Source organism: Thunnus thynnus, chromosome 21 (assembly GCF_963924715.1).
Source record: "Thunnus thynnus chromosome 21, fThuThy2.1, whole genome shotgun sequence".
NCBI classification, from domain to species: Eukaryota; Metazoa; Chordata; class Actinopteri; order Scombriformes; family Scombridae; genus Thunnus; species Thunnus thynnus.
Genome location: NC_089537.1, coordinates 18,640,796 through 18,784,974, shown reverse-complemented (window position 1 = coordinate 18,784,974; position 144,179 = coordinate 18,640,796). Strand labels below are relative to the sequence as shown.

General features: G+C 40.0%; 1 protein-coding gene across 2 annotated transcripts; it reads right to left on the bottom strand.

The window, feature by feature from the left end:
- Positions 1-42,550: 42,550 nt before the first annotated feature.
- Positions 42,551-131,482, bottom strand: LOC137172906 (matrix metalloproteinase-16-like). Of its 2 annotated transcripts, XM_067577500.1 has the most exons (11): positions 130,949-131,482; positions 107,814-107,962; positions 106,673-106,687; positions 106,178-106,300; positions 98,297-98,601; positions 75,754-75,915; positions 70,574-70,791; positions 59,850-59,988; positions 55,385-55,535; positions 54,226-54,341; positions 42,551-49,329 (listed from the first exon to the last, which is right to left on the bottom strand). In XM_067577500.1, exons 1-11 carry the CDS (start codon positions 131,072-131,074, stop codon positions 48,995-48,997), a joined length of 1,839 nt encoding a protein of 612 aa, XP_067433601.1. In that variant the 5' UTR covers positions 131,075-131,482; the 3' UTR covers positions 42,551-48,994. The 2 variants fall into 2 exon arrangements, with proteins under 2 accessions (XP_067433601.1, XP_067433602.1); XM_067577501.1 differs by lacking the exon at positions 106,673-106,687 and having other exon boundaries at positions 130,949-131,479.
- Between the last annotated feature and the right edge of the window lie 12,697 nt (positions 131,483-144,179).

Below are 144,179 nucleotides of genomic sequence, written 5' to 3'. Positions count from 1 at the left end.
TGGGCTTTATTCATTAAATTGAAACTGAAATTTGGCAGAAACAGAGCAGAGGAATGTGAAATTATAAGGAGGATAATGCAATCACACGTGGTCTATTAAAAACATTAAAAGGGATGTATCATGCATATTTCCAGGTCTATATTTATATTCTGGGGCTCTACAAGTATATATTTGCATGATTTACAGTTCAGAAGAAATCTCTTTATTTATCTTATACTGACCCGTTTTGCAGCCCCTCGGTTCAGTTTTTGTCTGAAATAGGCTGTTTTAGCTCCTGTCTCTTCACAGCCCCCCTCCCAATGAGGCTAATATGTTCTGATTGGTTAGCTCCTGGGAGTTGCCCCTTGGCAGACATCTGTCAGTTCTGGTGGCTACGTAAAAAAAAAATAGTAGTAGGATTTCACCTCTTTTTCTCATTCTTTACTCAAAATGTCAACTTCCCAAATACTACCGTACATGTTCAAGTCAAAATCCATTCTGAAATATGAGAGTGGACAACATGAACAGCCCATGGAACAACCTTAGCAACAACCTTAGCAAGCAAGGCTACAGAGCAGATGGCTATTTGTGGGTATGTGTGAACAATCTGACATCAGATCGATGGGGAAGTAGAGGTTAACAGTGCAAACGGAGCATTCAGAGCAGGCTCTTGACTTGCATCGAGCATTTTCACATACGGTCACCTCACGTTTTGGAACTTGGACCATGTTTAAAAAAGACATTCAACATCATAACAGTATATAAATCATCATGAATGAAAATCACAAAAAGCATGATATGTCCCTTTTAACAATGATTATGGCAACAGTGACATTTTTTATGAGAGAGTTTGGCTTTGTATGCTTACGAATCAAAGTTGTTGCTATAAATATCCTCCACAGACAAGGTATCCTGTGTTATCCAGGCTGTCCCCATTCATCATATCATAACAGAAGAGTCAGTATTGCTGGTCAGGGAAGGCAGGACGATGCTGGTACTGTGTTGCTGAAACCAACTCAGACAGCAGCAGCAATCGAAAACTGAATTATATAACTATATAGAATTCTATAACAAACACAGTAGGGACACAAAGAAGAAAGTTTCAAGTTGCTTTACGTGAGATTTTTAACTGCAAATATACTTGTTTTATCAGCCTAAGTCACAGACCCCAGTGTTACTTGTCAATTTCTTATTTCAGACACAATGAGGCATCATACAGCAGACACAGTGGCGCACAGCTGATAACTGGTAGTGAAAGTACAAATAGAAAACCACAGTTTTATTCTGTCTTTGAACCAGACAGCCATGTAATGCCACCGCACTGCAACAGTTTTTACAGTTTACTGCAACAGTTTGGTTTTTTTTAGGACACTTCCCATTAATCTTCACCATATGCCGCACAACTGTCATAGACAAAAAACCACCTCGCAAACCAATTACATGTTGGCGCGGGGAAGAAAACACAGGGACGCAGCAACTCGATTAGATGGATGACAAAATGAAACAACAGAGAGGAAACAAATTACACCGTGTCAGCGACGACGTCAAAAACACCCAAAGGGACGACGCCTCACACGACTCAGCTCGCCTCCCAAGCCGGGCTCCTCCCCGAACTTCTCACAGCTGCCTCTCTCAGACTGATGAATCAAGTGAATCATTCATTGGCAAAAACAAGCAAACACATTTGTTGTGGAGCTGCAGCATTATCATCTAGTCATATTTGTAACAGTTCCAGTATTCTTTTGTGAGAACAGTTGGCTGCTCAGGTTCAGCTTCCCATAGGTGACCAGCGTAGTATTGATCAGTTCTACAATTAATGTATAGTCAAAAAACAAAGTCTATGATGTGTTTAACATTGCAGTAACCTGTATCTAAGTGCAAACGTAGAAAGTACATAAAAATATCAACTTTAAACACTAAAATCTGCATATTAAGTGGATCTGGGACACAGCTCAGCTACAGACAATTTGCATTTTAGTGCCAGACTGAATGATCTGCACGCCAAGAGCTCCAGCATAGATTCACTCTCATAAAGGTTTTATTAGAAAGCTATGCATTATCTTGTCTTATTATCGTCTGCAGTCTAGTGAATGGCCCATTTTTATGGCCCCTTTTAGCCTGCTGCTCTGACATTACATCAGTTACCTTGTCATCTCCGTGCACTCCTCTGTCGCCGAGACTGATCTTTTTCTCTCTTTCTGTTTAATTCTTTATTCCTCCCTCTCTTATGTTTTACCCTAAACACACACACACACATAGACACACACTATCTCTCTCTATCAATTTCTGCTCCAGATGTGATAGCTAGAGTGGTGGACTGGCTACAAATTATTCATGATGTAATTAGCCTGTGGGGAAATCATATTAGAGAATCTTAACTTAGACCTCAGGGAAACTTTAAGCACTTCATCAAATAATGGGCCAGGCATCCAAATAATATCCCTGACCCATTTCTGCTCTCCCATGGGCAAGACGGCCTTAACGAAACGAGAAACGAGAAAAAAAAAAATCATGTTTGATCCTCAAACCAGCCAGGTTCAGTTAAACGAACATGCAAATATGGCATAATGGGAGCTGTTAAAGTAGCTGACTGTAATTGGAGATGACAAAGTGGATAATACATTCACTACCTTACAGTACCTTCATCTTACTTTCTTTTGATTGTGTGCATGTACTTACATGTAACACATGTTTGTTTTGTTTTTACTTGAGAGACCTTAACAACTACCTTCTTTCTTCTACCACTCAGGAACAGACTGCTGTTAGACTATATTGTATTACAGGCCTCAGGGCAGTAATGCTGGTCAGTCAATCTGTCTGTTGAACTCTTTGGTCCAACACGTACTGATAGGAACTTTAAGTGGCATTTAGAAACAAAGTAAAAAATATTGACTTGTCAACTATATCATATCTGGCATCAAACTCCATTTGCATAATGATATTGTAATATTTTATTCCAGTTGACTGAACAAATCTTCATCCTATGATGGGGTTACTCTACATTCAGCGCCATTCTTACAGGCTAATCCAGCGACAGTCTTGATATCAGTTTTATTCATGTATTTATTGAAGTTTTAGATTTAATTAACCTTCAAACAATTTGGGGTGTGAAGAGTGCATTTTGGGTTTGATGAAAATTCTGACAGATGGATTGAATTCTAAGTTCATCAAAGCTTTTTCCATTGCCCAAGTTGTGCAGATTTCTGAAAACCATCATCTCCAGTTATAGGTTTGTTTCAATTTACTGGTAAGCCAATTAAATCTTTATCAACTCCCCTGAACTCAAAATGTGCTTTAAAAGTTCAATATTGTTGTATTTTTCCAAAATCCTGACACACTGAGGCTCATTAACCACAACATCTGACTAACTGTGAGCAGGTCATCCTGATTTAGGAGTCCCCAAGGTTATCTTTAACTTTTCTCTTCCTCAAGAGCTGGTTTTAGTCCTAAAAAGCTTTGTGAATTATTGTGGGAAGTTAAACCAAAAAGAAGTCTGAGGAGTCTTAAAGTTAGGGCTGAGTGTCTCTTATTTTTAGGAGCTACTTTTAGCCTGTTTTGCAAATACAGCCCCAGGTAATCTAATACACAGATTGCAGTGAAATCCAATGAGTACATTCATGTTCCCAACTAGACCTTTTTGATATAAATGACCCTGAGGCTTTCCCTTTATAGTCTATCCCATAAGACAAACTCAGACTACTGGTAAATCTGTAAAAATAGCAAAACTGTCAGTATGTTGTTGGTTTATCATCCAGTGCTTTCTTTTTTGGAGTATAATGAACATTTCAGCCTCTAGGAGCCATTACAAGGTTTGCAGACTTTCAATCTTGTTTTTGATACCAGGTGGCAATGAGGAATCTGAAAGTTTAAGTGCATGTTGCGTCCGGATCTCTAGCTTTGTAGCATTTCAAAACTCTCCAGGGGTGGCTTTCTGACAACCAGTCATTGTGTGTCAAGATTTGCACGTTCCACCCCTCACTGCTTCTCTTACCAGTGTATTTAGACTACACCCAATTTAAGTTGATCCTGTAATCCACATTGATACCCTACACCAGCACTGCTCTGAGTAATTTCCCAGGCAGCTGACCGATGATACAAAAATATATGGTTCATGGAAATGTAAATTCAGCAAACATTTCGGCTCAATCATTAAATTTTAACTGCCTATATAATTCAGGTATTCAAGCATTTCCCTCGATCTTGGCTGAGCTGTCAATGAAGACCAACATTGTACAGTGGTGTGATGCTTAGTTACATGCTAGGAAGAGCACAGGAACTGGTGAGGTGGATGACGGTAATTAGGTGAATAATGACTGGAGGGGATAGGGGAATTGAAACAGGATACAGCTCACTGTTTTAGTTTATTACAAAGTAAAGAAAATCCCAGCGTTGGTCAGGGTGGTGCTGTGGGGGAAGGAGGAAGAAGGGGTGTTGTTGAAGGAGGTTTAGTGTAAAAACATGAGCCACCTGCTCCAGATCTACCATGAGGGTTTCAGAGGCCTACCCCTCCCTCCTCTTCCTCCTCCCTTCCTTTTTGCCTGAGATCATCTTTGGCCTCCATGAAGGCCTACTGTGTTGAGTTTGAGTGTGTGTATATATATGCATCCTAACTAGGTGCCTGCTACTTTGTAGCAGACCAACTTTTCACATCTGGTGAGGAATACAATTCCCCTGGATGGCTCCTGGCGGGGAAATGAATGTTCCTTTTTATACGCTGTCCTATAAGTCCGAATGGCATGCTATTAAAAAGTCCTCTCTCACTCCATATTTTACTGCCAACTGTTCTTTCCTGCCTTTTGCTGCATCACTCAACAGCTCTTCAAAGGCAGCTCTGATACTTTGGGAGGCCTTTGGATGCATCAATGGGGAAACATTTTCAATTCTCGTCACTTTCTTTTGTACTTTGTGTTTTGTACCTTTACCTAAAAATAATGAAATAAAAAGGTACATTCCTCTTCCTTTGACTTCCATTGTTTACCCGGAGCCGATGGCTGCCTTTATTTCACTCATAAATCTCGTTGTCAGCCTTTGACTGGTAGATTGAGCAGACAAAATGGGATGCTACTCTGAGCCTAGAAGGAGTTTGTTCCACGACATTACACCGCTGTTTGCAGGATGCCTCCATCCTGAGAGAAGTGGTCCTGTTTCAGCAGGGAGACAGGAGGGAGGAAATATATCCAAGTATGCAAGGCCTTGCTCTGCACGGTTGTAGCACATCAGTCGTCATTTTTACGACGTAACTAAGGTCAGTCGTTAGCTCCTTTGTGGTGTGACTTTGTCTTCATGCATGTCTTTCCATGCTTAAGCTATAACGTTGGGGTCTGCATTATAAAAAATGTTTATTTGTTGAGAATTCTATCGTTTTCCAAAGCACTCGTGTGGAAATACTGGCACAACATTGTTGACACAACTCCATTCCAAGACAGAGCAAACAGACTTTCATCTATGTCTGCCAAGTTTTTGAGATTATTTAACCTCCTGTTACTATAATATGGTCAGTGCTTATGGTGTCTGTGTATGTGCTGATTTATTCAGAAGCATGCTCTATGGGATCCCTCCAGGCTTTTGTCTTTGCTACCCACCTTTCCATCATGTCAAAAGTCCTGACAGCATTGGGGATTGAGGTGCACCTCGAGACCAAATGGGCTATTAAATGCTCACCAGCTGGTGTTCTGGTGGCGATGTAACAAAGCGTTTGACTCAGCCCCGTCTTGCATGGTCGCCTTGAAAGCCAATTCTTCTGAAATTCATTTTTGTAATGGAATGCATCTGGATGTATGAGCATCTTCTGATGACCCTCCTGTGATGATCTCAGACAGATGGAGCAGCAGAGAGAAGGAAGGATGGAAAGGGATGAAAAGAGCCAGAGAGAAAAACCTGATGGAGACTAAATCAGAGAAAATGAGAAAGAGCATGTGGATGAGAAAAGCAATGTAGGAGATATGAGCGATAGAGGCGAAGCAAAATGAGGAACGGGGAAACGTGTTTTGCTTTCACACTAAGTGATCCATCTGCTGAGGTGTGTTGTGGCTGAAGGGAAGGAGTTTGTTTTGCCCTTGGGATGTCTTCATCTTCAAAGTATAAGCTCACAGTTGGCTCCACATTCAGCTGGTGGTAGACTCAATTTTAGGGAGATGGACCTGCAACTGAAAAGCTGCGTTTTTAAATCCCTGAAACGTTTAAGATTATGCTTGTGAAGACATTAATGATACTTTCCCTCCATGAACAACATCTGACAAAATGCTCTTGAGCAATTCAAGCTCCTACAGAAAAAGTGGATGAAAGAAAACAAAGGGGTTTATGTGTCTTTGAAGGGCTCTAATGTGTGCAATTCTGCCAACTAATACATTACAAGACTAAAAGTCTACAACCACGCTAGCTGTTCTGTGAGGCTGTAATTTGGTATAGTGGTGCTTTGAACTAAATGCTAATGTCAGCACATTAACATGCTCACAATGACCATGCTAATATGCTGATGTTAAGCATGTGTAATGTTTATCTTGTTAACCATTTTAGTTTAATGGAAAACGTGCTAACTTTTGATAATCAGCACTAAACATAAACTAAAGCTGAGGCTTAGGCTGAGGCTGATTTCACTCAAAACCACAAATATGAACCTCATGGTGGCCACAGAAAAAGTCAGGGGATCAACAAGTCATTAGGATACACTGTATGGTTACCATGAATGTCTGTACAAAACATGTGCCAATCTATCCAATAGATTCTCAAATATTTAACTAATCTAAACTTATAGTGCTAACTAATGAAAATGTAGGGGATCAACAAAGTCAAACATGGATATCAAATTTCACAGCATTCCATCCAGTAATTATTATTATTATTATTATTATTATTATTATTATTATTATTATTATTATTATTATTATTATTATTATTATTGATGATGATGATGATCATGATAATAATAATAATCATAATAATAATAAACTTTATTTATATAGCACTTTTCTTAACAATATTACAAAGTGCTTTACAAAAAGAAAAGTTTTAAGAATAGATTTAAAAGAAACTAGCAAATTAGTGTGTCTGAGTTCAGCGGGCAGAGAGTTCTGTCGTGGGGAAGCTCTAATAGCAAATGCCTTATTACCCTTAGTCACCTACTGTGACCTGGAAGTAACCAGCATGGCTCCATCTGTGGATCTTAATGGCCGAGAGGGCATATACCAGGTCAATAAGTCAGAGATGTATTTAGGTGCAAGGCCATTTAAGGTTTTAAAAGTGAGCAATAAGATTTTAAAATCAATGCAAAATTTAACAGGAAGCCAATGTAGGGAGGCAAGCATGGGGGTAATATAAGCATGCGTCTTTGTTCCAATAATAAGTCGAGCAGCAGCATTTTGTACCAATTGGAGACGGTGGAGGGAGCCCTGTCTGATACCCGAGTAAAGGGCATTACAATAATCAAGCTGAGAATAGATAAAAGCATGTACAAATGACCTAATTTTAGAGAGCATCTTGAGCTGGAAGAAACATGATTTGACAACATTTTTGACCTGATCGTCAAAAGAGAGGTTAGCATCAAATATTACCCCTAGATTCCTAGAAGCCTCCGTAAAATGATTTGACAGATCACCCAAATTAGCAGCAAAAGGGCTGATGAAAGTTGAGGGACCAAATAGAATAACCTCAGACTTATCATTAAATTTAAATTTGGTAAAATGATAAAGCACATCATGCTTCTGAATAACATGGCCAAGAGAAAGCATGTATATAGAGAACAGATGGACGCCAAGAACGGAACCCTGAGGGACACCACGACTCAACTGAGCCAACAAGGAAGTAGAGTTACCCAGAGCAACGGCAAGAGTTCTGTTCGAGAGGTATGAATGTAATAAGCTGAGAACCATGCCCTTGAAGCCTACCCAAGTTTCTAAGCTATGTAAGAGGATAGTACAGAGGATTGACTGTATCAAATGCAGCACTTAAATCTTAAATAACTAAAATCAAGCAGTCATCTTTGTCAGCAGTTAGCAGTAGGTCATTTGTAACTTTAACAAGCTGTCTCTGTACTATGAAGTGCTCTAAAACGAGATTGGAAACTAGTAAAAACACTATTATTGTTCATAAAAGATATTAGTTGGGATGAAATTACTTTCTCCAGAACCTTAGATAAAAGAGACAATGTGGAGATTGGTCTGTAGTTACTTAAGGAAAGGGGGTCCAAATTAGGTTTCTTTAGCAGTGGGTGAATAATAGCATGCTTAAAACTGTTAAAAAAAATTGCAAAATAACACGGCCAATAGTGGAAAATACCTCCATGAGCAGTTTAGTGGGGAGATGCAGGAGGAGTTCATACCGGTTGACTGTAACCTCTAACATTGAGATTGTGATGGGTTGAAACTGGAACAAAGAGGCAGAACTAATATGGGAACTAGAAATAATGCAAGCGTCAGGCGGGATTTGGGACCTGATACTCTCAACCTTATCAACAAAATGAGCAAGAAATTTTTTCAGACAGCTCAGAGTCAGGTACAGAAGGAGAAGTGGAGGGACCATTAATAACTGAATCAATTACACAATTGATTACCCAATTGAGAACTGAATCAATTGAGAGGGAATATTGTGAATAAAGGAAGATGGATTAAAAGCATTACAGAATTTAGCTGCAGAACCAGAGTTGTGAATGCAAGAATGTATTGTAAGGTGGAGACTGAGAATAGCAAGCTGTAGTGGTACTTAAAAAACTTTATGGTCAGTTACCAGCATATCCTCCAAATTAAGACACTCAAAAGAGAGACCAGAGGAGAGAACCAAATCAAACTGTGACCTTTAGAACATGTTTTAACAGATGGAATGAGGTCAAAAGAGTCTATAAGATCTAAAAAATGAGAGGTGAAGGAATGGGTAGGACAACATACATGAATATTAAAATCACCAAGAATAAGCACCCTGTCACATTTAGGCATAACAATATATAAAAACTATAAATAAACAGATTCAGGAGGCCTATAAATTAAGATGTCAAATAATGCCAACCTCATGGTGATGCTATATGAAAATTCAGAGGAAGTCAGTAGGATTCATCCTCTGTGGATCATGATCGTCTGTACAAAATGTCATTGCAATGCAAATGTCAAATAGTTGTTGAGATATTTTGGTCTGGACCACAGTAGTGGACCAACCCACTGACATTTCCATCCCTATGATACAATAATACAACTTCACCTGCCTGTGAAATGTAACTCCACTTACTCTATATTTTTGCACACCAAAGGTGTACTGTAATTAACATTACACTGCAAGCAATGTCATGACGAGCCATGAAATTACCAAATGAGTGCAGGCAAAGAAAGAATCCATTTGCACCTGACAAAATTACCATTGTGCTCCTCTAAGAAAATGAAAATAAGTCCCATAAGCCAAGTTCACCCCACATCGGCCTCTTGTTTCATGCTCTTTCACTTCCTCTGTCTCCTTTTAATTTGTCCCCATGTCACCTCATCATTGCTCATTAATGACAGCGGACTGTCAACACCTGGTCATTTCAAGTCATTATACTCTTGATGAGGGTCTAAGTCATCTTAGTCTGCCGGCCGCAGCTCAGCGGCGTAAGGTCGCCCCTACTCACTTTCTTTTTCTCTTTGTTACATCTTTTATGAGTGACTAAAGCTGAAGAAATGGATTCATGGAAAGAGCACTTCCTCTAACTGAGATGTATCCAAAGTAAAGAGAGTGGCAAAACAGTCTCTCACCAGTTCCCCTCTCTCTCCATGGACGTCTGAAATGTGGCCTCTTTCCCTGCTTTGATATGGGCTCAGAGTACAGGGGAGGCCCCTCAGGTAACCAGAGCTGGCTCTTTGGACTGCAGGGCCAGGCTTTCAGATAGAGACAGATGTGTCATTGAAGACAGCCAACCATGACCTACAGGCAGGCCAGACAGCCTAGGAGGGTCTGACAAACAACTACCAGATCTCTGCATGAGAACACACACAGTCACCTGTTTTTATGCTCTTATAATAATCCTGTTGAGAGAAGTTTCATTTTCAGTCTGGGAACTTTGAGCGGGAATTTCTTTTTGCTTTTCAATCCTCAACCCTCTTGATGAATTCTGTTTGATTTTGAAATGAAGCATGAAATGTTTCCATCTGAACAAATGAGTCAGACGTAGTAAAGATGGGGTTTGACATGAACACAAAAATTTCTGCCAAAGTTATAACAGTTTCAGTAATTTCACATGAGAGATCTCTGTTTTTGTTTTTGTCTGTGTTCACTGGGTTGAAGTGGATGGGACTCAGTAGGCAAAAGGTGACATTATGTACTTCTGTATATCAATCAGCCCATGATCAATCAAATCTGATCAAACCGCACACACACAGTCCTGATGAAGAAGATGAGGTTTTGACTGCTAAACATTTTCAGATGTTTTGTTTTCAAAATGTTATAGGGCCCTATGATTTATGTGTAGTGGAAAATATGGATGAAATTGCAGAATTTGACGATAAAAATGGAATCAACTGTAAAACGTGGAATTTCATGGAATTTGCCAAAAAGTGGATGCAATTTATAAAAATCTGAGTTTTCCCTACCATTATAAGATAGCGCAGCACTTATGCTTTTTTTTCACAGCACCTAGCTGAATAAACAGAAAAAATTATGCTAAGCGTCTCTGCCATGTTTTGGTGTCATTTACGGGCGAACTGCTTCTCTGTCCTCTGCTGTTTGTGTTGGAGTTTCATGAAGGGCGGAGATCAGCTCCTCCACACACACACACACACACACACACACACACACACACACACACACACACACACACACACTCGGAGCAGCCAATCAGAGAGGCCATGGTGGAGACAGTGAACCAGGTGAAGTGAAAGATAAAGTTTTATTCGAGTTGACAACAGCTACGCTAGTTACTGAAAGTGCAATAAAAGCTTCACGAGTAAAAGGCTAATAAGAGTAATTTATAAAAACACCTGTTCAACAAGCATAAATATGTAGAAAAGCAATATTTTCATCTGCTTTGTCCATAGCAAATTGTTATAAACAAGTTAAGCGAAAGCTGTTTTTATGTAGCCTAACAGTTTACCTTAGTTTGCCACGAATCTTAAAATGTGTCAAATTCTTGCAATCTTAGTTGCTGGCTGAGATGGCGGCCCCCCCTCCCTCTACCAGCAGCAGAGGGAGGACAACAGAGGACAGGAGGAATGACTAATACTCGCTGATGTCTGTGTTCTTCATTCTTTCTAAACTTCACTCAGTATTTTCATGTCAGGAATTTTATTTATGTTATTGACATTTTTATTATCGAGTTTATATAGTGACTGTTCAAATCCCCTCATTATAAGCTTCATTTTACCAATGTTATTTTGTGATTGTTATTTTTTATGGTGCGATCACTCACAAAAATGTGAGGGAATACCTCAGGCCATATCTGTCTCACTTCTTCATGCTAATGTCTGAGTGTACTGTTTATTGAAGCATTTTCTTTGAGCAATGTGCAATGTTGTGTTGCGTCATTACAAATTCACTGATATACATATATATATATATATATATATATATATATATTCATTTCATTCAATGTATGATTACATTTTGAATACTTTCTTACTGAAGTGTTGAAATTGGCCCTAATGTTATAACGTATAGCACCAGATGTAATCCATTTATTCACTTTCTTGCCGAGAGTCAAATGAAAAGATTGTTACTACACTCATGTCTGCACTGAAATATGAAGCTACAGCCATTGACTGTATATAAATATGGACATCATGTCAGCTCCCCTATACCTATACAGTATATGCAGTATATGTTATAAGTCCCCTCCATGTTAGTGGATGGGACATGAGCCAAACTAAAAACTCAAAGCACACATAAAATACATTTTTCCCAAAGATGGTTTCTGTCATTTTTAAGTAGTTCTCATCATGCTGACATTTGCAAATGCTCATTTTTCCAACAAACCTGTAATGAATTAGTTATTTGATGATATGTAAAGGGGATGTGACGTCATGATTGACACTTGTGACAGCCACTCTCAAACCTCCGTCAGGCAGAGGGACAGCTGAGGGGGTGCTGACTCTATTGCGCAGAATCTGGCTCTAAATGGCATCACACAACCTAGACAGCAGCTCTCGGAAACAAGATATTTTGGCTTTACTTTTGCATAGCGGAAGGAAGTGGAGACAGTCGTCAATATTTATATACAGTCGATGGCTACAGCCAGCAAATAGTTAGTTTAGCTTAGCACAAAGACTGGAAACGGGGAAACAGCTAGCTTGGCTTTGTCCACAGGTAGCAAAACTAATCTACCAGTGTCCCTACAGCCCACTAATTAACATGTTACAATTACTCCTTTGTTTAATCTTAACATAAAAATCTGAAAGATCCACACAGGCAGCACTGTTGTTCTGTTAAATAAAACATGAAGCTTAACTTTACTTTCAGACAAACTAATGTGGCAGTAACAAATATTATATTATCTTATCTGTGAGACCAATATTTATTTTCCAAAAGGAATTATATCAAATATTAAACCTCTACAGAAACATTAGAGCCAGCGGAAAATTACCAAAGGGATTGCTGAGATAAGATTGTTTGTCATGGAATCTGTTTCTGGACTTTTTGTGTTTTGGGATTTTTTGGTGTTGCTCTGGGTTACAAATTGTCTGTGATAACTGCATTTGCCATTTGTGTTTCTTTGTGTAGTGCCTGAGCTTGGCAGTGTTTTTCCTTTGAGTCCAGGGCTCTTGTTTTCTTTAGTTTTATCTGTGCCTTACTTTGGTTTTATTCCTGACAGTTTGTAACCTTGTGTTTCTTATGTGTTGCTGTAGTCCTACTCAGGCTGTTTTCTCCTGCACACCTGTTCAATGTTTGTTGCCTGCCACACCCATGTTGTCTCCTTGTCTTTCCCTCCTTTTCCAGTGCCTGCCCCACTCAGCTGTGACTTGTTCTGTGATTAGTTCCTTGTGTATTTATACCTGACTGTTCTTTGAGTTCTATGTCAATTTGTATTCAATGTATCCAGGGGTTTGCAGTTGTTATTTTTTGCTCCTCGTGTTTCAAGTCAGCCAGTTCTGTTTTTGTCTTCAACTGCCAGTAACCAGAGTCTGGTAAATAAATAATCATTTTCTCCAGTTTCTGTTGCCTGCTTGTTGTTTCTGCATTTGGATCCACTTGCTCCTCTACCTGTGATACTGTTCTCCCTGAGATGACGACAGACGTTGACCTGCCAGTAGATCCTCACATCTCCAAAAATGTCATCGCAAATTTCCACACTGGAAATTTAAATAGTTACTTTCTTGCCTGGAAAAAATATCAAAGCTTAATAAAGTGACATACTAGCAGTACTAGGACGAAAATTCTAATAGCTTTTAGCCTGACTCAGTATCTCCACTATTGCTGCCGATTGGTGCGAAATGCATTCTGGGATACTTGGCTATCCCAAGTCCACACAGTCAGCTCCCAATGTATCCTTGATAAAACGGGCGGCGCAAGAACACTTCCAGTCATTTGGACTGTAATTGTGTGCTAGATGTGGACTTTGCATTAGAACAGTACTTGGCCTGTGACTGACGTTTCACAAGTTCACAAGAACACAGACAAGAACGCACACTGAGAAAGGGCTTATTTCCATGCTCTTAGAACAGAGCCGGACTGTGAAGCCAATTTGACATGGTGGCCAAAACCGTATAATTACAACTTCCGTCATCCGTCAAAAGCATTGTCCCCATACGCAATCATTGGAAAAGGTGCGGCCATAAAACGGTGAATACATTTTGGAAACACGGCAGTCTTTTTTGGCTTCATGCGCCACTGAGCAACTTTAATAGGAATGAATACTGCATCTTTGAATGCGGTATCCAGTTCTCCTTAATACGTCCCTGCTTATTACTTGGCCAGTAACAGTCACTTCCTGAAGTCTCCTCTGGTTCCTGGAAACCTTGCGGTGATGACTAGACTTCAAGAAGTGACTTCACCCAGGAGATAAGTCCCGTAAAACAGTGTGACATTTTTACACTGCGGTTGTTATAGCGATTAAACAGCTGCTGGCGGTAGCTTCATATTCACCAATCAATCTTATCTAACACTCATCTTAAAAAACTAATTAGCATATTTCCCAAAATATGAATCTCATGATCTAAGATTTTGTGGGCTTTAACTACCCTGTGTTGCTAATTGATAACAAAATAGTGATTCAATTTATAGCAACTTCGCAAAAGCTTTTATATTTGGTGTTTCAAGCAGGTAGGTCTGGTAGGTCCCTTCTGGGGATAATAATGAGATTTACATTTCCAGCAGCAGCTACAGTGGTGTGTCAAATGTAGAACACGGAACACAGAAAATAAGGCCAAGTGCTGACAGACCAATTTGTTTGAGAGAAAACACTACACACTACACATTTTCAAAGACATGTGATGTCTACTTTAGCATCACATGTGGAATGATAGAAAGTCACAAACAATAATGTTACTCTCATTATTCCTTTACTAGTACACCCTAAAAAATACTACTTGCAGATCTCTTCTGTATTTTCCGTATGAATGATCAGCGAAGCCAGATAGCTTTTTCCTTTCCTTTCTTGCTTTGGTGCTATAAAAATCAATGCCACTTCATCATCTCAGCTCTAGCTTAAGCTGAGAGCATGCCTGAGTAAACCAAAAGTGGAGACTACTGAACCTGATAATAACAAATGGGGATGAAGAAAATTATAGTTTCTGAGTAAACTTAACTTCATTTCACTATTTAGAGAGGTGGTCATTGCAGCAACAAACTGTTTAAATTAAATCACTGAAACTACTGAACCCCAACAAAAATCAATACAGTGATTTGTTATCATGGGAAATGTAACAATAATAATGTTACCATATTTTTTATTTTACATTTTAGCCTCCTTTAGTTCAGGTACTACTTTTTCAAACAGCTTCCACTATCTTTACACTCAAAGGCATGAGTTATTTGATTTGCAGGACAGTTTGGCATACTGACTTGTGTGTGGAAGGGTGATTCAATAACTGGGACTTTACACATTATAGTTAAATGGGGTCAGTTTGGCAGCCTGTGTCTGCTCTCTCACTGTGTATCTCTGACAGAGATCAATAGGACTCATTCTATTCCATTGACTTTCAATCATGTTTCTCTGAATTCCCCTGTTCCCCCACCAGCCGGCAACCAGTGACTCATTGTGAGGTTGGGTAAAGGTAACCAGGCCTCTGCAACCGATGCATTATGGGCCAAACGCCCATGGGCACAATGATCTAGTCCTGCTTGTGGTGCTATAATGACAGGGCTCTGGTGTTTATACAGTAAACTTTCCTGCCTCGTTCTCAGCCGTAACTTTTCTTTTCAGACAATATTGACTCACTGAAATCATGTGGAGCTGAGTCTGAATCTTTAGTGAGGTTGTACTCTGCATCATCTGATGACATTAAAGAAAAAAATTATGTACTTGTAATTATAGTAATTGGTCACAATCCAATAAGCTGGCTCCCTTAAGAGGTTGAAATTCTATCTATGTAGTGTAAGTGCCAACTGATCTAATTGCAGACATGATATTGATGTGATTGAGATCAATTTCAAGACACATTTTAAAAGTTACACCTCCTACACAGTGATAATTATGTATAGCATTATCAGGGAGATGTATAACATTAACACTCTCTACATTAAAGCAGCAGAAGACAAAATGTATATGTATGCATCCAGTTGGTTTATCAGACTAAATCACAGGTTTGGGCTGCAATAAAACAGCTTTTCCCCCATAGTATGTGCCCTAAATACATTCTGATGTCTGTTTCTGTCATTAATAGCTAATCCTTTAGAGCACAGTTAGTGACAAATCGAAACTTAAAATCAAATCTCTGTCAAAAGTTTCTTTTAAGCAGCAGTGAGAAAGTGCTGCATCCCAACAATGGCTGAAGACTGTTTTTTTTTCATGTTCTCTGAACAAAATGAAGGCATTTGAGTTCGGTGTTAAGCTGCCAGTGCACCTATCCCTCTGTCAGTCCCGTGAAGCCAACTAATACCACTTTCCTGAAAGTAGGGCTAGGAACACTATGCAAACCTGCTGTTGGGAGCCAGCCTTAACAACACACATCCCATCTGTTCCATGAGTTCAGCAAAAAAAAGTTTTGAGGTCCATCTGAGCAACCACAAAAAGGAAAACAGATTCATCTCCTTTGGAAAATATTATTAGGCCTCCGTGGCTGTGTGTACACAAGGTCTGCCTGCTGCCAAGCACACAAACACAGATGAGTTTTTACTGTCTCGTTGGCTTCGAGTGAGAGGTCAGCTGGGACTATTTCCTCCTCCTCCTCACTCTTGTTCTCACTATGTCTCTTGCACTGCAAAAAATATCCACCACTCTAATGTACTATAACTTACTGTGTAGGGCTTTAACTTGAACCAACATGTATTTTGCATTTAAAGGCAACCCATGTAGCCTAATCCTAAACTACAACGTAGAACGGACGTTGTTCTGTTAATCTAAATCTGCTGCTTCACTCAAATGACAAGCTAACATAAGTATGTGGCAGTTGCATTTTAAAAAGTCAGCAAATAGCCTTATCTTTACCAAATGATTTGGTGAGATAATTATCCATTCAACACGCCTTGCAAGTTTTCTCCATTTTGCTTTAGCAAAGAGAATAACAATAGCATAGTTACCATGTCTCCTAGAAATTATGTTCCTATACAAACTAAATTGCAACAGCAAATACGTTTTTCTAGAAACGTAACGCTGGCTGAATTGTAATTGTCTGTTTCTCGTTCCCGGTGATTTATAATTTTTTCCCTTATATTGTTTTGCAGTAAATGAGAACTGTGGTGTGGCCAAATGCATCTCCAAGTCTTGTTATTTTTACCAAACCCTGTAAAGGGATGCAAAATATAAAACATGCCAAACTCCTTTAAAATGAATAAGAAACTAAATCCTACTGACATTTTTTGCAGTGCTCTCTCCCTCAACCTGCTGTCTCAACATTTGTTGATCTATGACATCTTTCCTTCCACGTTGCTCTTGGAAAGTAGGATGTATGAGGGGAGAGACATTCATTAAGGTGGCCTTGACATCAAAAGACAATGTGGAACAAAAACTTGACGAGAAGAGACAGAGAGGAGGAAGGAGGAGGGGACGTGGGAATCGTGGCATATGGACGCGATAGTAATTGTGTGTGTGTGTGCATCTCGGCACACATGCCTGTGCATGTTTTGCTCATGAAGTTGATGGAGATTGAGCCATTAAAGGCATTATCACCGTTCTGCTCAGGGGGACAATTGATGCCGATGCAGACAAAGACAAAACCATCTCAACCTGTCTCTTTCCTATTTATCATTGTTAGGACGACAGCTGCAGCACTCCCAGTATGCCCACAAAATCCCTAAAGTGTGTGTGTGTGTGTGTTTGTGTGTGTTTGAAAGAATCCCTCCATCTCACACTGTATATTTCACAAAGGGGGCAATTTACGATGATGTGAGGGAGATAAAGCTCAGGGAAAGAGAGGCAAACAGACGACACTGTTGGAAGGAAGAAAATTTTTATCTTGGCAGAGAACGGGTGGCCAGAGGGTCGATGGTGTTTTTGTATTCCAGATGCTTGCTGGAAAATAGGCTGTCGTCTGGATTTTGATGTGAACATAAGAGGAGACAGTGGAGGGACCACGGGTGTCCCAATGCATGCCTGATTCTCTGTATATATTTGTGTGCATGTGTATATTCTTCAACATTTAGGAATCTCCGGACACATATCCAAACAAACTTTCATTGTGTGTTTGTTTATGCATATACACGCTCATCTGTCTGCAGACTTGATTTCCTGTGCATGTGTGTGTGTGTATGTTAGTATGTGTGTCCAGACCTCTCAGGGGACTGTTCAGGCCACAGTGTTGAGCTCTGAGCGCTGAGTCAGTGCATTAGTGTCATGGCAGATGTATCCTCCGGCCTGTCCCCTGGCTCTCACTGCTTTCCCATAGAGATGCATTCAGCTGCAGCCAGTGGCACTATGCGTGATGAACCTGGGCAATGGCCTCAATAAGGACTGATGACACCATTTGGAGAAAAAGAGGAAAGGAGGTAGGGGAAGGGAAAGAGGGAGGGAGGGAGAGGGAAGGATTACTGAATGGAGAAGGTATAGATGTAAGGACGGAGTGATGTTGAGGAGAGTAATGGTGGGCAGCGATTGGGGGTAATATTGATGTATGCTGAGCAGTGTGTGCTCTCATATGGGCAAACTGCTGGTCATTGCTGATAAACAGTCATGTTCTCAGACTACAGCCAGCTCAAACACCTATTATTACCCCGGCGGATTTAATATGAGACACTGAAAAAAAAATGAGTCCATTTCACAGCCACATTGAATCAATGACTGGAGCCTCATTGGCAGCTGAGTCTGTGGCACGTGTCAACCGATGGCATGCTTTTAAAACCTTCACTAAAGCCTGGCGCTGCTGCTGACGGGAGGGGGGCCAAAGCAGGGGGTGCCATCTCATTAGCACTTCAATCCATATTGCTAGGACTTATAAATAATTAGTAGAAAGGCACTATAGGGAGCCAGGCATGCTGCGATCTCAAAAGTTAATCAACGAAACGGTGATTCATTTATACGGAGCTCACTGAGGTGTCACGTGGTTCAGTCAACACGTTGGTTAGCCAGAGAAGGTTTTACTTTACAGCTGATCGGATGTTGACTCCAGGTGAGTAACAAGAGCATCAGTCAACAATCAGCCAAGACATTTCTGTCTTTCATGAAAAGTTGGAAACTGCAAATGACAGAGATTGTTGTAGGTAATGTCATTAATGAGCCATGCCATAATTCCATATCTGGTGTGCAGCACTGACTGGTAAAAAGCCAACTGAGTATTGGTGTACCCCAATCAAAAGCCTCTTGCTTGATCCCTGACCAGGCCACAATGAGTGAACAGAAATTTGTGGGCCAGATTTATAACACTCTGATGACCAGTTACTGCCACAGAAAACTGGAAGATGACTTTAACCTTAAATTGTTTTACCAAAGCAGAGAAGTTGAAAACTGTTTCAAAACCTGGATTCATTTGAATTTTTCAAACAAATCATAGAGTGATTTGGACCAATTTTCAGCTGAATTTGCATCCATCTGCATTTTGCCATCCCTCTGAAACTTCTGCTGCCTATTATACACATAAAGCACTGGAATTGCTTTGGTGAGCAAAGAAACATTTAATTACTAGAAACATTTACTTATTAGAAATATGTCATCAACTCTTTTTCCCCAGCTAATCAATCATGAAGAGGAGACTAGGTAGAGAAACTTGAAATTCATGAAAATTGTTATGCTATAAAATCAAGTATCCTACCTGTCCATACCAAGCTGAGCAGTGGGATCAGATCTGTTGTGGAAACAAGGTGCATTTCTTCTTGTCTCACAAAGGGAACCGAGTAATAATGTTTTTGCTCTATGCCCTCACACTACTTTACTATACAGACAAGTTGAACTCTAATCCACTCACTGCTATCTGACATGCATCTATCATGTCCTATAGCACTGACAAATCAAAATGTTAGTGCTGACATTTAGCTGATCCAGATGACAGATGACTCAGTGATACATGTGACAGATGGCATTACCAGCTTTCTGTAGCCTATAATGACCAATTATGACCTATTAACCACTGTTAAAGATCAGTTAAACTGAAACAATCTAGTCACATCTTGATTTTGTTTGAATATGAGTGTGTTACCCCATGCACACATGTGACAAGAGGTGATTTCAGATTGATGATTTCCGGTGTTGCAATTCGTTCTGCTATTCAAAAAATGGACAACTCATTTCTGCATATTACTAAAGTCTGATAATGAGTTCTTCCGCTGCAGGTCAACTTAGTCAGGACACATACTAATCAGGAGTTGATTGAAAGTCGACCTGCTACATCCACTTCCATCGAGCTTGATTATCTCAGCAACATTGCATGGCTTCCATATAACGTGAGATCATTGGTGACAACTTTGACCAGTAATTAACATGCAAAGAAAGAAAAGAAGTTGGGAGAAAGAACGACAGGAGAACAGTGACAGAAGTTATGGATTAAAAGCAAATGACCTTTTATCAAAAAAAAAACAAAAAAAAAACACTGAATATCTTTCACCTTCCAACAGGGAAGACCAATATTTGCTTTGGTAGAAAAGTGTATTTTGTTCATCTCTGATGTGCTGGAGTTTCGTCCCTGACCACGCAATATCCTTTCCCATGCTTTACTATTCTTTTGTTTTTATTGAGAAAATTATTTGAAGTCCCACCAGGATTGTATGTTTTATGCTGTCATAATTATGAGCCAAAAACTTTTCTAATAAAATGTAGACGCAATATGCAAGCATCTTTGTTATTTTGCAATCAACTGCAGTTTAAAGAATAATATGAAGGTTTGAAGAAGTCACTTGGTCTGTAAATATGAGCAGTTGGTGAGCATTCCTGTAGTAGTGAGTAGCTGGCAAATACATAGTAAAACCTGTATCTGTTGAGGATAACTTTGATATTTATTGATTTGTGCTCCTTATAAGTGTTCTGAATTTGATGGTTTTATGGGAATAAGGTGATGAGTTTGCAGTAATTCTCCTGATGAACAACTTTTGGAGAGAATACTGAGATGGATGAATAGTTAGCTCTCACAAATAATGTGGCAATTAGTGGGACAGATAGGCAAACAAATTGTGCATTTTATGACTAAAGCACGAAAGTTTTAGCATATAATCTACATACCTCAAGGTTTTATTTCAGACATGGAGGCAATTTATATCTGACCTCTGGTGACCCTGAGAGTTCATTGACCTCAGCCTTGCATTTTTCCAGTTTTTGCCCCATCACTCTGGATTATAATCACGTATATCTTTAGCAAAATTGCATTTTTGTTCTAATAAAGATGCTTATTTGCTGCCAGCTGCCTCAGCCATGGCTCCATAACAAAATTCTGCTTAGACTCTAGAGTACCAATTTGGCCAGAGGGGCTCCTGACCCTACCAAGTGTATGTGTTTATTTCCAGGTGTACTTTCTGCTGTATGTTATATGGAATTACATGACTGTCATTCGTTGGACCTAATTTGAGAAAGTAATTGCTTCTATTCTGACTGACAGCTACATTAGCAAGAATGTAGAAGACAGAATTACAGTAATTATGTGGCAAGTTAGCACATTAGCAAACATGCTAATCAGAAGCTAGCATGCTAGTTTGTTTTGGGCAGATGTGACTTGGCAGAAAACCAGACCTCTTGCACTGCATAAAGACTAATGACACTGACTCACAGATTGCTACTGTAGTTGATGCTGTGTTCCTTGATGGTGCAGCTGTGGTCCAGATGCTGAATCCTGGTACAGCAAAGACCTTCCAGGACTATGCAGACAGTGTCTTTGAGCCATATGCAAAATTCCAGCTTGAGAAAACGAGCCGTCTTGATATTATCTGAGATGTCCACATCCCAGACAGTCTGAAAGGCACCACCCAACAGAGGAGAGGGAAGGGAATCAAGAGACGGATGATTCCAATCATTGCACTGCCAAAGCACTGGAAAGACTTCCTGTGTGTTGATGGGAACGAAACAGAATTGTTTGGATTCCTCTCCCAGCAAGTCGCTTGTGTCCCGGTAGATGATGGAAAAGAAATCTATGCAACTCACAGGAAGATGCTGCTCTGCACTCCTGCCCTTTCTGACTGGACGAACCTCACTCCATGTTCTCTCATGGAAGCAGACACACACTTGCTTCTGCATGTGTCAGATGCTGTTCAGAAGGGTTGCAAGAAGGTGACTATTAGTACTGTAGATACTGGCATTGTTGTCTTGGCCGTGGCCATGTTTAGGAAATGTGGATTGCTCTTTGTACAGGCACCAGTTTCAGATACATTGGGGTTCATGAAGTGGCCAACAAGCTGGATCCAAATATCCGTCCCACTCTTCCATTGTTCCACACACTTACGGGATATGACACAGTGTCAGTATTTGCTGGAAGAGGAAAGAAAACTGCATGGGAGATTTAGAAGTTTTTCTCTGAAATGACCGAGGCCATCACTGAGCTCATGCAGATGCCAAGTGATGTGAGTGAGCTGTTTAAGTCACTGTTGGAGTGCTTTGCGGTGCTGATGTACGACAGGACGAGTGACACCATGGTGGTGAATGAAACAAGAAAACTGTTCCTCACTCAGAAATCCAGAGCACTGGAGAACATCCCATCCACGAAGGCCGTGGCCATACTTAGCCAGCCTTGCCAGCTTTATGCTAAGCTAAGCTCTTCTATGTCAATATAAAGTTTTGAAGAGTGAAATCTTGCTTGTGGTGTGTTCTCTGCACTTGGTGTCTGTTCAACAACATTACACAGATGAGATATTACAACATCATGTATCATTATTGCTGATCTACAGTGAAAAACATTGATTGCATTAGATCTCACAGATGTATAAGCATGCGTGAGCTAAACTCAGCATTGGTTTGCTGTTAATATTATAACATCTAATGAACTTCATCTCAATAAAGTTAAGCCTCCGGGACAAAACTGTGCCTGCTAATTGAAGAATGATGAATGAATGAGGTTTACACAGCAGCCCAGCATCAGAGTTTCCTTGTATGACACAGAGTGGTGTCTCTGTTCTGCATTCAGTTCGCTCTTCCTTTGTCAAAGCATTCTCCAGCACACCAAACCAATCCCACCTCCCAGCAAACAGACCCGCAGTCATTATGTTCCCATTAGCTCTTGCTTACGCCGCTGCTCCAAACATTATCACGCCTAGACGCTAATGTTATGACTATGATTATCATTATGTGTTCCTAGTGCTGGAAGCACACACACACACCGGCGCTGGAGACCTCATTTCATTTCCTTCCCTGCCGTGAAACAAATCAAAAACTAGTTACGCCGCTATCACTAAATGGCATCTCTGCAACCTCATCGTAACCTTAATATCAACTATCAATAGGAGCCAGCTGGGAATCTGTCAACTGGGAGCCACTTCTAAGCTGGAGTCAATTAGTGGGGAGGACGACCTCTTCAGATCTCCAATTATTATCCCCTCACGAAAAACCCTCTGGTTGATGCTAGTCTGCCCTAATAGCATCTTAGCTGTGCTGCTAAGTAGAACTAATTCACATTTATGAAACTGTGAATGTGTGTGCATGTGCCCATGTAAAGCCCTTCAGTTGCTTGGTGGGGATTTACATCACAGTATACACACTACGATAAACCAGTTTGCCATCATACATTGTTTTTCACCTGTTGAAATATTTTCTTGTAAACCAAAGACGATGTAATTGCAATGCAATCTGCTCCTGCTGTTGCAGCCTGGATAATAGCAAGAACAAACAGATGTTAGTGATTGATCATTTGCCAAACACAATTTTCTTACTTTTTTTCTTATAAAGACCAGCAGAAAAAGATTGAGACCAGAATATCAATAAATTTCCTTCTCTCTGTCCATTAGAGCTGCTGCTGCTCTAATGGACAGGTTTGTTTTATTATCATGGACCTACAGCAGCACTGTGTTAATTAATGTTAATTACTAATTATATCCTTTGTTACAATAACTCAAAAAAGTTTACATTTTGTGTCATATTCCTGCACAAAGTTTACAGTTTTGCTAATTTTTCCACAACCAAAAAAACAAGAACAAAAGTGTAAGGAATGGATCAATCAAAGTGTGCTTATCTTCGCTAAGCTACAAACCTAGCATGCCCAGCATACTAGCTTACTACCAACAGTACTAATCAATGGTTACTTCCAAAGCCATCATTAACCAACTGTTATGTAAAGTGACGTTATGGTCACATAAAAAAAACCTGTTCACGACCATACATCCACTGTGTAGTACATCTCCATTGTGTGGAAGTGAAGAGTTATCGACTCTGCCCTGGTTTTATTGGATTTGGGGAGGTTTACATTCCAGCAACCCCAGACAAAATTTACTCCAGATAATTACATTTGTCAAATACAAATAATGAAAATATGAACATATAGCTAAGCCATGCAGCCAAACAGTGTTATGTTAGATGGATTTTTTTGCCTGGGACAGTTTTAGCATCAGTCTTTTAGCACAATAGTCTTTTCTTCTTTCAGTACAAAACCCCCTTTTACAAGTTAGAAAAATTAAAGTCAGCCAGAGACAAGTTTCAACCAATTTGTGTAGCTAACCTTAATTAGCTAACTAGCTATAGCTGATAAAATCGGCCTAGGACAGTTGTTATTTCAAGAGGCAATATCATCAGTTTGGTTGGTCATTTAGCTGGCAGCCTGTGCTTGTGCACACTGACAAAAACCTTGGTGGATTTTGGGAGACAAAACATAATTTTTTGTCTGCTGAGAGGCGCTCCATTGTGTTGAAAGTTGCACTCAGGAGGTGTGCTAAGCTCTGAAATAATTGTCCCCATCCTGATGAAAATACACAAGGTGCATGCATTACTGCATACATGTGCTAACCATGCATGAACATGCGGTACACGTAAGGGTCCCTGTTTGCAGGTTTGAAAATATGGTCACCCTAAACTTGACAGATGTAGCAACAGTAACAAAACAGTGCAGGGCTTTGTAAACATCAATGGGAAACATCTAGAGAAATTTTACACCATAACCACAACCAGTCATTGTTAATCCATGACATTAATTGCTATTATCTCTCCTGCATCACCACCAAGACAGTTAAACAGCCACATACTGTATGCCTGGAAATTCCCCTCTTAGTATCTCCTCTCACCTCCTCTACCCCTCTATCCTTTCACGCCATGTTCTTTCTCCTCTTTGATCTCACACTGACTGATCTGCACTGCTTATTTTGTTAACAGTAATTGGAGAGGCATGATGTAGTAGATATGAAGTAAAATGCAGCTGGACTTCATTTGTAATACAAATGTAAATTTGATTTACTTCTTAGGTACAGGGTGCACCTCTTGCTCTTGGCATCAAAGCTGTCTCTTCTCATTCTTCTCCAAAGAGCCAATGAATACAAGCTTGAGAGCATGATTCTTTTTTAGAAAACCAAAGCTAGTTCAGCTGGCCAAAGTTCACCAGTTCAACCCAATAAACCTTCACAGGTTAACATAAACTGAGTTAATGTTTCATACCTTCTGTTCTCAGTTAATCTGTGCTCAGATCAATCCTCCATGAATTACCACAGCTCAGTTTGTGTGCAGTTTAACTACACTAATGTAGTTTTTGTTTAGCAATTGTAGGGAAATGCTTCACTTTTCCCTCATTTTTTTCCTCTACTCATTAAATCCTCCCTCAGACTTCAGGCTTTGCAATGAAGCATACATTGCATGCTGTAGCCTGTGAACAACATGGAAAACAGACAATTAAAAAAAACATCTCCTAAACCTGCCCCGTCCCTCTCCGCTGTCTCAATCTTCTCTTCACCTTCAGCTTTCTAATAACAGTCTTACATTGACATTCAGTTTTTCCCAGGGCCAAACACTTCTGCTGGTGCTGTCTGGTTTCTAATTGTAATAATAATTGTGGTTCCGGCTAATCTCGGCCAGGGCTGCGACCCTGGCCCGCTGTGAGCGGATTTGAGATAATGAAATAATTGCCCCAAATGCTTTTTTCCCAAGCAGTCGCTGAAACCTGAACCCTCAGACGAAGAGGCATCAACATTCATTCGGTCTCTATCAGCGGCATTTTCCACTTTAATTGAAATTTAGATTGTTGTTGACCCCCTGGGTGAGGTTTGGTGGACCGAGGAGAGGGAGGATAGCATGCAACTCTAATGGGGTGGGTTGTACAGAGAATGCCATCTATCTATCATTGTATGTGTGCATGCGCGTGTTTGTGTGTGTTCATGTTTTCATAAAAGGAGGAAGTGCGCATCATCTGTTTTCCCCAGCTCTGCAGCCTTTTCTGCATGTGTTTTTGTTTGTGATGATTAGAGATGAACACACAAACACACACGCACACACACACACACACACACACACACACACATACACACATAAAGGACATGTATTTCATTTGTCTCAGTAGCCGGCTGTATATTACCATGCATCATTTATCATGGAGGAGGCAGGTCCAGGCTCTGATGCGAGTAAATAAGATCATTTCTGATTCATTTGTCAGTGTGAATGTGCCACATGACAGTGCAGCATGGTCTGTCTAGGACAGTGTGTGTTTATATGTGCTTTTTCACTCGTTCTGAACAGGACCTGAGGGACATCAGTGAAGCTGTATGAATGAGCACCAGCAGCTATCCTGCTATTAAACGATTACTCCATCTGCCTCCATTTCATTTCAGCCTCTCTGTCTCTGTTCTGTATATCTGCCTCACTAAATAATGAGAGTGGAAAAATGCCTGCCGCTATGTATGTATATTACAACTTACAACTCACCATATGTCTCTTTAAGCAGTCAGTTTTAACAGCTTAAGGACTTCAAGTCAGTTATCACCGCAGAAATGTGTTCTAAAGCTTTCATTGTTGGAGCACGCTGCATCATTTAACAGGAGTGCTTTAAGGACATTTGCAGTGGGACTGAAAAAGGTGTTACTGGCTATCTTATATATCAGCTGTTGGGCACTCAGAAGCACAGGCTGGTAATTTAAACTGTAGAAAGTGAGTCCGGGTAATGGCTGATGCCCTGCAATAAACAGTTACATTGCAATTTCATATGCAGTGCTGTTTTCAGGCATTGAAGACTTTAGTTTAATTGTTCTGTAGTAAATCATGCGTAAGGATCCAACTAAATCTGATTAAATCATCTGCACTACCATGGTTACATGTCTTTCTATCATGTATTGAGATAATAGACTGTATCTCCATCGAAGCACATGATGGCAGATTGCAAAGTGCCATTTTCAACATGAACTTGTCAATACAGATACATTTGTAAATATATGATATGCTCAGATTTTTTTGACTTTGACGATAAAAGTGTGACTAAAATAAATGAATCAGTGCACCACTTTGGAAAAAACAGAATAAGAAGTTATACCACCTGGTGTATCTGCATCATCATTGGCTGCAAATTGCCGCAAACACCACATGAGACACAATGTGCTTCTGCTTTGTCCTGTAAATAGCTTTTTGTTTTTATCCTGAGAACAGCGAAAATGAAGAAAAAATATGAAATGCACAAATAAACGCTAACCTGGTATAATGAAATAAAGCTGTAATTGGGAAGAAAATTGAGCGAACAACTACAGTTTTGATACCCAGCCAGCCGAAACCATACCGTGCATTTTCCATGCACGCTTGATGAAAACCATGACACCTTAAATATGAAGTCATGAAACAATTTGGATATCTTCCACAGTTTTTACTTAGGTTACTGACAGTGATGCCCTGATCCATGAAACCTGGTGTTGCTGTGGCCATAAAAACTGAGTTGAAGAAACTGATTTTTGCAATGACAATGATAAAGAAATAGAATTGAATATGGTTTGATCACGTCATAGCCAGTACCTGATCTGCTTAATAAAGTCAGTATCAGCACCAATATCAAACTGGTGTGTCAGATCAGTGTATCTCTGGTTACAGACATCAAACGGTGGGTGATATCTTCAGATAACATCATTACTTTGTGATTTGAGACAACAGGTTTCAAACATAAGAGCATCCATGGCTACTTTTGGCTTCCATATAAAATATCCAAAACACCTCTGGTAGTTTTCAACAAACAAATGAAAGAACAATATGTTTTATTGCCATTTTTCATATTTTTGCTGATTCACCAGAGAGAAGCTGGATAATGTTTACTGTAAAATTCTGGCACCATCTTTCTCTTGAGTCAAACAAGAAGGACTAAATGTCCAACATGCTGCCTCATTATAATGCTGCAACATTACAGTTGGTATCAGTGTAGTTACATTGCACACAAGTACAAATATCACTGAGGGGAATCACTGACACATGATGCCATGAATCCGGGGTGAGGATTCCTCAGAACCGAGCCCATTACAGAACGACTTACATAATACGGAAACCACTCAAATGTTCAGGGGTGGATCAATATTTCTGGAGAAATGGGTAAATGAGATATCTTCCTCTTTCGCTCACTGAAACACACACAAACACACACACACAAACACAGATGCATTCAGCACTTATGCCCATTGTACCAGAATTGTAGTTATAAAAGCCATGATACAACAGCATGAATAATAGTTGTTATGAACCACTTCAGGGCCATAGTGACCACAACAATGGGAATCAGTGAGTCTGAATTATTCAGGGATTGGAGAGACGGGATCCTGGGGGTGAACATGCTGTTCAAGGGTATGGGTTACAGATTAGGTATGTGTACCTGTACATACTATAGAAATTATGTTTCAAAGGATGCTATATAATTAAAGGAGCATTTCTTTTTAATACCAGTGGAGATTTTAAAGGCTGGAGGGCATTTATAGTTGTAGTATCAGAATCAGAGGGAAGTAATACAGTTTATATTATATATTTATTTAAGAAAGCCTTTCTTCAATCATTGCCTTTACAGTAAGGCTTCGACCACAGCGCCTTAGCAAAGTATTACCAAAGAGCCGTTTGCAGTGTTTGATATAAAAGACAAAGACAAAGCATTTTTCTCAGACTCCACAAAACAGCCTTCGTCCTATGAGTTCTGTGCTGAATGGCATTTAGATCCTTCTTCTTACACTATTCATCACACTAATTAAACTGACTGGGGAACAAAAGCCAACTTAGCCCATCCAGTTTCCTTAATTGCTTTTGACGCAATGCACAGATCGTCAAAGATAAGATCCGTACCCAGTGTTAGAATTAGTGCAATTTTTAATTAGCCTCTTTTATAGAAGCAATTTTCATGACGGCAATAAGAGAGCGACGGAGACTTTTTGTGACCACTGAGAGCGCATAGCTTAAGGGAGCACTCAAGTGAAGGAATGACCTGATTCAGATAAAGGCAATTTCTTTGTTATAATGCTGGACAATATTGCAATGGTATAACATGAAGAAGTGAGGATAAAGCAAATATAGATGATTCATTATTACAGTTATCAATGATGCCCATTATGCAGACTAAATGACCCTGCAATAACCTGTCAAAGGACTTTTTCTAAAGCCTCTGGCTACATGGTCAAGCTCTACAAAGTCCGTCACCTCCAAGAGGAATAGAAAAACTTGAAAATGAGTTCAGCTGCAGTCATATACGTGGTAGCTGTTGATGTCTTGGCCAGTGATAAAAACTTTTTTATGATGATGTTCACCAATATGGATTTCACCTTGCTTTCACTCTTTTTTCTCCTTACAAAATAAAAAGCGAATGTTAAATGTTGCTAATCTAACATTTAACATTTAACTCCTTTGAAATGTTTTTTTACTCCAGTTGCCAAAAGTTTATTATTCATGCAACTTAATTTCCTCTTTTTCTGAGCTGCTCTCCCCTATCAGCCTTTGTTAAACATGTAATTAAGTTTAACAATCAAAAGTCAGAAAATGTACTTTCTAAAAGCTAAAACATTTGCAATTTGCAGCTTCTCAAATGTTAGGATTTGGAGCTTTTGGGTATCACACATGATAATAAACTGATTATCTTTGGATTTTGGACTTTTTTATTGGACAAAACAAGACATTTGAAGATGTCACCTTGGGCTTCAAGTACTTAGTTGCAGCCCTCATAGTCATATTGATACAGTTTCATAAAATTCTGTTGTGCAAAGTAATGATTCCAAGCGAATTTAAACTGTAATGATATTTGCCATATAGTGTAATAAATACAGTGATATTGATTCACTGATTTTGTTCAGCTGGTCTCAGCTTCAACTTCTGTAAATATGGAAACTTAGTATAACTTTATCACTGTATCGCTGTCAATTGAGAAAGACGAGGATAAAATGGCGTGGTCACAGTTATGTTTTGGTTTTGGCAGTCACAATTGATGATGTCACAATTCTGGAGATGAGGAAAAATGTACTATTTCTCCTAATATTTTTCTTACTGTCACCTACAAGCTGTGATAAGACACATTTGTGAAGAGACATCTGCAGCATCTGGTGAAACCAGGCAGTCATATATACTCCTCACGGCAGGGGGACTGTTAAGGTGAAAGAAGATCATTCAACTTCCCTCTCATGTTGACACTGTTTCCTGTAAAATCCTTTCATTCATCTACTCAACAGTGTGGTCAAGCTAAAGACATCTGATTTGGTCATAAAGTTTTTCATGAGTGATTAGTGTATATATGGCAACCCTTACTTAACCTGCTGATATCTGATTAAATATAACAAGCCTGATACTGTGACAATCAAATATCTTTAACACTTACTTACATGAATATCATCTGAACACATTTATCATTGTGTTTGAAAACACTATGTAATCCACTTTCTTGACATCACTGAAGCCTTAATTCCCAAACACACAAGAAATGGGTAAATCAGACGGATGGATGATCATCTCATCAATTAGGAAGGTCAAATTGTCTGTGTGCTGTGGGATTAGAGGAAAGATTAAATCAGATCAGAATCGGAGATGCTTTCAGTTGTTGAATCAAACAAGTAGTAAGGTCCAGTCCAGGGAGAATTCATATAGTTGAGTGTGTCCACTGAGAAATACATCTAATTTATTGATAAATACAAGTTTCTGTGTTGAAAAATTAAACTGTACAGAGCATTTTAGATTGAGTGCAAATTTATGTTTCATATTTGGAATGAGCTTTCCCGAGTATTTTAATCCAAACGTTTCAGCCTGCGTTCCTGAGAGGTTTGGAAATGAGATTCTGCTGTCGTGTATAATCCACTTCTATAATGACTTCCCTGCAAAAGGGATAGATAGTCTGAGCCCACAGGGGTTTGCTAAGTAACTCACTGTCAGAGAGCCATGGCTACTCACCACTAACACAGCCGCTGCCTATAAATACACACTGTCTGCAGAGCAGCACACTTACACATCTCTGGTCTTTATTGTAACTAGATGTTTTTTATGTGTCCTCACCATACAGGTGACAAAAGTTGCAGCCATGTTACAGTGGAGGCTCAATGAATGACTGTTTTATGATACTTTAATGTTTCCCCTACAAAGGGCCATCTGTGGCGCGCTGCCACAGTTTTATCATGACTGCCACTGTGTCATAAATAATGAAAATTCCATTATGAAGTCTTAAATTGATTCACAAAGTTGGGCCAAGTGGTGCACAAGTTGAAAATTTGATAAAGCAGGAAGGTAATTTTAATAAATTTTACTTTTTTAATTTTTAAAATCATATGATGCCATCGATAGTGTTGAGTCCATTCTGACAGGAGTCATTAACGAGCTTTAACGAACATAATTAAGAGCCACCAGAGCCATGCTCCTCGTTAACTACCCTCATGGTCTGAATGGTATTGTATCCGAAACAAAATGACAGCTTGTGGTTCGTTCTAAACAGTGCATTCTCCAGCCTACACATCCTGCAAATCAGGTGTACAAAGCAAAAGACGTGACAATAAAACCAGGTTCTGTCTATACCTCAAAAACTACATCAGAATCCACATCTGAAGTGATCTGTCCCAGTATCACCACAGTTTATACTCAAAAAAACAAGCTGGTTGTTTTCTGACAAAATGTTTAACAGGTTTGCAGGATGAAGAGAAACATAATAACTCATTTACATATATTAGAATCACAAATTCTCAACATGCACAGAAAATCTCTCCTTATCAAATGTTATGTGGCATAATGTGCAGATAAAGCACAAAAAACTGGCAATTAATGTAGCACCAGCATAAACCAAAGAACAGGAGCTGATTAGATTCATTAATATGAATATGAATATGTAAAACAAGCTGACATATACATACACAGCTCTGAATTAGAATATTTTCTAATGTTTAGCTGAATATACAAAATGTGGTTGTGATTATCTATCCTGTGTGTGACAACAGTCATTTTGTCTTCCCTAATAAAGCCCACAGGGAAAAAATTATGCTGTACAAATGGCCTGTGTGTGCAATATACATGTTTACATTCCTATACAAGTAAATACATACTGTGTATCATATACAATAATAAACTTATTATCTTTGGATTTTGGACTTTTTGATTTGACAAAACAAGACATTTGAAGATGTCTCCTTGGGCTCTAAGAAATTATAATGTGCATTGTTCACTATTTTCTGACATTTTATAGACAAAACAATTTAAAAAATAATCGCCAGTTGCAGCCCCAATGGTCATATAATTGTTGCAGTTTAATAAAATTCTGTGGTGCAAAGTAATGACTCCAAGCAATTGGAACAACCAAAACACCAACTAAAGGAAATATATTGTATGTAGCAAAACAAATTTAGCCCATTACGATGATAATTCTCAAACATGATCATTCATATTTCACTACTAAATCATCATAAAAGCATCAAATAAACAAGTCAAACAACAACCAAAAGAACATGAGTTAAGCCCCTGCAGCAAGTTTTTACAATTCATACTAATGCAAATATTACACACATACAGTAGCTACAGTGAAGCTAGCACAGCCTCATACTCTATAGCCTCTGAGCAAACACAACCAAACAACAACTGACACGTATGTTAGCAGAAATAGAAAATACTTAAAGGGAAATTTCGCCACGTTTTCATCCATAACATCCTCTGCGTTCATATTTTGGGATGCCATTTTCACTGTTGGAAACGTAGCTAGTTTGCAATACAAGTTTTGTTTTTGCGCAGCATCTAGAGCACACCACCTGCCCTGGCTAAATCAAAGCTGAAATAGCCTCTTCTTTGCCCCCATCTACATCACTGTCCACGTCAAATGACAGCACTGGTGCTGGAAGAATGACAGATTTTGCAGCTGCACCCCAGAGACAACTGCAGGCAATTTTCACACTATATCCCTGATTCAGATAGCTAGAGATAAGGTTGAAAATCTTGTTGAAGAGAAGGAGTGTTCCCTGGTGTCCCAGCTCAGATTTATTCCTTTCAGGGTCGTCCAGCCATCTCAGCACAGCCAAGCAAACTCCTTTGTCCACCTTGAAGTCCGTGTTTGTGGCTTGTAGCATTTATGAATAATAAACAGAACATCAGCAGAAGCAAGACGAGTAAAGAAACATGTATGTCCTTCACAAAATTTCCGGAACCGACATTATCGGACTGCTAGCTAGCTATTTTTTTATTAAATGCGTTATGACAATGGTGGCAGCAGTGACTAACTAACTGCAGCTTTCAGGAAAGAGTGCAACAGTGTTTAAAGACTGTTTAAATACAGCACCCCATGTCAAAGGGGACGTTAGATATAACTGTCAGCATGTAGAGTATGTCATGTGTTACAACAGCTTTGCCTGAACTAGTTGCAGGCTTTGCTGAATTTATTTAACTTTAAAAAATGTTCTAAGTTTTTCTATCTCCTTTAAACTCTGTTTCTGCGTCTGTTCATTTTAATATGCCTTTTTATGTTTTTAAAATGTATTCAATAGTTATAAATAATTAAAACAATCCAAGAAAGAATAAAAAAACAAAAATACTTGCTTACATGCTGTATTTTCTATTTAATTTATTAGTTCAGTTGAGACAAAATTACTGTTTAACTAAAGGTACTGATATATCCAGGGTGTCAGTGAACATGTATTGTGCAGCCTGTCATCCCAGCTACCTATGACAGTGATTTGTGTGACACAAAGAACATGTGATTGGCTGAGAGTTATACAGAATGTGGTTGCTCTTCCTGCTAGTTTGGGGAGGGGAGCTGACGGCACAGGTTTTGATTGTTTTGGCTACAGCCACCAGTAGCCTGTGTACTGTTCACTAATAAAACTAAGTCAAATTAACTAAAACAACTAAACAAAGCCAGGTAATGTCTCATTGTATTCTTTCTGAGGGATACCACAGTATTTTATTATCATGAAACACACTTTGAATTGCTGTTGTGTATAAAATGTGGTGGATCTCACACACATATATACAGTACCAGTCAAAAGTTTGGACTCACCTTCCCAGAATGAGAAAGTGTTTCCAAACTTTTAACTGATATTGTAAGTATTGCATGGATTGGATATTGCACCTGTCTGCTCTAAATACTGGAAAATAATATCTTAAGGGTCCAATCCTGCACTGTATTTTTCTCAGTGTTGCTGCCTACACCATGCAACCTTCAAAGCATGTGTTCATATTACTGTTGATAATACTGATGTTTGCCTGATTTAGACCATATACAGCACCATGCATACATACAGCCTAAAAGCCGTGAATAAGTTGTGTGGCCCAGCGAGTGAAAGCTGTGGTTTGTGAGGCAGAACCCAAGTACACAAGGAAGCTCACAAACACATAAGGACACCCATGAGTCATAGTGAAAGCACATACATGCACAGATATACTTAGACACACACACACGCCATCACCACACAGAGACATATTGCAGTCTATTCAGGCCACTGACCATACATCATGTAAGTAGAACAACATGCGGCTATACCCTTCATTGCCCTTAGTCAGTTCCTTTGTGATCATACAGTACAGCATACATAACATGCACTTTGCTTTACGAGGCCACAGCCCACATTTCCTCTGTAAAAAGCCATTTACATCAGGTTGACTGCTTCATGGAGCTCCCTGTTGTTCCCACAGTCATTTGTCTCAAACAGCCTGCTGTCATCTTATTTTAACCCCACTTCCTTTCCTCCCCATATTCCTGAGAGACTTAATAAAGTCTACTTAAGTGAGTAACATGTTTATGTTTGATATTATAGATGTAGATGTGTTTGACTGATGCTAATAGAGTTCCATACTGTAGATCTTATCCTAATTGCTTGAGATTTGAGTCAAAATCTGCTGAGCACAGGGAAAAAAAATTGTCTCTGGAAACAAACAGGGGTCCATCATGGCTGTAGCACCAAAATAAAGTCCAGGCAGGCCTCTCATATTATATTCACATCGAGGCTTGAGACAAAGCAAGGGAAAGCAAATAAGCCGGGCCGCCAGTGGGTAGCCATTCAGACAGCCTCTCTGGACTGTTTGAAATGCGCAACACTTCCTGAGCCTGGGTTTCCACTCACTGAAAATAATCACCAAAGAGAAAAAGAAGGGAGAATGTCTGGGGTGTGTTGATTTAGCAGATTTGTTGCTGAGGTCCTCAAAAATGGTATAGTGTTGAACATGAAGAGATTGTATCCTATGTCCCCTGCTGACAAAACTCTATCACTGTCACAGGAAGCTGTGATATCGGTTCAGGAAAAAACAAACAGATATTTTTGCTCTTCTGATGTTCTCACACTCACCTCTGCAAAGGTCAAAATGCAGAATATCAGCCATAGCCACTGTGCTATTAGTTCATATAATCTAGAAACAACAGCTAGAAGCTACACTGTAATGAATCGCATGAACATAAACCAAAAACAAACGCAACAGCACTCATATTTTCATGACTATTTCACCATATCAGAGGCGTGTAATGGGACATTTAATAACTGCGACCTCATACAATCTTTGAACAGAGAACTCTTTAAAATAGGCCTCCAGGCAGTGGTGTAAAGTAAGTACATTTACTCAAGTACTGTTCTTCAGTGCAACTTTGCTTACTTACTTAAGTATTTCCATTTTTGCTCCTTTATACTTTTACACTACATTTCTGAGGGAAATGTACTTTTTAGACCACTATAGTTTTATCTGAAACCTGTTTGGCTCATGGCCCCTCAACAAAAGCAGTTTCCATTTGGGGCCCCATGTCACATTTCACATGTCTATGAGTTGTTAGTAGTTTCACCAAAGACAGATTTCCTTGTAAACATGTCAGAGGGGTTTTATTTAAATAATTGTTTGAGGCCCAAAGAGATTAAACTATCCAATATTTCACTTTAGAGAGAAGTTTTTAAAAAATTGTGTTGAAGTTTTTTGTTTTCTTTACTATCGCAATAATCATCTCATGACCCCCGAGATTTATCTTGAGACACTTTGGAGGGGGCCTGACCCCTAGGTTGGGAACCACTAGACTAAACCTAATTGTGTCTGAAGCAGATAAACTAGACCCAACTTCACCAGCTACAACTGGAAAATGCTACTCACACATTGTAGCATCAGTATTAACAATCCATAGCTTTTCTCAGGTAAAAGATCCGAGTTCTTCTACCATTGCCTCCAGGTGCTGGACTGTCTGTTGTGAATCAGCAATGAAAACTGGCAAAAAACCCCAAACAGAAACTTCACAGTGTGAAAGTAAAATGTGTATCTTAAGAGGAATTTAAAGTCTAAGTGTACTTCCCAAACACCTGAATAAAGGTATTCTTATTCAGAACAAGTGATTCCTCGCTGACAGTATTTTGTTCCAGCTTGTTTTACAACCAGGGTGTTGGAACAAACAGGTTTTGGACTAACACAAATCTTTTTTTATAAGCTGTTGGAAGAAAAACATCAGAGTGACTGAAGGAAAGCGTTCCAGGTTTCTACGTGAAAATAACACAAAGCAGATTTATTTAAATCTCCAGTGTAACATGAGAGAGAAAAAGTTACATGCAAGCAAATGAATTAAATAAATTCCTGCCATTGTATTTGTGAAGTAAAAAGCTGCAACCTTTCATAGGTTTAGAACACAGCAGCAGTATTTCTCCTACGTTTGCAGGTATTTGGCTCTAATGGTTGATGCATAGTAATGAACTTTCTAGCCTCTCCATTTTGAAATCTCATACATCTTCTGAAAGGTGGATATCAATCAAAGAGAAAGCTCTCTCACTCCCCCTCTGGAATCTGTCTGCTAAAAAATTGTCATGAGCCACCTTTGTCACGAGACAAAGGTGGTGATGCAGAGAGTGAGATTTGAAAGTCTTCACGCAAATTGCTATTGAGCCTTACTTCTTTGAATGAGCACGAGATGGAGGAAGTTTTCAAGCCCAATTCTTCTTAATTTACAAGGAGACAGGTATCGACTTTTCCACCGAAAACTGAAAAACACAAACAGCGCGAGAAAAGAGCCTCCATATAAACAAAGACGCCTCAACAAAGGCTATTCCTCCACAATCAAAACATATAATTTATGGTTAACCATATCTGCGCCAGTCGCCAGGAGTTCATAAGTGCTTCTTGTGAGAGAGACGGGGAAGGGGTATTGCATTCTGCAGCTCACCAATCAATGGTGTGATTAATGGAGCTAATTTTGCCTGGACACTGCGGATCATTACTTCCTGCTCTCCATCTCCTCCTTCCCTCTGTCTATATGGAAGTCGGCGTGGGTAATGTGTTTGCTTCACTAATGAGAGTCCCACAGAGAGACAGAGGACAGTGGAGGGTAAAGCCACGGACGACAAGTCATCTGGGACTGCAGTCTGGCGAGCAGAGATGCTATCTGTAGCAGCCGCTGAAAGCACCGCCACAGCTTACACAGTCCTGACCTTCTCTACAGCGTCCACCACTGACAATGTGTTGACTTGAAATGTTATCCCACATACCTGTCTCATAACAATATTTCATTAGACAGGCTTTCTAGGGGGAGTTTTTGCCTCTGCCAACTTTGTTTCCCAGACTTTTCCCACCATGATGAGAATAAAACTGTGGGAGAAACACTAAATCAAATGTAAGTAATTAACAGATTTAGTCCAAACTAATTCGTATTGACCTAAATAATGTGGAGGTGGTTGTCTGCAACTTTTGTTTTTGTTTCTTTTTGAACTCCAGACTTATTTCAGTACAGGAATTTACCCTGCCCCCCTTAGTTGATGCACTTGGAAAGTTTAAAAATCCCCTTCACACATGTATTAAGACATACAAAAATTTTACTGTCATTATCCTCTTTCACCATCTGCAACTCCTTACAACCAAGCAGCACATCTTCTTCTCTGCTTCAGTTGTAAAAACAAGAATATAAACGATCAATATTTCCTGAATGAGAGTTCAAACCAACCCAGCTCAATTCGTGGTTGGAAGGAGAATGTTTCTCGTCCTGTTCCACATAGAAATGAATGGGAAGTGAGTTTTGGTCTGACTGCTCAATAAAGGAGTACAGAAGCAAAATAACTACGATGTTGAGAAAACTGAAAAGTCAATAAATCAATTCACTTTTAAATTTTGTGTCAGCTGTGGTTGAATTCAGCAACTATGGCGCTGTTTTTTGTTGCTCAACAGGAATGACAAAGCATTTTGGATTTGCTACCGCTCTGATTCACGCCTCTAATGGGCCTCTTCTCCATAGCAACGGTGGCTGAGGCCCATGGGTATTGTTGTATTTTGAGCTGTCCATCATGTCAAAATGACAGACAAAATGTGAATTTTCAGAGACAAAGTGGAAATAATTTACTTTTCTTTTTGATAAAGCTTATAGTTAGGGCGGGCCCAGGCTTGTGTTGGACCATCCCTTAGTTATTCTGCTATAGGCCTAGACTGCTGGAGGACTTCCCATGATGCACCAAGCTCCTCTCTCCTTCTCCTCCTCTCCATCTCTTTGCACTCATGTACCATTAATGCACGTTACTAACTTGGAATCTCACCCTGTGCTTTCTCGTCTCACAGGAGACTTTCAGTTGTGGATCACCTGCTGTCCCCTTGGTCCAACTTGACGCCCACTGCTAACAATATATTGTTAGTCATATTTCTGTTATTATCATTGTTGTTGTTGTTGTTGTTGCTATGTCTCTCTTTCTCTCTCAACCCAACCGGTCAAGGCAGATGGCCGCCCACCTAGAGCCTGGTTCTGCTCAAGGTTTTTCCCATTAAAAGGGGGTTTTTACTTGCTGCTGTTGCCAAGTGCTTGCTCATGGGAGAATGTTGGGTGTCTGTAAATTAAAGAGTACGGTCTAGACCTGGTCTATGTGAAAAGTGAGATAACTTCTGTTGTAACTATATAAATAAAATTGACTTGACCTGGCTGTTCAGGCAAGAAGTTTAGCTGATGGTCAACTAGAGTGTTACATATCTGAGTCTGCAACACTTTTACAGCAGAAATGTTGTGATAAAACCTCAGTTTTATGTGAAAAAAACCCCCCAAAAACCCCCAAAACTTTACCCTGCTTGAATTATTACATGTTTCCCTGGGGGTAAGGGAAAATTTTCAGACCTTTGGGTTTGTGAAGCCCTTTCAAAACGCAAGATGCATTGTGGTTAAGATAAGGTCAACATAAGGTCAAGGCTGTTTTTCTGAGCCCTGGCAAAATTGCCATTTTGTAGATTTTCAAACAACAGCAATACTAAGTAAACCATCTTTTGTTGACTTTAACCTTGAGCTCAGTTTCAGAGTGAGACATGGTCATATGTGTGATGCCCTTCTCTGTGAATTTAGGTTGCATGGCTGCAGAGGCCACCTGAGACTGCAGTTTGAAATACAGCTGAAAACAAGGAACCTCCTGAGGGTGGTTTTCTCAGGACGACCCCTACAAAATATGAACTTGTGACCCATGCAGGAGAAGAGAAAAAAATAAGCCCACAGGGGCTCGTACAATAAATGTGCGAGGGTGACAACATGAGTCAGCCAAGCTCTATTCTCACCATTTAAAGGGTCTGTTCACAAAAAACAGTGAGATTTAAGTCACCACACCAATACAATAGATGTGAAAGGAATTTTGTTTGAAGTACTCACAGTATTAAAAAAATAGATTTTTAAATTTAACAGCAGTGTGTGTTTCTTAAAAATATCGGCCCTCATGAAAAATAGCTCATATAGATGGATTTTTTTTGGCCCATATAAGTGAAAAACCTTTGTTTGGCTTAAAAATTACCAAAATACATTACAAAAATAAATTCCAATAAAAATAAATTACTAAAATAAACTGTAAAATTGATATTCTTTTCACAATATTATTATCATCATCATCATGGGAATTGACTTAGACATTTCTTCTCTTTTAATTTTATGATTTTATTGGCATAGTTTGGCATGGATTCTTTTACACTTGAGGAGGTAAATTTAGTCCAAGCTAAAGCACTTTGACAGCTGCTTTGATGGCACATTGTTGGCAGCTGTACCATTAATACTCTCTGATTGTTCCAGTTCTCCTAATATGACTACTGACATTGCTAAATTTGTTCTGTTTTTGTCTGCTGATTTATGACAGCTGGACCGCCCTGGGAAGTTTTTCTTTTTACTCTTGGGTAACATTTTTGTGAATGAAACTTGCGGAAGCGGACCAGGAGGCCTTATATAGCAATTTGATTATGCAAGTGATCACCCCTCACAAATGCGCACCTACTCATGAAAAGGTGGCATTTATCAAGTTGAAAACACGCAATGTTGTAGTTACAAGTTAAGAGAGTTCATTGAATCTGACCTGGAACTTTCATTCAAGCAAAGTTCATAGAAAACTTTGCTTGAATTCACATTCATCTGCTGAAAGGAAACTTTCTCTGTGCTCACTGTAAAGCAAAGTTCATAGAAAAGTTGGTAGAAAAGTTTGGGATAGAGGTTTAGGATAAAAATACAAAATTGTTCTTGCATGAGTCCCAATGTCCTGGTTACTCGCTACAAACAGCTTTTATTGGAAAGTCTGTCATTTTCAGTGAGGAAATAGTCCCAATGAAAACTGGTAACAGTGTGTGGTGTTGATTATCCAGTGTGACAGGGGGAAAAGAGATGTACATTTTTTAAAATGTCATTTTTCAAAGATATCTCAGAACCTGGACAAAATAAACCAAAACTGTCTGCATGGCAAGATACCATTAGATGAGAAAATATGTCCTTTTGTAATTTGGATGATTAAAGTCTCTAACAAAGTAGATTTAGAGCTGAAGAATTACACGACTTTTATACACAAAACACTTGCCAAACACACTCGTCTGGGATCAAGAGGAGTGTGTATCGACTGGAAAAGTCTGAGAGCATCTGGAGTATCAGGTTGTGAATGCCAGATCTGGAAATGCAGAAGTAAGAAGAGGCTTAAAGTCCCAGTTTCACTCAAAAAAATGCTTTGCTTAAAGATCACTGTGATGTTTGAGCTTCACTGTACAGAATGATATATGTGCAGAGTTTGACACTCCAAAGCTTTTTTCACATTCATCTGCTGAAAGGAAACTTTCTCTGTGCTCACTGTAAATCTAAGTTAAAGGTGTGTACCAATGAGCATGATTTGTGCATCACAACTAGTTTGGAGCCAACCGTGGTCCAGTATGCAACTTACACAAATGTGATGTGGAAACTTGAAGCCTCCAGACATAATTTTAAGAGACATAATTTTGAAGTAAAAAATATTTGAATATTCACAGATTCTGGATTTTTAATGAAGGAGAAGGAGTAGATGTCATTTTAAGAATTTCTAACAAGGTAATTGAATTTTTTTGTGGAAAAACCATATCAAAGTACAGTAGTTTTATATGTCTGGAAACATGTCTAGAGGGGATCATTAAGTATGGAACAGAGACACAAAATGTGTCTTCATGACACATATTTTGTGGTGTTTGTAGTAGGCATAAGCTTGAAAATGTTTGGGGTAATTGTCCTCAAACTAGTGGAGATTTATAGGTGAAATCAGAGTCAGTATTTAATGGGTGAGCAGATGGCCTTAATGTTTCTAACCCAAAGTCTATATAACCTAAATCTACATAGTAGGATAATGCCTGCAGCTCTACTCTCACCAGCCTGATTGTTGCTTGTACCATCTTATGTTCCCCATACCATCAATCCTAGGAGGGATATCACATGGATACCACTATATTCTTTAATTCATTTAGGTCTGTTCTGTATTAAACCTCTGGGCCTTCTTGTCTCATTTCATCAGCCCCACACCACTGAAGCTAATGATGTGAACACAGCACACATAACAGCACTGTCGGAGACAGCTGGGGAATCAGAAACTAGAAAGCTTTCAGTCAAAACATGGTGGGAAGGCTAAACAAAATGTCAGCAATTAGAAAAAAATCTAATACTGTTACAACAGTGCAGAAATACTTTCAACAAAAGCATTATGTGTCTCATTTGAGTGTCTGGAATGTACAATGTGCCCTGGGTATGTTTTCATATGCATGTAGGTGTTATTCTAAGCAGATTTCAGCGAGAAGGTGCACCGCTGCTGAAAAACCATTTGGAACCAGCGATGGAAAAGATAGAAATTGGAAACAGATTATGAGCAAGTCTGGTCCGAGCAGCTCGTTCAAAGCCAGCAGACACAGAAATGGGTATTTCTTTGTAGATGTAGCGTCTGGTGTATTGCAGCAGAGAGGCGTCATTGATTTGTTCATTCACTATCATTCTACATGGTGCCATGTTCGAAACTTTAGTGTTTCATCCTCCTTCTGAATTCTCCTGTCCTTACAGAGGTGGTTTATGACTGAAGAAATATGAAGATGGTCTATTCTATGGTATGAGGAGAAAGGCTCTCTGCCTCTGAATGGACCCGAGGGAGATTGGAAGATGGCTTTCATCTGTCACACTCCAAATAGTGACAGTAACTATTCTATTCTCAGCAGAAAAAAGAAAGAATCATGGCACTGCCCTGTTCATCTCTTTGAAGGTGTGATAGAGGATCTCTGAATGGGCGTGGGAGTAATGACATGAAACTTAAGGATGATCAAACTGTGAATATAAAATACTGGGGAGAAAAGTTAACAAAAATAACATTTTAGATCCCAGGTATGGCTGTTTCATATTCAAATACCTGTAGAGATAAGTTTTAAAAAAGTATACCAAAAATCCCCAGCCCTCCTTGATCATCTGTATCTTTTTCCCTTTCAGCCTGTCATGTCACAAGCGTCTGAGCTTGGCTGTATTTCTGCAGGAAGTGGCAGTGGGTCAAGACTGTGTATGCATGAACATGGGCATGAACAAGACAAGGACGCATGGGAACATCTTTTTAAATGTATTTATTGATCGACAGAACAGATCCAACGACAGACTACAACAGAAGAACGATGCTGAGAGACATTCAGTGGAAAAATGGTAAAAAAAAAAAAAAAAAAAAGGAGAATAGACATTTTTTTTTTTAAATGGGTCTTATCAAAGTGGCTCCCCAAACATAATGACATGGTGAGACAGGTCAATTGACAGTTTGCTAAGCCCTGCCCTCCTTGGTTACTGTCAAGCTTTCTGTTCTTGCACAGCATATATGCAGTTTATAATGATAACTGGCAGATTTACTGTTTAAAATTTATATTTATTTTGGAAACAATGATTTCAGACAGAAGTAGACACAATCAGGCTCTTTATAGCGTTAGCTTCATGAGCTGGTTGGAAAAGTTGTCTCCGCCTGACTTTTAATGTTTCCAGCTGACTTTTTTTAAGACAAGAATCCTGTGAAAAGGGTCTTAAATATGCATAAATATGTCCTAGACAAAAAGTCAGCTTCCTCACCAGTTGACGTGTGACAAGGAAAAATGTAAAATCAGACTCATTTCATTCTAACACAAACTTGTCTGGCTGCTTAGCTTATAGACAGTCGGGAAAGACAATACTTCCCTCTGTTCAAACAATATGTTTCACTTTTAACGTTACAGGAGGTTTTTAGGTTGAGAACTAGCTATTGTGTTTGGCAAACACTACCTCAGACAATAAGTTTGGTTGGGGTTTCTAGACTGTAAATTTCCCCAAATCCAAGAAAGAACCAGACAGAGCTGCTAACGTTAGCTTAAATTCTGATAGCGTAAAGGATTGGCTGCCACACAGTAGGGATACACTACACAGTGGAACTACTAGTCACACATGGGTCTTTTAAAAAAATGTATCCTGTAACCACAAAAACTAACGTAACCTAGTTAATGATATGCTGCTTGGCCTTTGAAGTAAAGCTCATTTACTAATGTAGGTAGTAAGCTAGTTAGCCGGACATGCTAATAATTGCGGCTCACATGAGAACACACTTTAATTCATTCCTTACACTTTTGTTCTTGTGGTTTGGAAAGGCCAAAATAAAAGAAACCACCCTTCATACCGCCTGAAACTTGACAGCTAGTTATGGTTGCTAAGCTATGATTGGACAATTGCAGATCGGGGTGCAGGTTTTAGCAGACAGTCAATTTTGACAATGAGTGAGCTGAAAAGGGGGTGCTGAGATGTCACACACATACAGTACACACATTAAATGTCATCACACCTACATATAAATGATCCAACAAATACAAAATGGCAAATAAAAGTGGCAAGAAAAGATGTTCGCAAGCGATGTTACAATGTTATCTCTGAATATGGATGATCCACTGGCCTCCCAGCTGCAAGAGACAGTGCAAGTAAACACCCATTAATCTTCCTGTGTGTCTCAGCTATATGTTTTCACCTTTTTCATCTGGGCCAAGGCGACAGCTTGACCCCCGCTGACCTTCAACAAGCCCTTCTCAGCTGCATCACTGTGCTGCGCTAATAACCATCACCAGGATAAATGGTCCGTAACCTAAGAGGGGCCATTATAAGCAGTGCACCGTAAGGACTCGGGTTAAATGAAAATGTATTACATCGGCTCCCATTGTAATCACTCAAGTTTTGAGCCAATGACAGCAGGAGGTGGAGGAGGAGGGCTGGCAAAAATAGCACCGTAGAATAACAGCCCTGGTCAGAGTAGGTCAGTTTAGCACCAAATGTTTTAGCATGGCAGTCTCTGAGGCTGCTGGGCCTACAGGGTTAGTCCAGGCTCCAGTTGTGAGGTTGACATGCTCACACACACACATTCTACCAAGCATGCACATGATCAAGATGCAGAAAGAGATTCACTTATTATAAGCCAGACAGAGACTGAGACACACACACACACACCCGGCAGGCAAAGCAACATGGGGTTTGTGGACTGACTTATAACTTCTTTAACACCCACACTGCACTCTACTCAGTGCACTGCTTGTGTCACTGCTAGAGGACTGGTACATACAGTACATCTGTAGGAAACATAAGGGAGAACACAAATAGGCACTCAAAGTCTGTACTTACAGGGATGGAGAGAGAACAGACAATGAGTAAGAACCTCAAGAAAAAGCACCAATCTAAACACAGCTGAGCATATAATGCCTTTGTCTAAAAGCAGAGAGGCAATTTCACCATTGAACAGTCCTGTGATGAGAACCAATGAAGTGTTATCCCTAAGAGTGTAATTTCATCACACACACAAACACACACACACACACAATGACCACAGTCAGTAAACTGGCACACCCTCACCCTCTTTGTTGTCAGTAACTGTATGTCGAATGTGTCCCAGCAAAGCCAGAATAAACACCAGTTTCTCATTCAATCTGCAATAAATACCAGCGCTGCACCACAGGGATCGTACATCTGAAGCCCTGATTTTTGTATTGTGCCACCCAAAAATATGGCAGCACACAATAACAGTGGACTGCAGGGCTCTTGGTCCCAGATCAACACATGTACAGTTTTCTCTGCATCAAAAGCAACTTTTTTAAATTTTCCTTTACTGCTGCAGGCTGAGTTACAGAGTTCACTGCTGTTTGAGCCAATATCTTCATTTATGTCAGCCCTCTGTCTGCACAGTTCTTTTCTACTGTAGGTGGAAGGACACACTGGTTCCAGCCATGTTTTAAGTTTCTAAATACAAATCTAACCTTTAATTAAAGCTGCACAAGGTAAGATATATTTTTTAGCCATGCTAGCATCCTGTCAGTTTCCCTCAGAATGATTTGTAATAATTTTGGTGATCATTTAACTTTAAATGTAGTGCCATCTTCAGGCCAAAATCTTAATTTGTCCAATACTTTAGTTTATACTCTAACACCTGCAAAACTGATGTCAATCCCATCAGCCTCAGCTGTACTTAGTGTTTAGCGATAAATAGTAAATGTTAGTGAGTGATGTGCACGATTTCAAAGTGCAGCTTCATCTTCATGAATGTGTTCAAACAAAAGTGAGTATCACACTGCTGCAGGGTGCACATCATCTAAAAGTTAGAGACAACAAACAACCTCGCAATCAAACACTCCGCAAAATCAGAGACGGGGAACACATAACGCGTACACAAAAAGCGTGGATCTGTGTTGCACATACACACTTAACATACAGTACAAAAGATGAGCAGAGAGTTAGAAGGCAGCTCTTAATCATATATTGATCAATTTATTCATTCGGTCAGGACACGTTCCTCTGTTGTCCCAAAGTCTTACACAAAGAAGTCATTGTGAGATGTCCAATTTGTTTTGACCAGAAAACAGGAAAGAAAGAAAAACAAAAAAAAACAGTATGTGATCATGAAAACAGACACACATTCGAAGACTGCTCGCCACAACAGCGAGGACACTAAATGTTCGCTAACGGTTGGTTTGTTGGTGCATTTGAGGCCAATTGGAATCGCAAATCACCCATAAGATTCCCCACTAATTTCCCAAATGTACCATTTAAATCTTTTTAAGGTATTTCTCTTTTAGATTTAATTGTACCTGGAGGTAGGGGGGAGGAGGGGGCTTGGGGTACACTGAAAATGTACAAAAATAAATGCAAACAGTATTTTCAAGAGAAAACTTCCTCCTCAGCTGTTGAGGGGTCCAAAGCCACGTTGAGCAGAACCAGTTGGGTGTACAGTAAATGCTTGCATGCATGTTGACACAGGCACTGATCTTGACTTGGTGTCTCACTTTGTGGGTCCTCAGTCAGGAGACAAGAGCATTCTGGGAACTGTGAGCTCTCTCAAACAAGGCAGTCAACAGGATTTTTTTTTTTTTTTTTTTTTTAAATGGTCTGTCCATTCACAAATACCATACAGTGACCATTTCAGATGCACACTTTAACTCTTCTTCAATTTAAAGGTCACATATTATGCTAAATGCACTTTTTCACGTCTTTTCAACATAAATATGTGTCCCTGGTGTGTCTACAGACCCCCAAACTATGAAGGGAAAGACTATGAGAAAAGACCATCCTCTCTCTTTTTCTCCTGCTCCATCTTTCAGTAAATGTGTGTGCAAACACACCGTTAAGATTTGGCTCCCTTTATGACGTCATAAAGGGATCTGTTGAACATTGACCTCCCCCCAGCAGACTGACAGTCGGTTGGCTGTAGGGACCAACACAACAGACTGGAAAACTGTTGTATGTGTTTGCAATGGATTGATACTGTCTGTTTGCGACCTGACCTCAAACTTGGAAGCTGTAAGTTTTGCCATGTTTTATATTGTTTTACTGTTTATTTAACAGGTTAGTCTGTTGAACTTGGTGTTATCATGTTGCGCAGCTAATATGGTTAGCGATGTTGGACTAATGTTGTGATACTGAGGGACGGTTAAGAAAAACTGTGAACATTAATCCTCATTTGAAGCCAACTAAATGACAACAGTAGTAGGTTGGATGGTGTTAACTATCTTTTCATGTTGCTTTTTGTGGAACTTGCAATGCTAGCTCAGCTAGCTTTGTTGTTAAATGTTAGCCCCTTCTGCACCGTGATCCTCGCTGGTTTGTGTGTGTTGCTGCTGTAGTTTAATGTAAATGTACATGATAGACGTGCCATGAAGACAACAATACACGTGTGAAAAAGAAATCGTCAAACTGCATGAATTCCTTTGCTCAGCAATGTTGTGTAACCTTTATTAGCACCTAGCAGCTAACTTGCTCAGACCATGAAGCTGTAGTGGCCCACTCGGCAGTGTGTGTAAAGTCAAACTGAGTCTAAAACGACCATTCTGGTCCACGGATACACTTAGCGTTACTGTAATACTAGTATTAGTGGCGCTACTGCACCTCCGTTGCAGTTCCAGTATGTATATGAATACTGTTAACAGTCCCCGGTCTCTCCAGTTGCGGTCATATAATCTTGCATTGTGTCACAGCTGGAAAGTCACAGCCAGTTCCGGAGTTGGGCGTGGGGAGCAGCAGCTCATTTGCATTTAAAGCTACAGACACAGAAACAGCCCATGGAGAACAGGACTGAAACAGAGGGGTATAGAGGGATGCTAGAATGCGTAATCTCAGTGGTATTTTCAGCACAAAAGCCATGTTTTGGGGACGTCAGAGACCTATGTGAACTTGTTGAAAAGAAGTATAATATGTGACCTTTAAGGGGAATATGGGCCAAAAAAATTACAATCCAATAATAAGACTCTCAAGCTCTTAATTAGCCTGATTTCTGTCGTAGGGAAATGATAAAAGTAAGTTAGACAGTAACAAATATCTTAACACAAAAATAGTGGCTTTACTCCATAACCTTCCAACGTACAATACATTACTCTCAATACAGGCTGACCCTACTGTTTATTCTGTCCAAGAATAGCTCAGCAAGCCAGTGCTGAGAATTCTGGGTAATGTAATAAAATCCAGAAATACCAATCACAATAAGCTTTCAATGAGCATCTTTTACAAACAAACAAAAGCGGTATACAAATAATATTAAAAAAAAACAACACCAAGTACAGCAAAACCAAGCACAAGTAGTATGATCTATAATTAAGGCGAGTTAAAATATTGCAGAATAATTTGGCCCCTGTGTCTCAAACAGACTGCCACAACAGTCAGAGCTCCCCGACTCTTAATCGCTGCAAGGATCCAGAGAAGGGAAGAAAAGATGAACTGAAGACAAAATGAGAAAATAAAAGCTACAAGAAAAGGAAAAAAAAAAGCGATCCTCTTTGGAGAGAAATTGATTTTATTTGGTTTAGTTTGGTCTCTTCCTCAGGAGCGTGTTAAAGGGAACTGTGAGGACCTTAAATTAAAAAATGAAAGAAAAAGAAAAAAAAAGAACACAGAAAAGGGAGAGAAGATTGTTAATGTGATTAACTTGTGTTTATCTGAGACGGTTTTTCTTTTGAGCGCAATGTGAAGCGAGAGGGGGGGTGGGGGCACCGAGATCAGAAAATATAAAATTGTTGTTGTATCAACACCTGATATGACAGATGACAATGCAGTGCCCTGTGTGAAGAGTGCGTGTCCCCCTGAAAGTGAGTCCTCCCCCTGATTAAGAGCAGTCGGGCAAAGACAGACAGAGGAAGAGGAGAGGAAGTAAAGTTTCTGAGATACAAAGAGATGCCGACCCTCCTGATTTTTTTTTTGACTGGGACTGAAGGTCATTTTAGGCAAAGATCCCCCCACAAACTGTCCCTCTGCTCCCCCCTGTTAGTGAAAAAGGCTGGGAGTTAGCAGAGTCAACTTGAAGTCCCAGAGTCGTGCCTTGTGTATGAGGGTCTGCCGACGGACTGTCTGGCTGTTTCTGCGGGTCTGAACGAACATCAGACTGCCCAAAAGGAGGAGGCGTGGCTGTGTGTTTTTACTAAAGATGTCCACTGCATCACTCTCTCCTCCCTGAAAGTGGGGGCTGTCATCCTGTTTTCACCAGTCTCTTCTCCCACCCATCGCCACACCCTCTCTCCCATGTTTCAGACCCATTCCTGCATGGAGCGTTTGCAGTACAGTATGTGGCGCGGCGTACCCTTCCTCTTGAACTGCACCACGGTGTAGACCAGCACCAGCAGGCACAGCGCGAGCACACAGGGGATGACAATGGCGATGGCCTTCACCGTGTTTGCCTCGTTGTCCAGCTCGATCACCACGTCCGTGTTGCCGTCGTCGGTTGGCGGGCGGGCAGGGTCCATGGGCTTCAGGTCGCAGCCCATGAAGTCCTTGAGGATGGACCGCGGGTAGCCCGGCTCCACGCGGAGGAACTGGTTGTTGAACTTCCAGTACTCCTTCCCCTTGTAGAAGTAGGTGAAACCTGAGGTAGGGAAACAAACCTGTGAGTGCATTGTGATCTGTAGTTTTTTTAAAGAGTAACTGAACAACAGCCCTGTCCTGCTCTATTGCCCCTGTAACCACACTCAGCAGTGATGTCACAGTGTACTGACCACACCCTGGAGTACACTTGCACATCACTGGGTGAGAATTTAAATCATGGGAATTCAGCAGAAAAAAGATTTTCACAGGGTGTTAGTTAACCTTAAAATGAAAAGAAAAAGTAGTAAATATAATCAGTTCAAAGAAAGCTGTCACTTTCTCTAAAATCCCTCTCTTTAACATAAACTGAAGAAAATGATGACACTTTACTTCAAGTGATGTAAAGGTCACAAGTTCACCAAGTGTCTGATGGGCTAAATATATAAATATCTTAGCACTAGATCCATTTTCAGCTAATTTGCTCCTTTTTATGCAGGTTTCTTTTTCATGCATGGTGTGTCCAAACTGTCCAAAATACAATCCAATAGTATCTGATGAACACCTCAAAACACCAAAAATCACTTGATTGACTTTATTTGGCAAGCAGCGTGTCTGTGTTTGAGGTTGTTAACATGTCTGCCAAGCAGGGCTGAGTTCAGCTCACTTTCAATTCAGGCAGAGTATTTTCTGTCTAATTAAAATACTGAACAAACTTTGCCTTGAGACAGCTGCCTCGCCTATCATGAGGAAAAATAATACCGATTGAACTGAAATCAACCTGCCAGTATGGTAAAACAAGTGCGCCTCAAATAGTTCAAATATTGAAACAATTTCAGAAATAGTCTCTGGGGCTCTGCCATTGTTTCAGTTACAGCTCTATTGTTCAGCTGAGATGTCTCTGACTGTCCCTGAAGACTAATTATATCTGGTCATAAAAGACACAACACACCCAACCAGGAGCCAAACCCCACAGCTAATATCACACAACAGCACAACAAATATAATCGAGAAACAAGCCGCTGTGGTGCTTTTCAAATCACAAGTGTGTCAGTTTTTTTTACGAGAACATGTGGGCAACGGTCCTGGTGTCACACAAATTAATTCGTCTACTTACACAGTGAGTCAGTGTTCATTTTTGATTCCCTCCCCAAGAGGAAAGTGAGGTATATTTCACATGGGGACATTTGTCCTTCTGTGTTTGATTGTGAAGAGAGCAATGAAAACGGTGCGAGAAGCAAAGACACAAAGTAAATGTTTCTTTTCTCTCTGTTTATCAATTCAGCACATACACACCCATTTCAGCAAACATTTCAGCAAACATTTGGAAGACGAACAATTGTTGAAAAGTTTGAAAAATGGCGTAAAAAGTGCTGAGATGACCACTGTTCCACTATATCTGGTTGTGAAACTGTTGTGTATATTTGGAGTGAAACTAAACTTTGCTGCCTCCTGCAAGTTACTGTCCCTGAAATGTTTTCTGGAAAAATATATGCCATGTAAACATGATCCTGGTTGATGTCTCAGGCTCTCCTCTTCCTCACTGGCCCAATTTACAGAGATTAATTGAGTGTTCATAAGAAGTAACTCTAATTAACTTCAAATTCAATCTGTAATTTATATCCAATATACTGTAGGTTTTCCATGTCTGTAAAAAACTACAGCAAGTGCTTTGTGTTTAGCAAACTCAGAGGTCATCTGATAGAAGCAAACCCCATTAAAATTTCTATCTGTGTAATAATTTGTTATTTTCTGTGTTTATGATGAGGTTTTTGGGCTGTGTGTCTGTACAACCAACATCATGACAACTAATTTAGTGGAGCAGTAGAAAAATCAGAGAAATCCTTTAAGAAGTAGTTCGACATTTTGGGAATTACACTTATTGGCCGTCTCGCTGAGAGTTACATGAGAAGATCGATACCAATCTCATTTCTGTAAGACACAAAGGGTGATTAGCGTAGCCAAATAATTACCTTGGCATCCAAATAGGAGGAAGGGGGAAACAGCTAGCATGACACATTGTATCTCTGATGTTTTATCGTTTGGAAGGAAGTCATATGTTGTAACTATTTTTTGGTAAACAAGACCAGTGACCTCCCAGTCTTGTCATCATAACAGTATGTAACTCTCTCTAAAACCACAAAATGTTGTTTTTACATTTCTATTTTTTGTACAGATTAAATAAATGTGACAAAACATGTTTATTTGCAAGTTAGAGGTGAGTCAGGCTAGTTGTTTCTCCCTGCTTCCAGTCTTTATGATAAGCTAAGCTAACTGCCTCTTGGCTCTAGCTCCATATTTAACACAGACATGAGAGTGGTATTGATGTCTAGAGTGAATAAGTGTATTTCTCAAAATGTTTAACTACTCCTTTAACCTTGAGTTATTTGGAGAAACAAATAAAAATGACTAATTAAGTATGAATAAAGCTTATGAGACACAAACTGTAAACAGAGTTAAACAAGTTCTTTGCTCCATGAGGAGGCGCAGCGTTGGTCCTCACAACCTGACCAGTCCGAGCAGCAAGTTACTGTTTAGGCAACCAAGCTACTCTTATTTTGAGCTCAGCTGAGTATTGTGATTAGCTGAAGAAATATAACCACTCTTTGGACTTTTTTCTTTCCAACCTGGCAGCAGCTTCTGCCGCAATTTTCTCCTACATTTAAAACAAATGATGTGAAAAACAGAAAGATCCAGATGAAGCAACAGATAGAACACAAACATTGAGCACTGTGACAAATGTGAATATTAATATGGAGGGAGAAAGGGGAGATGGGGGGGATGAGAGGTGAGACAGGCTGAACTGTTGTGGGTTAGAGCCAGGTCTACATCGTTATGGGCGCCAGGTTATGCTTTAAAATGGGGGAGCAAACTTGGAAAGATACATAATTGGTGGGGGGGGGGGGTCTGGTGGTCATAATTTAAAACAAATTTCCTGTATTTCTATATCACCTAATCTCTTGGATTAAGTCAAGAACAGCCACCTGCACTAGTCTAGATTAGTTAAATTGAGGGTGCTATGAAAACCAAGAATGCATTAAGAACAAACAGGGCTTTCCCTGCATTTCTTTGAGACAAAGGTGGCAAAGGCTGGAGAACGTGCGTGGTGCGGCGTACACAGTTTATGCGTGCACCAGAGTGTTGTGTGCTTAAGTGAAAAAAATCATGACTTAACAGACAAAAGTGTCCATAGGGATTTAAATTTTATACCGAGATGGAACAAAAAGATGAAAAATAAAGGTTGTGACAGATGACAGTGTTTATTTTGTAGGCCTGGGACAATATGCTTATCTCCCAATTTGATACTATCACAATACTTGGGTGCTGATTCAACTCAGAATTGATTCTCAATTCAAATCCGATTCTCAATTGAGTGAACTGAAAAGGAGGCACTATTTTCAGTCTCTTGCTCCAGTAAGGGAGAATGGTGCATACTAGCCTGAAAACTTATTATTGGGAATTGCAAGAAAGTGTCAGGGCAAAATAAACTGCAAGCAAGCTAACGTTAGGTGGGTGGAATGTTAAAGTTAGGCAATGTTTACTCACAAATCGATTCAGCATTTTGGAGACAGTACAATCCCAATTTCCCCCTAATTTAAAGTTTATCTGGAGTCAGTGGGCCGAGCAGGTTCATTCAACATGCGCTAGCGTATCTTTTCCTATGTTCTATTTTATATCAATGATTGCAGTTAAGCTAAGTGGCAGGTTTCTCACCGTTGTAAACAGTCAGAGTTCTGTGTGGATTGACAGACTGTGATTGACAGCCAAAGCATGCTGTGGCAAACAATCAGTGAGGGGTTTGACTGAACTGACTCAAAGGGTGGTCTGAAACTGTGTGATTTTTTTATTACTTGTTTTTGTCAGTTGCTGAAAATAGTAAAATAATCATAGATATAGGCTGCTTAAATGTAATCGCCTGATTGTGGGGACTGTATGATGATAAGATTATTTTTAAAAAGACAAAAAGTGGGGTAGCAAAGCCATAACTTTGCTCCCCCTAAATGAATAATAGGATGCATTTGCTCCACTTGCTCCATTGTTCAGGGCCTATAGACATCACCCTGGGGCCCCTACTCTGAAACGTGCTGCTTCACACACACTATCGACAGCAGCAGCAAACTCAATTACGCCTGGTTATCTGGGTCAATGTTATGAGCGTGCCACTTGACACACTGTCTCTGCAAACAGCAAGCCCACCAAATAAATGCAGACTGACACACAAAGTAGCGGAAATACATGTGATGCATATGAGCACCCATCATCCCTTGGATATCAATCCACCCTTCATGGTCCGATTGATGCCCGCTCCACCTGGCCTCACCGGCAAAAACGCCCGGCTACGGATCTGGCAGCCGATCCTCAGCACAGATGGCCTGAGCGTTCAACACCACCTGGCCTGCTTTTTCCAACTTGGGTGCTGCCAAGCCCACCTGGCATCATACATCCAATTGGGAAAGGTTTTCTCCTCTTCACGCTATCTGACAGGCCAATGGCTGAGCTCTTTGAACGAGATAAATCCCGCCTCCCCACCCTTGGCGAAGGCCGACTGGCTTAAACCGGAATGAGCACCCAGCGGTGGTCTTGTCCTTTCTGCTTTCCACAATCCTGCTCCAACTGGGTCTTATGGCACACTGAGCTTGATGGACTGATTATGGAACACTGGGCTTGTGAAACATTTCAAAAACCAAAAACAAAGGCATTTCTGGGCAAGTTGACCTCTTTTCATATTTCATTTGCAATATACAAATACTTTCTATCAGTCTATTTCCCCTGATACTGCATGTATGGAAGTGTGCCACCCGCTAAGACACAGTATAATAACTGGGGCAAATTTCAATCAATGCTAGCCTGGTTTACCTCGTGCACAATGTGTGCCAGTGACCAGCTGAAATCAATGCTGCCTGGCACATCAACCATGCTGTTATTGCCAAATCAGAGTATTGGGCAGGACAAATCGTACCATTGGCTTTGTCGACGAAGGCTCCCTGTGGCGAGTCAGGCACACCTCTCCACACTGTGATGGGCTTGGGATAGCCAGGGTCCATAGTTCTCATTTCCTCATTGTAGCGCCAGTACCTAAACAGGAACAAATGATGAACCACAGGAAGACAAAGCAGGAACCACATGTCTATGAATGCAGGAGTAAATTGGGTAAAATTGACAGCACATGGTATTTTATGCTCATATCTAGTATCTTAACACCACGTCAGATTGAGGGTTTCCAGTACATGAGTGAACTCGAATGTAACTGAATACATGTGTTTTAACAGGAATTGAAAACCTATAGGAGGACAATATCATACCTATATTAAAAAACTATAACTTTGTCAAACATTTACCCTGAAACCCCTTCCACACTGGTGACTTGAGATATATAGAAATAAGAAATTTAAAGGGTCAACCCACTGATTTTACACATAAGGGCATTTAATAAGGAAGGTCTAATGAAAATTACATTATGGGAATTGTGGGATCTAGCGTTTTTGAAGCTTGATCCCATAATAGGTACTAAAAGTACCTCTTCTATCTTTAATCTGTCTCTTGCGAGTTCCCCAACTTTATGAAAGTGCAATACTAAATTGTGAATCATATGCTTTGGCCGTCGCAGTCACAGTGTCTGCGAGACAGTGCTTTCCACATCCTTAATTAAATGAGTTTGTAGAGTTCTCCCAGTAATGTTCAAAAGACTAGAATCTATGTCAATGAGCACTGAAGCTGTTCTGGAGGCTGACACACCATCTTACTGAGTCTTTCACAGTCTTTTTTCCTTTAATTTGTCACACATTTTTATACTGGTGTTGACCCTGCACAACATCCATCATCGAAGTCATGGTTGACAACAGAGTTCTGCTCAGCCTGCAGTCAAAGCTTACAGTTTAACTTGTACCACAGCAAAAGCTTGTCACTTTTGGGACAGAAATGAGATGTTAATGGTGAACTACAGCAACACTTTAATATGTTTGTGAGAACTGAGCTGTCCACCATTTTTTAAGATTGATTAGGCTACAGAAAATCAACTTTTTAGGTTTTTGGAATAATGTCATCCACTACAGGTTAACTGTTTAAAAAAGGTTCCTTATCATTTGTGGAAATAGTGTTCCTCCTCCACCCAGACATACCTGTCGCCTTTAAAGAAGTAGGTCTTGGCCACATCCTCCCACCACACAGCGGTCTCAATGCTCTGGGCTGGCATGCCGTGACCAAACTGGGTGATGTCCTTGGGGTATCCTGACTGCAACACGGTGTCCTTAAACACCCAGAACTGCTTCCCTGCATACCAAGAAAGAGGGGAAGACGACGTTAAAGAAGGGAAGACAAGTAACAGCAGGGATGACCCTCCAGGAGCAACACATGAGAAGGCCAGATTTACATGGACAGATTCAAGTAACTAAGTAAGTCAATTTTATTTATAAAGCGACTTTCGAAACAAGAGTTAAGGTACTGTATAATAAAAACATTAGAGAAAATAAAAATATATAGAAAGTTAGATTCAGTAAAAAACAGAAAATACCAAGAAAAAGACATTAAAACTGCACAGAAGGCAAAGACACATTACAGAACAAAGTGCTTACGAAACAAGCCTTGCAACAAACATCAGGCAATAACCTTTTGCCTTGTATTACTGTTTTTGATGTTGATTTTTCTCTAATTTAAAACAGGACATGGTGAGAAGTTCTCCTTGCCCTTGCTTTGAGGTACTGTGGGAACTTTCAGTGCTAGAAGACTGAACCAATACAAGCATTACAACCTTTTCAACTAAGTTTAAAAGCACAATCCTGGACACTAGAGAGTTAGGGAGGGAATATTTATGACACTGTTGTTGAAAACGATGTAATATGTTCTTTTTTTTCTTTTTAAATCATATAGATTTTGTAACTTTTCTCTGCCTGTTCCTCTTGACCTTTCTTTCACCAGTCAAACCACCTTCCTGTGGAGTAATTAGGTTAAACAGCACGATTTTGACACAATGTGACCCCAGGAAGTGCTTTTCTTCGTCACTAGTGGAGGTGTAGGGTGGACCAGGAGGAAGTGTGGGTGGGAGTGGAGTGTTGCAAGAGAGAGAGAGAAAAAGAGGAAAGAGGTAGAATGACGAAGGTAGAGAAGGAAATAACGCAAGATATCGAATAGTTTGTCCTATCTATGCTGACTCATACAGTGACACTTTTTTTTTTTTTAAATTCCATCATCCCTTTTCACACTATTTCATTTGACTGATCATTGTAATGGGGGTAAGAATTTGTGAGTTTTTACAGATTAAGGTAACTAGCAGAACAGAAATTTTCAAGTACAAGAAAATTGATATATGTGACAAGTTCACATAAGTATTAACACTACACTGCTGTGGTGGAGGGATGGAGATTTATAGATGGAAAGGAGGAAGGAACAGTAGGACATGGTGTTGGCTGAATGCAGCTCTGAAGGAGAGACCTGTAGTGACCTCTTTTTGGAAAGGAAACTCCTTTTATTTCACCTCTTTCTCTTACAGCGCTCAGCTCATTCTGGGTCACACTTCCTCTTGCCTAGACACACAGAACACACCACACCCTGAGATTAATAAGGTCACACATACCCAAAAACAATTAGTCCAACTCCATTACAAATTCAAAAAAGCGTCCTCAAAGTATTACTCTTTCTCTCTCCGTCTTACAAAAAAAAAAAAAAAAGGATTCTCCTTTCTTTTTTTCCTTCTTTTTATTTATTTTTTAAAATCGGAGTCGTCTTGCATAGCCCTCCACATGAAAGTCTGGCTTCATCTTCAGAGCTGTGAGGGCTGCTTTGATGTAGTGGCGTCTTCAGCATCTGCTGCAGTGTAACGACTAATCCCCTGCGTGCCCTCAGCAGTGTATGAGGAGTGTTGTATAGGATGAAGATTTGTTCCAAATAGAGACTCCTCCTCCTTACACGGGCCACACACAAACACATATAGTGCCAAATGAAAGACACATGTGCATGTACGCAATGAAATGATTATGAACACGTGTCATACGCACACAAACCAGAGTTCCTGAGGTAAAAATCACTTGACTATTGCATGGTTTTGATTCTGTGACCTAAAATGTTTTGTTAAAAACCCCCTCCAAGTAAAATCAAGTTTTTAATCTTGTCAACATGGCCATGTGGTGTTTTTCATATGCTACAAGACAAATCAGGAGTGAAATAAGCAGTCTAGGGAGGATGCAGTGAATCGAGGACAGTCTCAAACACTGTCAGGCAGGATTTCCTACGTCACAAATATAGGGAACCGATCATTTATAATTAAAGATAATTATATGCAGAATCTACCTCCTCCGGTTTTTTCACCGACAGCTGATTCGGATCTGCACGGAAGAGTAGAAACTCGGTGAGTTGAAAAGCCGAATACGACATATTGCTGTTTAGCCAAGTTTCCGTCAGGAGAAAAGCACAACAGTTCCTCATCTCCTGATGAACGCTCAGTGTCTCAGATCAGATCCATTTTATTATCCAGCGAGTGAACGTTGACCAGAAAGAGCGATGGAATGGCTAGCCTGGTCGCGTTAGCTTTTAGCTTGGCTAACAGACCAGCTTGAGGGGTTTAGCGAATGGTGATTTGCGAATAAAATATGAGCGGGGCATGTAACAGTTGAAAAATACACTTTGTCAAATGTCAGTGTTCTCTGGAGGATAACTTATGTAATGATGACACTTAATCTAAATGACCAAACATAATTTGGGAATTTTTGTACATAAATTTCTTATTTAATCACCCAGTGAACACACCAATATTGATATATCTGTAACATGCCAATACTGGTTGGCCCAGCTGATGTATCAGGCTAGCTCTAATCTAAAATAACACATTCTCAGACAGGCCTGCATGAGGTAAATGAAGCAAGTAGCTCTGTCTGTCCCCTGACACAAAAAGCACCAATCAGCTCTGATTGGATCCTGCCTCCCAGGAGGAAAATGCATATTGACGTATAGACCCTGCTGCATGTGTTAGGTGTCTGTGTGTATCTTTGTTACTGCCAACATTTAATTTGATTAATTTGATTTGAATTCATGCAACTTCTAACCTCACACTGTGATTTTGGCTAATCAAGTAGTTATACTTTCATATTCACATCTTGCCAAGTGCAGCCTTAAACAATGAAATTCAAACACCTGCCTGCGTGCTCTGAATGGTGTTTCTGTGAAGACATTTAGTCTGATTAGAAAAGCTGACAAAAGGCTTGATTCTACTTTTGCATATAATTTTCAAATGATGAGCTGACTGCACATTCTTGACTTACACATCCAATATCTCAGAAGAATGGAAACCGGGAAACACTGACTAAATATTGGCAGAAGGCTGCGCTGTAGGAATCAACAACACATGCTGAATTTACTTCTAATGTATACCAGTGGTGTCTGCTTACTGACCTGCTCTGTGACGCCTTAGCAGCACTATGCTAATCAGTGTCTCATCCATGACTTCAGTGCAAACTAGATACTAAATGCTCCATCTGTGTATTTATTTAAGGAGAAATCATCACACAATGAGCTGTTAGAGGATATCTAAAACGGCTGGTGAGACAATGACCTGGAGTGCTGCATTTTGTTTTCTGACCGACTTTCTTCCTACGTTTTTATTCCAAATGGGGACGGACAGAGTGAGGACTTCTGGGAAATCAGCTGTGCGTATTCAAATGAGAAACAGCATTCTCTTAGTAAAATTTTTCTAAATCTGTGTGCAATCCTGCTGCCTGCGAAGACAGCAGAACTTTGAGAGCTTGTGGCGCACACGGGACCTGTAGTCTGCATTTCCAGGAACTGTTTGTTGCTGAAAATAGAAATGGGTTTGAGTGAAGATTTGTAGTTTTTATCCCAGCAGACTTTCATGGCTTACCTACATTTCCTTTCATCCCCCCCCCCTCACACTTTCTCTGGAGTGCATGCAAATATGAGTTTACAGCTCTGCTATGTTTATTTTCTGTTTCTTTTAAGACAAGGCTTCAGACATAATTAGCTTTAAATCTTTGTGTTTTGGGGCAGACTTAATCTAGATTTAAACATGTAGATAAATCTCTTCAGAAAGGTAGAAAAATCAAAATAAGGGCTCATCAAACAGTTGCTCCACCGACAAGTTGAAGAACTAAAAAATATTACCATCAGCACCACTAAACTTAACACCAGCATTATTAAAAGTCAAAGCTGGTGGATTATGGTGGATTTTCCAACCAAGTGAGCAAAACATTGCTTTAATCTTCCACAGATTTACATTGAACTCACACACACAGATAAGATCAAGGGAGTTGTTTGACTGAGCATGATAACATGTGGCAATGAGTAAAGATAAAAACCCTGTGTTTGTTTCTGAGTGCATATAGAAAACGCATGCAGAATACTAAAAAGGCATGTGCATACAGTTTATAGAAAAAGACAACATGACAGCTGTTTAAACAGAACATACCTAAAGTAAGAATTCCTTTGGTTGAATAATACATGGAGGTAGATCACATGAGAAGGTAATGTAAACCAGGATGGTACAGACACAATATTTAGATTGGAGGAGGATGAATCAAACAGCTTTACGCAGCAGAGTGATGATGACAGTGAAGATGGCAGTGAAGCATGTGACCTTACCTTTGAAGAAGACAAACTTGCCCTCACTGTTCTCGTACACTGCATCTATCTTGGGTGGCAGACCCCTCCAGAAAACACTGATGAGCATGGGGTACCCCGGCATTACAGAGTTATCTCTCACTCGCCAAAACCAGTGGTCCTGTAAAACAGCGAAAACACAGTAAAGGTCAAACATTTCTTCAGCTTACAAACTGGTAGGTTTCATATACATTAAGTGTGGGAGACAGACAGATGTTTTCCATTGAAAAGATGCTGTGCGCTGCTCTTTATTGGAGGGCTCTCCACCGATTTTACACATGAAGTTCAGTTTATTCATCACAAGGAGTACCAGCCAGCCTCTGAAAAGAGTCGTATAACATCTTCTGCGGCTCTGGAGGGAGCTTTTCAAAGTTAGAAAAAACAACCTCAATAATTTCATCAGGTTCTTTAATTTGTAACATTAAGTTTATATCACAAATTGGAGATGTAGAGTTTGAAAGACATGGGCATCTTGGAGGCAGGGGTGTGGATCTAATAAAAGATGCTATTGAGTTCCACTGGGAAATGTACCATAGTGTTTTTGAAATTTGACCCAGACCAGGGACTAAAAGTTAGGATACCTCGGCCTCCGCTAATTCGACTTTTTAAATCTGTCACTTATGAGTCCCCCCTACTTCATGAACGTGCAGTACTAAATCACTGGAGAAGCCTTTTAACCAGACGTACATTTGCTGAACCAACTAGTTAGTGCTCATCTTTGAGGCATTCTCTCATGTAAAACATAAAAAAACTTCTCATAATGCTTACATGTCACCTTTGTGGTGCTTTTACAAAAAAGTGAGTTTCAGTCTCAACTTGTTGCGCAAAGGTAGTTTGTTTTCAAGTGCGGAACGGTCTCATTGCTGCCCCTTGTGGCAGATGGGGAGAAAAACGCAAACTATGACTGTGTTTCTTATCAACTGTAGTTGCAGTGGGTGACCTCAGGGGCAGTAATGTGCCCATTACGGCTTGGGGCAACAGGTGGGGGTGAAGAATATGCAGCACAAAAAAAAAACCAACCAAAACTTAATGAAGCAAAATTACTTCAAGTATGAAAACTAGCCGGTTAGTTTGGCAAATGCACATTTGGTTAACTTACTCACCTCCAATAAAGTTAAATAAAGTTCCCTTAGCTCTTTTTGGGAGCCATCCAAAACTGTCCCAAACATGACTAATGTATGATGTGTGTGTGTTTCTACATGTACAGTCTGTGTATTGCATCTCTATGTGTGAATGACAACGCAGTAAACAGACTTTTATTTGCAGTCAATATTTCTCATGCAAAATAAATTTGAGTTAGTTAAAAGTTTGTTGACACCAACATACTGTCCTGAACCAAGAACATAATGAATTTGGCATTCTGTAACATAGTTGGCAGTAAATGATAATATCTGATATCGGTGAATTCAGGCCAACTTCTTGCTTTGCTGCTCTTACAGAAAGCGATGATCAACTCCGGCTGCTGCTTTGACAACCATGATGCTTTAAAAGATCCACATATACTTTCTCAGGTTGCCTGGAAAGCTGGTGCGACCGTCGCTACGCACGCAGAACTTCAAGAACATACTGGGAAAACCATCAAGTAACGGGGGCAAAGTGATAGCCTGGAGCTTTATGAGAAGCCAAGAGTCTCTGATTTCCTTTGAGTGGGGGGGGGGAATGGGGAAACGTGAGCGCGGCCAAGTGGAAGGTGTGTCTTTTTGATGTTGGATGAAACTTGATGACAGAGGGAGCTGGGGGGAGACCCAGCTGTGAAAGCCATTAGGACCCAGCGAGATGTCCCACCCTTTGGCAATGAACGGACAATTGCGCCTCCTGAACGCACTGAGCGTCCAGGCCAAAAAAGACCTGATCTTGAGTAGCGAGGGACGCAGAGACAGAGAGAGAGAGGAGACAACACATCATCACACCCTGCTTCATTCACAGTGAAAGCTAAATAAACAGCCCATTTATCAAACACTCTCTCCGCTGCTCTCTTTCTCTCTCTCTGTCTAATCCAATTGTTTCTCTGAGACTCTCCACTCTCCCTGGACTCTTGCTCCTCTTTCTTTTCATTTCCCCTGGCCTCTCATTCCAATTCCTCCTCTCTTCCTCTGCCTCTCTCTCTTGCTCTACACCTACCGCCTCCATAGATTTCAATTGTTCAGCATTTTCTTCTGTACACGGCCCGGCCCAGTAATTGAAAACAGATCAAACTGTGAAATCTGACCCATTTAAATCCTTTTGACTTCATAAAAGAGAAAATGTTCTGTCTCCCACCCTACCGTCCTACTCCCACTCTGAAAATAAAGCTCCAACAAGCAGACTTCACTTGTAGAAATTTTCAGCCGGCACTTTGCAATTACAGGAACGTCGAGAATTATTACAAGTTTAAGTCCTGGCAGAAGTTAGAAATATTATACCCCAAATTGTTCATGTTTTCTGCTTTGAGAGAAAGGGCAGTGGAGGGTTTGTCACGCATACTGTCTCATGGCACATAATGCATTCAGAGCAGCGAGGCTAAATTACCATACGCTCTCTATAGGAATATCAATTCTACGGCATTAACAAACTGTCCCTACCGATGTGCTTTTGTCAGCGTTGAGGGAAGTTTGTGAAGCGCAACGCAAACTGCAGAAATTGTCCTGCTAACAAATGTGTTGAGAGTTCTGTAAGTTAACACTGTGCAAGACATCACTGCACTGAAAAAGGTTTGTGGTCTGCTGAGCTGACAAAATAACTTTCAGTTTCAGAACAGATAAATAATAGTACCTGCTTTGCATGTCATTAGTAGCTAAATTGACATGTATTGTATATATAGAAGTGAAGAGAAGAAGAGAATTAGCTGATTGGTGCAAAAACCATGATGCAAATATATAGGCTAACATTTTAGTGATAAAAACTTGAGTTTGTATCAATCAAGATGAACTGTAGTTTCCTGGAAATCTGATCATCGTTAACTGAATTCAGATGAGCTATAACATTAATCAATCACACACAGATTTCTGTTATATGTTCTCTATCATAGATCTCCACCTTCACATACTGAACTAAGGATGGATGATTTTGGTGTCTTCTCAACACTTTTGATTGAAGATGACCAACAAGGGAATCTCACAAAACATGGACCAGTATTTATCAAGTTCTAAGAATAACACTCAGTAACGCCCTAAACAGCAGACTGAGGAGTAAAAAAAAGAATAAGACTCACTCCTACTTACAAAAAAAGTTTGTCTTATTTATGTGAAATCTTTCTCCAGTAACACTTAAACACTTACTTAATAAACAACGACAAACAAAAATCTATATATTTATGATATTTAAATATGTAAAAATGGGTGAAATTATAGGAAAGTGAGTAAAATTGAAAAAAAAACAACAAAAACAAACCAGAGCAGAAGGAAAATGGTAGATGAGGTACATCATAGGAAGTATTTGAAGAAAGAAAGAAAGAAAGAAAGAAAGAAAGAAAGAAAGAAAGAAAGAAAGAAAGAAAGAAAGAAAGAAAGAAAACATGCAGTATTAAATGTGCGTTTGGAGATAAAAACTGATAAAAGCAGCTTGAAGAGTGGGTATTAATCATGTCTGATGTCATACTAAATAGTTGTTATACTTAATTCTGTGAGTAGGAGTAAAAGTGAAGGGCTTTCACCTTCATTTTTCGCTTAAGTCCATAATTTAACTTTTAGCAGTTTGATAAATACGGGTGTATTTTGTTTATTGGACACAGGCCCAACTGTAACACTGAGGTGAAATCAAAGCCTCGTCATCACTGAAATCCAGGTCAAACGTGGGTGAGCATCTGCTGCTGCCATGTGTGTGTTTGTGTGCGAGTGAAGAGGTGAGAATATGACAGACAGTGGTGTTAGGATGACAGCGCTGCTGACCTCTCACTCTGTTAATGTGACGCATTGGCTTGCTTGGCTTGACTTAGAGCAGAATGCAGGTGTGAATAATTCAGAGGGATGAGGATACGGCTTGAAGTCTGAGATCTCAGTTTTTACCAGGATTTTGTTGCCAGAATCTGATCCTTTTCACTGGGAGAAATTCCACATGCTGAAATCTACCACATATACTAATACAAAGCTGCTTTCTCCAAATCACATTAACCCGACTGCAACTGTTGTAAATACTGAAGTATGACCTTGAAACACAGTTAGTACGGTAATAAACAGTGGTTCAATTTTTCAACATGCAGCTGTTTCTTTCAGTTGCTGTTCATTCTGCTAACAGTTCATCCATGTGACAAAAAGTAAATACGTACATAAATGTCAAAATGAAGCAGAGTAAAAGCTGGATGGCTCGCTCTCCAAAATCAGAGTGCAGAGGGCCGTTTATAGCAATTTCCTATGTTTAAAGGACTAACTCAGCATTTGGGGAAATATTCTTGCCTGGTTTCTTGCTGAGAGTTAGATAAGAAGATTCCTACCACTCATGTCTGCACAATATATGAAGCTAGAGCCAGTTGGCAACTAGCTTAGCTTAGCATAAAGACTGGAAGCGAGGGAAAAGAGCTAGCCAGTGTAAAAATTAAACAAATGAGATATAATGTGCTAGTTCGTGAAATTTAGAAGACCTAGTAAGCAGATTTTTTAAACTATGGACAAAGCCAAGCAACAATGCTAAGCTAAGCTAACGTCTCCTGACTCTAGCTTCAGATTTAGAGTACAGATGTGAGTGAGTGGTGTCGATCTTCTCGTCTGACTCTCGGCAAGAACATATTTGAACATTCATCCCCTCTTTCTCTTTCCATCTCTGTGTCATGTATTCATGAATCTTGTAACACCTTTAAAACCTGAATATCTGAATGAATGAACGTGATACAGTAATGTATACAGTAATACAGTAAAACCTTTGCTCAATATATATTTTTGTTAGCTATATTTGACTTTTTTAAAGTCTTAAACTGGCCATGACAACAATTCCAGGTGCCATCAAAAACTTCTTTTTTCCACAATTGTCCACTCAGATACCCTGTTGTTGCCTGACTCTCCATCTCTTTCCTGTCAGTAATGGAAAGAGGAAAGATACTGAGTTGAAAGGACAGCTTTACTGCCCACTTGGCCACTGTGTTCTCATTAATGGATGTCAGAATCAAAGCATGTCTCAAACCTCAGCAGCCAAGTGGCCGATCCTGAACAGCAAGGGACCCTCCGGCGTCCCAGAATCCCCTGCTCTAAATGTGTCCACATCAAGGAAGGAAGTGTCTCTCAGTGACTGGCAAGACCCTTGTGAGTGAAAGGAGGGCTGGTGGACAGGAGGAGGAAGGAGGAGGGACACAAGAGGGTGGCAGTTTCCTTTATTATAGACTGTCTCAGGATGAGAGTTGGGCAAAGGACTGAAGAGGAAGGTCTGACTTGAAGAGAGCAGACAAGCAGTTTCCTTTTACATGGAAAGAGTGCGGAGAGGAAAGCTCTACGCACATATATGTGTAACAACAACTGTGAGCAGAGCAAGAGGCTCTGATTGCATCTATGCAAAGGTCTGCAACTACAAATATTTGAACATGCAGACCATGCATCATAATTAGGCACTATTAAATTAAAATTAAAGTTATCTCAATATAATTACCTTCACGCTTTTACTCACTGATCCTAAAACCCATTCCTAAATCACTGCTTTCCAAAAACTTCACATGAAAGTGAACAGTGGTTCTGATCTGGTTTTAAATTGCTTTAATCTATGTGGGAGTCAATAGGAAAAAAGAATAAAAAAAACAGTCTCGGTCTCAGTAGCTAATTTCCCCTCTTGTAATCTGTGTAAGCTGGTTTTGAGGATATAAACACTTCAAGAGAAGTATGTTTTAGGTCATGTTTGGTGTAAATCCCAAAAGCCCTGTTTGGACTCTGGTTCAATGAAAGGACAAGATGGCGGCCAACCATAAACCTAAATCCAGATTTCAAAACATACCTTTACAACATACCGTACCTTTTCATACTTTCTACACTTTTAGCTCCAGATAAGTCTGATGGGAAATGAATGGACTTTTGGTAACCTGCAGTCTGGTCATTGTCAGACATTATTACTACTGAGGTTACAGTCCACTATGATGTAGAGAAATATACCTGGCTGCATTAATTCCCCAGAATGCCACCATTGATTTTTTCTGGTGTGTGCTTGTGTAATTCCACTGCATGTATCCAAAGGGATACCATATGGTGTGCGAGTTCAAATAAAGTTGAACCTGAAGTGACGGCAATCATAAAAGTGGTAGCTTTGTAATTTTAGTGGTGTGTTTATCGGTGACACTGGATCCACATGGCTGTACACAGTCATTTGTGAACCTTAAACGACCCTCTGTAACCCCACTGGAGGGAAAAATGATCGACCGTAAAACAGCCACCTTAACAAGCATGACTCCTAACCTGCCTTTGTAGATTAACGTGCCTTGTATAAAGCAGGCCATTCTCAGCATTGTTATTCTTACAATATGTTTTCTGCAACTGGCTGATGTTATTACTCCACTTGTTACTCTGTGGAGCGTGGTGTATGTAATCAAAGTAGTTTGCTTTATGACAGGATAACAGCTAATTATGAGGAAAGTTAATAGAATAATAGGGGGTTGATGTTTTAAGATAATTAATAATCTGAAATTTGGAAGGAGTAAAAACAAAAATGTTGATGTTTTACTTCTTTCTTTGGAAACTGTGACATAATAAATGAAGATAAAGCAGTAATTTGTTGCAGGTCTTATTGCTGTATCACCTGACACAGATCACAACAAACTTTGAAGTCCTGCTTCAATATGAAATAAGGGGCCACTTTCTCTGCACTTGTTTGATAAGATGCAATAATATGTGATCTCAAACATGGAACATTTAGATGTTTTGAAAACAACAACCTCTGTCTCTGCGGGACAAAGTGGAAGACCAAGTTTCACTTTTTTTTTGTTGTCAAAAACTGTGAAGAATGTTGCAAATACTAAAGTAGACTGAGAGGAAATGTTCTATTTCCATGTAAATGGTTGTGAAGCGAACAACAAACCTGTAGACTCTTTCAAAGACAAAACAGGAAAGCGGAAACAATCACATGCAAAGTTTTGAAAAAAAGTCATTTTTTCGTAGAGATGAATGAGTGATGCTTTTCTGTTGGCTCTTCTTAACTGTAACTGACCATAAAACTTTGCCTTTATTTTTAATTTTGGAGCCACTTGGTTCCATTCACGTGAAAGCTCGAGCTCTGTTAGGCTGACAACATTTGTGGACAAACATTTTTGGGCCTTGCATCATACCTCTTGTCAATTAACTGAACAAGCTTCGGAGAGTTCATACTGCATGAGGCATCATCAACAAAAGTACAAAATGAATCAATTTTAGTCAAATTACGATATGTACCAACAGTGTAGATGCAGCTTTTTCTTCCAGTGTATTTCACCAAATAAACTCACATAAACTCTGCTCTCTAAAGCTCCCTACTTTACATGGCTGGACCACCTGTGGACCTCGGGGGCCGAGAGACTGCTGAGATCTCTGCTATAATGACTTGGCATCGATTGGACTCAGCTCTTCCAAAACAATCAAGTTGGGACGGTGAGTATAGCCAGGCCAAATGGACCTACAGCACGAAGTAACCAAGCGAACAATCAATCGAACCATCAAGCAGAGAAAAAAAATCTGCCTCATAAACGATAGAAACAAGAGAACAAAATTTTAAATAAAACCAAAATGAGAAGTAAGCACACGCTATAAATCATTCCTATTCTGTCAGCTATCATTTGAACCAATCTGTAGTCTCCTTGGCACGCTCCAAAGGGAATGTATCAGTCTGCGGAGGAATATAAACATTACTAATTATGATTCCAGATCAACTGTTGGACATGTTCATCTACCAGGAGTAATGATGAAGAAAAGAAAGCGTGAACATGATACCACAGTCTTCTTGGAGAACTCCTCGACAGCAGCAGAAATTGGCACAAGTCGCACTGAGAATCAAGAAATATTAGGACCACCTGCTCCTCCTATGCAGCGCGCTGAGTGAATCCAAGGCAAACCTGTGATCCCTTATTGATTTCACTTTACTGGGCACATTTGATTCACCGACTGAGATGTGGATTATGCTACAGGGTGAGCAAATTCATCATGAGTCCTAATATTACTGGTGGTCCTAATGATCCGAGCACTGTGGATTTACAACTGTACTTTCATGTGTTCTGCAACAAATCATCTCACTTTCCTCCATCCCTCTATACATTTGGAAAAATGAGATCTGGTGCTTCTTATTTAAAGGTCAAAAGAGAAAAACATTCAGTGAATCGTCACTACACCTAAGCCGTCAGAAAAGTGTTTGATTTTATTTAAATTTCGTGTTTTCATACAATGCAGAACTCTGAAAGTAGAGGTATAAGTGAGTGGTTGTATTTAGCGAGAATACAGGCTGGTTTACAGACCTGTTTAGCTACATCTTGTGCATGTTGGTTGTTTATTTGCATTGTTTTTTTAATGCAACACACATCCATACAGTACAGTATAATGCACTACTGAGTATACAGACGCCTGTAGTCCATTACCCTTTTGCTTAGGGGTTAATTACGAACATTTCCTTTAATTGGAAAGCTGGGTCTCTGTGTGAGTTTAGACAAAGAAGGGGAGCCATACAGTTTATGCTGAACAGCATTTTACATGGGTGGCCCCTGTGGATCAGCCTCCAGAGTGTGCTTGGAGACTCATTTGGCATACAAGAATAAGGACTACGGAGGTTTTACTAAAAACTAAGCTAAAGTTATGTGATAATTCATCAGTAAGGTTTCTAAAACTTTTACTTTCTTTTCTTTAGTTGCACGAGTGCAATATGAAAGAAACAATAGCAACTATATAGATAAAATTCAATACACTAACAACAACTGTCAAGGCAAATCAGACTGTCAAGTGGGACATAGTGATCGAGGAACGCTAAAGAACCCACATTGGGACTCAGTCTCCTCCGCTGTCAGATTAGATAAGGTACAAAGGGAGAAAAGTTCATTTTTTCTGCACTGGCACAGAACCACAACTAAGAGAAATCTTATCTGTTGCACATTTCCAATGATCCATACATCAGTGATGAAATCAAATTTGGGGGAATTGCCTCCATTACAAACAAGACATTTCTTTATAAATAAACAGGCAGTTATAAGTTAGATGGTTAGCTTGTGGTTGTTGAGTGTGCTGCTCTTTGTAACAGGAGCTCTTGGTGAAATTAATAGATTCTAATTAATGAAAAACAGGTTACAGGTCATGTTTGATTAGTTATGACAAATAAAAGTATGAGGACTGACATGCTGACACTAGAAAAATAAATGAAAACGTTTAACACATCTAAATTTAATTTCAGAGCCAGCAGTTACAATGGATGCCTTTCAGAGCCCAACTTGTCTACATCACTCCCAAACCTCATAAAAAGGCTGATTGCTGAACGTCCTTTTTGTCTCAGCGGTACCTCTGAGCTCTGCAGAAATCTCATGATCCTCATCACTCCATCAGACCAGGCTGCTGCCCTGGGAGTAATGAAGGGTGACAGGAGCTACTGCAGAAACCATGTGAAAGAGACAGGAGCTGTATTTAGGCTATTGTAACAAGTGGATACTATCTCCACCACAAAAATAGACACAGTGTGGGCTTTGAGTCCAATTGTGGTTGAATACCTCCACAGGTAGCAGCATTGGTCTACAGCCAGGTTTATTTTCTCAGATTAAAGAACACACTCGGAGAGGGGGGGGGGCAGTGGACAGAGAGGACAGAAAGGGTTTTTCCCCTGGCTCCACAAGCCTCTTATTTAACCAATGAATACTATCTATTTATATCCCCAGAAAAATACAGTCACACTCACATAAAGCATCAGAGGCGCTCTTTCTCCTTTCTGTGGAGAACACAGGACAGCTTTGTGTTGCCCCAAGGTTTTTCTCTGTTCCTTACTGCGTGTTGCCAAGGTCTTGTGCTCACAAGCTTAGACCGAGGATAAAGATGCATTAACGGACATGTGTGTTTTTTTTTCTCTTGTACTGGAATAAAAACCAGGCTGAGTTTGTTGGGAGAAGTAGAAACTGTAGTGCACTGAGCATAGTGTTCCCTCTTAGTGAAACATCCATTTTGTCTAAATTCTTGCTCAATTGGCCCAAAGTAACCTGGAAAGAGCTCCTTTTAGAATGAATGGCTTCTTAAATTATGCAATAAAATACGCAGGCACTAGTTTTCAGATAAAATAACTGAGTCCACTATATTTATACAAGATATAAACTATAATATTGCTTACTCCATACAACTTTTCTACTCACTGGTAAAAAAAAAAAAAAAAAAGTGACCAAATAATTTATATTTCATCCAAGTGAGCCATTTGCACAATATGTACACACTAAACATGGAGTAGATTAGCAGGAAAGCTCCCACCCTCTGTATATCTAGGTAATCCTTGAAGCTCTCAAGCAATCCATACCCCATTCAATACTGTCAGTAGCAGCTCTCTCTCCATTAGGTGTTTTCAAACATACAGACAAGCTGCAGTGGTGTGAATTCAGGGATGAGTTGTTATTTTGTTACATCTATCAGCCGATTAGGTTGTATGTTCTAACCAGAAGTGTCATGCATTAACGGAATATGTAACATCCTTAACTCAGGATTCACATACTGTAAAGCAGAATTCAAACCTGTAATCCACAGCTGAGTGGATCATTCCAAGGTATTGGTTTGGGAATACATCACAACCAGCCTTCCCAACAAGTTTTCACAAGTTGTTTTCCCAGAATCTCTGCTTACCTTAAAGACAAACATCTCTCTCCTTAGTATGGCCAGCGTGTTGAAGCCTCCATCGCAGATGTTGGGTTTAGAGTTGGGATGGGATGGTCTGTCCCCCGGGGGAAGCCTCGGAGGTCGCGTCTGCCTGTCTGGCTTGCGGGGATCTGAAGGAGGATGGGAGCGGGGAGGGGGCGCCGTCGGCAAAGGCTTGGTGGGTTGGGGAATCTTATCAGGAGGCCCTGGAGAAAGTCAGAGAAAAATATATCTTTCTGTTGCTGTCATACATAGTATATATCTGCAACACATTTTCTATCATGATTTCAGAAATAACTTTTTTGGGCAAAGTTTATGGGGGAAGTTGGTTCAATTTGGACCATTGCATATAATGTACATAGTCTGGGAACCATGAAATTCTGTACCAAATTTGTACCAATCCATCTGGTAGACGTTGAGATATTTCACTGAATAAGTGAAGACTGGTGGCACAAAATGAAAAGTCAGTGGATCATCAGAGTCATTAGAATTCATTCTCTGGATCATGAATGTCTGTACCAAATTTTATGGTGATCTATTGCTGAGATATTTCAGTCTGGACCAAAGTAGTGAACAAAACAAGTGACTGAGGATGACATTGGCATCCCTAAAAATGATGCATCTGAAGAATCCTCCTGCTACAAATCTTTTACATGAGGAAAAAGTATAGCAGATAATGAAATGTATGACAGTAAAGAATGTGAAAATGATTACAAAATCTAAATTTAATGCTTTCCTAAATGCATTAGCCATGAACACGGTGGAATGTAGCGTGAGAGCGAGGTAGTTTGTGAATGTGTAAGCACACTGTGAGGCTTCAGATAATCCAGGACGTAAAAATGCATGCAGATTTAGTGTGAAACACTCTCATTATTACTGTGCCAACTCAAGCCAACCAGCCACCTGAGCTTGCAAAAGAGCCAAATGTTCAAGCCAAGTCTAACTTTTTAACCTGGAACTGGAACCAATATGGCAAAGGAAGAGGTGGGAAGGGAGGAAGAAATTTTGCAACAAGGTGTTGAAGAAAAAGATGAGGCTAAAGAGAAAGAATACATGAGAGACAAAGGCGGAGATAGAAAAACAAGTTGAGGTCATGCAAAAATGAGAGGGTAAAGTTTGAAAACACAATGTGATATGTTAAGATGGAAAAAAACAGAAAGTGAAATACAAAGGAATAAAAACAGGTTAGTTGAATGAAGCTTACAAATGTATATACAGACAAAAATAAAATTTGAGACACGGTGTCATTTAAAATTCATGAATTACATGAGAGAAAGAGAACAAAAGACATGCAGTGGACAAACAACGATAGAGAGCTAGAGGGAGGGCAAGCCAATGGGCTGTGTGTATGAATAATTGAGCACATGACGGCGCACGGATAACACACTGTGTAACTGTGAAAACGAGGATATGAGTTGCCCGCCATGTGTTGACTGGGGCCAACAGATGCAGGAATAGATGACTGCAATATGAAAGATGCAAATGTGACAAGTAACCCCTCCCCTCCCCCCATCACCTCACCCCTAGTCATGAAAAGCATCAATGAGTAATGGTGGCATATATAAATAATGACCTTGAAAGCTACTGTAAACATTCAGGAAGAATGCATGAATGATTAAACGACTCGACAAATGATTTAAAAGTCAGCGAATGAAAAGAGGATTAAAGAACTGTATGAGCAATCGATCTTTTCACTGAGGGAGTTGATCTATAGTGAGCAATCAAACAAAGACATGAAGAAAGATAAACCATCAAACTAGTTGACCAGCCTGCCAGGATTAAGAGGGCCAGAGCACCACTCAGCTAGACATCTCCCAGTCCACAAAACTGATCAGCCGGTCTACACGACAGAGATTCCATTCACTGACTGAATTAAATCCCCTGAAATACATCCCAGATTAGCGGAGCCAAAGCACTCTGCAGTTATGTAAGCGTGGACATGTAGACAAACATGCAAATGCGTGCACAAACAACAACATTATGGTGAACCCATGACAAGAAAAGCTGAACATGTACAAATGCAAAACAAGCTTGCTGTACAGTATGTTTGGCATCCGGCTAAGAACAGACGTGTCTGAGAGGCCTTTCTAGACCCGCTAACCATGTCTCCTGGAAATTATATTTACATACAACTTGTTTGTTTTGCAAATTAAGTTGAGCAGGAAAAGTAATTGCTGCCTGGGTTATGTTCTGTAGCCATATTTTTTCAACAGAAGAAAGTTCTTCTACCACACAAGATCTGTAGGGAAGAGGTTGAAGTGGATGGTGGACCAGAGATTTTGCATCCAGAATCCCACCTGGTTAGATTTTGGGCGTTTTTCAGACCTGTATTTTTTAGTCCTGTTCAATCGGACTCTGGTTCGTTTTCCCCGCTTGGTGCAATTTGTTGGGGCAGGTCTGAATACAGCAGTCGCACTCAGGTGTGGATCAAAACAACTGTCTTGAGACCCTTTGAGGAAGCGGTCTCAGTCCAGTCCCAAACGAACTTCGGAGTGGTTCTTTTGCGATGATCCAACCTCAATCCGACCCAACTGCGAGCCGTTCTCTGCTAAATTTGAGCTAAACGGCTCCTGCAGCCGGGGGTGCTTTGCATGCTGGGATGCAGTTGAGCTAAATCAACAGTTGCTAACAGCTAGCCGGACAATGAATCAATGGTTGCTTGGATTTCTCTCTTTGTGAAAAGAAACTGATGTGAGAGGGAACACGAACCAAGATTTCAACAACATGTTATGTCTCGTTGCTTAAAGTTAATGTTAACTTTTTCAATTTTAAACCAAGGCCACAGTGTTTCTCTGTCCTTACAAGTGGATATTGAACTGCAGGCGCAGATACTGTAGGGAAACCAAATGAAACAGATTGTAAATGAACATTTTACAGATACATTCTGTAGGAATATTTTTCGGCTTGGCAGATACTTGTATTAAAAACCTTTTCTCATTATGTTGGTGGGAAAAAAAACAACTTAATTTAGGGGTCATTATGTTTCCCTCAAATCATTTCTGGGAGACAAGGTTGACTAGACTCAACACTTATGATGTCACCACCCTCAAAACCCACTTGTTTTGTGTGCCATTAGATTTATTAATTTCCTTTGCTACAAGGCATTATATAAACTAAACTGTGTAAGCACTACATAATTATTTTTTTTAATAACACCACCCTTAATGGACTCGAGATGAACTTCAGTGCAAATATGACAAATGCACTATGTGAATAACTTCATGTTGATTTTCCTCTTTAGTTGGCAATATTATCATGTGCAGTAATGTGACTGTTAACAGGAAGTAGGCTCTTATCTTTAAAAGGGTAGGAAGTCATTATGTTCAAAGCTTGTTGAGAAAAAAGTAATTTATCCAAGAGGAATAAAACAAAATGACTACATGACATTAATTCCACTTTTATATGTTTGGATATGGTCTGTCTTTATTATTTATAATAACTCACAGGCTGCTAAAAGTTTGCATTTGTTTTTAAGGCAATAAATATCCGTTGAATTTAAAGCTGTTAATTATTCATGAGAAATTATTATGTGTTTGTGAAAGAGATAATAAATTCTCTGAACCAGCAGTCACTTCTTCCCTGCTATAACAAATTATGACCTTAGCATTAAAACAGGAACAGTACAGACAGATGTCCAAAACTAAAACAGAAAATTAAATCTCATCTTCAACATCAGGCTCATCTTACCTCTGTCAGACCTTTTCCTCCCACAATTCACTGTGTGATCACGCCTGACTGCGAATCATCTCCTTCCCATTTACACCCCTTCTCCGCCTGTCCATGTAAATCTCTAAATTACTCTTCATCTTAGCCGTCTTTTACGCCTCACCCATTATTCTCTTCACATCTCACGACTATACTACACCTCTACCTTTGCAAACTCATTCACACCTTCTCCTATTCAACCATAACTCCGCCGCCTTCTAATTGGTCGAAACTGCGCGGCTCCCGCTGTTGTCCTTATTTAGCTTCCACATCTAGCGTCACTGTTGCCACAAGGAAAAGAAAATGAGGCCAATTCCTGGGAGGAAAAAAAAAAAAGAAGAGGCTGGGAGAGAAGCTGCCATCACTTGTCGTGCCCTTCAACTCTTAGTACAACAGAGAGGAGGAGGGAGCGGCAGCAGAGAGGAGTAAAACACGAGAGGGATAAGGTGAGATTTGATCGCTTGCCCAGGTCTGTCACTCCCAAAGGGACGTGCCCTGACCATGTAAGCAGATGGCAGGTTCTGTGTGTGTGTGTGTACGTGTGAGTGTGAGTGTGCGTGTGTGTGTGTGCAGCCAGTCATGTGACAGAGCGGAGTCATCTCAGTGGAGTGTGACTGGTTTACAGCATCAACAGCTGTGAGGGACAATTCTGTCACTTCCCACCAAGTTGTTTCTTAACTTAAGATGTCAAACTGAGGCTTTTACTTCTCTACACTTATCTTACCACCATGGAACAATACATAAAAAAAACATATATGTAGATTAAGAACCACCCTGATCTATTCATAAAAGGTGTTCCAAGGGGTACACCACATCATCATTATTATTATTATTATTATTGAGAGTGTAAAAATGAATACTACACTAGTCTTTATATAAAGCAGTTCCCATCAAATAAAATTTCACACTTCTGACACACTTGTCCCACAGCTATATCAGCTTTAGGAGTAGACAAAGCATTGCATTCAGCATCTGTCAACTCACAAATATTTGTCAGTGAGAATAAACGGATGTGTAGGTGCTCTGATGACGATGCTCTCACCTCTTGTGATCTCAAATCAATAAGTCTAAACCTTAGATCTTGTTTTACCTGGTTTTCTAAGTGATCTTGTGTTATAACAACAACACAAAATATACTATTCCAAGTATAAGAAAGCCAGTTATGATACCTGACTTAAGGCCCAGTCACATCATTTAAAACAGCAAAATGTTGTAGAAACATCCATAAATTTAAGTAGGAGGGGAGTCAAAACCACATATTTCACAAATTTCACTGTAAGTCACTTTCTGGTGTGACTGGACAAGTACTGCAGCAAGTTACTAAGGCATTTTAATATCTTATTCTTGTTATTTCCAACAGCAACAGCAGCTTGACATTAACAAATGGATTAACATGAAGAAAATGTTTACTAGATTTATAATTATGCTCCTCTGTAGATTTAAATGAAGCCAGGAGGCCTCACCGTAAATCTTCTGGATGCCCAGCAGGTCGTCCATTGGCAGTTTAAAGTTGTCAGTGTCCATGTACTGGTAGAAAGGAGCCATGATGGCCGTGGGGTCGTTGGAGTGTTCGAGTCCAAGCGCATGGCCAAGCTCGTGGACTGCCACCAGGAACAAATCATTACCTAGAGACAGAAAGAGACAGGAGGGACAGAGGAAAAGAGAGAGCAGCTCTGTCAGTGTTGTGCAGTAAATTTGTTTGTAGCGTTTTATGTTCATGTCCTCGGTCAGCCTCTGGTTATCTTTTTTGTCACCTCACAGCTTGTCAGGTTGCACCTGTTCTAGTTGGCAATGAGTTCATTTAAAATAAAGCCAAGTTCTGGGAGTTGTGTAATGGCTGATTTGAATAAATAACAAGCTTTAACCCAAACTTTCACTATGGCTCCATCATCTTTGCTCAGAGAAGACAATAATGTGCTTAAAATGATAGATTTGAATCAAAGATTTAAATAAGGATTAAGTTAGGGTTGGTTAATGGTTGAACAATATAATAGTCCATGCACGGTCCTCACAAGAATATGCATCCAAACATATGTGAATGTGGGTGTATGAGCATGGATAATCCACCATTTATGCACCTAATGAGTGGATTATGTAGCAAGCCACAGCCACTGATGATACATATTACACTGAAATACATGCACACACACACACACATACATATATATACACACACACACACATTCCCCCTTGCAGAGCACGGAAAAGCCTGCGCTCTGTAATTAGTCTCGAGCCGTGGTAAGCCGATGACTACACTGGGTTGACCTTTTGACTCAGAAACCCTCTGTGGCTGACAGCCAAGCCCCAGCCCAATCCCAACTGTATTAGGTTTAGATATTTGGGATTTAAAGCCACCCCTCCCAACCATGTCCCATTCAAGTCCCTCGCGGCTTACGTCACTCGGAGCCAAAACAACAACAACAAAAAAAGAGAAAACAACTCGTCGCCTTCTCTGATGTTTTGCCAACATGTCGAATCGGACCCATGAAGAAACTCACCATCATTGTCACTAGGCATATAATCAGGGTTAGACTGTTATGTCTTGTGTTATTTATAATAGTACACTGGCTGGTTTGTGGGAAACTATTAATATTATTCCAATGAGAAATCTTAAGCTTCAATATGTTGTTAATCTACTTCAAAGAAGAGCATTTTCCAGCCAGTGATGGCTCTGTTTTAGCATCAAAAATCAGCCGACTTAAAGACAATAAACACTGGCAAAGTCAGTTTTTCTTAATTGGAATTTGGACTTCAGGATCTAAATTTTGTAGTTTCAAGGTTGTTCCTCCAGTACTCTCCCCAATGCCATCTCTTCAGTTTACTATTCTCTTTCTTTCTTATCACACTGAGAGACTCGACAGGAATGAAAAAGAGCATCACTTATTCATTGCGATTCCTACTAAAGTGAGGCACTTATCTACTGCAAATCTGTCACATGAATAACACATCAGCAGATAGAGACGGTGATTCCGATCACTTCTTAGCAGGTATAGTACAATGCTCAAGAATGTACAGACTAGACTACCACAGAGAAATGGCTTAATTGGAGCCTCGTGAAGGATATTTGACTGTATAAATGTCAGTGACTCTTTATAGGGTGGATGTTAAGTCCTCCAATCCACGGGCGTAAAAAGACAGACAGACTGCATTAATATCCATGGGTTCGCTGAAAAAGCTTGACGTTTCAGCCAAATTCTTCCAATGAAAATAGACAGCTTGTAAAAGTTGGGAGAGGTACAGAAATTGAGGCAAAATTTATGCAAGCTGAACAAGTGTCTGGAGATAGAGTTTATAGCAAATAAAAAGAGACAGAAGAGAGAAAGGAGATAAAGAGAAGAAAGAAACGGCTCAGTGACTTAAAAAATCACTTGTGGAGGAAACGGGGTCACACTGCTCTGCAGCTGAAGACCCTTCTTCAGGCCATTTCACACGATGGCATAATGTGCTCAATGGAGCCGTTTTTAACATCAAAATATCACTGTCAAATTCATTGTGACACAGTAGCTAGTGCAATTATTGTAAACAAGCAACCAGAGCTGTGACAACTGATAGCTTCTTATGGGAGATATATTGCTGGTGCAGAGGATTGTGAACAAATTCATTTAAAGGAATCGTTTGACATTTTGGGAAATATGCTTATTTGCTTTCTTGCCAAGAGTTGGAGACAACATTGATACTGCTCTCCTGTCTGTATAGTAAATATGAAACTTGTGATGCAGTTAGCCTAGCTCAGCACAAATACTTGAAACAGGGAGAAACAACCTGTGCAAAGTCAATCTGTAGATTAATTCTCCATTAATCGATTAGTTTGGTTTATAAAATGTCAGAAAATGGTAATAAATTTTGATAACTGTTTGCCACAGCCCAAAGAGATGTCCTATAATGTCTTGTTTTGTCCAATCAACAGTCCACAACCTAAAGATATTTAGTTTATTATCATAGAGGACTAAATTTGGAAATTTTCTTCTTAAGAAACAACTAACAATTAGTTGCAATCGTTGCAGCTCTGGTCCAAAGGTAACAAAATTCTTCAGCAGCACCTCTCAAGCTCACTAATAAATTATATCTTGCTTGTTTAATCTGTACAAAAAGAGTTTACAGGGAGTTACGTACAAGACTACAAGAAGAAGCTCAGCCAAGAAACCGTTTCCAGCTCGTAATGCCAACTTGTTCTTTTCACATTTTAGTGTTTGTTTGGATCAAACAAACCAAATATAACATGTTCATCTGTGAGATTTTTTGCCTGCTAGCTATTTCCCCGTTTCTAGTCGTTATGCTAACATAAACTAATGGGCGGTTCCCTATAGCTCTTTATTTAATGCACAGATGTGAGAGTGGTATTCAGTTTTTCCTCTAACTCTTGAAAAGAAAATAAATAAGTGCAATTCCCCAAAAACATCAAAGTATTCCTTTAACATGTTTGCTAATGTTTAAAACCCTGATGTGGTTGATGTTTCCACACAGCTATAAGGCCTGTAGGAGAGTGACAGTGGGAGAAAGATACCATCCTTTTATTTCCTGCTTTCTCTGCCCTTACAGATATGAAGATATCCTGTACGCTCAGGCTGCCGCCACCATCCTTAAACCTCTGGACACTATCTACCACAGTCCACATTCGATTCATTACAGCAGACAGCGATCACACTCACCACCAGTTATATGAAAAGGTTGGACGGTCGTCACTGACATCAGAAGGCACCAGCATACCTGTGTCTTCACTAATAAGGCCTTGCTATGTAAGTTGCCGAGTTATTTAACATCTTTAGTTGAGCTCAGAGTTAATAACCATGACCACATCACAGATCACAGAGCAGGTTGGCTTTAAAAGTTCCTCATACAGACTCTGAACTGGGGAAAACTGGTTTCAGGTAATACCTCATTACTGGAATGAACTGCAACACAGCTTAAAGTTAGAGACACTTGTTCCTCTGAGGAGCTTGAAAGTTTTAACAGCTGATACTCTTCATAATGTTTGTGATGAGAATGAAAAGTCTTATTGTGATCCTGTGTACATATAACCTGTTCTCAGGTCTCTCTTGCAAAAGAGATCTTGATCTCAATGAGATTTCCTGTATAAATAAAGCTTATAATAATAGATACTAGTTCTTAGAGCCAATAAAACCTTCAATTACTTTATTGTGTACACTGTCTCATTCACGTATTGAATACCACCTACCACTTCTCTACAGAAACAAGCATATTTACTGCATTTATTTGTTAAATTGATCTAATTATGCTATGAAAATGTAATGCCCAACATGATTTAAGTAGTAATTTACAGACAAGTGGAGTATAAGTACACCTGAGCGGAACTAGTACAAGTCCTGATACTGCAGAAGCTCTGGTCACATCAGCTGCATGAGTTAAGGGAAGGACTGTCTGTCTTTTTCAATCTCCATCTTGTTCCATCCCTCAATCTTGAGTCAGCCTTTCTGCCTCCTGGGGCCATTTGAGGTCAGTGTTGTCACTTTCTTTCAGTTGCTTATGTAAGACACGCTATGGAAGTCAGGGACGTCCTGTTGAACCTGGGGCCAACAAACAAAACCAAGGCAGTTTGCACTGCCTGGCTAATTATCAGCTGAAAAGTATACATAGACTACACAGGAGATGGTGGAGTGTGGAAAAGAGACGGGGAGGGTTTAAGGCAGACAGCGAAAGATGAAAGAGACGAAAGAGGTAAATGTGAGGGGATAGTGTACAAGAGGAGAAAAGAAGCGAGATGAAGGCGAGAGAAAAAGTTATGGGAGGAAGGGAAAGATGTGTGGGAGACAAGGGTTCGAAAGAGTAGATAAATAGAAATATAAAAAAGATGAGGTAAACCGAGGAGAGAGGGCATCTGGAGTGATGGCTACATGAGGAAAAGTAGAGAAAAAACTGGATGATAAAGAGAAGGGGAAAAACTGAGGCGAGGAAAATGATAAGGTTCTGTACTATTTGTTATCTTGTGTTCCAATGTTTCCGCAATCACAAAAGATGGATATGATGAATTATACAAGTCTAACCTTTGACCTTGGCATTTATATCATCACTCTCCTTGTCAGTGGCCATATCTCAGTCCAAAACACAAAAAAATAAAGCTGAAAATAGAGCGAGGGGGCTTCAGCTGCAAGATGCAGTTGAAGAAAACAATGTCAAAACATTCAGGAGATGAAATTTATTACAAAGCTCCGTGGGGGCATGTGTGGTAACCCGCTGAGGGCAACAGTTTTTTACTTGTGGGGGAAAAACAAAAGAAAGTGAGTCCTATATTATCATCTGTGCCATCCACTGGTTTGGGCAAGAATTTAGCATAAAAGTAACTCATCTGAAGCAACTATTTAAGGCACAAAAGCTAGATTTAAAGTAGCAAAGCACAAAATTCCAATTGTGATAAATAATTTAAACATTTTTTCTATGTTAAGTGAGCAACGATCACACTGGCAGCCCGCGGTGGCAGCAGAGTGCCAGCAAGACAGCACTCTCTTCAGGATAGGTCAAGGTTGCAGCTGATGAGATAGTATAGCCGAGAAGGAAAGGGGGGGAAAAAAAAACAGAAATAAAGAAAGGAAGATCGAGTGGAAAAGGTGGAGGAGGAGAGTCACTGGAGATTTATGATCAGACGTAGCTCTCTCTGTCTTCCCCCACAGGGGTTGCAGTAAAGTAAACAGGGGTTGTGATTAGAAACCAGAAAACTCTACCTGCTCTTTCTCCATAATTTACCGGCTCCCTGCACATGCCACTGCTGCTACAGCCTGTCTGATGGTTGGGGGCACACGTGACGTGGGAATACAGGTTTCAGACATAAAAACACACACAGATAAACACACACTGGCCCACAAATCAGGCATGGGGCCCTGGACACTGCTGTTCAATTGCAGTAATAGCTCAGGTTGTCAGCGCAGGCCTCCAGGGGGCTGTAACCCTCTCTGCTTCCTTACTGTTTAACTAAGCGCCTGTGGTTCACTCGATTCATGACATTTGACATGAGCTACCAGCAAGGGCCACCAGCACTTGTTGACTTCACTGTTCCTCAAACCCTACAGCAAGTTTTCTTCAGCTTTCGGATTACACACTCTTGACTATTTTTGTCCAGTATAGACAAATTACCAGCGCTATCAAGGGACCAATTTTTCTCTCTGCAGTCAGGAAGTCTTTCGAAAATACAACATCCTCTGCGACTTCAGCACCACATCAACATCTAGAACTAACGAAACCCCACAGAGAAAACGATTAAAAACCCTCACTCCTCTTCTTGTCACCCAGCAGACATGAACAATTTCTAACTCCCCCACGCTATAACTCGGAAGAAACCTCCAGAAAACACAGCTGCAACTGTTACTCCTGTTATCACGTTGCGGTTGTTTTGCCGTCCGAGTCAAAGCAAGCATAAGCACTCTCTTTGTCCCAGAGGAACTCAAATGTTTCCCATTGTTCAGCTCCCACAACTTCCTGAGTGGCTGACACCGCATTTTCAGCATTTGTCTTGGAAAATCTTGTGCTGCATGGTAACGTAAATGCAAAAAGGTGTCAACTGCAATTGCAGGGATGTTTTTGGTGGCTCAGTGCACTGGGAACATGTAGGGCAATGGTTCCCAACCTTCTGTCTGACGTACTGCCACAGCCCTGTGAGATAAACTCAAGTACCCTGTCTTCTTTCAAATGTGTTCATTTGGATTGATTTTAAACTGGATGTTATTTAACACTATTAATTATATAAAAGTAGATAATGGTATAAGAGTTTTTTTCATACAATTGAATTGTCAGTGTTCAGGTCAGTTTGGATAAGTTTACCCTTACTACTACTACTACCACTACTAACACCTGAAATGGCAGAGTCTGGAGGTTTCAACCATTTCTCTATTACTTTAAGTTATTCAACTATTTACCCAACACTTTTTGCTTTTTTAAAAAAGTCCAGTGTCTAGAATTTAGTGGCATCTAGTGGAATGTAATTTTCATAAGTATGTTTAATTAGTGTATAATCACCTGAAAATAAGAATCACTGTGTTTTCGTAACCTTAGAATGAGCCCTTTATATTTACAGAGGGATCGGGTCCTCTTCCACGGACTCCGCCATGTTGAACTGCCATGTTTCTACAGTAGACCAGAAAAGACAAACCAAACACTGCCTCTAAAGAGTGCCTTCATGTTTTTTGTGGCCACCATAGGTTCCCCTACACACTTGGAAACGGAGGGTGAGGGGAGGGCTATTCACTTGGTTGCAATCTGCAACCTCACCACTAGATGCCACTAAATCCTACACACTGGTCCTTTAAATGTTTATCCAATACTTTTAGCTATTTCAACCACTTTCCCTATATTTTAGCTCACTATTTCAACCAAACTACTACTGTATATACACAACTTAATTTTTTCTACTGTTTAACCACTACTTTTAGCAGGCAATTTTAACCATTTATCGAAAACTGTTTAGACTTACCTGTTCGCTTCCTAACTAGTTTTCATGCATTCATAATCACAACATGTAGGTGTTTACAGCTAACTCAATATTGGATGCATTTCTTTTAAAATCCTTATTTCTATTTTTTCAAATTAGCTGAGGTACTCCAAAATCTTTCCACGTACTCCTTTGCAACTGCAGGAATACCCTGTGGGGTGCAGGTACCCCTCGTTGGGAATCACTGATTGTCTGTTGGGTGTTCTGTCTCACTAGTTCATTAATCTGTGTGATCAAGAGAGAAAATGAAAAAGAAAAATTAAGCTGGTGACACTGCTGTAAGGTATTTTTCTGTCCCTGACACTGGCTGAAATCTCAACCCGTGGAGAGCAGGAAGAGGAAAGGGAAGGAAATCAGCTGTTATCCACTTGCCCCAGTGAAGTTCACAATCCTGACACTGGATGTTGTTTCTCTGAGCCAGTATGTCATCAGAAATCAGTACAACCTTGACCCTGATGGAAGCTGGAGATATATGAAGTGAGAAAGAAAAGCAGATAGTCCAGTGAGGGAGCAGAGACAGTGAAACAGAGTGTGAGTCAATGAGAGCACTGGTCGTTCAGGAGTGCTGTGCTGTACACTGACAAGCTGCCAGAGGATCTCAGCCCAGTGGTTCAGTGCCTGGCTCAGAGGGCCCCCGGGCAGATGGAGCTCTGCTGGCTGTCAAACCAGAGCTGTGTGCCTAACCTGACAGAGTGACCATTGTGAAGAAAGCAGCCAAACTACAATGGCTGCATTCTGCTTGCTTTGCTTTCACACCCTCTCTGCTTCCAACATACCCTCACAGGACAAGACAGAAACACACACTGTGCGCCATTGGGTACATTTTACCAAACTACCTTACAGTAACACAAGTATAAATAAAAAGATTTTCAGAGGTAAAACTCCAAGTCTTTCCATAACCAAGTTGGAGGGAAATGTTACTCCCAACCACCAATATCCAATAAGGAAGCATATCAGACAGACTACCTCTACAGAACAAAGCAATAGTGTAAATTTTGCTGAATTGCGGCCCATGTGGCCCAAATGATAGTGTAAAAACACAAGTCAGTAATGTCAGTTAAACAGCAGTCTATTTACTGGTCATACCAGACCAAGTAAGACTGTAGCTTCAAACCACCCGTATCAAACTGAGCAATCATCTGTCTTATTGATAAACATTTAACTTTAATAATAATGGGATCACAGGTCCCATCTAGCAGCATCTATATCTATAATGTTTCATTATGATCAGTCAAGAAACATACAATTTAAGTGAGTATGAGTATATTCTCGGGTCGGGCTGGTTTCCATTGTTTTCCATGATATTAGGATTGAAAGTATCATTTCATGTGATAAAAGTGTCATTCATTCATAAAGTTACTGAACAGCAAACTCATCACATTCTTTGACCTTTTCTGACTTTGTAATAATGCCTGTTATTCTAAGAATACCATGATGAGCAGTAATGGAGATGCAATGAACCCATTGTTAGTGTAGTTACCCCCGGAGTTAATCAAAGCCCTCACCCTCCAACCCTCAGCACCATCCAACATCCATTGAGTTATACTATCTTATAGACAAACACTCTATTGTTCCACTTGCTCTCCTCCCTCCCCTCTTCCTCTATCCCTTTCCTCTTTGTCTCTCTCTCTATCTCTGAGCGCCCCTCGCTCCAGGCTGTTGACATTGGTTGAGCAACATTTGTGCTGTTGAATCCATTACACTTAATTCTCGCAAGCTTGTCAGAGAACAAAACCCCAGCTGATGGGAGCAACATATGTACACTGGAGTAATTATTTATTTACAGAAACTGCTACAGACTGAAATTCTTTGTGTGGAAAGGTGCCAGGGATCCAAATATTGGCCGTTCCTGTGGACTTGAGGTAAATAAACCAGCAGAAAGGAGAGAGAAAATGCTGCCAAGGAAAGGACATCCTTTATTCTTGTCATGTTTATCTCTGTGCAGCACCTGTGAGTGAGACGGGGATCTGTGTACATTTTCATTGTGATCATTAATCATTAATAATGCATTTGCAAGCAGCAGTGTGTGCACGTGTGCATTCACAATTGCGCACACACACTTCTGCAGCTGTGTCTATGAACAGCACAAACAACAAACAGTTGTGTTTCTTAACCACAGAAATGCCAGAGAAAACTTCAAAAGTCCAAACTCAGCTTGTACCAGTAGACTAGACAGCAAGATAATGATAACAGAATTTTCAGTGAAGCTACACAACCCAAAAGATTAGAAAAATATACTGCAGCGTGTGGGGCATCACTTTGGACTTTTCTTTGGTCATTAAGATTCTCTGGTACGTTCAGCATAGTGATGACCTACCAACCAACTTTTATTTCAATAAATCCTCAACTCAGCTTGTTAGTCTTCAGTCATTTTTTTTTATCTCTTCTTGTGGAGTAAAAGAAAATGTTCACTGCTTTTCCACAGTTTCCAACTAGCATTTCTCCATCAATGCTTACTATAGAGTAGAAGTGGAAGTGGCAGTCGAAATACAACAACTGAGAGAAGTTGCCGAAAGAAGGTGAAGTTTCCGTCTCTTTTAAGTGTTTTCAGCGCTTCCACTTCAACTGAAATATCAACTATTTTAACCACTTACAAGTCACGATTCAGCTGCTTTCCCCATTTACTCTTTAACTGCTTTCATCTTTTTTTAAGTTGACAAATCAGCTGCTTTCACTGGTTCCACCCAAACTAACATTTTGACTTAATTAATCTCTCTTCACTTGCCATTTCTCCTTTCAGTGTTCACACTTTGACTAACACCTCAAACCCTTTCAGGCCTCAGGTCTTCTCCTTTGAACAACAACAAAAAACTCCCCATAACTTCCACTGTTCATACTTGATTTATTCCAACTGCTTTCAGGATTTCCACTTCAACTGACACGTCCACTTTCAACTTCTCGTCTACTTTCAGTACCTTCAAGTGATACTTCAATTTGACTCGGTGCTTACACTTAAAATTGACACTTCAACTTCTTTCAGCACTTCCATTTTAACTGCCAATTTAACTTTCAGTATTTGTATTTCAACTGTTACAACTTCAAATATTTCAGTACTACAGCAGCAAGCATGTGCATTTTCTTCATAAATTCGGCATTTCTATCGTCTTGTCTTCTTGTGTAGTAATAGAATATGTTCACTGTTTTTCCACAGTTGCCAAAAACCTTCTCATCACAAACTGGATAAACAGGTGCAATATCAGGATCAAGATTTTCTTCCAGGATGCAGAACTACAAATCAGATAGTGAGATGACTAATGCTGCCTTTGTGCATGTGCTTCAGAGTTTCTAGCCTGAGGTCTTAATGTAAGTAGGTTATGAGTGGCTGTCTGGGTTGCAGCAAACACATTTTCCTTTAATGATCCAAATAGTAGCAAAAGCTTTCATTAAAATATGAGCTGCTTAGTGTGCCAAAGCATCCTTTAAGATTAAAAAAAATGTTCTCTTAGCCATATTGTCATCAACATTTAACATTTCTATCTATCTTCTATCTACCAGTTTTGAATACAAAAATGGGCATATGTAAAACATCACAAGAGACACAAGTGATATTCCTTGAAGAGTGTTAAAATATGTGTGTTCTCAGAAGGAGATGTACCCTAGGCAGTGTTGTTTACACTTTTTGTTTGCTACGGATTATGGGTACGAGGTTATGAGAGCATCTGACTGACTAGTGGGAGGGCAAGCCTCCCCAGGTGCGCGATTTGTGTGTGTGTGTATGTGCTCCTGAGTGTGTAAGTGTGTGCGTGTGTGTGTACTCATATGTGGGGGCGGAAGAGAGTACTGCCGCCCACGTGGAAGTTAATGCTGCTGTCAGTAGGCGGCCGTCTATTTCTAGTGGCGGCCTGGTGGGCAGGAACGCATGGTGATGTCTCTGCTTTCTTACTCTTCGCTTGATTTTCTTTGTGAAAGTGTGAAAGCAACACTAAACTGCAAATCCCTTATGCTTCTTGAAAGTGATATTCATAATTGGAAAATTTAACTAATATGGTTACATAACCACCAGAGACTTTTTCTCACTAAGTAAACAATGTATTAAAGGTGCCTATCTACTGTGGCACATTCAAAAGCTAGTATCACTACATTTATTGTGATGTAAAAGAACAACGCATGATTGAGACACTTATCTCACACCTGTGTTATTGTAACAGCTAATATTACCCAAAAATTAAGACCACATTTCCTATAAACTCTGTGACTTCTTGCCATAAAAAGCATTGCTTCCTGCACCTCACCCCTTCCTGATGCTACTTTTTTGGCTTTAGTTAAGAGCTTACACACTAGATTTTTTTATTCTTCCATGAGTCTTTAACTCCTGTCATCCAATGCTGCCAAGTCCTGAAAACAGCTCCCAGTTTGTCCCATGAAGCAGTTTTTACTTCTTTATTTATTTGCTGTAAAGTAACCCATCAGAATTTCCAACACAGATAGAGGGTGCTAGTCCTTTCAGTACTGGTCACTATAAATACTGATTTCTTCAAAGAGGTAGGTTATGGCTTCAGATTGATGAAGGGACACAATGAACCAAATAAATCTTTAACCAAAGATAAATAAATAAAAAACCTGAAAGTATATGAATGCTATTTCCTGCATATACTTACCTTTGTATAAATCTAGTACTTCTAACACCTAGAATTACAGCACTATACCTACTTGAACATTTTGTTGTTCTGTCAGGCCATGTGCAGCCCCAACAACCTCCACCAATCACAGCATATGATAGCCTTTATGTAACCTGAGAGGCAAAGCTCAGGGCAAAAAACATACTGAACTGTATGTAGTACAGTGGATCACATATCACACATATGCATTGTACTGTATAACACATATATAGGTATTGTGTTTTATAGAACTGCATCAAGTATATTCATCATGTTGAACTGAATGATGGACTGTGATTTATTATATTCCACTGTATCATATCATAGTGTTACATCATGTAATGTCAACTGTCATACTGCATCCTTGAAATAAATTGCCAACAAGCTAGGGAGTTCTTCCAACACCCTTGAAGTGTTTGTGTATGTGTGTAGCCTTCTGTGCTGTTTTACCGCCTGTGTCCTCCTACAAAGTCCTCTACTTACAGTAACCCAACCATCAATACTGGTCCTACTGCCTGCCCAAATGTAGCCATGCTGGACGTCCTCAGGACTCACACATACACATTCTTCCAGTAAAAGATAAAGATCTGTTCCTGTGGAAAGAAAAAGCATCAGAATCTCCCCATTTATTTTCTCTGGGAGATAGAGAGAGGCAGTGGCGCGGTAGGGGAGATAGAGGGACAAAGAAAGAGACAGAAGGACAAAGATAAGATTGAAGATCTTTGAAGAACCTGCAGAATGATGAAAGAAGGTTTTCTGAAAAGCTGAACAACCTTGAAACAATTAAGTGTGATTTCACTTTTCTGGATTACCCTTTAACTGAGCAACAGTATGGAGACAAAAACCCAAGATGAGATATATGTTTGAATCTTTCCAGTCTAATTTATGACACATAAAGCAAATGTCTCTACTATGCAGACGACGTGCTTCTTTATCACTAAAGAAGGGCTTCAATGGGGCCTGGACCTTCTCGGTTATTACTGTAAGATTTGCACCTTGACACAGAGTCCTGCACAGGTCTAGTTTTGCAAACCTGCACTGGCAAAGCTCAGTACTGAAACTGATCCGTGACCAGCAATTATCTCCATGTCAAACCCAGACCTGCCAGGACCCATAAATATAAGAAAGACGATCCAACCTATGTTTAAACACATAGGCTACACAGTCACTTACTGTGCTTTATTTTTACTTTTTGCACAATCATTATCTGTGTTTCTGCAAGAGAGGCAGTACTGCACATTCACTGACATTCACACATGCTTAGACTGCTCCCTTGTATGCCTTATAACAGTGTGCAATATACTCTGAAGTTTCATAGTAATCTACTGACAGGCTCCACTTCACTTCAAAATAAAAAAAACCCGGCGGCTGATTAGATTTGATAATATAAGCTGATTTAGATATTAAAAATAATGCAAATAATTTCTTTGTTGTCACCTGCTACCCACCCGCATTTAGTTCATTTTTAACCATTGCCCATGAATTTACATTATATTTTTTACCTGTTACTCAACTTTTTTGCAGGTTACCCACGACTCCGTGGCTCTGACTTGATTGTCAATGTTAAGACAAAAAACTCAAACATCAAGGTTAAAGGGAAATTCCGTAAAATTTCATATAGCTGGGAATCAAACAGAGAAGTAGTTTTACAGAGGATTTTATGCAATATTTCTGAGGAAACTCAAACAGAAGACAAACCATCATTTCATACCATTAATCATTCAATTCAAATCCGAATTCCACTTAGAACAATTAATGGACTTCACATTAACACCATTTATGTGGAAACAAAGACTGTTTTCCTCAGAATTTCACAGTCTTCTCTGATACCAGGACAGAGGGAGAGTTACAAAATAATGAACTTAACAATGCACTGGAGAGCAGAGCAGACTATGTTGAGACAAAATGCACTAATGCTCATGCTGCAACGCCGTCTGGTCCAGTCCAGAGTGAGATATAGGGATTTCTCTGCAAAAGTATACTTAAAGGTCCAAAGAAAAGCTCCATATCCTTTAGTCCCCAACACTCAAAAAGGTGTGTAGCCAAATCAAAAATAGTGGCATTACCTCTGAAGACTATCAAGGCCTTTCCTGCTAAGAAGTGGACACAGGAGTTCCCGCTGACATCACAAACCTGAGCCAGCCACAGGACACGAACAGTGACAGTGACAGTCACTTAGAAACGCAGACCAAATTATTACTAAGGAAAACAAAAATACATCACTCTCTGAAATGGAATGACATATCCAAACACAAACTGTAATAAAACATAGCTGCAGACTAACTGACCAAAGTACCTGATAAGAAATCTAAAAAAAGACCATGACAATGCACAGACTTTAGTGCGACCATACTCTGAAAGCAGACAAACAAAACATGCTCTCCAGACAAACTCAACTTCCTAAAACTTTGTCCAAACAACTGGCAGAGACATTCTTTTAGGAAACATGTGGAAAAATATACAATGTAATTCCAATGTCTGGACAACAGGGATAAATTATGCCTCAATCTTGGGTACTGCTGGCTGTTAAAATATGTTACTGCCTGGCACAAAAAATGGACAGCCCAGCAGGAAACATCACCTTATGAATCAAGCAAAAAATCTGTTTCTCCTTTTCTTTCTTATTACTTTTTCATATATTAAAAGTCTCCAGGATATCTGAATCAGTTTTGTTTTTTATTTTCTATTTTTTTTTTTGCCAGTTTCTTTTGCAGTCATTATTATTTTAACAGTACTTGAATGGTGCTTTGGAAACACATCAAATGCTAACAAGAACCCACTGATCTTAATGGAGAAAGTGGGAGCAAAAATGACTAGGGAGGACACAACAGAAAAAGAGAAACAGGGTGGAAAACACTGAATCCACTGCTTCCTCTTCATCACCCAGTAGGAGTAGCAACCTAAAAATAAACCTGCCACCATATGCTCTTCGACTCCTCAATCTCTCTTCCTTTCTCCTCTCTTGTACTCTACCTGCTTTAACATTTAAAATATTCTCTTCTTTTCTATATTTCCTACATTGTTTTTTATCCTTTACAATACCCTGACTGAGGCAGCTGGGCTCCACATGACAGTGACTGCCCACTGAAGCTGAAGATTGATCTTTCATTGTCTTCTGGTAACACACCCAAACTGACGACCACTTGGAATGTACAATCAAGTTACAGAACTGGACACCGATGATAAACTGCTCTGCCAATCGACAACAGGGAGCCGAGCTTTCTCCTTCGCAGAGCAACAACCATCAATCAATCAGCTGATCAATGTCAAGCCCATCCCGACAACTCCACCCTCAGCCAATCATCACTTTGTTATTGAGTGCCCTGCCAACCGGGCCCCTGTTATCCAATCCCAATACCTGGTAACATAAATTCTTGGCCTATTTTTCCTCCTTGTGATGATGTGTTTTTCTAACCTCTTTGGTTCATTTTGGGGGCAAGGGTGAAGAAAATAATAAAGCCCAGGAATCTCTCATTTCCTGTGTGTAGGTCTAGCTCGCATGCTGTGTTATGTTACATACTTTTCACTTCTACTACCGGAGGTCCTTGAAGGCATACCAGGCCTTATAAGTCACCCTCGGGTGAGGCTGGGTGTTTGTGCGTCAGTCATGGTATGCAGCAGCAGTGGTGATGAAACTTTTTTTTCTTTTTCTTTTATTTTTTGAAAAATCAAATCAGCATCAGTATGACTCAAAGTCAAAATGGAATCTGTCTTATCTATTCATGCATGCATCACTTTGATTTTCACAAAGAAAAACACAGCGGCTTCAGCCCACAAAGATGACCTTGTGATAAAGCTGGGATGAACGTCTGCTTGTTCGCCTTTTTTGTCGCGCAGAAATGGAAAACTGTCAAATAAAACGCCTTCTGTAAATGCGCTCCCTTTCAAAGTGATCGTGACATATTGAGATCTGATGAAAAGACAATCTAATCATCTCAATCTCAGCTACAGTTTTTTTTCTCTTTATCCTGTGTTCACACTAAATCCCTCCACAATCCTCTCCTTTCTGCCCTCCAGCGCTCTGCCTCTGCAACCCGTTTTTTTCCTTTGTTGAAACATTTTCCATGATGTTTCATCCAATCATATTCCATCTTCTTACTCTCCCTTTGTGAATTTCCAATCCAACCTCTGCCCTCCTCCATTGCAATCTATAATGTCTTTAGTTTATTCCGTTAAGCATCTATCTGTCCCAGCTATTCATCTATCAGTCTCTACAGCCAAGCAGGCTAGGAATGTAGGGCAGCTGTAGGAGCTTCAGGATCACTCCTCTCTGTTTTGCCCCCAGGGATGTCCCACTCTCAATAGGGATATTGGCTGATTACCCACCCCCATGCACTCCTTCCCTGGCTCCACTGTTGTCTCTCACTCTGTGTTATCCAGGCTAAAATAATGCTAGCAGTGATCATTGTGCAATCCTTAACACAATAAATGTGTGAATTCTCACAGTTAAAGATAAAATGAGGCTGTCTACAGTACATCCAAGGACAGAGCACGTCAATCAATGTGTTTTCTCCTTAAACATGTTATTTATTTTTTATAATGTGACTTTGTCCTTCTCATAAAGCTCAAGAGAGAGAGGAAATGCTGGGAGAGAACAGCAGGTAAGTCAGTCCAAGGTGCCTACAGGTTTGAGATTACATAACAGTGTTGTTATCTACCTCCTGGATGGATGCACGAAACAAAATGTTTGCCAATCATCTTGGATGTTGCTCAATTTTGTAAAATCAACAATGATGCTGATATATCTTGTATACAGTATCTATGAACATGTCAAGTGCAAACCCAGCTGCCAGGTTTCATACAGTATATCCACTTTATCTTTTCTGCCAACTGGATATGTATTTGTTCTTCCACTTTGTTAACAAAACCACTCTAATATGAACGGGTTTTGATTATGACAGCATACAACCCACAAACAACTTCTTCAAGCCAAAACTGGATCTCTAATCCACTGTTGGAAATGTTTGTTCATTTAAATATTGCTTAAACAAATCCTTTCCCTCGACTGCAAACCCCATTGTTTTATAAAGCAGCACCAAAGGCTGACGCACAAGAGAAATGAGGGAGGGAGGGTGGAAATGTGTAAATCCGTCTGTTAGTCTTCATAAAAAAGGATTTCTCCAAACCTCTGTCAAACACACTTTACTCGCTGGAGCTCTGAACTCTTTTCAGGCACAATATGCTGCATAGAAAAAGGTTCTGGCTCTTGGTTTGGGGTTTGGCACGTGTGTGTCTTTGTGGTGTCATCACGGAGTCCACTGTCAACCGTAGCACTTGTTACCACACACGGCACAGAGGAGAGTGTCTAGTGTGAAACAGAGGGGATAAAAAGTGTGTGCTGTATCCTTCTCGAATGTCAAGGCTGCTGTCTGCGAGGACTGCCTTCACGGTGAAATGAGATTGTGAAGGAGATTGTTGCACTTTACAGGTGCGGATAATCATTCTTGACGCAATTACTCATACAGATGATGACATGGGCATACACCTAAAGACAGACTTGCCTTGAAGGTACTATTCTGGTGTCACACTTAAAGTGCAGTTTTTTCTAGATAGCTCTATGTGCATTTTCTATTCAAATATCCACATTATGCTGATAGTTGTGCAGTACAGAAGCTCAAGATGTTCTAACTTCTGTTTAGCTGGAACTTTAATGCTGTTCAACATCTGTGATGTTAAACCTCAGATTTCTACACAGTTAGAGACATAACAAGTGTGCATCCTGGTATTAATTCAGTTATAAAATCTAAATGCGCCACGTAGTGTTTCTCCTGTCCAGCTGCTGTCAGCTGAGGAGTCAAACACACTGGGCAGTAGAGGAGGTTGTACCAGCGAGCCAACTTTGCTATTTTATTATTACATTATATTATTGTTAGTCATTCACATTTACATTCATCAAGGTTAAACATGAAATAAAAATAAGATAATATTACAGTGAGGTTTCTTACGTCCTCGGCCCCCACCAAAAAAGTACATGAAATTATTATTTATTGGTCAAAGCAACTCCTGTAAAATGAGCTATCCTATTCTGAGTTGGACGTGGGGAAAAACATTTGTTTCTGAATGTATTAATTTAACTAAATAGCTGAGTAATGAGTGACACATGACACGTGAAGTACCTTTTTTAATTTTTTTTATGACTTTAACTTGTCTGGTCTTCTACTTGCCCTAAAAAAATCCACTTGTCCCAGACAAGCGGACAAGCCTTAATGTCGAGTCCTGATTGGGATTCTGATTTTTATTACTTGGCCAAGATGATAATGTCTACTGTATGCATTATTGGCCAGATGAAGGTGATGAGGCAGTGATTGTAGAAAAGCTAAAAGGCACTTAGGCACTTGCAGATGAATTAAACTCTATGGTGGTGACAACTTGAAATAAACTGTGAAATAGATGTATTTATTCCAACAGATATTAAGTTCTTGCAAGAAATTCCTCAGATCAGATGCCACTCTCTTGATGCTGCCTGATTCTGCTTTTTTCACCCACTGTGTTTTTAAATGTGCAGACATCCCTCCACTTTCTCCTCTGTGATAAAAGCATCAAATCACACACACGTCTCTCTTAAAATGCCATTAGCTAATCCTAATAAGAACCTCATTTTGCTGCGCGTGCTAAAAACGACCATCCCACTGAATGTAACTTTCGAGTAATCCTCTATTCTCAGATGCCTGAGTTGCTGTGTGAGTGAAGGTCCAGACAAAACTGCGTGTGTGAGAGAGAGAGGAAGTGTGTGTGTATGTGAGTACTTAAACACGTGTATGCGAGTGTTTATCTCCATGCAGACAGGGATTAATCCTCCAGTCTGCATCAGTGACGTCATCATCCAAAACAACAACAATAACATCTACGGTGTGATGCTGCCAATGGTCGCCGTGGCGACTGATCCATCTCGACAACAGTGTAGAGGATTAGGTATGACTGGCATGGGCAGCTTACCGGACAGGAGCTCATCTCCAGTGTGTGTGTGTGTGTGTGTGTGTGTATGAATACGTGTAGTAGTAAGTTTTAAAACTGAATAAAATGAGGGAGAAGAGACGAAAAGAGAAAAGAAAAGCCAGACATCATGTGCTGTTTCTGGGCTAAAATTACATCATTCCCAGCTGTTCTCTGCAAAGCTAGGAGCTAGCTACATGGGCTGGTAGATGGATTACAAATCCTTAAAACAAGTTGGATTGAAAATATATGGAATTATCTTTTATCAGAGATTTTGAGACAATATCTAGATTAAAATGAACATGAACACGCATGCTGTTATTAAAATGCTGACAGAAACAAGACATAACCAGGTTGATTCAAGCCTACATCTTTGCTCATGTGGGAGGTGGGATGTCTAACTGTCAGCCAAGTGGAATCACATATGGCTAATGGGCATGTTTAAGGCATAAAAAAAGGTCTTAGACACATGTTTTATCTTCCAAACAATGTTCTCCTACCTGTCAGTGCTCAGTGAGGCACCTGGCTCTTTAACTTCACTCCATCAACTCCATACAGACACAGGAGATTGTAAAACAGTGCCATCATAATTTAGGAGAATCAGTCTTTTGCTCCTTTTAGTGATGTGCTTTCAACAGTAACATTTAATGGCAAGATCTGTCAATTTCAGTGGAACTGTTGGGATTAGTGGATACACTCGAATGGGCAAAGATATGCTGGCTAGTTTTTCAATTCAAGCTCATCTTTGGTGAAATTGGAGGAAACGAATTTGCCCGATAGCAAACCCTCTTGACGGTGCTGAACTTTGAGGGGACAGAGAGTCCAAAGTGGAGGACGCAGTCATGATTTATAGATTGTTATGAGGCAGGAATTAAACTGTAGGAACTTAATTTCCTCTTAGCAATCAAGCCACGCCATCGTCTCAATGCCAAAGCTGGCAAAATGCTGAACTGTCAGAAAGCAAAACATTACAGAGTTTAATGTGTGCATTAAAAGGAAATCAGTGATGGCAGAGTATCAATATCATATCTCAAGAGACACTGTGTCATCACAAAACCAGCTGATCAATGGTTGCAACTGCATACAGCTACACATGGCAATGTTTACTTATTAGTTGTGACAATAGTAATACTTACAGTGTATTATCTTACAGGGTTTTAGTTTTAGCTTGCCAAAATCTACACAATGAGGTTTTGCTACAGTGCCAAGAAAAAACAATCTGGCAGGAGTACAGAGTACCTGATATTTGCAGCAAATGCTTTGCTAAACTAAAGTTGTTCAATATCTCAGTTCAGTTCAGATCTTTATTGTCTCTTTAAGGGGAAATGTGATTTGCATTAGAGGGCAAAAATACAAACACAACATACAAAAGGACATGGCACATTAATCACAACACTTACAGCAGCACAAAATATGTTCAGCTTCATGCTGTAGGAGCCTTCAGAGATTCATCTCAGTGTAGCAGTAGTCATCATGCAGGAGTAAGAGCACCCCCCACCACGGCAAGCAGTCAGCATTCAGCCAGTGCATGCTCATATTTGGCAAGAAAGCCAGCTGGACAGTGCGTAATAGAACTGCATGCATTATGGGATTTTCACAGAAGTGTGGGCCGCAGCAGGGCTGTATTAATATTGCATTGAAGGGCAGGGAGAGTGTGTGTCTGTATGTGTGTGTTGAAGAGAGTGAATCATAGCCTTCAATGACAGCTGCTTCTCCTTCCCCCAAGGAGCGACAGTGGGGATGACAACACTGTGTGTGTGTGTGTGTGTGTGTGTGTGTGTGTGTGTGTGTGTGTGTGTGTGTGTGTGTGTGTGCACGTGCTCAGGAGCTGATCTTCACCTGCACATGTGTGCACATATGTGTGTTTAAATGTATTAAGAGTTTTTTATGAGTGGAATCATGTGGGTGAGTGCGCAAAAATAAAACAGAAGCATCAATAGTTTACTTGAGGTTATCACTTCCATTGTGTTATTCAACTTGCAGGAGTGATTCTAGTCGATTCGATCAAACTACGCATTCTCAAAAGCCTTAAATATAGCCGTTCACAACACATTATCTAAGCCTACAAAAGCCCCTCCGCTCCTACTTAAAATTCAGTCTTCGACATCAAGTTCCTCACTTCTATTTCCGACGCATAGTGCTCAACAGCTCCCACTCATCTCCTCTGCTCTCCTCTCTCCCCTTTCCTCTTCAAATGTTTTCTTTACTTCTCACTATGCTGCCTTCTCAGTCTTTCCCTCTCCATCTGTCTCTCTTGTGAGCTCTTGAACCTCCAATATTTGTCTAGAGATACTCTGCCATTCTCTCTTATCCTCTCTTTCTCTGTTATCTCTGCTGCTTTCCTGCTAGTAACTCTGCCTTCTCGCTCATCTTTTGTCTCATTTGTGTCCCTCTTTCATCAGGAGTCTCTTGCTCAGTCATCTCAGTCATTGTTTTTGACTCGTGACTCAGTAACCATCATGACTCCTCTTGAGTTGTCTTTATGGACCGCAGGGCAGGCTTGTCCCTTAGATTTAATTATAATTCAAAGAGCAACGCTGAAAACATCCATCCTTTAGATTCCGAGAGACAAATGTTGTCCTGCTGCCACAAGCGTCCAGTCAAGAACCAAGCATCCATTTAACTTTTGCTACTTGCTTTGATTGTCTTTTCTCTCGATTACATGTACTCACTGTGTCTTCTTCACAGTGTTTTCTTTCTTTCTCTCATCCTCTCCTCCATCTCTTTTTCCTTCTACTCTCTTACGAGGCCCTTGCATCACCGCACTGAAAGCTGCACAGAGTTCAGAGGTCGAGCTGGAAGCTTAGTCGACTGGCTGCTGGCTGCCACTGATTCTCAAATACACATACGTAGTAAACATACACACACACTTAGAGATCTGTTGGACCTAACCACAACATTAAACACAGACACAGCTGCTCAACATGCAACCCACACAACAGAATGACATATGGACCATGATATAGGCTTATGTACAGCCTGAGAAGCGGTAAAGCTCCAAGGGCAAGTACACAGGGCACAAGCTCGACGTGGAGTGAGAGGTGACACGATTACTATAGTTCACAGAGGGGAGATATCTGTCACCGCGCTTCAATGTTTTCAGAGACAAAAGCCTGAGAAAATCCCAACAGATCAGACTTATATCACACCAGAAGAGACCAGAAATCCACAATACACTGACCAGCAAAACCATTATCCAGCGTCACAGTTCTTCATGTTTTCATGGTGGTTAAATTGTTAGAAAAACGTCAACATTTGTAGTTTAGTGAGAGTAGATATACATGTGGAAAACTTGATTTGATACTTGATGAAATATCTTCCTCCTCCACTTTTGCTATTTTAAAACTCCACATTTTTTCAAGGATTTTGGTTTGAGTGTATCCATAACGGAACCACTCATCTGAGGAGGTAAACAGTCTAGTTTCATAAGCAGTCGGCCTGAAAAACCCAATTTAACGCACAAAAATGCTGTGAAACAAGCAATGAAATATATGATGCTATTTTCCTGTGTAGTGAGGAAATTGTACAAACAATATTCCCTGACTTCCTCAGAATCCTGAAAAAAACCACTGTAAAAACTCCAGGACCAGTAGGAACCGCATACTACATGTATGTAGCACTATACATTGATAGCATTGTATTTTTTTCCCAATAAACGGTGGTCTAATAAATTACTATTCCAATATTAGTAATAATATAAACATAATGACACACGACCCAGTTCCATGGTAGTGCCTGCTGCCACACCACTCACCTAAAAGTTATGCTGTCCCTTGCTGCTGTTAACATCATTTTATAAGCCTCCACCTGTAGCTGCTGAGTCTACGTTTTCCTTTAGGGGGGGGACATCGTTGCTGTCACTCCCCACTTCCTGTTGTACTGAGCTCAGTGTTTCTTTGTAGGGAGTGACGAGGTCAGATAATGCTGTACATATCCAGCATCTATATTCACTTATTAATGCTTTCCACATGAGTTGAATCCTATCCTATGTCCGATGTCAACCATGATAAAAATTCTCTAATATTGAGCGATGCTTACCGTCATGGTTGGGGTTTCCCAGCGTCCACGGCTCGTCTGAGTCAAAGTGTGTGTCGCCTCCTATTCCCGGCCCTGGAAAGTAGGCGTGGGCCAGGAAGCCGCCCTCGCCGTCAAAGGGCGAGCTGTCACCATGGAAACCTGAAGCGAAGATGATGGTGATGTCCACGTCTTTCTTGGTGCGCTCCAGCTCGCTGTAGGGCACAGCCTCAAAGCGGAGCGGCGTCACGTTTTGCCAGACGTCGAAGGCTCGCCGAATGGCATCATGGGTCTCCTCAGCACCGACTTTGGGTGTCACGTTCTTTATGCTGCAGAGACACCAGATACAAGAAAGAAAAGTTAGGCTGGAAACACTCTATAAAAGGTTCTGCAAACGTCTCACGCAACTAGATCATTTTCTCTAATCATCGTGCTCCAATAAGCCTCAGATTGGGATTTCTCCTTCAATTGTCAGGATGAGCAAATCTATTATAAATTGATAAACCTCATGGGCACTCCAAGTATTTGGTAAAACAAGCATACCTAGAGTATCTTATTTTGCTAGATGTCCACTCAGAGGAACAATGAAAGAACAGAATCTAATCAGGCAAAGTAAACAGCCTCTAACTCCTCTGAAGCATGAGATATGGTGAGATAGAAAACAATACAGTCAGTTTAGTTTTACTATAACCAACACAAGTGTAAGAAGAGAGAATACTGCTGCATGTCAATCTACATGATCACACCAGCCAAAAAAAAAAAAAAAAAAAAAAAAAAATCCGTCACTATCAGTGTTTTCTCTGCATGCTGCCATTTCACGCTCATCCTGTTCGCCAACTGAGAGCTAAATGGAGCGATCTGTGAGAGAAAACAGCTGAGTCCTCCCCTGCCGGCTTTGAGTTGCTGCAGGTGTGGAGAGGACGGGACAATTTCCTGCCACTGGAATTTATTTTCTAATTAAGGATTATCAACAGCCCACTGCCTGCTGAGAGCCACAGTCTGGTTTGGGCAATCAGGAAAACCTCTCACCACTTTATTCCCTCCAAAAATATCTCAGGGTCATGCTCTATTAAAATTTGGTTTCACTCCCGGGATAGACAGATAGGTATACTTTACATCAGCCAACTTAGAAGCTTGTAAACACACAACGCTCTTTGTCGGTAGTGAGGCGTCTGAGTTGAATGGAAAGTTGGTTGGCTGATGTTCAGCAGATACTTACATGTGCAGTGTGTAAATAAATTGTGCAAATTTCTTTTTTGTCAGTCATTTCAAGTTGATTCAAGAGCTCCCTTTTTTCTCCTCCCACCCACCCTGTTCCCTTTGTGTGCTCTCTGTCACCTTCCTCTTTGTTCACTTTTTCATTTAATTCTTCTGTGCATCTCCGTTTGGCTGTCAGCCTGTCATCTTCCATAATAGGAGTAAATATTATCAGAACGTCTCTTGCCTTTGACTGTTGCTCATCTTCTTCTGCATGGTGGGTAAACTGCTGCAAGGCACATTTATATACTGCATATTTATATTGCATGTAAGCTCAGATTCTTTAATTATTCAATCAAACTCAGTGAAAAGGGAAGCATAAAGGCTGGTTATGAAATATAAATAAAGTGCTACTGAATAACCTGCAACATTCATTTAATTGCTCAAACCAAACCACAAACTTCTCTTTCGCCTCTTTCAGAATTGACGAGATAACAGCTGACTTCCACTTTAGCAGAGATGTGTTTATTTTAATTACTGTACACTCTCACAAGCTTTGGCAAAACCTCAGCTAATGACTTTCTGCTTTGACAGATCTGAGTCCTGCAGACACCTAAAGGTATCATGATATAAAAAAAAGGAATATAAATCATTTTAAAAAAAGACAAGTCTACAGGAACAAACCATCAGAAATGTACAGTAGAGTAAGAAGTTCAAACAGTCAACAGCAAAGATCTGCAAAGATGAACAGGTTTGTTTCAACAGGCATATATCTGAAGAGTAAGTTAATGTTACCCAGAAGGGTTTCTACTGGCCCAAACTTCAACCTGATTTTGGCCAGTTGGACACAGCCCAACAAGCTATAACCATAGCCTTTACAAATAATCACCTTATTAAGTTGATACGGCTAACCTGTATTTGCAAATAGGCGTATTAACTTATCGAGCAGACACAGAGTAACATTAGCATTTATCTGGAGTTTCTGGCTACCTCATGAATGTAAGTCAACTCCTGAGAGAAATATTTGACTCTTTATCTGCTAAATGCTCCAATGTGTCCACAAGCTAGTCGCTAACTGTCTGCTGTTGGGTGCTGCCCAGGTGGTGTACAGTGGGATTTTAGATCTTTGAAACAGCTTCCTGCCACAGCTGGAAACAATGCTGATGAGGGCGGTGAGGGTGAACCAAAACAGTCCAAGGGCCATGAAACCAAAACAATGAGCTGAAAGACACTGAAATGCTCCCTAGAGATGAGAGGAAGTGCAGAGTCAGGTTAAAATTTTCTGTGGGTTCGTCATTACGAGCCACACCTTTCACATTACAGACAGTCATTTGATCCATTGTTGATAAAAAGTTTTTGATTACAGCAGCTTTAACTGTCAGCAAACCCTTTCACATGACAAAGTTTTGAATATCATGGGTCAAATAGTTGCTATTAAATTAAAATAAATAAATTATACTTATGACAGTAGAAACTGTATTTTAGTGTGTATACTCAAAATGCCTTGAGACCGTGCTGAGTCATTTTTACACATTTCAATCCCACGATCTGTGCAAGTACTCCAACACATCGCATTATAGCTTTATCAGAAATGAACAGTTTCACACAACTGAAGGCAACAACAACCATGTTTTGATGACTTGCTGTTGTCTGTGATTACATTTGCCGTAAGTGATATAAATTGTGATCAATAACAGTCTGAAAACTGTGTGTCCTCAACTGACCTACAGCAAGTGTGAGTAATAAATACATCAAGATTTGCCAGTACCCTTAAATTACAGAAACAATATTGAACATCAGTTGAAGTGCTGTTAGTGTGAGTGCGATGGCTGGCAGTGGAGCAAGAAAACTATCTCTGCCTGATTGAGGCAACTTATGGAGGCAACATGAAATGGCCCTTTTGTCTTTTGAAGTGCTTATGTAGAGTAGATAGGGATGCACAGAGTACAAGCGTGATAAACACAAGGAAACAATCCCTGCTTTCAAATCAATATCAGCTGACCCACAGAGAGTCTGCAAAGGTGCAAATGTTTCTCTTCCTGAGATGAAAATATAGAGAAAAAATTGAAGCGCTTCCATGGCTCCGTATGAACACTTGTCCTTGTACTGCTCTGTCTGGAGTTGAAATGAACAGCCTTAACAACAACAACTGCGGCTACTCAAGGAATAAAAAGATGGTTTCATTTGATTCTATTACCAAAGTAAGTAAAGTAACTGCATGTGTGTCCTATTTTAAGGGCAAGATGGATAAAGAGAGAGGCACAGGCAATGCAAAGCGACAAATGAAAGATTCCCAACCTACTCTAAGGCCATATAAAATATTTAAGTCCATGTTGTGAGGTGATAATGATTCCGGATGCAACTCCTGTGCTATAATAGTACCTGCATGCAGGGAGAACAGTAGGGGTGCCAGAGCTAATTAGTGCCTCCCGACAGCAAGTACTGTATGTGGCTGTGTGGAAACTAGCACACACCTGGGGCGGCCATGCATTCGTTATACTTTCCAAATGCCAGAGTTGTTTTTTTATTTATTATTTTTTTGGCCCGTTCAGCTTACAGTTTGAAGGAGAAAGAAGGAAGTTTTAACAGGAGAAAGAGTGACATGACAACAGTCCAAGGCCCCAAGCTGCATTCAAACCCACAACGAACCCAGTTTTACTGCTGCACCTTATCTGAGCCACCAGGAGGGAAATTACAGACTCAGTTATGGAAATGTGACACACAATAAATATACCTTTTGCTTCAACTTCCATCTCCAATCTAAAGGACTCTAAAAAAAGCGTTATGATCTACAGTGTGTTTAAAACGGTCTTCCTTGCATGGAAAAGAAAATGTGTCATTTTTAGTGGTAATGTGTGATATGATATAACATATAAATATAATATAATAAATATAATTAATGGCAGGAAAAAACTGTTTCCAGGATTCAGGTAAGCGAGGTTAAGTGGGCTGGCTAGTTAGCTAACTAACACTACTCGTGTTAAAGTCAGAAGCCATATTGTCAATCATATAAAAGTAAAAACTAAACATTTATCTGATGGTGCACTCCACAACAACAAAAAAAGCAAATACTTTAATAACCAGTTAGCTAAACGAGGGCTCATTTAAATAATTCTTTTGTTTCTTGTCCCATCGGACTTCATCGAAGCAATGTCACCATGTTTGAGGATCTCAGCACCTTGAAAAGTACAATTTCATCATATCTTTACAGTCCATACATTCCTGTATTCAGGGTTCAAAATTAAGCTTTTTGTCCACTGGCGCCACATAGCTAGTGAATGTTCAGATCTTACCAGCCACTCAATACATTACCATTGTTTTTTTGGCTGGTGAATGAAGCAAATCTATCAGCCACTTGCCTATTTCACTGGCATTTGGCTGGTGAGGATTTTGTGCCCTGCATATATTCAGTATGTGTGCACTGGTTTTGAAGAACCAAGAAATGAAATGACAATTGAAATAATTTATACTTTGATAACAGCCAATATACAATCTGACAAGGTAAAGACACTTCAAGTCAACGTGTAGAATAGTAGAATAGTGGAGGGTAAATGGTTCCTGTTTTGTTCTGTATTATTCTTTTTTACCATAAACTTTGGATTTTCATTAACATTTAAATGGGAATATCTCACAGTTCAATATGGTAACAATGTATTGATGTTGAAATGCCGCACAGGACACCTTTCAGGTTTTAAAGGCCTTCAGAAGATATTAAATGTGCTACATTTTCTAACTACTTCCATTGCACCAATATGAGATAAAAGTAGCAGCTGCAGGCACATCTGACTACTGACTGGAGGCCAGACACACATCCTTGTGCACCACACACACAGACATATATGCACACACGAGCACACACACACACACACAAAATGCTCCCATCCTATTATATAACCCTAATCTGTCAGAGAGCACCCTCTGCTTTCCACTGGGGTTTCCTCCTCTCCTCTCAGCTCATCTCTTTCTCTCTGCAGCTGCTTTTCCTCCACCACTCCTCATTTCCACCTATCTAATCCTCCACTCTTCATCAAGCCTGCTCATTTTCTTGCTCTCAGATCTGTGCCATCAGATGAACCAAGTGCTCCTGAAACAAATTCCAAACCCGGTCCCAGTGAAATATTTTAAAAAGAAAAATGCATAGGCGTGAAGCCGAACCGTTCTGCTATCGGTGATATACAGTCCTAATTCAGTTGTAGGTCACTGATCCACTAGATTATATTTATCATGTAACACTGCTCATACATTTATCCTCAAGGCAGAGCAAAAATAAAAAAAAAAACACGCTCACTTCTTAAGGATTATCCAATGAAACATGGAGCTGGAGGCAAGTGACAGAATCGTATGTATAAAATATTACAGAATCTGGGCTACTGACCTCACTAAATCAACAGAGAAATATTATATAACCGCAGCATGTTGTCCTATACATTATTACTCATGTAGCTTGATGTCAGAAAATGTGCCTGTGAATTATGAAATCGGTGATGAAATCTCTGGTGCATGTATGGCACTCCTTCCCATTCGTGCTACATGTTTTATTAGGGATAAAGCTCTTCTACAGTTCTTCTACAGTCCGAGGTTTGAAGAACATGGTATGTGTTGGGTGTAACAGGCACGTAGCCAGTAATGGGCTTAGTTTGATCAAAATACGTTTCTTAACAATAAATATAAAAATATATATGGAAGTAAATAAATATAAACTTGTTTTTTTGTTGACTTGACGTGTGTGTCGAATTGGTCGTCTGATTAAAACAAAGCTGTTGTAGGAGGTTTCCATAATGTAATAAGTTGACTGGTTCTGAAACTCAGAACTTCCTGAGCTGCCTTCAGTCAGCTGGCTGGCTTGTCATGCACTGTAACGTTAATGTGTTATTTGAAAAAAGTTGAGGAGGAAGAAAACGCCACCACCTCCATTAACTAAGTCCACCAGACTCATCAGCCTACAACGAGGTCAGCCTGGCTGCTCGCTCCCTGGCAGTACAGCGTTTTCTCCTGGTCAGCCTAATGCGGGTTCAACCGTAGCTGCTGTGGGAATTAGGGGTGCTGGGGGAGCTGCAGCCTATAGGGCCATTTGTGTTGTTGCAATATTTTTTTTTTCTATCATGTAGACCGTGGGCGTAAAGACAGTGGAGTGGGGAAAGGAATGAGATGAGACGCGCAGCTCACTGACCCAGTTGACACATGCTGGTTAGAATTGTCTCCGGCAGCCTGACTACTAAAAACTGTAGTTATGAACCTGACAGGACAGAGGAAACTCTCCAGAGGAAACAGAATTAAACTTTTAGCTTCTGAAATAAATTTTTTTAGACAGCTCTGATGGAGTTCAGGATTTATCAGGAGGACGGTTGCTTTACTCCAAACAATGTCACTGTATGAACCTGGACTGTGTGTTTGTGTAACAGCTGACCTTTTGGATGTGAAGAAGAACACAGAACAATAATTAAAATTAGATCCTGACCGTTCCTGTTGGCATGTCTGGAGATTTAAATAATCAATGACGCTACACTGCTGTGCATTAATAAACTCATTTTTTGGGGAGGGGGTGTTTAATAGTCAGTAACCCTGTGCCCCTGACTGAAATCATGTTCTCATAGCTATGGCTTCACCTGCCAGTTTATGAATCACATTCACAGCTAAATTTGTATGTAATTACCTGCACAGTCAAGAATGGAAAATCAAAGTACTTCTCATTAAAGTGTTATGGACAGTTTTCTTGATAGAGTGTAAGGACGCAGTTTTCTATGAGATGTGCAGATTTGGTTTTTCATGAGCTGACTGGTGCTAAAAACAATGGCTGTAGGCTGTAAAGAATGCACCAGGGATATGTTATAAGTGCAATTCCTGTCTAAGTTCATACCTTCTCTGCTGTCTGGGTTTAGTTGCCACTTTGTGCAATAAAATAGTTCATTAACAGTGCCGTGCACTGTAGAGCTGATGAGCAGCTGGTCTTGCTGGTGTAAATATACTGTATTTTAAGCTATATTCTGTTGGTTGAGCATGTTGGATAGACAGTGTTTTGCTGCTATTGCCTTTGTGATACAGAACGTTGCAAAGTAAACTGGTCGCTTGTTTGTCTATGTACTTTTTGTGTTGAACTCTGGTTGACCCTTAAGTTTTGTACCTTCCTTGTTATTACATAAGTTCAAGTATTGTAAAATGTGTTTAGTAGAGAGGAAATGTTTAAGCACAAAAGCCTACAGATAGCTTTCCAGTCTAAAGTCTACAAGAATTTTACAGTTTTAAATCGGTTGTCACATTAAGAAGAGTTGAGCTGAGGAAAGAGGTTTTTAAAAAGGCAGATTTGCAGGAAAAGAGTGAGAACTGTGTGGAAAAATGATAGCAGGCTGTTTCCTTTTCGGCCTCTCTGTGAGTAACATTTATACTAACAAAAAGGTGTGTGTGTGTGTGTGTGTGTGTGTGTGTGTGTGTGTGTGTGTGTGTGTGTGCGTGTGTGTGCTGATAGTTAGTTATTTCTTTGTGTCTGTTGGCCTATACTGGGTTAATCTTGTTGTGTGGGTATCTTCGCAACTTGACAAAAGCCCTCTTGATGGGGATGGTCAGTGTGTTGCTGGGATTTTCTGTGCATGTCGGGGTGGTTATGGGGATAGCAAAACAGTTGGATTATTATAAAATGCTGTAATGTCTCCACCTCTTCATTAAGTTAATAACAAATCTTGATTTAAAAAAAAAAAATCCAAGGTCACCCACCTGTATGTGATATGTTTGTGTTGCCACTTCTGTCCTGTGAGGGCGTACCGCCGTTTCCTGACACTGAATTTGGATGCACCTCCTATCTGGTCAGGGACTCCACATCTGGGCTTCTTCATCCACCTACAGGAGAGATGAGGGCACGTCCGTCATTGTGCTGCAGGTATCATCGGCAGCATATTTCATCAGTGTCGACACTGATGACATGATTAATAGAAACTTATTCTGATTCAGTGTAGGTCTACAGATTTGTTAACAAAGACGGACTGAGTGACGGTAACAGATGAGAACAAAATGATTCATATAGGCCCTCTGAGCATTTGTATGTACAAGTGAGAATACCCAGACACAGATAATGAATGATTGCACTACACATAAAGCTATTTCGTAATTAAACAAAACACATGCACATCCCTCATAATTCCCACACTGTACACACGTATACATTCATGAAATGATGTACACATACTGTATTACACACAAGAGACACCTCACCTTATTGTGTTATTGCTACATCAACAAGAGAAGCGGGGGGGGAATAGAAAAAACAGGCAGACTGTTAGCTTTATCACATTACACTGTGTTTCAGGTCAGTGGATGGACAGCTGTTAGTCTGCATTCACACCACTGGCCACCACATCACCACTTTAAAGTTCATTGGCATGGATAGTATTTATAGTGTAAATGTCAGTGAACGCTGTTGCAGGTAAAAAGACACAAAGGTTAAAACTTGGTAAAACCTGCATTACATTTTGATTTACAAGCATGAAAATATATGTTTCAGCAGTATTTCAGTAACTGTATTTACTGTATATATACACTGTACATTACCTTACATAAGCATCTTGACAGATTCTGTTCACTTGGGTCTACCCTCCAGTACATCGCTGAATGTGCACATTCACACTTTTTGTCATTCTACAGTAAAAACAAAAATTGAATTCCTCCTCTAAACCCACATGTCATCCTTGTCTGCTCGTGGCTGATCGAATGTGAAGCAGACAAACTCTGTTCCTATTCTTCTCTCTTTTCCGCTGCGTATCAATACTATGGCATTTTGCAGCCTTTGATCTGACAACAGAGGTGTGCTCTCTGTAAAAGGTCCCTCTGGTCAAATTAAAACGCCCCACTTAATCCATGTCAGGGTAACTTTATGTCTGGCAAAATAACTGCTCTTGCCCTCAGAATGCAAAACAGGAGATGAATGAGCGACTCTCCTGTTTTGAAAATGTTTAGACCACTGTGTGAATGTTAACAATCAGAAACAATAAATGACTGTTACAACATCATTGACCCTTCTGGCAGGTTCTCCCTTGTTTTCTGTCTTGTCTCCTCATCATATAGTGATTGAAGAATCATGAAAATCAAGCATAAATAAACACAAATCTATATGAAAGCAATACTTATCTAATATCTGAGTAGCATTTCTCTCTTTTAGCTGATATCAATCGTTTAAACACAATGACAAAATACATTTTATCAATTATTAATTAATTAATTAACTCCTAACAATATAACATTTCCATTCCGTTTAAATTTGATACCTCCCACCAATGTTTCCTTGTATTTCGAAGAACTCAACGTCCCATTTTGTGGCTTATTCAAAGGCATTTTTAAAGAGGTGTTTGTGACTTACTCTATAGTGTTGTTGTCCAGCGTCCCTGTGACATTGAGGCCGTAGCGGCGCTGCATGGCAGCGATAGCGGACTGCATGACTCGGGCAGAACGCAGCACTGACATTCTGGGGTCTGCAGGAGGGAGGTAGCCATACCTCTGGAGCCATGCCTAGGAACAAAAACATGGAAATACAGAGCGGAGGGAAAGGTTAGACATTATGGTTTTGTTAAGGGTTTCAAATTCAGATGCTATGCAAAAAGTTCAAACACACGAGAGGTAATTACAGACTAGTGGTTAAAGGAATAGTCATTTTGGGAAATATGCTTATTCACTTTCTTGCCAAGCTTTAGTTGAGAAGATTAACATCAGTTTCATGTCTTTACGGTAAATATGAAGCTAGAAACTGCAGATGGTTATCTTAGCTTAGTATAAAAAACTGTCAACAGGGAGAAACAGCCAGCCTGGCTCTGTCAAAAGTAACAAACTCTGCCTACGAGCACCTCTAAAGCTCATTTAGCACTAAAGCTAATTAACACATAGCCCCCTGTAAAACCACACATTTTTGTTTTTACACTTTGGTTTTTGTACGGATTAAACAAACGAGATATAATATATATGTTAATTAATGAGCTTAAAAAGGTGCTGGTAGGCGGCCTTGTGTTTTTACTTCGAGCATAGCCAGGTTAGCGGTTATGCTAAGCTTAGCTAAACTAAGCTAACTGTATCCTGGCTGTAGCTTGAGCAAGTAGAGTGGTATCAACCCTCTCATCTAACTCTCGGCAAGAATGTCATATTATTTATTTAGAGAAATAGGCATGAGTTGGGAAATGGCACTTTAACCACACCTGATCCAGTAAGGCCAGCTGTGAATTTATATAGTATTGTTTTTGTGCATAAGAAACACTTTAAACAAATGATATACTGCTGACTTTGCCTGAATAAATAAATCTAAAAGCAATCCCCAGTTCTGCATGACCTAGAACACCATTAAAATGTCATGAAGATATAACATTATATGGGAAGTAGAGACACACTTAGAATAAGTAAGAAAAAGATCAGTAAATAACAGCTCTATAGATACTCCCCCCCAACCCCAAGACATTTTAGTAAGAATAAGAGCATAAGCAGAAAGAGGGAAATCTCTATACCAGTTTACAGTGCACAATATCATCTGTTATCACGTCATTTGGCTTGTCAGGGAAAGGCTTTGGTGTAATAGAGCTTTCAGTGTCCCTATAAAATCCTGCCAGAGGGAATCACAGCTCAGATCTTTGGACCAGTCAGGAGAGGGGGGATCGGCTGGGCTTTCCCACAGAAGAGGCTTTAGGGATTTGTAAAGTCCCAGCCTCTCTGAATTCTCTCAGTCTTCATTATAAAAATGGTAAACAAAATCAGACTGCTGCATTTAGCAACACAAAGCCAACCAACCAATAAAAAAAGAGACTTAAATTGTATTGTTTGAAGTGTAGAGAAACTGAAACAACACAAAAACACTGGCCTAGAATCTCAAAGACCCAATGAACTCAGAACTGTCAGGCTGCGCGTTTGCCTCAAACCTTTTCATTCTTCATTCAGCAGAGCTGCGCTGTGAAACCTGAGCGCTATTCCAGTACACAATGTTGTCGAGCTGCTTCAGTCATTATGGAGGCCTGCTGCTCGGGATAGCATACACACACGGAATGAAATTCACTAAACAGGGAGGGAGGTGTGGTGTGAGAGTGAGTGGGGAGAATGCAATAAAAGGCAAACCATTACTCAACAATGGAACAAATGTGAGTTTACAGCTTTTATTACAGTGAGTGAGCCTTGTGTCAGGCTCCAAGCAGCAACAACAAGCTCTTTAGAAAGTCATTGAAGGGGCTGTTTGTACATACTTAAAAGTGCTACAAACTGGGACGAAGTGTTTACATAATTTTATATCATAAGCATGACATAAAGAATTCAAATTCAATTGAGAAATATTAATATAAAATGCGAAAATCATTGTGTGTCAAGCCAGTAATAGAAATAATTTGAGGTAGAAGATCTTTACAATAAATTTGAAGCTACAGCTAACAGCATGTTAGCTTAGATTAGCAGGACAAGCAAGACAACAGGAGGAAACAGCTAGTTCTGGCTCTGTCCAAATGCCTACCAGCACCTCTAAAGCCCACTTATTAGCACGTTATATCTCGTTTGTCTAATTTTTAAAAACCTGCAGTGTGATAATAACACTTTGTGCTTTTAATGGGGGTTGCAATGTGGCAACTAGCAAAATGCTGCTACACAGACTTTGCTAACTTCTGACAGAGCCAGGCTAGCTGTTTCCCCCTTTTCCAATCTTTATGCTAAACTAAGCTAACCCTCTCCTGGCTGGTTTTTATTTAAACGGACAGATATGAGAATGATCTATTTTCTTATCTAACTTTCTGCAAAGAAGTTTGATGTTGAACTATAACTTTATAGCTCTGGAGAAGAAAACTTTTAAGATACACCGATCAAACTTGAACTCATAACTAAATTCATAGTAAAGTTTTCTGAGAAGGTCTTCTTCATAATAGCACCAGTTATGGGGGAAATGGAGACAGTGTTTAATTGATAAAACCTCCAGTTAATTAGTCAACAGCAGGTCAGCTGAGCTTGCAAAAATGTAAAATGTGTCTCTAGGCAGGCATACAATTCAATATATACAGAAAGTTTTTAATAGTTAATAATGAATGAATACAATGTTTACTTAGATTTAATTGGAGCAGTTATTTCAAAGAAATTCCTCTGAAAACTATTTTTAATCTCAACACAACTACTTAAATTCAAATAATGTCTCAGAAAATTCTTTCCATTTTCTCCACACTTAGTATGAAATTACACGGTTGTTTTCAGGAAATTGCAAATTACAAACCAAAAAATGAAGTGTTACGGATAAATCTTGATTTTACAATATCCAAAATCCTAGAAGACATTGAGTCTTACATCATTATATTGATAATATCTTGATTTATTGCCCATCCCATAATCTGAGTGAACAATACAAAGAACCCAAAATGCACAAATACGCAAGTGTCTCATGATAAATGCAGAGGAAGCTGCTGTATCTAAACCAGACTTTCTCTCTGTAGTTTATCTGTGCTGTGATTGGCACTCTGACAAATCGCTGATGTTCTGCCTACCCACCTCCTGTCCCCTGAGGACTATAGGTAGGCACATGCACAGATTCACACTCTGCAGCAATGACTTATCACACCCAACTCTTGTCAAAAAGTCATGAGTCACATTTCTTCGCACTTCTCCTGCACGCCCTGAGGTTCCTCCTCATATGTCAATCTTTCTTCCACCTTTTCCCTCCTTCATTTCCTCTCTGTATCTTCCTCTGCTGGGTGCTCTGGTCTATTTAATGGATTTCCCACTGCCTTCCCACTTCTATCTACGCTAGCTACCCCCCTCCCCCCTCCCCCTTCCTTGCACTCGGTGAGTGGGTGATAACATTATGATGTGTGTCAGGTTTTTACACTCTGAATAGACCTCTGGGGAGAGAGGTGCATGGGAGATTTTCATTCAGCTGCTCAGGTACTGAAACTACAGCTCCGTAATCATACACACGCACAGCACACATGCCTACACACGTGCACAAAGGTAGACAAAGATGTAGACACACAGTCATGAAACACTTGCAACACAGGCTATACACTCACAAGAACACTTAAAAGACACACTCTTACTAAAGCCCTGTGACACTGACAAAGCTCAGCTAAACACATGACAGCCCACAGTGAATCAGGCCTCCAAGTGAAAAATCTCAAGACAATACAACAGCCACACATGCTCACAGACAAACACAAACAAAACAATCAATAAATCTCTTTCTGAAACACACTCATATGCTCTGTAATTGTTTTGCATGGATGGACCTGTAATCTGGTTTGAGAAAGTCACATTATAAGGTGACAGTATGAAATTCACAATCTACAAAACTGAAAGTAAGCTTTAAAAGTTTAAACTATGAGTGTGAAAAACACAAAAAAATGCCTCTGTTATACCCCGCCAAGTCTAGTTTGAGTTGTTTTTGAGCTTCTTTTTTTCAGTGTTAAAATGATGTCATAAATCCCAGCATGCAAAGCTGAAAGGGCATGTTTTAATCTCTGGAGGTGTGTGTTGAAGCTCTGCAAGGCGTACTCAGAAACTCTGAAATTAAATCTTTGCAAACATTACACTGCAAACATTACCACTGCAGAGCAGTTATTACAGACATTCAAATCTCAATTTTACATCTTGACATCCTATTTTTAACTTTCCAAATTACAGTTTAAAGTTTCAAAAGTACTTCAGCAATTTAGTGCAGGACTTCTATAAAGTTGGGGATTTGAAAGAGATTTTAAAGAAAAAAGAAAAAGAAAGATAAAACTTGAAGCAGAAGCAGAATACCCTGACTTTTAGTCCCTTTGTATGGGTCAAGCTCCAAAAACAATGGATCCTACATTTCCCATAATGCAACTTGATAATGTGTCTTAGTTAGATCTTCCCCATCTGGTAAATAGCCACATCTTTCAAACTTCCCAACCCCACCTTATAACAGCAGTTTTGCGTTCTAAATTTGTAGTCTCAAGCCAAGGTGAGATAACCCTCATGACATCACTATGACATCAGAGGTGTTTTCCCAGACTTGACAAAGATCCTCAAGAGCCACAAAGGACATTACTCAAATATTCTCATTAGTTCCACACAAGACCAGTAAAGTAATCTTCATGTGTAAAATTGGTGGACTGCCCTTTTAACATATCAAATCTTTGTTTCAGATTAATAGATTGTGAATTAGATTTTATCTGAAACAACATTCACATTATATCTTTACATTAAATTACAGGTAAGCCAAACAATCATCTTTGTGGCCCAGTAATAAAGCTTATTTTATTCAAATACCTTAAACCAGCAGGCATCACACAACAATTAAACTGTACGATCTTGACTGGTAAATACCGCACAGCCTGCCTGCTGTGCCGACATGCTGTGGTAAGCATAGTGTTTTATTTCTGGGTGTCGGTGTTTCTGTGTTACTAGTAGCAATTTTGCTGCTCTATCTCAACCCAGTTAATTTTGCTATATTCTTCATTACAATGGCTAATTACCTGCTGTACATTTAAATTTAAACATTTAAACTTACACTAGCTCTGCTCAAGCTCTCCTTCTGTTAGCGGCTTTCTCACTAATCCCACAGTTGTTTACATGCTATTCAGATCTGCTGGTTACTTTAGTTTAGCAGTTAGCGATGACTTCTCTCTCTCTCTCTCGCTCTCTTGCTCGGTGTGTCTTATGTTAACTATTACTTTCCCTCCTTTAGTGATAATGGTACATGTAATAAATGTATTTTATTTGCCGTGATGGAGGCGAGGCTCAGTGAATTAAAAGTGCAGTTCCACACCATGGAAACCCAATTGTTAGTTGCTGTAGTTAATCAGCCCCTAGTAGCCGGTGCAAGCAGACCCAGCGTAGCTCGTGCTGTTCCCAAGGCAGCTCTGGAGCAGCCGGGAAGCCAGGGTGGCTGAGTGACCGAAGGAAGCATAGCCCTAAGCAGAAGCCCACAGTTCACCACCAACCAGTTCATGTTTCTAATAGGGTCTCCCCACTCAGCGACACATCCGCTGAGAAACCAACTCTGATTACTGGTAACTCTATCGTGAGAAATGTGAAGTTAGTGACACCGGCAGCCATCATCAAATGTATTCCTGGGGCCAGAGCGACACAGAATCCTATTAGATACTGCTGGATAAGGATAAGCATAAGTAAAGTAAAATTATTCACTTCGGCGGTGACGACTCCCGTTAACGCCAATTGGAGGTCACTAAAATTAACTAAGGTCAATGTGTACATATGCAAAGACAATGTCGAACTCCATAGTTTTCTCTGGGCCCCTGCCAAATCTGACCAGTGATGACATGTATAACCGCATCATCATTCAACTGCTGGCTGTCGAGGTGGTGTCCAGCAAACGATGTGGGCTTTGTAGATAATTGGTGGACTCTCTGGGGAAGAACTGGTTGACCTGATTAGGAGACACGGCATACAGCCCACGTTGGATGGAGCAGCTTTCATATCTAGAGATATGGCCAAGTTTATTAGTAGACCAAAACCATGACAACCCAGAGTTGAGACCAGAAGGCAGAGCTGCAGTTCTACACACTTCTCTGCACTCCCATTAGAGCAGTTACCCACCCAAAACCACATAGAAACTGTGTCTGACCCCCGACCACTTCAATCAATTAAATCTAAAGTACACAGAAAAGTTATACATAAAATCCTAATCAAAATTAACACCACCACTGCAATAGTACAACAAAATAGGAGAATTTATTTATGATGATTTGTCTGAAACTCTATTGATCCATGCATCCCTATAGTTCTCAGTAGTAACAACTTCATGAGCATCTTTAATGATAAACTTCTAACTATAGGACACAAAATTCATCACCTCTTGCCCTCAACTGGCACCAATTTACCCCCAAACACAGGAACCTTAGAAACAGCTGTAAAACCTGATATATATTTAGATTGTTTTTCTCCAATCGACCTTCCTGAACTAACTTCAATGATTTCTTCATCTAAATAATCAATGTGTCTTTTAGACCCCATCCCAACTGGGCTGTTCAAGGAAGTATTATTCTTAGTTAGCACTTCTTTATTAGATATGATCAATTTGTCTTTAGTAACAGACTATGTATCACAGTCCTTTAAAGTAGCTGTAATTAAACCTCTTAAGAAGCCTACTCTTGATTCAGGTGTTTTAGCCAACTATAGACCTATATCTCACCAACCCTTTCTCTCTTAGAGAAAGCAGTCAACACTCAGTTGTATGAGTTTCTACATAACAGTTTATCTGAGGATTTTCAGTCAGGATTTGGAGCACATCATAGCACAGACACAGCACTGGTGAAATTTACAAATGACCTAATTACATAGGACAAAGGACTTCTGTCTGTACTTGTCTTGTTAGATCTTAGTGCTGCATTTGACACCATTGACCACCACATCCTATTACAGAGACTGGAACATTTAATTGGCATTAAAGGAACCGCACTGAGCTACTTTAAGTCCTATTTATCAGATCGATTTCAGTTTGTACATGTTAATGATGAATCCTCCATGAAGGCAAAGGTTAGATATGAAGTTCCACAAGGTTCTATGCTCGGACCAGTACTATTCACCTTATATATGCTTCCTTTAGGTAATATTATTTTGGAAACACTCCATCAACTTTCATTTTTATGCGGACGATACCCAGTTATATTTATCAATGAAGCCAGATGAAACTAATCAGTTAACTAAACTCCAAACAGACCTGGATGACCTGCAATTTTCTGCTACTAAACTCAGAGAAAACTGAAGTTATTGTGCTTGACCCTAAACACCTTAGAAACACATTATCTAATGATATAGCTCCTCTACACGGCATTGTCCTGGCCTCCAGGACCACCGTAAGGAATCTGGGAGTTATCTTTGATCAGGATATGTCCATTAACTCCCACATAAAACAAATTTCAATGCCTTTTTTCACTTACGTTATATTGCAAAAATCAGGCACATCCTGTCTCAAAAAGATGCAGAAAAACTAGTCCATGCATTTGTTACTTCTAGGCTAGATTATTGCAATTCCTTATTATCAGGCTGCCCTAACAAGTCTCTGAAGACTCTCCAGCTGGTCCAGAATGCAGCTGCACATGTACTGACAAGAACTAGGTAAAGAGATCAAATTTCTCCCATTTTAGCTTCGCTGCATTGGCTTCCTGTAAAATCCAGACTACAATTTAAAGTCCTTCTCCTCACCTAGAAAGCCCTTAATGGTCAGGCACCATCATATCTTAAAGAGCTCATAGTACCCAATTATCCCAACTAGAACACTGTGCTCCCAGTATGCAGGCTTACTTGTGGTTCCTAGAGTCTCCAAAAGTAGAATGGGAGGCAGAGACTTCAGCTATCTGGCTCCTCTCCTGTGGAACCATCTTCCAGTTTGGGTCCAGGAGGTAGACACCCTCTCTATGTTTAAGAGTAGGATTAAAACTTTGCTTTTTTGATAAACCTTATAGTTAGGGCTGGCTCAGGCTTAGACCATCTCCTAATTATGCTGCTATAGGCCTAGTCTGCCGGGGGACTTCCCATGATGCACTGAGCTCCTCTCTCCTCCTCCCCATCTCCATCTGTGTGCATTCATGTCTCATTAATGCATGTTACTAACTTGGCTTCTTCCCCATAGTTTTGTGCTTTCTTGTCTTTCTCCTCCTGTTGCTTTCTGCAGGTATTTCTGCCTCCGGAGGTGTAGAATCTGGATCTGTAATTGCAAGCCTCCAACTGCCCCTGTGACCCTGCTCAACACCCACTACTACAATTATTATTATTATTACTACCACCATTATTATCACTATACATCTCTATGTGGAACTTGCATTGTGCTATGCTCTCTTTCCTCCTGCTCTCTTTCAACCCAACCGGTCAAGGCAGATGGCTGCCCACCCAGAGCCTGGTTCTGCTCAAGGTTTCTTCCCATTAAAGGGGAGTTTTTTCTTACCACTGTCGGCAAGTGCTTGCTCATGGGGGAATGTTGGGTAAATAATATTGTAGAGTACGGTCTAGACCTGCTTTATATGAAAAGTGCCCTGAGATAACTTCTGTTGTGATTTGACGCTATATAAATAAAATTCACTTGATTTGTCTCCTCTCGCTCTCTGCAATGCTTCATGTTTCCTTTTCCCATATCTTCTCTCTGTCATGTCACTCTCTACTGCCATTCCTTCTCCTCCTAATGTCTACTTTCCCTTTTCTTCTCCTGTAATCATCTGTCCTCTCCCATGTCCCTCCCTCACATCTCCTCTCTGACATCGGAGTTTTTTTATTGTAACCACATTTGGCTTTGTCCTAACCACTGCCCCGGTGAATTCCCTGGTGTTTTTGGGGAGAAGGAGGGGAAAAAATAAAAAAAGATATTGATGAAAAAGTATACGACTTAGACGTGGCACTGCATATTTAGCCAAACAAAAATCCAAACAGTATGAGGTTGTTTTTCTCCTGCAGTCTTAAAGAATACAGCTTGATTGTGCCTGTAGAGAAACATTTCAATTCAACGCAAGTATCTGACGGGTTTAGAAAAAGTAAGACTACTTTTTTTTGAAGATGAAGGAGACTGTGAAGACTTATTTATTCTTTTTGCTGTTTGAAAAATGCACCACTCATACCAAACAGACAGAAACTATCTATTCATTTCAATTTTATTTGCATTTTACAACTGAGAACAATGTAGTCTGTGATGTACAGAACATATTTCCTATGAATTTCATCTACATGTACAGATAAATAATATCTTGGATTTTTTTTCTGTTTTGAGCACTGCTCAGAACATAATAAAAGTGTATATGAAAAAGTATTGTTGCAGTATGTCAAGAGTATTATGTAAATGAGGAGCTGCAGAAGAAAACATGACAGTGAAGAGGCGTTGGCAGTAAGTATTAAGAGAGGCAGTGTGTTGTGTTTGTGCTTTCAGATAATGCAGCCATTATCAGATCCAGAGATGTATTAGAGCCATCAGAAAAGAAAAGACAGGTAAACACGAAGCTGAGACTGTTGCTGGATATGTCTGTCACTCAGACACTGACAGGATATTGGATGGTGTGTGTGTGTGTGTGTGTGTGTGTGTGTGTGTGTGTGTTCAGTGTCACATAACAAAATGAGAAAGAGGATATGGAGGGTGTAGCTGTCACACTGGTGCTTCAAATGAATATAGCAGAAAAGAGCCGCCTGTAGTTTCAATGCAACTTTCCACAGTGACAGCAAACAGTCAGCTGAGTCATTCTGGTCACTGTGTCTCTTCTTCAGCTACATTTTGTAGATTAATCAATATTTGACTATTGATACTGAAATTGACTTGTGTTTTGTTCATGTAGATGTGGATATAGAATTACAGATAAATGTCATACACACTGGGGCTTGACGATTGTATATGATTATTGGCTTTGAGGAGGACTAGAGCATCTTAGTATTGCACTTTTAGTGGAGGGACTCACAAGAGACTAACTTTTTGACCTGAATTTTACTCCCCGTTATGGGTCAAGCTCCAAAATACTCTTTCCTGCATTTCCCATGATGCAACCAATTCCATTTTTTTTAATACCTTTCCTGTTTGTTAAGTATCCACATCTTTCAAACTCCACACATCAGTTTGTAAGCAGACTTTGTTACACATTTGTCGTCTCCAAGCCCAAGCTGAGATAACCCTAATGACATCACAATGACATCATCAGAGTTGTTTTCTCAGACTTGACAAAGTCCCATTTTTGCTAAACCGTAACTTCGGATAAGTTGTGTTTGTTTTTATTCTCATCCAGTCAAATACTCCATATCTCAGCGACTCTGTTCAGGCCACTCAACTCATTTCATTATTTTCCAAAGCTGTAACTTTTCTTGGACACTTGTGTCCTTCCTTTGTTCATCAGTCACACAGAAAAACCTAAAACTTCCATGGTCAAACAGACACAAAAGTTGCACACGCTCCAATACAAGATTCAGAGAGGCACAAGCTCAAGGCTTACATATATTAATACTGCATAAACTTTCAAAGATTGAATCCAAGTCTTTGATCTCTAATTCCATCATCGTGCCAAAGTTTATAGATTATCTCAGCCCACACGTTATTAGTATTCTGTGACTTCTTTTGGGAAGGAAAAAAAACACATGGGCCTGGAATTATAAGAGATGAAGCGTCCATGTCGTTGCACAAGTTCTCAAAAGTAGTAGAATACATGCTAATAGACAGTCACTAATATTCTCAAAACAAACAAAACAACAGATTTTTATTAAAGCCTAAAGTTGGAGACGGTGGCAAACTGAATGTTTGGGTAAATTCAGCATTATTCTGACTTTCAGAACATTACTCCATTCATTTTAACTCCAGTGACTAGTAAGACATTCTCCCAGTGCTTCACTACTTCCAGGATAGTGACCCTTCTTCTTATAATCCTATGGAGAGTAGATCGTAAAGATGTGTTTTGCTGAATCAGGACCCTACCTTTCACTCTCTCTCTCTGGTTATCTCTTTCTGTTTTCTTTCGTTATTCTCCCTCTCTGCTGCCCTGTTCTCTTTTTCATTGATTCACTCTCTTCGTGATCTATGGTTCCCGGTGTTCTGCCGATGTAAGGATTCTTGAGAGCAGGAGGCTCCTGCACGACAGCCTCCTTATTCAATAAGACAGACATTCCTCGGCATCCTCTCTCCGAAAATGGATAACGAGGGAGCTTGTAAGTATAGTCGGTGCTGCTCGATATAGCTGCAATTTGGACTTCATGTTGGTGTAATAATAATGACACAGAATGGTAACCATAGCTCATGTAGTGCTGCATTATAAGTGGCTCACTAGAGCCCACAGCAACACTACTGTAAACAGAGCTCAGGGAAACTGTCTGGGGAACTAAAAACATCACTAAGGCAAAATAATTATCTTGGCCAAAGTATCAGATCATAACAGGGGGGAGAAAAGCTTCATGAATTGTTAATGAAGAGATATTATGGGCATGTTCACATCTGTAGTTCAGTTCCCTGGATCAAAGAGGGAAGATTATACATTGGTGAATTTTCATTCTTGCCCATTTAGAGTTGACACACTAAACCAAACTGAAAATTGAAATCACCAAGTCACAGAGGCTGACGGGGATTTCTCAACCTGCATCATCAACACAGAGCTAAAAAAAGAAATAACTGGATATGAGCACAAAGGAATAGTTTGATATTTTGGGAAAAACACTTACTTTCTTGCTGAGAGTTATACAAGATTGATACTGCCGTCTTATCTGTCCGTTAAATATGAAGCTTCAGTCAGCAGCTGGTTAGCTTAGCTTAGCATAAGATAAAGCTGGAAATCCAGTGACCAGCACCTTTAAAACTCACTTTATCTTGTGTGATCTGTGCAAAAAAAACAAAGTGTAATGATGACATGTTATGGTTTTAAGGGGGGTTAAGTGCTTGCTCTTCCTCATTCTCTGTCTTTATGCTATGCTAAGCTAACGGTCTCCTGGCTGTAGCTTCATATTTGCAGTGTATATATATACTCTGTATTTGAGTGGTATCAATCTTGTCATTGAACTCTCAGCAAGAAAATGTATTAGTGCACTTCCCAAAATGAAGAGTGCCAATGAGAGTGCAAGTGGACTTCAGCTGTTATAAATAACAAAAAGCTCTGCTAGAAACAAAAGGAGATAGATTTCATGTCTAATAGCAACATGAAAAGAAAAACATGTATTTGTTATGATATCAGATAAAAATGTTTCTTGTTTAATGAACCAGAAATCATTTTTGGCATGTTTCTTTGATCCATTCACGCATTCAGCCCCCAGCCCCCGGACCCTAACCCACACCAGGCTTCAACTGAATCAAACCAGCCAAGTGTGAACACGTCATAAAACAAACATAATGTGCAATGTGATCATTATGTTGTTAAAAAACGCAATGAGCACTTCCTGAAAGAGTAGAGAGCTAATAATGAGGTTAAACCTCTCCAGAAATCATCGCACTCTTGAAATGGAAAGATAAGGAGTCCACCAGCATGCCCCGATGAAGGCTAAAATGTCTGAAATGCATCAGTGCCTATTTTTGGGCTCTCCACACTTGATTTCACTCCACTTTGAAGTAGAATTCTCTCTTACTTCTGATGCAAGAAGAGCCCGGCCTCACCTCGCTTCTCTATACTTTCACAGAGAGTGCTTTTCCTTTTCACCTTTTTCACACTATGAGAAAAACAGCTCATACAGTAGCTAATCTTAAAGGTCATTTTGCTGCATTTACAACTATATCTTACTTAGAGTTGAAAAATCTGAGCCGAAAGAGTTTAATACCCAAATATAAGACTTAAAGAATAGTCTCTAAGAGCAAGACTAAAACCAGAAAATATTGTCATCTTAAGCAGCTCAGCCTGTGGTACCAAAACACTCCACACGTCAGGAAAATAACAAGCAAGTTACCCAGTAAAAGAAAGGGCAGAGTTCTGGAGTGATTCAGAAGCCCTGTCCTCATCCAGATGCCTCACACAGGCACTGAACTGAGGTGAACCCGGGGCGTTCATGTCCTCGAACCACCTCTTAACCAGCCAGCTTGGCCCGCTACCTGACGAGCAGAAGGCGAGCTAATTAGCTGATGGGTGCCATCAAAAGGCCAACCTAAGGCTTAAGGCGGTGGAAACGCTCTATTATGGATGAGGCGTGCCTCGGGAAGCCTGGTCGGCATAGCAACGCGCAGACAGCGTGTAGCGGATGTTGACGGTTGTGACTGATCAGCTGATAGGAGCTGGGTCCCTCAGGTTACAGGGGCAGCGAGCCACTTGTGCAGCGGATCACATGTGCATTAACGGTTTACGGTGAGTTGTGGACATGACAGCTGAGCTTTAGTCAGAAGGTGACGCTGTACTTTTGACATTAAAGTGACTTTAAAAATGGCTGAAAATTTAATGAGAAACCATATATAGCATGAAAAAGTAATATCGGGGGGAGAAATGAGCTCTTAGTCTGGTGTGTTTAAAAGGTAACTGCGGCTTTAATGCGCTGGAATCAGACTTTTTTTTGGGAAATGCTACAATAAACTGGGTCTCATAAGAAAAAGAATTTTAAAAAAAACCACTCACTCACCCCGGGGCTTACAATATTAGAGGCAATTAGGCTTAGACTGTTTAGACCAAACGTTTAAATCATGCTTGTGATCAGTGCAGGTTTGCCACAGACTGCCAATGATTGCTCGAGCCAGAAAGTGGAGTGTGTTTACAAGCCTGAGCTACTCAGAGAAGGTTTATAGGCAGGACAGGACAGAGGAGATAAACGGTGCCTTGTATATTTAACAGTATTACTCACCCTGAGTTCACATAACGTTCCTGCATATTTCTAACGGTTCAGATACACCTATATAAACTTTCTTTCATAATTCAGAAGATCCATCTGTTAGCGGTAACTTAACCTCCAAGATAATGTTTCACATTATTATATAGCAGATACGTTGGTCAGATTGTGAGCCATATGGCACTCCGTACCCTTCCACAAACACAGAGTGACAGGTGTGTTATTTTGTTTGACGTGTGAAGTGTCAGCGGGATGAGTTTCTGCCAAAAACTGCCTGCAAAAGCTGTAAAAAAGGACAATAAGTTCCTCAACAAATTCCCCTGCTGTGGTCCAGTACCTGTAAGTACTGTGAGTCCTCTGGTTTTCATTCTATTCATCTACCCTGTGAACAATTTACACCCAGGGATGCTGAGTGAAAACAATTAGCTCCCTGCTAGGATATTAATCACTAAAGAACTTTGCCCCAAGTCCTTTTTTTTTACACCACAAATAACAGGTCTACCAATTATTACAAACTTAAGAAAGCAATTGAAGAAGAAATCAGACGTCAGAATCATTCCAGCTTTGATATTTATGGAGATTGTTAAAGAAAAGATTTATTGTATTTTTATGACTGGTAAGAACATCCAATTTTCATGGTTAGACAGACGCTCAAAACAGACAACTGAAGAGAAAACTTGCTTCACTGCACCTTTATTCAAGGAAGCCACTAACCACTGGTCCGACAATTTAAAAAAAGATGCTTTCTACATTTCTGAGTATTTGGCAGAGGAGAGATATTGCGTCGACACATCCAGGGAGTCAGCCGGGCAGCTGGGAGCGACTGACCGGAGCACTCGGTACAGGTGACTCGCCGAAACATGATCACGGCCTCCTGGGAAAGCCTGCCCGCCTCTGACCACCTTGAATAATTCATCGGGACACGCGGAACCACTGGCGAGTGTGCCAGGGTCGTCAAGGCAACCGCAGCCTTCCTGCCCACACCAGTAACCACAAACCCACACACATAATTTGAACCGCTGTAGTTGAATTCATACTGTATTTTCCATTTGCATAAGATTCAGAAGAGTCAACAGAACTTTTAACTTATACCAAAACTAACCTCTGCACCTCGCGACCTGATGCAGTGTGATTACTGCAGAGGCTGAGGCTATATATTTAGCCCCTGGCGCCTACACACATATATTCAAAAAAAAAAAAAAATGCTTTATGCATACGATGTTCACCATCTCAGTGGCCCCCATTAGGACAAAATGTCACAAAAATGTCACCCAAAAATGTCACAGTCTGATCATACATACTGATCAGAGCGATGCCTTTTTGAGTGGATAGTCTTTTGGGGTTTTCCGAAGCATTTTGACAACTAACGATGTTGGAAAATGGGAAAAAAATAGACTAGATTATGACATCAACTGATGTTTTATAAACTCCCTCTGCAGTATGCTCTCAATCATACAAGAAGAAAAAAAAAAAACAACCTCCACAAGGCTGATTGATATTCAGGTACCCACTTGTGTTCATTTTGGAATGAACAGTAATCACATATTCAAACATGCTGGTATGCGATTACATTATTGCAAACAGACACCGAGTGCAACTCACAAAACTGTGTTGTGTAAAAATGTGAAACTGCACACATCCCTTTGCATACACACACACACACACAAGCATTTCTGTCAACAGCTTAATTGACAGCCTTACATGCGATGCCCCGATGGCATCATCTAATGTTGCAGTTGTCAGTCACATTAAAGATTTAACAGCTCAGTAAGCTGTGACCAAAGAAGAAGCAGCTCCGAGAGAGAAAGATTGTCTGTTGACACACAGAGAGAGAGAAAGATTTAGAACAAAACACGACAATAACAAGCGGCTGCTGAGGGAAATCAGGTGTCTGTATATGTGTGTGTGTATGTCTATGTGATTATGAATCATTTAGGTCAGTGCGGGTGTTGTGTATTTCTGTAGGATTGGATGAACAGACTGACACAGACACCCCAGTGGCTCAGAAATCTGCTCTGTTATCGAAGCCAAATGACGTCAAGAGAGCTGCGCGAGTGTGTGTGTTTGTGTACTTGCAATACATATGACGGCGCAGTGAGAAATGAGGGCGAAGCACACAAATATAAATACACTCATATACACACACACAGGCATACAAGGTAAGCTCATACATAAAAAGTGTATGTGGGAGGAAAATAAGGCTGCATGGAAACAACAGCAACTATTTAACATCTAATTTGTTAAAGATAAGGGTGATAATCATATAGATTGTTTAAAAAACTGTTGTTGTGTGTGTCATCGGTAGTTTGAAGTTTAAAGAAGAAAATAAATAATAACTGACTATATTTTCATGTAAATCAATGACTGGGGTAACAGAAAGGCAATTTAAATAGCAGTCAGTTGATAAAAGGTTTTTTACATTTGCTGCTCTGAACATTTATTTCTGGGAGGCAAAAAAAAAAAAACACCCTCCATTGCAAAAGTGATGCATTTTCAATTTAAGGGCTATTTTGTACAACTGTGTAGAGTAGTTAAGTACCATTGCTGATAACCACCGTGGCAGAGGAAAGAAAAAGAACATCAAACTTCATTAACAGAAAATTCAAGGAAAAACACACCAAAAGTACCATGTACACTGTTTGACTGCCAAGTGATTTCTGGGAAATGCAGCGCCTAAAACAATATGCCACTGAGCTCTTATCACCAAAAATAGCAAATAAGATCTTTCAGATTATTGTAACACAGTTTTGGATTGTTATGCAGTTATATTAAAGCCTAAATTTAGTCCAGCAATGACTCTCTGAATAACAAAAATCTACCACTTCTTTTCTTTGGTCTGGTGACCGTCAGGACCGCAGCAGATCTGAGGGCAGGGAGGGAGATGGAAGCCACTGGCCTCTGTGCAAATATGACTGGGAAGACAGACAACCACACACACAAACACACACTGCATGCCGGGTCAATTACACGGCGTGGCTACAGATGAACACATGCACAAACACTGAGCAGTGAGAACAAAAATCCATGAAAGTAGGAGAAGCCACAACACATAGAAACAGACACTAGCGCACACATTCACACCAGTTGCTTTCCATTATTCAGATGCCACTCAGAGGTCGAGAATGCCAACTGGTAACACGATCGGTGATGGGAATGAAGCTCTACCGTTCCCCACATGGTGACAACAGCGCTAAGTAGTTTGCATTGGACGAGACAGTGCTCGGGGTTCGCGGAGTGTTGAAAACGGCTACAGTAGTTACAGCGGTATGCGATGGCTGAAATCTACACCCAGATACTGATGAGACTAAACTATTCACACATGTAGAACAAAAATTTCCACCTACCGACACGTCTAAAGCTCACAAATGTCCTCACATTGTATCTATATTGTTTAATCTGTACGAAAACCAAACCGTAGAAAAGTTGTGGTTTTACGTTGGTTTGGTTTGCGTTTTTTTTTTTTTTTTTAGGAAGTCTCTTCACCACAAGAAATTAGAGCTGCAACGATTAGTCGATCGTTCTGAGTCATTTTTTCCAAGAAAAAAAAAATGCAAAGATTCTTGGCTTCCCGCTTCTTACATGTGAATATTTCCTGGTTTCTTTAATCCTTCATGATAGTAAACTGAATATCTTTCAATTATTGTTTGGTTGGAACAAAACAAGACCTGTGAGGGGTCTTTAGGAAACAGCGGTCAACATTTACCACCATTTTCTGACTGATTAATTCATAATCAAAAGACTCATCGATAATGAAAATAATCACTAATTGAGTAGTCTGAGCACATGGTTTCTGGATCCTGAACAAAGTCTAATCAGTTGTTTCATGATTTTATATTTGTCGACCACATTTCATGGAAATCTGCTCATAAATATCTGAGTCACCACGCTGACAGACAAACAGACAGACAGAGGGAAAAGATCAAATCCATGGTGGAGTTAATAATTACAACTGACAGCCAGCAGAGTGGAGCCAAACCAGCTTTTATTAATTCATTCATCCATCTGAGACAGGATGTGTTAACAGATGGGAGTACACCGGAGCAACTTTGCTCTCTCTTTGTTGTGCAGCAGATTATCTCTGACTAAGCAACTTCGCTTTGTCTCCGGTGAGCACAGCGGCATGATTCAAACACTTAATGTGACTCAGAGGGAAGCGCTGCACCTGATGCCTCGCTGAGAAATACTGAGTGTGACCGAAGCAAAGAAATGCTCATAAAGCTTTGGCTCTTCCACATTGTTGTTGTCGTGTTTCTTGGAAAAAGCTACTGTAGTGAAGAAAAGAAGAAAAAAAAAAAAAAAAAATCATCCATGAGTCAAAATATCTCAAATCCCAACAGAGAGAAAAGAAGGTAAGACTACAGAGCACAGACATGTGAGGGATGCAATGAGGATTTTATCTCACTGACACAGTTGGAAACACACAGGCATGTCGAGTGAATATTTTCCTGTTTCACTGACATGTTAGAAAATTCTTGAAATGTACGTATCAGTCACATGATGCCTGCATTCAAAGCTTCAACCGTTAATTCTGGAGCAGCTTCAATCCGATGTAAAGCCAGCAAAGCATTTGGCTTTCATCACTGCTAAATGTGATGTTGTATCTTCAGCTACCACTTTAAACAGAGGCCCTGTTCACACCTGCCGTTAAAATGCGTCTTGGATGATCCGATCACAAGTAGACAGCTCTTAGTACAGGTGTGAATGCACCCAAGACACATTGAGGACGCACTGAGATCCCATTACCCAGACCACATTCGGAGATGGTCTGGACGGCATATGACCACGTTCTTTCAGTAGTGTGGACTGAATGTGTCCTGGACCACATTGAAGGACCGCCTCCTCAAGTGACCTGTCCTCTATGTAAGTGGAAGTATGTACTCACTTGAATGCCAATGGCTTCATATTAAAGATGATGACTGGAGCAGAGAGTATGAAGTTAGCAGTATAGCTGTGAATGCAGCAGTGCAATGTGTGTACAGTTTAAGCTGTTTGTCAGTGAATAAATGCTACAACTACTCAAAACTCAAGCCAAGTTCCCGTGTCTTGCTTCCCACCTGCTGATGAAAGTGAAGTGGGTTGGCCTCAAAGTTAGCGACAACGGGTTAGCCTAACCTGACCAGGCTCACTTAAAGTGGACTGACCTTTAAAGTGGACCAGAAATGTGTGGCTACTGAGTCTCTCCTGAGTTTTTCTCTCCTCTGCACCGCATTTGGTCTTTGCAAACAGAAATAATGTACATGTTTATTCACATATAGAGCGAGGAAGTGAGATCTGATCACAAGTGGTCACTCAAGACGCATGTGGAGACATATTCTAAGCCAGGTGTGAACTGACGTACTTAAGAGCCGCCCACTTGTTATCAGATCACCTAAGACGCATGTTAATGCCAGGTGTGAACAGGGCCTGTATGATAGGAACACATACAGTAGCTGAACACTACTCCAGATGCCTGCGTGTTTGTGAGAAAACTCTTATGCAAGATTAAGCGAAATTTCATCCTAACTGACACCGTCGTACACAGACAAGAAAAAGAGATTAAAAATCCATTATCTCTCTCTTAATTACTCTGTGTTATATAAGAACTAATGATAAAAATAACTCAAGTTAGCTCCACTGCTTGCATAGCCCACCTACAGTATCTGGCCTCACAGAGAAAAAAACATTCATAATGAATTCACCGGCTCACACACAAAGTCATCGGTTTTTCACACATAATCAATATGGATTGAAACGGAAAATAAAACTCACGAGGAGATAAATGAAATTAACTCGTGGCTGTGCCGTTGTTAAGGACATTGTCGCATTTGCAGAGAAAATTACTTCTTCAGGGAAGACAGTCAGGTAAACAAAAGCTGAAAAGCTTTCAGAAATATTTCAGGAGTGAGCACAGACTGGCAGATGCATAGTGTTGAAGTGAGGTCTTACAAGTTGGTATTAATTACTGTTTTATCTCTCAGCTGCAGGCTGTACTTTCTGTAAAATTGCAATCCAAAGAGAAAAAAAAAAAAAAATAAAGAAAAGAAAAGAAAAGGAGAAACGTTGTTGGGGAACAGTGGTGATACAGTCATTTCTGCCATGAAGCCAAATCCAGGAAGTCGGCACTAAAGCTGCCATCCAGGAGGGTAAAGTTCTCTGAAAGACCGCAGTCTGGCCAGCAATTACAGGCCAGGTTCTGGATGACCTCCCACATCAAAGCGCACCTGTTATTTAGAGAAAAATACTCATCGTACTCTTCATTATTACCCTCCATAACCTGTGGACACATAGTCATAACAAGTCCAGTAAGTGGCTCCTGCAATCTCCACACTGAGAGCAGACTTTCTCTAACCAGCAACAAAACAGCACACACGGACGTCAATCATCCTTCTAGTAGCTGTTAGTTTTGTCCAAATGCAGCATCATTCTGGACGAGGCTTCTGAACTGGGACAAATACATACTGTAAGACACGTGTTAGGCTGTGACTTAGCCCCACTTAACTGCCCCTCTGGGTCAAATAAAGTATCTTTTTTGCATTCTGTTGCATCAAATTTTATAACTCTTTGCTCACTGAATGTGCAATCTTTCCTCCGGAGACGTCCTACTTGACATCCACACTTGAAAGTTGGCCAGTCTGGCTTTTTTAGTTGCACTGGAACCACTGCTTTAAAAAGACAACTCATTGTTCAAACCTTTAAAGTTCCCCTCTACTCGAAAATGTGTTTTTTCCTTCTTGTTCCTTCAGCTGGATGTTTGAGCGTCACTGTGCAGAAGGAGTCTGTGTACGTGCAGAGTTTGTTTACACATTCATCTGCTGAGGGAGGAAAAGTTTTTCTGTTCTCACCTTAAACCCCAGTTTAAAGGTGCAAACCCATGAGCATGATTTGTGACATCACAACTAGTTAGGAGCCAATCGTGGACCAGTATACAACTTACACAAGTGTGATGAGGAAACTTGACGTCTTCAATGCACATAAACTGAGAATGCACTTCTCTGTGAAGTAGAAGACAACTTGTGTCCAACAGTTAAATGTTTGAAATGAACAATATTTGAATATTCATAGATTGTGGATTTTTAAAGAGGTAGAAGGAGACGTTTTAAGGATTCTTAACATGGTAATTTAACATTTTTGGTGGAAAAACATGTCAGGCACAATTTATTACTCCAAGATGAGTATTTTTATATGTCCTCAAACATGTCTGGAGAGGATCTTTAAAGTTTGCTCAGTCACAGGCTTTCCAGCAGACCCTCACTTCTGAGATACCTTGACCAATGATGATGGTTTAATTAGGCACCGTAAACGGCTCGCGTTACAACGTAAACGTCAATACAGGGAGGCTTTACAACGCCACAACTCATGCTGTCTCATCAGGAAGCTGAAAAACATTTTGTCTGCGACGACAATAAACCGAAAATACATCTTTTCAAATTAAAAGGTCTCATGTCTCCTGTGGTTTCGCCCATAGAGCTACAAGGGCACGTTTCAGACATTAAAAAAGTCAAAGCACTCGGTTGCCACAGACCGAATTACATAAGAATAACAATTCCGAGATCACTAAATTACAAGTAGCTCGCATAAAACGGGCAGGATCATGACAATATTCACAAAGAAAAGCAAAGCGTGAGAAAGAAATTAGAGAGGACAGAGCTGAGGGAGGATGACAACATGCAAATGGAGGCGGAAGATGTGGGAGAAGGAAATGTTGAGGCGACTTGAGAACTTGAAATAAATACTAAAATATGATGATGATGATGTTGATTCCAGCCATAATCAATACTTGGTTTTATTTATATAGTTAATTCCATCTTGCAACAGAGAACAAGGCTAGATATTACTGTGAAGAATGGGTTCTGACATCTGTTTGGCCAAGAAAAAAAAGCTTTTTTAGTCATTTTTAGGAGAAAACGGTCAACTTACTCAGTCCAGTGTGCATTAAGATACATCTGCTGAGTGAAAAGAACAGCCCTCTTTACATCTCTCTAACCGTCTTCCTCTTTCTGTCATGTGAGCTTGGACATTTTAACCGAATAACCTGTAGCATCTGGACTGAATCTGCTGCCTGCCTTTCTCCAAAGGGAACGGTGCGGCATGCCAAGCTTGCAAATCATGTGGATATGTGGATGTAGGACTTGAATGACTGTCAGTAGACATGCCAGGATGTTCCTGTGTGGTGTCTGTGTGTGTGCAGCCAAGTGTGAGAGACAGCGAGGGGGGTTTAGCGGGGCGCGCTGTAACACTTTATGATAGGCTTATGCATTCAACTCTGGCTAAATAAAGGAGGATGTCAAATAGACAGATCAAAATGTACCCAAATTTCACTCAAAAAAGGAGGCGAGCTTGTGTTGGTTCTGCAGGATCGGTAGTATGCAAGTCTCGAAAAGCAGGAGAAAAAAAAAAAGACAAAAAGAATAAATATTGATTTTTTTTTTTTTTTTTATAAAGCTGACTGTGTGTTTAAGTTTATTGGTGTAACACTTGTAGCCTGAAGGCTTTTAACAATCTATTAAAGCTGCAGATCAGGTTAAAAGCTCAGTTTGAAAAGAAAGGTTTTTTGCTCTGTTTAAATCTCATCTAGCTGCCCAAATCGCTGCCTGTAGCTCCTTAAAATCTGCCTCTTTTTTTTTTTTTTAAAACAGAAATTAGCCTTAGAGTATGTGCTGCTTTTGATTTGACACAAGTGCTTCTAAAGCGGAGGTACTCATGTCCTGTTTGAAAAATTTCAAGTCACGGACTCCTGGAAACTCAAACATCTGGCATTGGATCCACTCTGAATATCTGCCCTACTGACTTCTTTGGGAAGATTTTTGCTGTTGACTCAGGATTGAATTGCATGAATATGATGTGTTTATGTGGAGAGACAACATGGTCAGAGTGGATTCAAAACTGCAACAGTCAGTCTTGCAGCCTTTCTTTACTGTCTTTAAAGACAATTCCTACACTGAAAATGAGTCTCTCCTCTCTTGGCTTGGTGAGACTTCTCACTTTGAGAACAACATAAACAAGCACATAAAGGCAAAAAAACAAGAATACAATCATTGAATTCACTTCCCCTCCAGATTATGTGGGTGTTTTTTTTTTCCTTAAAAAGAAAAATAAGAAAGTGGAGAAGGGGATAGGATGGGACAGCCCAGCTGGACATCTCACAAAGAGCCTGATTGTTGTTGAAGCCCCAACACAGAATGAACCCGGGCTACAATGTGCCTCAGACAGGCTGCTTGTGAAACCAGACCAAAAAAAAAAGAAAAAAAAAGAAGAAATATTTCAAACTGTGAGGAGGGAAAAGCGTGACTCTTGCTCCTATAATGAAATCTCATGATGTCAACAAATAAGAGTCCCGCTTCTTACCTCCACACTGAACGGCTGCTCCTCTCCGTTCACGGCACATAAAATCCACAGCAACAACTGCAAACATAACGTCCCCATACAGCTGCTATTAAGACATCTCCTACTGCGGAGCGCCGGTAAAACCATAGTGAACCCCGCTTGTTGTCGCTTCTTGTCTCTGCTCAGTTTTATTTACAGTCGATACAAAAACAAACGGACACCGGGAATAAATCCTAGACGTTTAGCAGCAACATTGCTGAAGCCTCGGTGTCTCTCTTGCGGTGCCGAAAGCAGAGAGGAGAGGAGAGGAGAGAAGGGGAGAAGGAGCGGATTCGTCGAGCGCTCTCGGTTCCAGCTGGAGGTTATTCCCCCCGGGGATAGAGTCGCTGTTAACGCCTGTCAGCAGCCTCCCGGTCCCGCTGTCCCCGGGTGAGTCCTCCAGTACACCGGCCGTTGTTCCAAGCGGACGCGTCCAGCCCGTTTTCCGCACCGCGCGGCATAGCTGCCCGTTTTCAATCGTGTTTCCCACCGAATGCGCATGTGCGCACTGGCAGGCGCGCCCCCATCCCGCTCCTCATCCACATCCACCTATAAAATCAAAACAGTCACTCTGTGTTTGAGATGGTTCTGTTAATCTTACAGGTCGCTGTTTTTTTTTACAGGCAGTACATTAGCCTATAGCCTACTTGTTCATGTAAACAAACACTCTGTCCAATATTTCACCTCTGTCACCCAACACCAGTGTCCGTTTATCAGGATACAACTTTTGCCCATAACTTCCTAAATACGCACAAAAAGTCTCTTTATTCCACTTTTCAACCATATTTTTACATCACCGGTTTGGAGAAATCGTGATACAGGAAAGTACTGAGCTTTTTTTTATTACTTTGCTTTCATTTATGAAGAACTAAAATATATAAGAAAAGTGGAGAGAAAACATGTAAGAAATGTATAGTTAATGACCTACACTCACTGGCCACTTTATTAGTTACACCTGTGCAATCTAATACAATCCAATACAACAGCTCAACCATAAATTATACATTTATGAAGCTTATATATTTCAGTTTTTGTGACATTTTCAGAAAGGTGATAATTCTACTTTATGTTTATTACAGAGGTCGTAGTGGGTGGTGGTGGTGGTGTCCTGGAGTGCATTATATTGAAAAATGTTCCTAATATTTTACCCCCCTCATGTATGTTAATGGAGTGGACAAAATATTAGGAACACCATTAAATATAATGGACTCACTACCCACTACGACCTGAATAATAAACATAAAGTAGAATTATCATAATGAAGTGGCCAGTGAGTGTATATCAGGACAAAATGCAGTTGAGGCTTTGCTTTTATACAGCCTTAATTAATTATACCTATATTTTTTCCTGACATAAATGTTTCAGTGAGTTGCATAGAAAGTTGTATGAGAACACTTTAAAGAAAAAAAGGTGAAAAAAGGTGTTTTATTTTTGCATATTTTCTATCTACCAGCACAAGACAGCATGTTCTATTGTATTTCTGTCTCTCTGTATGGTGTCATTTACTGTATTTATTTTGTAGATCCTTCAAGTCCACTAGAGGGCGATAAAAGGCTCAGTGTTCAATTCAAACACAACCATAACCCTCAGCGTGATATACTGTAGGTGACTAATCCTACCCAGAAGAGTCTTTTGTGTCACAGCACGTCTTCCAGTACAGTGGGTGATGATGATGATGCCCGTCAGGCCTGTCATACTCTAAAGTGACTGATGTTTTCAAGGTTTAAAGAGTCTGCTTTTACCGGCAAGGCTTTCATCAAGGTCCCATCTTTGTCACACTCAATATAAAGCATATTGTTATAAGTTTATGTAGCATATATTAAGATTAAAAAATATGTGCGGTCACCTGGCAAAAGAGATATGTTGACTTGTGGCTCCCTCGTAATACATAAACAAAGCAGTATCTAAAGCCATTCTCTAATCTCCTTGGATAATAGAGAAGGGTCACATCTAATGAGCCAGATCAATGATTTTCCACTTAGACTAACAGCAAGGGATGAGAAACAAGTGCATGTGTGTGTGTGTGTGTGTATGTGTGTGCCACAGCCAAGTTAGGTGAGCCACACCATTAGCCCATTGATGAGGTTTCAATTTGCACACACACACACCACCACCCTCCTCTAAGGAATTCTCACCCATCACACTCAATGGGAAACTCCATTTAAAGTTTTGAGAAACATCAGCAATCCAATTTTTCAGCACAATTATCTGTTTGACCCCTGTGTGACCCAAGAGTTTGTGTAGGACACACTGTCACACCAGGATAGTTTAAAACTAACCTCATCATGCTCACTATAAGTCAAAATGGGACTATTATTAATACAGTTTATACACAGGAATTCAATGTACATCACACTTCTACACACAGTAAATGACAAACGCTGTCTGATACTCGGAGATTGACATCATGTGACACAGTTCATCACGGGTCGATAGGATAAAGGGATGTGTTGTGCTCTGAAGTCTGCTGACCCACATGGCTATTAGTTCACACTATGAAGGCGGACTGCAGACTCATAAAGAGCTGATTTACCTTTGCACAGCTGAGCCCCTGTTTAGACACAGCTGGTTGATTTACCCCATAAGTGATGAGAATATAGACAATAAAGTCACCCGGGGAGTCCCATGCAGATAACTTACTTATGTTATAGTGACAAGTTCTATAATGGCAAAAAAAAGCAACCTAGAGTTAAACTTTACACCCAGATTGAGGCCTTAAACTTCCAAACTTAAAATATTATTTCTGGGCTGCACAAATGAAGCCTTTGATAGTGGGCATTCAGAATGGCACATGCTGGCCCCTGCAAATCCTACCTTTTCTAGATGCACCTATAATAGAACTGGCAGACTGGACTAAGATCACTGTTAAAATCTGGAATAAAATATAGCCAGCTTTTGGGCTACCAAGGCTAATCGCATCATTAATAAGCATTGAATTTACAAAGACCTTTACAGCTAACAATTTAGATATCAGCTTTAGAAAATGGTCAGATCATAGACCGGTTTATCTGCACCAGTTATTCAGTGGTGACAATCTTAAGACACTTGAACAGTTGAAAAATGAACAACAACAATGAATACAAATGGGAAATGGAGATAAGAAAATAATTAGTGAATTATATCATATATTTTTATCTATGAATCTACATAATTCCCTACAGATAAAGCAGAGACGGGAAGCGGAAACGAACAAGGTCATATCACAGGACACTTGGAAGGAGGTGTGCACTGAGGCGGTTCTCGTTACAAATTTAAACACGTGGAGGGAATTCAAATGGAAAATAATCACTAGATTCTTCAGAAATAATAGCCAAGATATGCCCAACACATCCCAGCTCATGTTAGAGGAACTGTGGAACACACGGTGCCAATCACACCCATATATTCTGGATATATCCTAAGCTAAGTGTATTCTGGAGAGAGATATTTGATGCCCTCAAAGAGGTTTTCCAACAGGACATTCCACAAAATCCCACAGTGGCACTATTGGGAGTAATACCTAAAGGCCTGAACGGGAGGGCCAAGAAATACCTTTTAAATATATTAGTTACAGCAGCCTTGAAGTGTGTAACCATAAGATGACTGAAACCAGACCCTCCCACATACAATACATGGATCCAAAAAGTATGGGACCTTTATCAGATGGAGCAAATGACAAACTCATACTCACTCATATAGCTGGAGAAGGAAAAAGAAGGCAATCGTGTGAAAGTGTATATATTGTACTGTTGTTGTGACAAGTGCTCATTGCCTTACTTAGTAAATGTTATTGTCCTCATACCACAGGATATTGTTATTGATATTATATATTTTTCTTACTGTCAACAAACAAACCTCATGAGCAGAACCAAACCAACAATGAATTGAACTTTGTACCACATTGTTCATTTCTCAAGGAACTTGGCAAAGGAACATGTCATCCAGTGCAACGGCATGGCTCATTGCCATCTTTTTACTAGTTACTGGACAACAACTGAGGTCCATATTAGTCAGCATGTATGAAAATCCTGCTGTTTACCATCAAATATACCAGACTATGGATATGTGCTGGATGGGTAACATTAATGCAAATCTTCAAATTAGATGACGACAGTGTATACAGGCAATGAGGCAAAGCTTCATTCAAAAGAAACAATGTCTATACAGAATTTAATAAGTATTATTCATCAGCCACACAGGATCATGAAAAGAGACTCCACATGCTAGTTAGAGATGTTTTTTTTCTATGAAAAATTATGAGCTTGACAACATGATGCATACTCCATCCAAAGCCATCAGTCTGCCACTTCTATCAGCTGTCAGACTGATTCATTCATTAAATATTCATTTAACTGCCATAATGACACAGTAACAGTGTGAGCAGTCTTGCCCTGATACAAGTGTTATTTCCTCCCAAGTATCCGTGCAAAACTATCCATTACCTTATTAAAACCCAGGCCTCTGACCAGATCACTTCATGCTACTGGCTAATTGTGCACTCTAAGCTAAAAGCGAGGTTTATCCCTTGAGATATTGAACATTTTTCACCAAATTATTTTGTGATTTGTGTAATGAAGGAACAAAACTTCTCATGTTAAGCTCTCCATAAGCTTCTGGTTTGTTTTCAACCCACCACATGCACGTGTATCTCACAATGGTATTGCTTAGAGGCCCTTTTATTAGCACAGAGCTACAAAGAAAGCAATCTATTAAGGGCACATGGATGAGTTTTTGTCTTCTCTCGCATCCCTTAATCTATCTCAGAAAACATCTGTGTGCTTCATTGACTTGAAGATGATACATTGTATTTGGATCAATGTTTGTTGCTGAATAAACTGCATAAACAGGGACCTAAAAGTTGTGACACAGACATTGTTTCCCTTTAGGATTTCATTAATATCATTACACCTAACTGTGAAAACACTTGACAATAACTTTCCCGAGCGTGAAAGTTTGCCTTCCTGTCTTTGTGCTCATTTAGAAGTTTGTTGGCTGGCTGAATCATTTTCTCATCTCAACTTCCTCTCTCCTTCCTTAATTCTCTCACACTCACCGTCTCTTCCTCTCCTCTCCTTAATGATTTCCTCTCTCACTCGATAATCCTGAATACCCTTTTTGAAAGGTTCTGGCCCTTTCCAACTGGTCCTCCCACCAGCGCAGAGCTTTGCCAGGATCCTCAAAGCCTCCCTTTCCAAACATGACTCTGTCTCATAACTGCTGCATCTGCTCCCAGTCAGACCTCCTGGATCTCCTGGCAGCATTAATCCAAAGCCTCCCGTCTGTCTCCCTGTCTCTCTGCACAGAGGAATAAAGAAAAAAGTAAGAGAGGAAGATGAAGAGAGGGCGGCGATCTGCAGTGGGCCGCTGGTTGTTAATTTAAATGTAAAGTTCTTCCAAAATTTTTGGATCATTTAAGATATTTTTGAGCCTATAGTACTTTTTTCCCTTGGGATGAGTCATTCATTGGTAAGATATTTGGCACAAGAGTTTGGAAGTAAACCTTGTCTTTAACCAGACATCATCTTTAACTCCGAGGTCGGGTGGGATCATGATCAGATCACGTTCTCACTTTCAGAGGAAGCTCCAGGGTCGGTTTGGAAGCACAGCGAGAAGCCGCCCTCTCAACAAGGTTTCGGATTGATTGCTGTGTTATCATACGGCCAGCTGAAGCCAACTAAAAGGAAACACCACTCCAGTAAGAAATAACTGCTCTATTCAAACAAGAGCCTTTTCACAGTTGGACCATTTGACTTGGGTCTGAACCCAAAATCATTTCAGGGTGTTTTTCACCCTCACAGGGTTGCTTTCACTCACATGAAAATTCTACCAAACCTCAAATTGTTTGCGATTGGCAGCATTACTCTTTGTCTGTTTTGTGCCACTATATTAAATTTCATCTAAAAAAAAAACTCTCAAAGTGCTGTGTTTATGTCATACATAGATAAATAAAGACATTGTTAGATGTTGCTTGGTTTCCTTTCATGTCAAGTTATAGTAACAGCTCTAATATTCAACGTCACTTGTTCCATTAGCCCTTTCATCTTTCCTTTTTTTGGCGGATTAATAGAATTTTGCCTATTTGGTCATTCAGTTAAATAGAGGATGGAAAGTTTTGGCCTAGTTTTTCACCCTGCATCCTTTCACATTTCAAACAACTTTGGATTTTTATAATGGTCCTACTGCAGTTTTCATACATGCATACTTACATGAAGTCATTCAACCGAACAGAATATGGCGCTGCATGTGCACTGATGTAAAAACCTGGTTTTGCCATATTGAATCAGTGTCTTGGCTCAGCTCTCAGGAGCAAATGACACAGGAAATCAACACATCTGGGTCTCTGGCTCTGATCACAGCTGATGTGATTGCACCTCCTTCTAGGAAGTTTTGACACAAGGCAGAGCGCTGGTCTTCATTAACCCAGCCATGACACCGCAGTCCCTGCCATGTGGCACAAACGGAGGTAGGCACTGGCTTGTTTAATCTTTGGACACACAGACATACAGACAAACAGCAGAAATGGGTCGGCTCAGTATAAAAATAACCCGATTACAGCCCACACGTTGCCATCGCTGAGAACAGACTGGATATATACATAATAAGCTTAGTCGTGCAGTCAGCTTCACACCAGCTCACACCAGCAAGAATCTAGATTCACTTTGCAGAAGCAATAGAGTCCTTGTTATCTGTGTGGAGAGAAGAATATGTCAGATGTGTGCATGTGCTTCACCCTCTTGAGTAGACAGCCACTTCACTACTGAAGAACCACAACTTCATGTCGCTTGAATTAGTTTACTGAGAATGGAAATAGATGAATGAATGAGTTGATGCTTCTCAGAAAGGGGGGAGGGGGGGTCATTTGATTTGGCAGTATACTGGTTGAGGATGCTCAGGGTGGATTTGTTGGCTTTAGACTCTTGGCGGTCTCTTCGCTGATGAAAGCAAAAAACCTGAAGAGGGAACCTGCATGGAGACACAGTAAGATAAAGAGGGAGAGGAAAAGAGACAGAAAGGGTGGGTGTGGAGAAGGGCTATGAAAAGCCAAGCATGGAGTAGGCACTGTCAGTATTTGTGGGAGGCATCATCAGGGGGGATGGGAGGAGTTAGCTTGGTGTGTTTAAGTGTGGTCCCTTCTCCTGTGTGTCAGGTGATATATATATCATAATGCACATTGTACATCCCTCTCTCTGGAAGTTGTAGAAATTGTACAAAAAAATTAAGTACAAGCATAAAGGCAGCAAAAGGACAAAAGGCACTGCCCGTTTCTTTCCAGACTCCTTTTTCTCCTAATCATGACCTAATCTCATAAGCATGACCCATAATCAGAACGGCCACAGTGATGTGAATAACAAGTTGAAAAGTCATGGTGTTTTTCAAGATTTTGGAAAGAACTGCTTGGGTAAGAAAGAATGGGAAAGAATGGTTATGGCTTTAATTGTTATTCCATGGTGAGACTTTACTTCATATACTCTACTGTACACATATACTCACTACTTCCCGTATTAGCAGTGAACATTGGCATTGGGTGTATATCATGCAGAAAAATTTGATGGAAGCCTGATGATAATTTGGATTGGATTTGGAAGATAAACTCAGTAAAACTTGCCCGCACTTGACCTACTGTTCATGTGTAAAGACTGAAATGTATCTGCTCTTTAGACTGACAAACTGAATTAGCGCTGCCAATCAATGTACTGTCTACTGTACCTCTGAACTAGTAAATCTGCATCAGCACCTATCTGCCTAATTGCTATTAACATATATTGATAGTATCAGCTAATGCACAGCACCTCTGTACCTTCTAGATGGCCACTGCAATGTGAAAGACTTGTGCAGTACCTCCCCATAGATCTGATAAGACTAAAAACCGTAAGCTTCAAAGTCAGAGCAACGGAAACTAATTCACTACACACACACACACACACATATGGCTTTGAGATTTTCCCTTGTGATTGGTTGTGGTTTCAGCAGCTCTGAAACCCAAAATCTCTGCTCTGCACCAAAAATGTTTCCACCCTTCCTGTACATGTGTACCAAGCAGCCACCCATTGCCCAAAATCATGAAACTGATCTGCGCCGCAAAATTGGAAGTAGGTCGATTGGCGTTGTTGGCAAACTCGCTCTCTGGCTCAGTGTGGCCAACAGTTTCTGTTTTTTTTTTTTTAGACTTGTGCTTGTGGGAATAAGGTAGACTGATGCCATAACAGAGCTGTTAATAACTTCAGTGGGAGAAACTTGGAAGAGAAGTGCAACACTAAAGAAGGCAATGGCCACTTCCCATCTCCTGCACTTTATAAGAAGATATAAAAAATATATGTAGTTTTTGCTGAGGCAGTGCATCTTTTCTGGGTATTTTTGCTGTAGCCTTCAGTTTGTTTCAGTATATGATTCAATGTATCGATTAGTCATATGTTACAAATTGCAAAAAAAGAGTCACAATATATGGCTTTTAATCACTTTCCCCATCTGACATATTGATAAATACTGTGTATACAACACCAAATGATCCAATAATATTGGAAGCAGCAACATCCCATGTGTTTTGCACAGAGAAAAGAAATATGACGAGTATAAATTACTGCCACCAATACATTATTCATAGTTTGTGTCTTTTTTTTTTTGAAATGTTGTGGTGAAAAAGCACAGAATGCTCTAGCACAGCGAGAGAGTGCTGTTTGCCAACTGATCTATAATTTACCAGTCAGGGTCTAATGATATCAGCACCATCTCCCTCAAATGTCTTTGTGTGCGTGTTAGAAATAAAGAAATAAGGAGTTGAATGTGACCTATAAGAGACCTATAATGAAGATTTTAGATTTTGTCCAATATGTTTTATACAGCTGATGTTAAGGTAGGAATACTCTCACTGATGGATCAACCACCTCCAGCATTACAGCTGCCGTTCGCTGCCTGTCATCCACCTCAACATACTGCTGAATAAAAAGCTGAATGATGCACGTTCAGCAGTGAGGGGAATGCCACAGCAGAAAGATGAGCAATGCACTTACCACCCTATTTTGAGAAATTATGATTGATTATAGCTCCCAGAAGCGGTTCTCACACCGGTCTTCTCCAAGCACTAAATTGGTTCTTGGCTCTGGGCAAAAAACCATTTCACACAGGAACATTTTATGGCAGACTGCACTGCAGAAGTGGGTTAACCTAGACCTGTCGCCGTTAGCATATGAATTAATTCAATGTTACACTAGATGGGTTTTACTCTTATTCTAAGTGTGACTGGAGTTACCCAACTGTCGGCACAGATTGGCCTGTAGTCTGAAAGAGTGAACACCTAGACCCTCCAGACTGCAGACCAGGCTCCAGGCCAGTCGTAGTTGTGTATGATTTTTAACGTGTGTCTGACTCATTGTCCCAGACTGGCCAGGTTCTTGTAGTGTGACTCAGACAACAAGTTTCTGTCAGTTTAGCTAAGGGAGGGAAAAAAATGTACAGGAACTGAAGTCAGTTTTAACAACAATGCCCACTTATACTGACAGCTTGCATCAGTTCAGATTCCCAACTCCATCTGCTCCACATGCTGATAAATTGCAGTATTACACCAGGAGAAATGTTAAAGTCAAACAGAAATTTGACTCACTTTTTGTGTAGGGAAAAATAAGTGCAGTAAAATAAATTGCAATGATATGTCAGCGTATTGCTGCCACCATGAAAATAAAATGTTTAGTTTCTTGTTATAACAAGAACATTTTGTTGAGTTTTGTCCTGTCTCTACCTCTGTGTTTATGCACTGTCACTTTGCACCAATAAAAAAAAAGAGAGAATGTTTTTTTCATTTTTAAAAGAGATTCTTTTTATGTTATAACAAGATATTTTTCTTGTTCTGAAATATTTTCTCGTTACCAGACACCAAATTATTAATTTTTCACAAGAATCGACTGTTATATCACAAAATGTTCTCATTATTTCACAAAATGAACGTTTTAATGAATACCATTAAAACAAACTTTATTATAAAATAACAAGAAACTTCCATATGTTGTTAAAACAAGAAAAAGTTCCAGTCAGAGCAGAGATGACATTGTAGTCTACGGTGGATAGAAAAATTGGAAAATGCCGTGGCACGTCTCGGCACTGGATACTCTATTATGTTTCCTATGTAGCCTATATAGCCCCAGAGAGGTCCAGTATGTGGTCAGGAAGGGTAGTCAGGTCTTCACTGAGGGTGGAATATATTCGCATTTATTTTAGCTCTGTTTAGGTCTCCACCAACTCCTGAGGCAAATATCCAACTCTTTAGCTGTTGAACACTCCACTATGTTTACCATGTAGTAAACATATTCTTTCTGCTGTGTGTTACTGGGCAGGTAACATACAGTCTGTTTATCAGCTGCCTGTGTCTAGAAATAACACAGATGTAAGCAGTGGGAGTGAACCAAAATAGTAAAGTTGCAAGCCGTAAAAACCAAAACAATTAGCTGCTGCATGCTAAAACGCTTGTAAAAGCTGAGAGGAACTGCATCATTGGTTGATAAATAAAAAATAATGAGCAGTTTTAACTAACATCTTTTTATCTTTTCCAGGTGCTTTTGCATCTCTATCATTATTACATGGTCACAGGAAGATTTTGCTCCTTTTCTTGTCATCAGCAACTGTTACGATCTGTGCTGTCCTAAAGGCAGCAAGTAGTTGTGTGGGTTGAATCACACTTCTGATGAGCAGTCAGATATATATTTATTTTTCTCCATGATTCCATATTTTAGCAACAATGTATTTATTGCTGGTAATGTGGGTGAGCCTGTAATTGAAGCCTACTCCAATGTTCCAGTAAGCAGCTCCAGATACAAGTGTTAGCTACACGTCTGAAATGTAAATGTAAAAAATGTAATGGGCTAAATTAGCCCTGGGCCAAGAATAATCGTGAGCTGAAAATATGCCATGGGAAAACCATTATCCTGCAGATGCTTCTCAGATGAATGATCACATTAAAACAAAGGTGTTATGACATTAGAGGCCTTTAAAAATGTTAATTGTAAGCAAAAAGCCCTGGGCTTTCAAAGGCAAAATTGCTCCAACAGTTAAGAAACACTTTATGGGAAGTCTATGCTGCAGATGTGGAGCTGATATGAAGTGGGGAGAGAAAAGAAGGACTTTTAAACTATGATCATTAATGCAAATGCATCTTGCTAATAAGCTGGGTGAATTGGGAACATGGGTGAGGAGGTTGAAGGAGTACAAAGGGTTTGGTTTTGTGTTTCTCTGCAATTTACAAGAACATACTCCTGACTGAAACCACTGCCAACTTTCAGATGATGCAAGTGGAAACACTTCTGGGAGCAGTAAGAGGAAAGGAGTGGGGGCTCGCTGTGCTTGTTAACACCAAATAATTCAATCCTGAAAATATTCTTTTAAAGAGCGCACCTGCAGCCTAGACATTAAACTCACATTAGACTGCCAAAGCAGCAGTGTGTGGTGTCAGACAATCCAGTAGGGATATGTCTCTCTGTCCAACTTTATGCCCACTTTCCACACGTTGTCAAATGCCCAACCAGAGAAAGTAAGACTCAGTGTTCATTTTAAGGCGCTTACACCACCAGTAGCAACCTGAGATCATGCAGTCCATATGGAGAGGACATGGAAAGAATGACATCAAGCATCATGTCCTTAAGGACAGTATAAAGAAAGATACGGGAGCTTCACAGATAACAAACAAATAGACGAAGAGTATGTGTGTGTCAGAGAGCAACCTGGCAGCATCACCTCCTAGACAATGTGTCATTTCCTGGCAGCCCCCCTAAACACACAAGTGACAGCATCACAGGAAGTTCACCTGCTGCTTTTGACCCTGACTCATAAACTTAACTGCCAACTGGGGTGAGGATGATGTAGAATGTGTTTATGTGTGTTGCATCAGTGTTGGATCCCTGCACAGAGGATGTAATAGGTCACACCCTCTGATATTTACTGTTTGTCGGCATTTTATAATAAATCCGATCCAGTCAGTGCGATCCTCCTCTGGTATACAAAGCAAAACAGATTACATACTGCAGAATGAGCGGTTAGGGTTTAATGCAGAATTGATCAACACTACAGTCATAGAAAACTTTTCAGATGAAATGTCTCTAATGGACAGTTTGATCATATTCAATGTGAGCATCCATGGATACTTTACAAATGTTACTTTGTTTAAATTGGGAGTTTTGATGCTTGGATATGAATACAATTTAAAAGATCCACCATCAAATATAATACAAGCTACCTGCCTTTATTTTTGTGCCAATTTCACCCCAAACTTACTCAAAACAAGATTAAGACTGGGTTGCACCAAAAAAGATTAATTTAATCTAAGATTAGTTCCAATCAGAGTTTAGCAAAAGTAGGTTTAAAATGGGTAAATCCAGATTTTAAATTAAGCAGAGCTCTGTTGCACAATTAAAAACTGATCTCAGTTAAGCAAATGTAAGTATGTTGATTTAAAATGAAATTAAATAGAGTTCAATCAGTATGGGGATGCTTGCTTACCCAAATTAAAATGAATAAATAAAAAAGGCTAAATAAATGAAAATAAATAAAATTTCTACTAAGTATAAAAGAGAGGGGCAGAAACTATTATAACTGTTAACTTTCTGCTCTGCATTAACATATAAACACTCTGTATAAACATTACATTGTTTTCTAACTAACTAAAAAGTTACTCATGATGGCTCAGCAGAGAAGCTCTTATTTTTCCCCTTTTGAGAAAAACTGTAGAATCTAGCAGCAGCTGTTTCCCCCGTTGGAGAGAACCGGATATACTGGGTCTTCAGACTTGCTATTGCCCCAGACACCCTGCTGACAGTTCGGCAGACAGTGGAGTTGTGTTGGCCAAACAGGCCCCCATCCACCCTCCGGAAACATCCTGTGGCATGAAATCTGAGGGCCATGAGGAGCTGGAGCATTGGTGGTACAGCTGCATTTCTTTCACTGCCATGTTTGACAGTTGGTCCAATCTTCCTGTTCAGCTCCATAACAGTTTCCTTGCTGAACCGGTATCTTGAAAAAAAATTCAGCAGCATCAGAGAACTCAATTTGGTTGAGTCTGTCCCTTAACTTTTTTCAAGTAACTTGATTATTTTGTTCAATCCATCTCAAAAAGGCAGCTATTTTAAAAGTTAAACCTCAAGTGTAAGTTTAAAGTTAATACTGGATCACATTTTAAATTGGAGTTTAATGTTTCGGTGCAATAGAATTAAAGTTAATCTAGGTTTAGAGTAAAAACTCAACTGACATTTAAAAA

Bases quoted from the DNA above. Each gene is read 5' to 3' on its own strand.
- LOC137172906 (XM_067577500.1), bottom strand. From the start codon at position 131,074: ATGGTTTTACCGGCGCTCCGCAGTAGGAGATGTCTTAATAGCAGCTGT. The intron at 70,792-75,753 runs GTGAGGCCTCCT...GACTTTCTCCAG, and splicing joins GGGCATCCAGAAGATTTACG to GGCCTCCTGATAAGATTCCC. The intron at 55,536-59,849 runs GTAAGGTCACAT...CTTGGTATGCAG, and splicing joins CAAGTTTGTCTTCTTCAAAG to GGAAGCAGTTCTGGGTGTTT.